General features: G+C 32.9%; 5 protein-coding genes across 10 annotated transcripts; 2 read left to right on the forward strand and 3 right to left on the reverse strand.

The window, feature by feature from the left end:
• Positions 1-16,731: 16,731 nt before the first annotated feature.
• Positions 16,732-41,691, reverse strand: LOC124357244 (intraflagellar transport protein 74 homolog). Of its 2 annotated transcripts, none has more exons than XM_046808798.1 (10): positions 41,225-41,691; positions 39,114-39,260; positions 37,331-37,583; positions 29,125-29,321; positions 28,641-28,817; positions 26,550-26,777; positions 24,375-24,668; positions 22,897-23,028; positions 20,546-20,638; positions 16,732-19,878 (listed from the first exon to the last, which is right to left on the reverse strand). In XM_046808798.1, exons 1-10 carry the CDS (start codon positions 41,486-41,488, stop codon positions 19,672-19,674), a joined length of 1,992 nt encoding a protein of 663 aa, XP_046664754.1. In that variant the 5' UTR covers positions 41,489-41,691; the 3' UTR covers positions 16,732-19,671. The 2 variants fall into 2 exon arrangements, with proteins under 2 accessions (XP_046664754.1, XP_046664755.1); XM_046808799.1 differs by lacking the exon at positions 41,225-41,691 and adding an exon at positions 39,784-39,852.
• Positions 41,692-42,267: 576 nt separating this feature from the next.
• LOC124357247 (beta-galactosidase-1-like protein 3) lies at positions 42,268-67,381 on the forward strand. Of its 4 annotated transcripts, none has more exons than XM_046808801.1 (5): positions 42,268-42,458; positions 45,728-45,845; positions 64,531-64,783; positions 65,117-65,304; positions 67,244-67,381. In XM_046808801.1, exons 2-4 carry the CDS (start codon positions 45,770-45,772, stop codon positions 65,244-65,246), a joined length of 459 nt encoding a protein of 152 aa, XP_046664757.1. In that variant the 5' UTR covers positions 42,268-42,458; positions 45,728-45,769; the 3' UTR covers positions 65,247-65,304; positions 67,244-67,381. The 4 variants fall into 4 exon arrangements, with proteins under 4 accessions (XP_046664757.1, XP_046664759.1, XP_046664760.1 ...); XM_046808803.1 differs by lacking the exon at positions 42,268-42,458 and adding an exon at positions 44,005-44,023; XM_046808804.1 differs by lacking the exons at positions 42,268-42,458; positions 45,728-45,845 and adding an exon at positions 48,060-48,221.
• On the forward strand, positions 66,159-93,181 carry LOC124358300 (beta-galactosidase-1-like protein 2). The gene is made up of 10 exons (XM_046810596.1): positions 66,159-66,214; positions 67,244-67,382; positions 70,425-70,578; positions 73,887-74,039; positions 77,713-77,859; positions 81,809-81,996; positions 84,197-84,453; positions 89,178-89,390; positions 89,513-89,744; positions 93,017-93,181. The coding sequence occupies exons 1-10, from the start codon at positions 66,159-66,161 to the stop codon at positions 93,083-93,085; spliced, it is 1,608 nt and encodes a 535-aa protein (XP_046666552.1). The 3' UTR covers positions 93,086-93,181.
• LOC124357246 (luciferin sulfotransferase-like) lies at positions 90,716-111,930 on the reverse strand. Its single transcript, XM_046808800.1, has 7 exons — positions 111,833-111,930; positions 109,039-109,253; positions 101,355-101,454; positions 98,436-98,580; positions 97,967-98,087; positions 97,449-97,543; positions 90,716-96,994 (listed from the first exon to the last, which is right to left on the reverse strand). Exons 2-7 carry the CDS (start codon positions 109,247-109,249, stop codon positions 96,719-96,721), a joined length of 948 nt encoding a protein of 315 aa, XP_046664756.1. The 5' UTR covers positions 109,250-109,253; positions 111,833-111,930; the 3' UTR covers positions 90,716-96,718.
• Positions 111,931-125,380: 13,450 nt separating this feature from the next.
• On the reverse strand, positions 125,381-141,920 carry LOC124357248 (luciferin sulfotransferase-like). Of its 2 annotated transcripts, none has more exons than XM_046808806.1 (7): positions 141,561-141,920; positions 140,354-140,568; positions 131,007-131,106; positions 128,080-128,224; positions 127,612-127,732; positions 126,941-127,035; positions 125,381-126,448 (listed from the first exon to the last, which is right to left on the reverse strand). In XM_046808806.1, exons 2-7 carry the CDS (start codon positions 140,562-140,564, stop codon positions 126,170-126,172), a joined length of 951 nt encoding a protein of 316 aa, XP_046664762.1. In that variant the 5' UTR covers positions 140,565-140,568; positions 141,561-141,920; the 3' UTR covers positions 125,381-126,169. The 2 variants fall into 2 exon arrangements, with proteins under 2 accessions (XP_046664762.1, XP_046664763.1); XM_046808807.1 differs by lacking the exon at positions 141,561-141,920 and adding an exon at positions 141,507-141,544.
• Between the last annotated feature and the right edge of the window lie 2,259 nt (positions 141,921-144,179).

A 144,179-nucleotide genomic window follows, 5' to 3' on the forward strand; every position in this document is an offset into this window, starting at 1 on the left:
CCTCAAGCCAATACTTTGATTTTGCCTCAATTGTCGAAGAGCTGCTCTTCACCTCTGAAAATTTTGAACCTATCCTGTTGTTGGGCGATTTTAACCTCCCCAACGCGGATTGGGATCCTCTCGGCTCTCAAATTCATGATCCTGCGAGCCAGCCAATCAAAGATCTTGCCCATATCTTCCATCTTACACAGGTCAACGGTGTTAACAACGACCGTGGAATATTACTGGATCTAGTTTTTCTCTTCCAGGATAGACATCAGTGTCCGAAGGTCTCTTGATCGCCTTGTTCAGGTGGAATCACATCATCCAGCTCTCGATATTACCGTTCCATGTTTCAGACCAGTCACTGATAATAACAGGACCCATATCTACGACTTTAGGAGGAATGATCTGTTTGAGATATTTAGAGTGATTCAGGGTTGGCCGTATCCGGAACTGAGCAACGTGATGGGGGATAGTGTGGAGACAGCATTCATTGATTTTTGTGGTTCTCTCAGTGGGGTGATCAGGGACTTGACCCCCACGAAAGTACTTGGAAAACGCAACTTCCCTTGTTGGTTTTCATTAGAGCTGAAGGCACTAGTCATTTTGAAAAAGAAGCTGCACGTCAAGTTCAAAAAGTCATTAAAAGACTCTGACTACTTGGAATTTCGTAGTGTTCGTGCAAGGTGTAGGACTCTATCCGCCTCCTGTTACAGGGACTATATACTTCGTATTGAAAACTCCATACCAAGCAATGTGAAGGTCTTCTGGGGACACATCAGGAATATGAAACGCAAGTCTTCAGCACTTTCCAACCTGTACCTTGACAACGTGACAGCGGACACCCCTAAAGGCATATGTGACTTGTTTGCTTCTTATTTCTCTTCTGTATACAGGCTCCCACAAACACTTCCAGTTCCTTTGGAGCTGGAAACCTCATTCCATCTGTCAGGTTTTCACATCTCATGTGAAGAAGTGGAGGAGACATTAGCTGGGCTGGATGAAAGGAAGGGCGCGGGGCCAGATGGGATTCCCCCAGTAGTATTGAAGTTTTGTAGTGGTATCTTGGCTCCACATGTCACCCAATATTTCAATGCTCTTCTAACTCTGGGCATTTTCCCTAAGAACCTGAAGTCGAGCTTTATTGCACCTATCCTGAAAAGTGGTGATCCAGTAAATGCCAAGAACTACAGACCTGTTGCAATTCAGCCTGCCCTAGCCAAAGTTTTTGAGTCCTTGGTCTTACGTAGACTTTCATTTGAAGCCAAGAACATCATCTCTCCAGCTCAACACGGTTTTATGAAGGGAAGGTCGGCAACAACCAATCTCGTGACTTTGCAGAATGACATTACATCCTCCTTCAGATTGGGCCACCAGGTCGATTGCGTTTATCTTGATTTGTCAAAGGCTTTCGACAGGATAAGCCACATTCATCTCCTAGCAAAACTTAGGACTTGGGGAGTGACTGGATCTCTCTTGATGTGGTTCGAGAGTTACCTGGCGAATCGTCTCCTCGTCGTGCGTCATGCCGGTGAGACATCTTTTGCATTTGAGGCGGTGTCTGGGGTGCCTCAGGGTTCTCTGCTGGGACCTGCCCTTTTTTCTATCTTCATTAATGACCTTCAGAATGTCGTCACATCACATGTTCGCGGATGACGCCAAGGTATATAGGGAGATATCCACACTTCAAGACTGCGCCTCTCTGCAATCTGACTTGGAAAGTGTCGTCTCCTGGTGTGTGCGGGATGGCATGGATATAAATTTCGCAAAGTGCTCTGTGGTCTCATTCCATCGCTCAGCTAGGGTCATAGTCTTCAACTACGAGATGGAGGGAATCATACTGAATCGCTCAAGTACAGTTAAGGATTTGGGAGTTATCTTGTCCTCGTCACTGAGCCCTGAACAGCATCTGTCTGCAATTACTAGGAAAGCCACTATTGCCCTCGGTCTTATATTTAGAACTTCTCGAGATGGGTTTTCACCATGGACACTTCGGGCCCTGTACGTCCAGTTGGTTCGACCAATATTGGAATACTGTTCGCCTGTATGGTCTCCCTACCTGTTGGGTCAGGTTGAACTCGTTGAAAGAATTCAGATAAGATTCATCAGGCTGATTGGGTTGAGACTTGGATTTGCCTACGACGGGGTTCCTGTTGAAGATCTGCAACGCCACTTTGGGCTCCTACCCTTGAGCACCAGACGCCAAATTGCTGACCTGATGTTCTTGAAGAAGATTTTGTCGTCGTCTTGTGATTCCCCGAGACTTTTAGAGAGGATCAATCTTCGTTGTCCCCGACCATCTTCAAGATCTGTGCAGCTTTTCGAGAGGGAATTCCTCGCTACGAACTATGCGTACAACAGTACAATACCGAGAATTCACAGGTTGGGAAATGGTCTTCCTGCGCATATTGATTTGTTCAGCATGTCCGACACATCATTCAAGAGGGAGGTCACTAAATATCTCTCTGGCCACACGTGAAACTCTGACACTGAACGTTATATTTTGCTTGCTGTTTTTTTGTTTTTGTTTTTTTTTGTTAACACTTTTGTTTATATTTAATGGCATCAAACCCTGCATGTATTGTCGCATATTGTATATTTCACTGAATAGAGATGGTTTCTTGTGAATGTTATATATTGCTTGCTATTTTCTTAACACTTTTGTTCATATATTATTATAATAGCATCAAAATTTGCATGTATTGTAGCATGTTTTATATTTTGCTAAATGGAAATGGTTTCTTGTGATTTTTTTTATATATATCAATGAACATAGGCTACGCTAATCTTTATTTTTTCTTTCGTATTGTATTTGTTCATATGCATATGTATGTCTCAGTAGTATATAAGTAACTCTATATTTTATACGCTACCGGTACTTTAATTAAGTCTTTTTTACGGTTCCACCTTCATGTTGCACTTGTTTATGAACTATATTGCTGTTGTAATTTTTCTTTTTATTCACGATGTTGATGTTATTTGGCACTTGTTTTGCTTATTTTTTTGCTTCTGTTTGCTTTAGCATGTATGCATGTAAACTATTTATGTAAGTTGTTTATATCAAGCCTCTTGTATTTTCTCAATACCTATAACAAATGTGAAATGGTGTATACCGTATGTAAATAAATAAATGTAAAAATTCTTCAAAATATAAGGTTGTAAACTGAGGAGTAAAGTTAATCACCAAAATAAAAAAAAATAATGGAGCAAAAAAAAAACATGTAAAATACTATTGATCATGAATAAAACCCGTGCAGAACTTAAAAAACACCTCCAGTCGCCTTAAGGATTCATTGAACACAACCTTTACCCATTGGAGTGTCAGAGGGGTTCTAGAACTCACATAAACTATTGTGCAGACTAACAGTCTTAAAAATTGTTCAGTTATGGAATATTATATGGTGTGTGATTATTGCAGGGTTAAACATATTCTTGTGGAAGATTTTACAGAATTTTATTTTATTATTATTGGCTTACATGTTTTGTGATATTAAATTAATGCTTATTGGATATTACAATTTTGAAGTAACTGTTTGTCACACTTTTATCACTTTACATGTTTCTTTTAAGCCCTCCGTACTGATTAAACCAATTTAAAGTGGTGGGCAATTTTCAAACACATTACTTTTTTCCTTTTGAAAATATTAATTTTTAAAAAGGCTACAAAAATGTTTTCAAACATTATTTTTTCTCAAAACATGGTCTACTAGATAGAAAAAACTGTAATAATTAACCAAATATAAAAATTAAAAAAATGTGTTCTTATGGAATCTAGAAAAAATTAAACTGAATAGTTAAAAAATAAAAACCTATTACATTAAATTAAATTAGCAAATAATATAGACCACAATAATATATCACCAAGTACTTAGTCAGTGAACATGATTTAAATATAGACTATTTTTAATCAGTCTTGGTTAAAAATTTGAGAAAGCTAAAGCTGAGTATTAATTACAATATAAAATATAATATACAGCAAAACAAACATGTGTGCAGTGTTTGGCACTATACATATTTTAAGGAGAGGCTGAACCCTGATTCTGTCTGTCCTCACTGGGCCTCTTGCCTGTACGAGAATCTTATCAGACAGAATAAGGGGGAGAGCCGATACAGTACAAGGTACTGATAAAAAGTGCAATGGTCATAGGCAGGATTTGAACCTGCTCTAACTAAGATCCAAAATCCAACGTCTTAGACCTCACGGCCATGGGAACTACCAATATTGTTTTCTGTTCAATGTTAGATTAGAAATTTTAGTTTATAAAAGGTATTCTCTATATAATTTGATGTTGCTCATCCAAATAAATAAAGAAACAGGTTGAAATATAGTGTGCAAACAGCAGACTGTTATTTATATAACTTCAAAACTGACAAAGTGCTTCCAGTTTTATGAGTTTGATATTGGTCTTTCCTAAGTATTTTTAAACAAACTATACGAGGGGGTACCCAAAAGTAACCGGAATTGTATTGCTGGCAGCCGGCAGCGTGTAGTACGCATTCCTGCCGCTAAGCGTGTGTCGCGCAACCCATTGCGAGCTCAGTGACCCCAGTTCCGTTGTCCTAGTGCATTCTGTTCGTTCGTAGTGACTGTTTTCGCTAACCCTGTTTTGTTCTTGTTTCGTTTTTTGTCATGGCAAGTTTAAGTGAACAACGTGCAGCTGTGAAATTTTGTTTTTTACTTGGTAAAAATGCTGTAGAAACTATTTTAATGTTGAATACAGCTTACAAAGATGATGCTATGGGGAAAACTCAGGTCTACGAGTGGTTCGCTCGATTTAAAAATGGCGACATGTCGATTGAAGACAAACCTCGTTCTGGACATCCATCAACCTCTCGAACGGACGAAAATGTTGAGAAAATTCGTGAACTTGTGCTCACCGACCGTCGACAGACAATTGAGGAACTATCAGAGAGTAGTGGGTTAACTTGGAGCTCGGTTCAGCGAATTTTAACAGGAGATTTAGGACTGAAAAGGGTTGCTGCCAAATTTGTTCCTCGACTTCTGACTGACCATCAAAAGGCACATCGAGTTGAAACTTGCCGCCTTCTGAAAGAACATCTCGAAAATGATCCCGATTTTCTGGAAAAGGTAATTACTGGTGATGAGTCATGGTGCTATGGTTATGACCCAGAAACGAAGCAACAGTCAAGCCAATGGAAGTCACTGTCTTCACCTCGTCCAAAAAAAATGTCGGCAAGTCAAATCAAACATCAAAACCATGTTGATTTGCTTTTTTGATGCTAAAGGCATTGTTCATTTTGAGTTTGTTCCTCCAGGTCAGACTGTCAACCAAACATTTTATTTGGAGATTTTAAGAAGATTGCGCAACAGTGTTCGCCAGAAAAGACCCGATTTGTGGCAGACTGGAGACTGGTTCTTCGACAACGCACCGGTACACACAGCCATCTCAGTTAGGCAGTTTTTAGCCAAAAACGGCATGGTTCCGCTGCCCCACGCACCTTACTCGCCTGACCTCGCTCCATGCGACTTTTTTTTATTTCCACACATGAAAAGAGGCTTGAAAGGTCAACGATTTGACAGTGTTGAAGAGGTTAAGAAAAAAACGAAGCTCGAGCTTGCAGCCATTTCTAAAGATGACTACAAAAAATGTTTTGATCAATGGAAATACCGTTGGGACAAGTGTATTAATTGTAATGGAGATTATTTTGAAGGAGATAAGGTCGTATTGTAAAAAATTTAATAGTATATAATTTTTATAAAATAATTCCGGTTTTTTTTGGGTACCCCCTCGTAGCTGTAATGTAATAAAAACAAATACATCACACAGTGAAATAAAACACACACATGCACGCACACACCTGCACACTCACTCACACACTAACCTTTCTGTTGTAAATGATTGTGAAATCTTGTTTTCCATAACAGAGTACTTTTTGGTTTTTATTCATATCCTGTCTGTTAAAGGAATTTATAAACAAATTTCTTCAAGGCAACTGTATGAAATTAATAGGTGTAATGAGTTGACTATATACCTGCTGCCCTTCAGGAGCGCACCGACGGAGGTTGACAACAGGACCCATTTTTAACTTTGAAAAATTACATTTATGTAGGAACTTTGAAATAAATCATAATCAAAGATATGATATTAAACTGTATAATTATTTTAAGTTATGAAATACAAGGCACATATAATAATTACATTTTGTTTAAAACTCTAAATATTTAAATTTCACCATCATGCAGCAACTACAAAAAGTGAGATCAGTTCTTACTATTTCCTGTGGCTTCTACCTGTACCTGGTACTTTCAGTTACCGAGAACAAAATGTACCGAATTAGAATAATATGTTACAGTGTACTCTTAAATAATACAGGTACATGTTCCGGTTACTGCTTAAAGAGTTCAAGTTATTGGTGGTTGGTGGGTCAAATTGATGGTTGGTGGGGGAAGACCCACTTGTGAGTAAAAGAGGTTTTGTGCTCCTGCTTTGTGGCTCAGATACTGTGGTTTCTCAGTTTCTTTTAGTGCTAAAATTTACACCTAAGTGTCAAGTAAGATTTTTTCTTCAGTAACCAGGTGAACAATTTGTAACATTTATAAAAGTGAAAGGAAAAAGTTTAATTATTCTATTTTTTTATCTTTGCATAGACTTGAGACTTGAGTTGTTAGTTGTTATCACATGTGTAGATGACTTGATAAGATAATTGGAGCTGGACTCTGGATGCAGTTTGACCCCCTGGGCTCGGCTCTGCTGTTCTTATCTGACATCAACTTTCTGTTTGGCTGAAGATATAACTTAATCAATTGCTTATCAACAAGTCCAATAGCTCAGTTGGTATAGTGTCTATCTCTGAAAACTGTTGAATTATAGGAGAATGGGTTCAAATCCCTCTGCTGTTGAATAATTTTTGTTACTTATTTCTATTGAACATAAATCTTTTGCGATTTATTCTCGACACCTATCTTACAAAATAATATCTAACAGACATTTTTATTTACTTATTCTTAAAATTTAATTTTAATCAATTTTCTTTAATTAGTGACATTTGAAAGAAAGAAGTTTAATACTTATTTTGTAGTTTGCTACCAACTTTGATTGTACAATCTAAATTATAAAAACAGTTTATCAACAGATAATTGTTCTGAATTAATATCAACATGACATTTATGGTAGGGAACATCGTTTTTGCTAAAATAAGAGGTCATTCCCAGTGGCCTGCTACTATTATGTCTGTAGATGACGAGGGTGGCAGGAAAAAATTTTAACTAAAGTTTTTTGGTACCAATCAGACAGCATACTGTACTATATCTTGCCTCAGCTCTTTTGAAGAAACTAAACAAATTCTTCTGAATAAATCTAGTATCAAAAAAAGCCTAAAGGATGCTATTACTGAGGCAGAAATAATTATGAATCAGAGCACTTGTACAGCGTCTAGCCATCTAGATAGTAAGGAGGATGATCTTCCTGTTTTAATTCATTGCCCCATTTCATCATCTGGTAAATTATGAGGAACTGAACTGTGTAAAAATATTAATAAAGATAATGTTAACATTTCAATACAAGACGAAATGCTGAGCTCTTTGGTAGAGGAAAATGAAAGCCTAAGAGAGAAGCTTCATTCTACAAAATTTAACATGTCACTCATAGAAAATGCTATTGAGGAAAAGTTCTTTGATAATATTACATCTCTTAACTCCAAAATAGAACTTCTGGAAAATGATAACAATATGCTGAATATAAAGTTGAACGAAATGAAACATATGAAGCTAAGTGCTGAGTTAGTTACACTTCAACTGGAGGATGAAAGTAAGGCATCATTGGAAAAAGCTGAAAGTATTGAAAAACGTTATGGAATACTTAATAAAGAACTGTATTCCCTTAAAAGTAAGCTAGCTGATAGCAGGGCTCTTGTCACTGACCTCGAAACTAAAAATGAAGACCTGATAACTCAACTTAAAACCCAAAGTAAAAAAGTAACTGTGCTGCAAAATTCTCTTTTGGAAAAAAAACAAAAACTATCACATAAATCTTATAATGTGCCATTAACTAATAGAAATAACTGGCTGAACGACTCCATGATGGAATGTTATTTTGACTCTTTTATAGAAAAATCTATAGTTGGAAAGTCTATATTGTTCTTGGGTCCTGCATCGACTCAGTTCCTGAAGCTGGCTAATGGCATGGATGTTGATTATACTATGAGACAACTTTCTTTTAATTTACACAAATTTGTTTTTTGTTGCCTTAGTGACAGTTTAATCCCAGATAAAGGTGACTCAGGATCACACTGGAGTCTGTTAGTAGTTGACACTATTAATATGTCACTCTTGCACTTTGATTCCATAATGGGAATGAATGCAAACAGTGCAGATAAATTTGCCAAAAATATAGGCTATAATCCAGACAATATTATAAAAATGCCATGTATACAGCAAAAACATGGCTTCCAGTGTGGCTTAGATGTTCTGGTCAATGCTAGGTTGTTACTTGATGGCTACTGCAACAAGGAACCCTATGAGGGATTGTCACTTGAAGACTGGTACTGTAAATCATTCGGGAGTCCACTACAACTTTTACCTGGCTGGACTACTGTTGAGAAGCAAAGTTTAAATAAAACTGTCAAACCTAAAAATTTTACTAATGACAAGTTAACTGTGGTCTCTAACAGGTACAGTGTTCTGATGGATTCAGGTGAGCAGTCCAACGTCGATAATGCTACAGTTGCTTTAGAGCCACCTGAGAACCGCTCGGTTTCACATTCAAAGGATTTAAATATAGAAACCAAAATTAAGACAATGATTAATTCCAATATTAAATCTCTGGATAGTCATAAATTTGCCTGGAAAAACAGCAGTCTTTCTTGTACTACTAAAAAAAAGAAATCTATCCTTGTTTTGGGAGATTCCATTTTGAAACATGTTACAGTTCCTGATGCTTATGTTGGCGCATTTCGTGGTGCAAGAGCTAATGTACTTTGCAACAAAATACTAAAATTCACTGAACATAAGGTGCAGCCTACATGTGTTTTTCTACATATCGGTACAAATGACCTACACCAGACTAGAAATCCGGAAGATGTAATGGGGGCGGTTGGAAATGTTATAAAGGCGGCAAAATACAAGTTTCCAAGTGCTCAAATTATTTTAAATGCTATTCTACCAAGACATGACATAGAGTATCATCTGATTAATCGCTCAAATAAAAACCTAAGATGGCTTTGTAGAGAACTTGTTGTGGTTTTTGTGGATGTTAGAAGGAATTTATCTGATTTACACTTGGCCAAAGATGGCATTCATTTAAACTACAAGGGCACTGATCATCTTAATCAAACTATTCACTGGGTAGCTTCTTCCTGTAAAAAGCAAATTTCAGACAAAAATGCAAAGGCAGAATTAGTCAATAAAGATCTCTCTCCATCTCACAGGACTTCTGTAATGGATGCAAATATGAACAACATTGGGATCCAGAAGTGTGATTTATTGCCTGAAGATTTTCAAAACAAACTACAAGAACCATTGCCAACTAAACAATCTTGCTCTTCTGTGGTTGTTACTGGACTCTCAGCTGAATCATTTCATTCATCCCTGATCGTCATGCCGGGTGAACACAGCTACACATCTGCTGTGTCTGGTGTCATGGGAGAGGAGAAGTCAGTTTGTGGTTTAGGCTCTAGTGATGGTGATAGTGTGAGTGAAAGTCAAATCTCTAATGTGAATTCACAAAACCTTTGTCCTTCTGAAGTTGGTAGACATTTTTAGGAATAAAATAAATGTCAAGAAAGGATTGTTAAATAGAGATTTAGATTTAGAATTGATTGCACTCCATGTCAATAATAATACTAACCTTCACAGGCAAAAATGCTGTATAGATAACAAAATATTTGATAGTTTAAAATTTAATTACAGGAACAGCATTTGGATTATGTTTTGTAGTACTCAAGGTTTTTTGTGTAAAATAAATGACATTGAAATTTTTCTTGAACATGAAGGCAAAGATATATCTATTATTTGTTTTAATGAACATTGGCTAAATGAATCAAATATTGAAATTTTGAAAAAATTAAAGGGGTTTAAACTTGCATCTTACTTTGTAAGAAAAACAACCCTTAGAGGTGGATCGTGTATCTTAGTCAAATCTGGTATTAAGTTTGAAGAAAACATTAACCTTAGATGTTTTAATGCTGACTTTCATTTTGAAGGTTGCTTTATAAATCTAATTGATTATAATGTTACAATAGCATCTATTTATAGAACTCCACCACCAGCTAAATATTGTTCATCAAACTCCACAGAAATCTTTTTAAATAAAATACAGAATTGGTTAGATTTGGTTAGCAAACATAAAAATAACAGAGTATTGGTGGCTTCTGATTTTAATATCAACTTGTTGAATGAAAATTGTAACAATGTTAAAACTTTTAAAAACATCCTAACACAAAATGGGTTTTTATATAATTTTTCTGCACCAACCAGAATTACTGATTTCACAATGTCATGCATAGAGAACATTTTCTCAAGTATGAACTGTATAGTAAATGATAAAATAAATTTTGACATGGGGTGGTCAGATCATAATTCTTTGTTTATTTCCATCCAGTTACCTGAGAAAACTAAAACAGAATCAATTTTAATAAGTAAAAGATTTTTTTCTGCAATAAATGTCTACAATTTTGAATCAAGAATAAAAAAACTAAATTGGAATTTGGACCCATCTGATAATGTAAACAATAACTTTAATCCTTTTTTTCAGAATTCTTGTTAATATTTAATGAATGTTTTCCAATGAAAACCATTAGTGAAAAGACGAGAATTACTAAAAACTCCTGATGTACTACGGGGATAAAAATTTCAAGTATAAAGAAAAGAGAGTTACACAGCTTAGTCAAAACAAACAAATCACCATTGCTTTTAAAATATTATAGAACATACAGAGGGATATTTAGAAAAGTTGTTAACAATGCAAAACGAATGTTTAATGACAAACTAATTTCCAAGTCGAGAAATAAATCTAAGGCTGTCTGGTCAGTCGTTAAATCTGAATTGGGATTCGGTCAAAAGGACAAAAGTCTTGGACAATTAATTATTGACAATGATACAATATCTGATCCAAATAGAATTGTTCAAGAATTCAATGAACATTTTGCTTTAGCTGCAGAGAAACTTAAACAAGCTTCCAAAAGTATACCCTATAATGAGCATATGGTTTTTCATAATATGAAACAAACGCCTCATGAATTCAAATTTTTAACTGTAAACAACAAAGATATATCAAAAGCTATAATGAAATTAAAAAATACAAATTCCACAGGATGGGATGATGTTCCTACCTTCCTTATAAAAAAAGTGAATCCCTACATCTGCACCAACTATGTACTCTAATTAATTTCTCTTTTATGAAGAGCGAATTTCCTGACAGACTGAAATATTCTGTGATAACACCTATCTTTAAAAAAGGAAACAGAGCTCACATTGAAAACTATCGCCCAATTTCAGTTCCCATAGTTTTTTCAAAGATTTTAGAAAGTGTTGTAAATTCTCAGTTGACTGGATATTTGGAACAATATGACTTATTTCATAAAAATCAATTTGGCTTCAGGAGAGGTCATGGCACTGAAGGGGCCCTGGCTCATTTGGTAAATGAGGTTTCTCAAGCCTTGGACAAGTCGCGGGCCACTGCTGGTGTGTTCTGCGATTTATCTAGCGCTTTTGATTGCGTTATACATAACAATCTTATTAAAAAATTGGAATTTTATGGTGTGAGAGAATTAAACTGGTTTAGGTCTTATTTCCAATCTAGGAAACAAAAAACTTTGATTAAAATTGGAAGCATAAAATATGAATCTGAATGGAAGTCTGTAAGTAAGGGGGTGCCTCAGTTATCCATTTTAGGCCCAACATTATTTTTAATTTATATAAATGACCTACAGGAAGTAACAAATGAAGGTTTAATATTGTATGCTGATGATACAACAGCAATAGTAAAAGACCTAAACACTGTAAGTTTGCATTGTAAAATCTCATCACTTATCTTAAAATTAAATAATTGGTTCAATCTAAATGGTTTATTTTTAAACATCAAAAAATCAGAAATTGTTCATTTTAAAACTCACCAAAATAAATCTATTCTTCAGACCGTCAATTTCAATGATGAATCGGTAGGTGTTTCTAATACAGTAAAGTTTTTAGGATTATACATTGACGAAAACATTAATTGGAAACATCACATTGAAAAATTAGAAAACAAGCTGAGCTCTGCGTGTTTTGCCTTAAAAGTTTTACAAAATATTGTGAGTTTTCAAGTGATGATGACAGTGTATTATGGTTATTTTTTTCCTCACATGAAATATGGTATATTGGCATGGGGTTCTTCCTCCAAAGCAATTTCTATTTTTATATTGCAAAAAAGAGCTTTGAGAATCATAACAAAATTAAATTTTAGATCATCCTGTAGGTCTATATTTAAACAGCTAAATTTATTGACCATTCCGTCACTTCATATATACGAGGTCTTAATGTATACCCATAAAAACTTACTTAATAATATCACCACAAAAGATCATGATTATAATACAAGACAGAGAGACAGACTTACATACCCAATCCATAGAACTAAATTATTTGAAATGTCCCCCTATTACAAAGGACTAAAATTTTACAATAAAATTCTAATATCTCTATCCTCTTTGCCTCCAGAAAAGTTCTCTATAAAATTAAAACATATTTTAATAGAGAAAGAATATTATTCAGAAACTGATTTTCTAAATGATGCAACCCTCATTAATTAAATTACCCCCCCAACCATATCAAAACATTTTGATGTATATATATATATATACACCAAATGTATATATATAAATATATATATATATATATATTTGTGGAATTAATATATATATATATATATAAATATATATATATAATATATATATATATATATAAATATATATATATATATATATATATATATATATATATATATTAATTCCACTGTATTTATTTTATCACTAATTATTTTTAAATGTGTTTTATGTTTTGTAAATTATTTTATTTTAGCGTAATAATAGCTACATCTATCTTTATTTAATTTTAATATGAATTATAACCTGTACCTGTACCATTAGAATTTAATGTTTTATATACTTACTGGATCACTGTTTGTGCGATTAATATTGATTATTTATCAATGAATTGTTAATTATGTTTATAACTTTTTTTAAAATTAGGATTAGTATATTTTAAACTATATTGACGAGTCACCTGTTCATTGTAGATCTTATCTACTACAATTATTATGTACAATTATGTAACGTTACGTGACAATAAATTTCTGATTTCTGGTTATTTGCACCAGGAACGGTAGTAAACGTATGAAGTATCTGTATCATAAAAGTATCTATGACAGTAACCCGTACCAGGTACTTTCGATTTGTGGTCTGGTAATTTGTGTGATTTTACCAGATATACAAGCAGTTGCCGGTTACGGTAAATTAACAAAATCTGATCAATTTAATTTGTTTTAAAATTAAACGCTTAATATAATGACTAAGAGCTCCATAACATAACCCATGTCAAATTTTGTCAATCACTTGGTCAATAATAAAAGTTAAGATGGAACTTTTCATACTATTCTTAAATTTCATACTCAATTGCAATACAATTGTATCTATCTTAGGTAAATTTTTGGTCTTAATAGGATCACAAGTTTACGAGTTCTAGTTGCAGTTTGATTTAGAAACGCCAAAATAAGCAGATATTTTCGATGCTATCAATATAAGAACTGGAATTGATTTTTAGTAAACAGTTTTAAATGTCGAAACATAGAAAGAAAAAAGCTAAATTTTAATAACACTCCCATTATTGCAGCTCTGTTACTTATTTTGTTGTCAACTTTCACACTTGAATATCTATACTTTATGATCCAAAATTAGACATCAAGATTTAGCTTTGGTCTTGCTTTGTGATTTGAACTTACCATTTTGTTTATTATTTAGTTAATGTTATGATTAAATTTTTTTAGTTAAATACACTTCATATAAACTGTGTCTTATTTATCTTTATTTATTGATTAGTGTTTTTACAGTAAACTTTATACACTGACATGATCTTTGCCCTCCTTCTTTTATATTATTAGTTCAGAATTACTATAACTATAATTCCATATCCCCTTTAGAAAGATTTCTAAGTGCGCCACTGCTTCCTTTAGGTTAGTAGTCTCCTGCTACCGTACCTGAATTTTCTTCAGTTTGCTCATTAGAATTAGTCATTAATGCTGTGCATTCAGTCATTATGAAATAACATAAGAAATGTGTAGTCAAATATCCAAATATCGGCTGATTTATTGTGGAATCAAACCGGCAGATAGATGATGATGAAATGGCTCAATGTGAGGATTTTAATAAAATTAATTATCAATTAGGAATCAATAAATTTAATTTATGAAAAGAGCTTTACATAAAATAGGTTGACTTAGAAAAAAATAAGACACTTACAGTTTTTATTATTGCCATAACAGTCTGCAAGAAACAATTAATTGGTTGTTTCCCATTATGTTCAATAATGAGCTGAAGAAGAAAATGAATTTTGAATACTGCCAAGTGTTGATATCAACTCATCTATGCCCAAAGTTCCAATATTAGAGCTGCAGGGAACTCCAGAAACTTGCTAGCGGCTTGTAAAGTCCTCTAGGTCTTTTATTTATATGGGTTAAATTCCAAGTACAGATGTTTTGTTATTGACCAAACTGTTTATTATAAGTAAAGCAAGAAGCTGCATTATAAAACATAATGAGAAACAAACAAATAATTACTGGGTCCCTGAAATTACAATTCCTTCTAGTAATTCACATTAAACGTGTAAAATTATATGTATATTATTGTGTTAAAAATGTATTAAATATGAGTAAATTTTGGATTTTGATAGTAATGTTACATACAAATATTGTGTGTTTTCAATCCTTTCCATACCTTTTCTATACACATTACACAAATTCGTTAATTCTATAGGCTACATACTTATTACTTGTACTTGTTACTGTAAAATCACTATTAAACTAATAATTTAGTTTATTACAGTTTTGTAAACTGATATGTCAACTAAGAGTGATTTTTACAATATAACCTCAGCAAAATATGCAATGCTCTAGGTTTGCCTTTATTACTAAATATAATTATATGTAAAAACAAAATATTCATCAATATGATTAATACAACCTCTACACTTCAACAAATAACGAACAATGATTCATTCATAAATCTACCATTACAATAATGGGAACAAAAAGTCAAACACTAACTATAACATTGAGATAATTAATAACATAACATATTATGTTATATTATGAGATAACATAATATAACATGAGATCTACATTCAATTAGAATTCATCCTGCTTTCTTCATCACCTATACAATCAAAGCTCAGCTAAAACACATAACATGGAGCCTAAAACAAGGAGTTTAAATAATATGTATTATAGTACACTATGTTAGGATCAGATTGGTCTTAATTATTTTAGAGGCCATGAAAGACAGTTACATAAAATAACAGTACTGGCATTACAGATATTTATCATCACTGTGTTTTTATAATTACATCTGCTACTTTCTTCAGTTGTTATACCCTAAAACATAAGATTAACATTTTACATGACATAAGACAAAAGATGAATAAAACAATGAAAAGTTGTGTTTTGGCTCTTCATATGGAATTTAACAATGAGACAAGCTTAAATACAATAGAAAGTTTGATCCATCCACTACAGAAGGCAAAGAGAGACTGAGGTGGAAGCCCCACCATAGTGTTATGGTTAACATTTGATTGTATTAGTTACACAACCAATAACTCATCCAATGCTATAAACAGAGGCAGGGAGAAAGTGATTGCTCTCTCGGATTGCTCTCTGTGGAATGAGAAAAGTAGGAGTAGAGTAGTAAATATTTGAACAACAACAATCAAAGTTACATGGCTCAGGTCTAGCGCTGTACTTCAGGACTAACTGAAATAATCTCATGAACCTCAGCACATCTCGTCTGTTTGAATTATGAGCATGAATGTCAGCCCTAGCTTTGCATCTCAGGACTAACTGAAATAATCTTATGGACCTACGTACATCTCATGTGTATGAATTATGAGTAAGAATGAGTAATCTCCTATATAATTGATACAATGAAAGGTAATATAAAGACATACATCAGGATAGCACATAAAGGGAAATGAGAACCTTAACTATTTATTTACTTCATTTAATTTTTACGCACACCTCATGTTTGTAATTGAGATCGTCATATTATATGTTTAGAATAATAAGAGGTTTATTATGAGGATTTCTCTGTGGATTCTCTTAATATTAATATACATAGTATAATTTTAGTTCATATTAGACTCAATATGAACATACTGGAGCCTTGCAAAACTTCTCAAAAGCAAACTATTAATGAGGAAAGTTAAATTAAGAATTTACAAAACCATGATCTTGCCAGTTTTGATGTACGGGTCGGAAGTATGGGCACTCACAAAGAAATCCCAAAAAAATTTAATAACCTTTGAAAACAAAATACTAAGAAGAATTTTTGGACCAGTTCAAGAAGGAGACATATGGCGGATCAGGAAGAACAGAGAATTAAGAGAAATATACCAAGATCCCGATGTGATTGCACTGATCAGGAATAAAAGAATGAGATGGATGGGCCATGTTGCCCGTAGGGGAGAAGATAAAATGATAAAGAAGGTGTGGCGAGGGGAACCAGAGGGAGTGAGGCCATTGGGCAGACCTAGGATGCGATGGAGAGATCAGGTGGAGAAGGATTTAGGAACGATTGGCGCTACACTGGAAGTGGCTCAAGATAGAGGAAGTTGGAGAGACATTGTTGGCGAGGTCAAAAATCATCTGGGTTTCGAGTGGCCACAGGAGTAAGTAAGTAAGAGTAAGTTAGACTCAATAATTATTTGCTAGTTTTACGAAAATATTAGTTTGCAATTAAAAAACATTCTCTTTACAATGTCATGTTGGCTTCGTTTCCTTTCTTTTCAGGCCTGCAATGCTAAACTATTTTTCTTCTAGCCTCTTATCTTAAAACACAACTATAATATCAAATGACTAATCTGTTTGACCTTTCAAATCGTCAATTGTCAATTATGAACACTTTGAATTTTATTTTAGCAATAGTTTATAAATTTAGAAGAAAAATACTATTCTTTTGCATATCTGTAAATGCATAATTTCACTTTCTTCAAATATTCTTTGTTTAAAAATTGTACAAAAATCAATGGGATGGAAAAATATTTTATGTACTCCTACGATATGTTTATAAAAATGTTAAATTGTCTTGTATCACTTTTATCAAAATCCATTTTTTTAATAAAGTATATTCTGGAGTAAAAAACTGGTGAATTATTTTGTTTGTAACAATATAAATTTTTATACACTTAGAACACACCAGTCTGTTAACATAATGGGATGAATTAGGCACTATTTTATATGATGTGTATACTTGGTGTGTCAAACACTCACAAATTGTTTATAACTATTAGAAAAATGGTTTTTTTTAAAAGAAACTAATACCCTCTTAAATCATTAATGAGGGACGAAGCAACAATATTTTGCAACAAATACAGTGTTTAAAAATATAGTATATCCAAGTGTCACAGATTTTGAATATTAATAATCTCAAAAGTAACCATAGGCCATTGTGTATAATTTTAACCTCCTCTCAGCCGAGCACCATGAGGTCTGTCGCTTAAGACAGATCATTATGTTCTGTAACAAAGCTCATTGCTTAGAGCTACCGTCACCATGGTATGGGTTTTCATACTTATATATATCTATTGGCAGTAATGTTTCTTCTGAACTGAATTTTCATCTTATTCCATTGAAAGAAAAATATTTCTTTTACACAAAACTTGTCTTGTGTTGTTGTATAATGTAAATTATTTTAAATTTCCTGTAGTTCACATTAGACTTACTGTACAAGGTGTTTTCATAGATTGATTGCTATTTTATTTGTTAGGTAAAATGAACCCTTTTAAGGCTGTAATAGACTCCACTGTAAATTTAATGTTCATAGCCAACAGCTGTAATAGACAATTGTCAACATTTATTTTATTACTGGGTTATTATTATAAAATTATTAAGAAACTCAAGATCTTTGTTTGTAGTGAAACAAAAACCACAAAACATAAAAACTATGACTTTACTGCTTGGGAATTTTTCAACCTCTAAGTAACTGCTATTAGCTAATAACATAGCTGCTAATTTGTCTCATTTTGCTTATATATAATATAGTTTATTATTATGTACGCAAACATGATATAAAGCAATGTTCAATATACTGTATATTATAAATATATGAAATTTTAAAAGTTTTATTTTATTCCCGCTATGTATTTAAAAAATTTTTTAAAGCATTATAATGTAAAAAGTAATAAATTTTACCTTAAGGTTTACTTTTTAGTATGAAATAGGTGTGAAATACATTCACTTTTGATGAAAATATGTGATTTCTAATAGTTTATAATCCACACATAATGTAACTTTCATATAAACAGTCATTATTTCACTACGGTACTATAAAATTTGGGAACACCAGATTTATTTAATTTTGCTAATACACTAATTTAGTTTATTTTTTTACATCAAACTCTACTTTATAACAGAGAGGTAAATGTTAAATACATTAACTTATAATAAAAAATAGATTTGAGTTTTTAATTTATTTTAAGGCTGAAAAATACCTTGGCCTTTTTGCGACTGACAACAAATTAAAAACATGGGTTTTTTACACATCTCCCCAGAAAAGTGGCCATTAAAAGAGTTAAGATGGCAGGTCCAAGTCACTGCCTGAAATGTTATTTACATGATCATAACCATAATAGAGTTGTAGAAATTTAATTTTAACCTAATCATAGAGATATGTTTTATATTGATGTGTAATAGTTTTGTTCAAATGGACTTGTTAAAGCTATGCAAAGCAAATATGTATTCTCTAGTGCAGAGCAAATTAATTCAGCTCGTGTGGTAATTTGGCTGGAAGAGGATTAAAATTTTTTGAAACAGAAAATATTAACCAGACATTTCAAATAGTGGCCTTAAGCATAAAAGATTTGGGATTTAAAAATAATATTTAATAACATTTCCCTCATATACGATTTTAGAGAGTGTATTTAAACTATTTCTGCCTATTAATTTGTCTATAAACAATTAGAGGCAGCCTAATGAAAGGCCTGTTATATGTAAACAGGACAAAGTGAAATTTTCACTTATTTGAGCAATGAATATTTTACAATAGAATGGGAACATTTTAGAATCTTAAATTTTGGGTCCATAATAGTTAATTCTCAATAGTTGCATTTGATTGGATATTCAACTTAGAGGACTTATTATTACATGTTGTAGTGTAAAAACATGGAACTTTCATCTCCATATCATCTTGGTATTTTTCAAAATATCAGATTATTTCTTGTGTAAACTTAGTACAGTTAAAATGATATTTTGTATACAGATTCAAAAGTAATGACCTAAATAATTACGACAATAGCATTACCAGTAATAATTATTATACTAAACCTGAAACCTACACTAAAATTGATCAAAAACATTTAAAACAGTTAAAAAAGGTTTTAGATGTCTAGTAGTTGTACTGAAAAGAAAATAATATCATCATTATAATCTGTAGATAAGTCCACAAATATCAATAAAAGTTTGTTTGTTAGATCAGAATCAGGAAAAAGGTTCAAGTGTGTCTCTGGTATGTCTCACGTAACGAAAGATTTAATCCCCGTACTAGGCTAAGCGTGTCACTCCGCACTGACTCGTAGTCTGATTCTGCCGCTCGGCTTGCAACATACTCACGTAGTGAGAAGTTGTTTTGCTCTAGCGTAGCGAGTTTGCGCTCAAGATTACTCAGCTGAGCGTGTGTCTCATTCTCAGCCAGTTGTTTCTGTAAAACACAAACCTTGTGTCGTGAGAAGTATTGTGGTGCAAACTTTCCTGGTTTAATGACAAAGTGGGCAGTATATTAGGCTTTGATTTGATATTCAGTCAAGAAAGAAAAAAAATACACAATCTATTATATTGATGCTACTTAACATTTTTCTTCAAATAATACATGTTATCTCCATAAGTTGCTTTAAAAATCGGTCTGAAACACATGCTGATTTATTTCCAGTATGACTCGATGCAGTAAGAATTCCCTATAAATAAAAAAATTAGGAAGATTTTTCTTGAAGGATTTGAATGTTTGGTGATTTTTATTTGCTTGGGAAGTAAATTGCAGGATCCACTAACAGAAACCAATATTGATGAACAATATCAGTATTCAGTAACATTTTTATGTAATTTAGTGGACAAGTATGCAGTGAGTCAGTGAGAGAGAATTAATTAAGCTTGTAATATTACAGAAAAGAGTTTATGATTGCAAGATGAAGTGCTTGAAAGCAATAAACATGTGGTTATGAATTAGGGACAGAGGTACTTCTGATTATCATTTTGCAAAAACCAAATTGATTTTAATCCTACTTACCGAGAGAAAGGTGTAGTTCCTATATTCAAGGCACTACATTCGCTCTACATCATAACTTCATCATCTATAAGCCATATTCTCTCACCTCAAGTAGAGCTTGCTTGTCCCTAGCAGCTTGCAAAGCTTGTATGACAGTATCCCTCGTCTCCAACAATGAATCTCGCTCATTGTTTAGTTCCTGGTAACAATTTCATTCTTAAAAGTGTTATGTTTCATGTAAGTTTTAATTATTATTTAACTATTCATCAAAGTGATGAAATATATCAAGAAAAATTAAACGAGCAGTTTAGAATTAATCTTAGAAATTCATCTGTAAGTAAATAATTGAGCACTAACAGAAAAAATAATACAAATTCTCTGAATAATAAATTCTTGAACAAGCAAATGGGTCCATTTTTTAAACTACAGCTTTCGCTTTAAAAAGCTTTCATTTAGCCTATTTCTCAACAAATCTAAAATGTAGTCAATCCAATTGGTGTTTGATTGGACTTGAAGGTTACTTGGACCTAAAATCATGAAAAGAATGCATGCATTAGGATTTTAGTTTAATGATTCTATTCAAGATATTGGCTGTTTTAACATGAAAGTTTACTGTCATAAGTTTTTCATTAATCTTCAGAAAAGTTCATCAGGCAAATAACATCCACAATGACCATGTTTCCTTCATTAATAGCTGTGATATCAGGGGTAATTTCTGTTTTCTCCATCAGTGTAATTTCCGTCACCAATTATTGTAAACCTACATGGTATCTGTGTTTTTCTATAATATAGGGCTTAGGTTTTTCAGACATAATTATTGTTTGCTGCATATGTAATCGTTTTCCACATTGCTACTTATTGGAAAAATCTACAAACTATAACTAGATGGTTCTTTACGAAATAGGTTAAAATCATAAGGCATCATTACTGTATGCTCCATATCAACATCTCTATAGTCTAGGAACTACTTCTGATACTTAACATTATATAAGCACACAACACGTTTTTGTGGATTCAAAAAACGAAAAGAAATGAATTGTTACCTGTGTTATGTTTGATGGAAGGGAATCAAAATTGTTAAAAATATCAAGCAATTAATTTTTTCTCAGATTATCTTTTTTCAGCTAGACCCAATCATAAGACACATAAATAATAATTATATCACCATCAACAAATAAGATTGAAAGTCTACATTTTCTACCAAGTTACTGGTTTTTATAATAGATTTGATGTCTTTTTATGTTCTTACTGTCAAGGAACATACAGATGTTCAATTTCTGTTGGAAATATAGTTGGCTATACAACACTAATATATTAACCCATTAAGGAAGTAGTTAACTTGATTTTGAACTGAACTGTACAAGGCAATTAACATCAGCTTATTTTGCAGGCAGTTGGTAAAAGATTCATAAAATAATTTCTATTAAAGATAAACTCATAATTTTTGTTTTGTTTTGTATAAAAACATTGTGTTTCTTTAAAAATGAAATATACTCACTGTAGATTAAAAAATTTTTTTCTAAAAAATATTATAATTCTTTTTTAGAAATTTTAAAATTTTAAATGCAATTTGCTATAAAAACTATTTAAAAAATTTTAAGCCATATAAACTATATATTTTCTGAAACTTTATAATGTTTTTTACGTGGAAACAAAAACTTAAATTTATATCTGTAAAAAAAAACATGCAACAAAAGGTTTTGTGATCACTTACGGTTCTGCATTTGCGATTTCATCATGAGTTGTAGGTTGCCATGGAATTTAGTCTATATTGAAATGAAATTTTAAAAACACTGGATAACTGTAGTTACTAAGTCTTATTATTTACACTATATACACATGTTTCTTCAGGATTTTAGTAGTTTAGTTTGGTATGAAAATCCTTGAAACATTTTTCAAGATGCAGTGGAACTTGACACCGGTTGCACATCCAAGCAGACTCAGACCTCTTGTTGTGGAAAGTACAAACTTTACAAGCTATGGTCGGTTGAACAATTATGTCCTCAACAATTCATCACTGCTGTTTTCGGAATCAAACTCAAAATCACTATCTAAATAACGGTCTACTTCAGAAGAACGTAAATTTTCACGATCCATTATGCGCACATAACCAAAAAGTTACAAACAATAGACAAACACGCAGTAAACGGCGTTGACTGCCTCAAAACAAACAGATGACACTTTACAATAATAGAAAAAGGGAATCAACAGGTTGGCCAACTGACCAAAACTATATTTTGTTAGTCTGTATAAACGTTCACAAAGGACACCCCAACGATATCTATCGAAAAATTATAGAACTATGTCGGTAAGTAACGACGCAGTACAGACATCGAGTCAGGCTCGTGTGTCTGCATTCAGTCTGCTAGGAGAGGCATCGAGTCAGACTCGTCTGTCTTCCTCAATGTGTTAATGTAGCTAAGTCAATGAACACTGTGTATTATAAAGATAACTTACAAGTCTACGAGTCTCCGCACGAGACCTAAGTCCCTCCAGGTCTGAGAGTCGCACCATCTCATCTTGCATACGCTGCAGATTCTCTGTGAGAGCAGCAAGCTCTGACTTGACTTTAGTCTCCATCACTTCCACCTGCAGAATGAATCAGTGACATGTGTTACCTAATTGCATTTACTATGTTAGAATGAGCTTAGACCTGATTTATCAATGGTTTTAGAAAATGATACATACACGTCTCAATCTTGTCATGACGGTTTTGGTTGTCTCTGAGCACAGAGTTATCATTATGTTTGAGACTCACATTTAGGCTGTTTGAGGACTGTCAAACTGCAGGAACTGTACAGGATTAAATAGTTCATCCCTAATATATGACTGACCCATTAGTCCCTTCTAACAATTTTGTTTGTTTATTTAAATGAAAAAGTACAGAATAAAAATTTAGACAGAGGACTAAGAAAATATTTTAACCCTATTTGCTTGGATTGGTAGTCACTCTGGCCAATCTGGTTAATCTAAAACAGCTTGAAATAACTTAAACATGAGGTTGTCCTTGCCGTTCGCATGGCCTGTATCTGTATCACTGCCTACAACATTCTTAGCACCAGGTCAGTTTCATCATGCCTTTCCTTTATCTACTCTTAATTATTTTCACTACAACCTGCAATATATACTTGGCGCTTTAAATTTAAAAAATTGAAAAACTAATTACTGTAAGACAATTGTTGTAATGTTATTTACTTGGGCACAATAAAATGAATTATGGCATAATTTGTATGACCATTTGAAAGTGGAATGAGATATTGACTAAAAAAGATTAAAGTTTATATTTATTCCAATTTAAATCACAATATAATCAAAACAGCACAAAGATGCACGTACAGTGACAATAAAATAAATCAAAACAACTGCCTATTGTACATAATGCACAAATGAGAAATAGAAAGGTAGCTGTTTATCAATATATTTCTGTCAAGTTACAAGGCACTAAAATGGGATGAAACAGATTTGTCATTTAGTTTAATGGTTGTTCAATAGGTTGCAGCAATTTACTGTCATCCAACACAAATTAGGATATTGCTAAACCCAGAACATTTTTCTTGGACAGTGACAATGGCCATCCGAGTGCATGAGATAACAGTGGAAACTAATACAACTTCGTGTTAAAATGGTTATTATAGCCCATCAAACTGACCACATTATTGCAGAAGACAATTATTCTATCTGACCACAAAGAGTTAATTATTCTTATATTGGTTAAGCCTAAATATTCACTAGTTAAACATAGAAAAAATATAGTTTAATGTTGATTCCAACATGGATTGTACAAACAATTAATTGATAATGATAACATCACGCAATTTTACAAAGAGACTGAAAGTCATCATTTTAAGTCAAGAGCAAATCTTTATCTCAGTGGCCATCTGGTTTTACTAATCTGGTTTATACTAGATCTGGTTATACTAGATATATAATGTTACCTTGTTGAGGTAAAGGGCCAATTGGGCATGGTCGGCTGTGAGTGTGTCCAGTGTCTTGTTGCCACTGGCCAGGTCCTGCTCCAACGCAAGGTAGTCTGCAGGGCTCGGCAGTGCTGCCAACCGTCGACTGATAGCTCCCAGGGTCGCTACCACCTCCGCCTCCAACGCACCCAGTCTAGCAGCCTCTGCCTCTTTGTTGGCCTCCCACGATGCTAAAAATTCTTCCATAGTCTCCTCACGCTTGCGTAGTTCCAGGTACTTAGAGTGTCTCTCCGTTTGGGACTCACTAAGTTCCTGTCATTTAAGTTTTGAAACTTAATGTGTTCTTTAGAATATGATATTATAGTATTAATAAATTAGAACATACCAATATACAAAGGTAAGTAAAATATTAACCAGACTTTTATTTTGAAGGCTCCATAGGTAAAGTGGTAACCCATACTAAATTAACCCCCTCCCCCAAACAAAAGTTTTGTATAGAGCCACCATGGTGGCGTGACATATTTATCTAAGTTGGTTGAGGATGTCAAAGGAAGGGGAGCAGGTGGTGTGGCTCACTAGACCAGACACACTATTATTAGCATCATGTCTGATCAAGAGGTGCACGTCTGTTAAGCAATGCATTATTAACAAATTTCTGTTGCAGGAGGGAATAAAACCTTTAACATTTTTTTGTCATCTAACTGCACAGATTGCTGAAAAATGCTTTCAAGGACTCACGTCTAAAACTGACAAAAATGATTTAGAAAGGCAGAGAATCCGTGGAAAACAAGAGCAATGCATGCTGATCATGAAAGCCAAAAGCCGTTTTTCTACAGAGAAAGTTTTTTGTATGGTTTTTTAAGATTACAGAGGTGTACTGTTCATTGATTTGATTTAATTTATGAATGGAATACATACATTTAATGCTATGATTGCCCACTGCTTGATGTTCTTCAACTGACCTATCTAAAAAAAGGCAAAAGACGTGCCTATTTGAAGTGCAATTCTGCTCTAATATAACTGGTGGTCACAAACAGCTGCATTTACTCAAGAAAAATTGTAAAACAGAAAAAGGAGGAGAGTCGATACAGTACAAGGTTTTTTCCGGACATTTGCCATCGTTCAGTGAAACAAGAAAACAGTAACACTACGTTTCGAGATCTGCAATCTGATCTCTTCTTCAGGTAAAGAACTAACCTAACACATAATTATAAACTAGGTTAAAATAAACAAATCTTACTAAAGCGTTGTGGCACGCCTAAGTCAGGATTGTGGCACGCCTCCTGACTTAGGCGTGCCACAACGCTTTAGTAAGATTTGTTTATTTTAACCTAGTCCTGACTTAGGCGTGCCACAACGCTTTAGTAAGATTTGTTTATTTTAACCTAGTTTATAATTATGTGTTAGGTTAGTTCTTTACCTGAAGAAGAGATCAGATTGCAGATCTCGAAACGTAGTGTTACTGTTTTCTTGTTTCACTGAACGATGGCAAATGTCCGGAAAAATCCTGTTTCCTTCACAATCCTTCCATCGTCAAAAATAACCTTTAAACAAAGAAGTACAAGGTTGATGGTACTGATGAAAAGTACTATGGTGATGGACAGTATTTGAACCCAGCATGGTTCATAATTCCCATGGGATCTTTATCTCAGATCTAAGGTCAGACATCGTAGATCGTGGATTTCACAGTTTCATTCTGTAATAATGATAGTAAAACTCTATCCAGTGGAAAAAAAGGTTTCAATAAAACATAAAATTATGTATGAAAATAAAATGTGTTTTTACTAATAATTGTCCTAAGAAAGAAATCTTGTTAATATATGACTCACTCTTGTATAAGCCACTTCTTAATTAGAAGTGTAAAATTTGAAAATTACAACTGTTTATCTACATTGCATTTGAAAATGTATATCGTAGTTGTTGCAGATTTTCAAGCATTGAATTAACAAACAGTTTTAATTTTAGAAACTAAATAAATATTGGTAAAAAGAAATAATATTTTTTAAGTCAGCTGTCTGGTTGAATTGATTGTACGAAAATGTGACGTTCAAATAATGAGAAAAATATTTGCTCGTCCTCTCTTTATATTTTCCTCATTACATGTGTTATTTTAAACACACATTAGATATTTGTGATATGGGATTTTGTACACCTCTTATTCCCCTTATTAACGTCTAGAGGGGATGATTGTACCTCATTGACTTGCTGCAAGTTGAGCTGAGCCTGTCGTATGTGCTCTCGCAGTTCAGTGCTGGCCCGTTCCATACTGGCTATCTCCCCGTTGTCTTGTCTCACACGAGTCAGCAGCCTCTCTCTTTCCTCGGCTGGACTGATTCGGCTCTGCTCCTCAGCCAACAGAGTGTCACGTCGTACCTGCAGCTCTGCCAGCGTTGAATACAGCCTTACTGCTTCCTGTTTCACCTATGTCAACACAACATTCTCGGGTCAACCATCAGAGAATTCCAACATAGTAAAGTTGAAATAATTTCATATTTTAACACAATATTATTGTTGTATTACAAATTATATAGAACTCAGTTTCAAATAAAACACTCTAATTATTCCTTTTGGGCTGGAAAGTCCAGTAAAAAGGTTTGTTTATTAGTTTGAGTGTGTACACAAATACACCTATTTTTTCACCGTAATTTTTAGGCAAAAGATTAAAAAATATACCTGTTCACAAGATTCTATAACTGTTCAGGATTTAAACACTAAATAATATATTCTGAATGAAAATTTATATTTTAAATTGTATTAATAACTGCATTTAAAATAATGGTAAATACAGCCCATTAGCTGCCCACCTACATATGGCAAAAACTAATTGATTGATTGGAGAGTATTTATTCTTTCATCAGTTGTGTAAACAAGTATGTACAGAGTCTGTTCAATAAGTAACGGGACTTGTTCGATTTATCCTCAACGTGGAGGGTAATCCAACTGGTTGGCCTCAGTAGAGGGATCCCTCAGCACTCAGGCGCACTTTAAGTCAGTCGCCTGTGAGCATGCGTTGAGACAGGAGGTGGATATTTGTGACATGTGATTTTGTATGGTGTCATCGCACCAGCATGGAACGGACTATCAAGCAACGATGTGCTGTGAGATTTTGGTTTTAATTTGATAAAACCCGAGACCATTTAACTCATTAAACAGGCTTATGGGGATGATGCTTCAATCAGCACAAGAGTTTTTGAGTGACACAAAATGTTTAAGGAAGGCCAGGAGTGATCACAGCATCGGACGCCTGTGACTGCTGGAACCAATGCTCAGGTGGCCAAAGTAAAACAGTTCCGGACTCTGACAGGCGTTTAACCATTGCCCATATTAGTGAGGATACCAGCCTTTCAGTCGGAACTGTCCACACGATTGTAACAGAGGAGCTTGCGATGAGGAAAGCGTGCAAAAAGCTTGTGCCGAAAGTCTTGAGGACAAAAACTGTTGTGGGTGAAAATTTTGGACTGCGTCCAGGGAGATGAAGATTTTCTCTACAATGATATTATTGGGAATGAATCATGACTGTCCCAGTACAACCCGGAAACAAAACGTCAAAGTTCAGCATGCATACGCAGGGGTATCCGCGTCCAAAAAAAACTCTTGATGTCAAAATCAAAAATCAAAACCATGCTGATTTTTTTTTTTTAATATCTTGGCATAGTTCACAAGGAGTTTGTATATACTGGAACGACAGTAAATGCTGCATTTTATGTGCAAGTACTGACAGGCATGTGAAATCGTGTAACGTGCCTGCGATCTGCCATTGCAAAGAATTTTCACACTGACAATGCGCCGTGCCACAGTGACTGTTGTGTGCCAGGTAATGGAGAAACTCGGCATGGCAACGTTGCCTCACCTCCCCTACAGTCCAGACCTTGCTCCACCAGACATTTTCTTGTTTTCACGAATAAAAAAGGGAGCTTAAAGAACAGCCGTTAGGTATTTCAAGAGGCGACGACAAAGGTTCTCACACAGTTTTCCCGAAAACTGACTTCCAGCGGGCTTGTTGAATCAAGTGGTAGATGCGCCGAACTAAGTGTATTGATTCAAGAGGAATGCATTTTGAAGATTATTATGTAATTACAATGATACCTGCAATATATTTTGATTTTTGGAACCAGTCCCGATACTTATTAACCAGACCTTTACATATATACCAAATAACAGACATACCCATTAAAATGACATATCTAATCTGTACCATTTCAAGAGTCAACAATGCACGTATGTTTATTGTTAGTAAAATTTTATTAGCACAATAAAAAGTGTTATTAAAGTTGTGACACTCACTGAAGATAGACAGATCTGGTCCTGAAGCCCTGAGCGTGATGCTGTAAGAGCATCAAGTTGTCCCTGCAGCAACTCCATCTGGTGAGTGAGTCTCTCATTGTTCTGTCTCAAACTCTGGTACTGCTCCAGCATCTCTCCACTCATACTGGCCACCAGCTTTTCTGCAGTCTGTCTCTCCTATATGGGTATATAGTTGAATTAAAATTGATAAGAATTTGTCTTTAACCATATTTTCATTGGTTAACAGTTCAGTGGTATAATTTATTATTCGTGTTTTGAACATGTATTTAGAGAGAGATTTTAATGTGAGTTACACATCAAACTACCTCAGTATTTTGTCAGGAGGGAGAATGTAGACAAATGTAGCATATTCTATAAATTATTGACACTTTTGCATTTTTCTTATCTACACCTTTTATAATTTCTGTTAAGGATAACTTATTCTTAGTGAAAGCTAAAAATAAAAAAGATAAATTAATCTCACCTGCTGTATTTCATGTTCCAATTGGCTAACTTGTGCCTGCCTACGTGTTCTGTCTGTGAATATTGTCTCAAGGACACTGGCTTCTGCTTGGTTAACTGCTGCCAACTCTCTGCTTTCTGCCATGATCTCTGCTCTCTCCGTTCCTGTGTTGACCTTATCCACCATTAAGTTATAGTCTGACAGTCGCCCTTGAAGCTCTGGAACATTAAAACAAATGATAAGAATTCCATTTGATTAAAATTAAAATTTTGTATTGTCACATTTCCGTCTTACATATACAGCAAAGATACATAACCTGTGAAATTGTAAATTTATCTTAAAAAAAATCTTTAAAACTAAATCCAGTTTTAGCAATTAATTAATTTTGTAACATTTTAAAATATCAACATAATTTACAATATATAGTCTAAATACATTCAGCTATGATAAAAAACTCTGTAATACTTTTTTGTTTATACATAGGATTAAATTTTGTTTTATGTTAAGTATACAATATAAAATATATAGGGAAGGAGCGGTTAAAATTTGCAGTTTCTTGAATAAGGGCTTACATGAGTCTCTCTTTCCAGGAAAGGTTATGTATCTTATACACTTTTCTTGAATTTAAATATCAAATCCACTTTGCTGGCATTGCCCCACAACAAAATTCCATACTGCAATATTGGGTGGAATATACACTTGTAAATCATTCTCAGGTAAGATGCAATCCATTCCAAGGCAATATTTGAAAAATTATAATATTTCAGCATGTTCAGCAAAATATCATGTACAACACAATCAAATACTTTGGATATTTTTGTTTTGTTTAGTTTGTTACTGACAATGGAAGTTTTGAAATGTTAACAAGATTTCGGACATTTGCCATCGTTATCTTTGTACCTTTTATAACCTGCAACGATGGCAAATAACCAAAACCCTGTTAACTTTGGATATGTCACAGAAAACTCAAACAGTCTTCTTAGACCTATCCAAGGCTTCCGTTATATGTTTAAAAAATTTAGAGACTGCCGAAATTGTGTTACTTCAAGGTCTAAATCCAAACTGTTTTAAAACTGTTTTATACGTAGAATATTAAAAGTTTCAAAAAAAGAATTTTGATTAATTCATTAACATTTGAAAAATATTAGATAAGACAGACAATTCTGATGTCCCCAGAAAAGTTTTTTGGGCTTGTTTTATTTTTATTTTGTTCTCTTAGGACAAGAAGCTTAGAAGATTGCACATAGTCCTATAAGGACCTTTGCGGTACTTCCTTAGTGACAGGATATTCTGGATGGGTAAGGTTAGAAGTAGGGGCTGACTCCTGTTGAGATCCATGAGGGAGAATTTAGGGTACTAATCTTAAGTCATGTTCCATTGGAAGAAGAGGAAGCCAGTTCTGAACCAGCCTTCCCAGTCAAAACAGGCAGGAGGTGGCACACCCTTATGTCTAGACTAGCCAGAACCTTTGACTCTTAGGAAACGAATTCCATCAACTCAAACAGTCATCTCCCGCAGTAGCCTAGACCTATCGAATTACCCTTGCACCTCAGAATCTCAACATTTGCGGTTAGTAATGTGCCGCTCCTGGACATCCAAAAGGTTGCCCAGATTTAAGTGACACATCGGTTTTTACTGTGCCCAGTGTGGGTTCAACTGAATGGTATAAACCAGTTGGAAGTTAACACTCTCTGTGGAAAAGCATTTTCATTTTTTTTAAGAGAAACTCAGCACATCAATAGGGAAAAAAAACCACCTTGAAAAGATTGGTTAATAATGAGAGGTAAGGTTAAAGCTATGTGATTAATACATTTTTGAATAATCTGTACTGGAATTTGGTCTCATGCCATAGATGTTTTGTTTTACAATAATTTACAATAATTTTTTATAATCTCAGTAATATTAATGTAATGAAAATAACTAAAACCCTTTAAATTAAAACTTTTTATTACATACACGTGATTCGGTTTTTAACCATCATCAGTGTACGTTAACCTCTAAATAAATAATAAACAATTAGATATACACATGTGGACCTTTTAAACATATGTTAAATTTAAATGACACAGTTGTAATTTTCTTATTAGTAATCTGTATTTAATATTTTAATTTTTTCAAAAATTGGATTTGTCTTATTTTTCAGATTACTATTTAAATTGTTATGAGGATCTTTATTATAATTTAGATAAATATGTAATTCTTCTTTTGTGTTTAATTTCTCTCCTTTCCTTTCGATATCTAAAATTTCCATGTTCTTTTCAATACTTGTGTAGTTATGGTCAGTCTCCAATAAATGTTCAGCAAAATTTGATTTTATTGTAGACATGTTATTTGTTTTTAAAGCTTGTATGTGTTCTTTAAACCTTTTATTAAAATTTCTTCCAGTTTGCCCAATATAATAGCTTTCACAGTCACTACAGTTAATTTTGTATACTCCAGATTGTTTGTATAATTCCTGTTTGTCATCATTTTGGTTCACTTTGTTTTCAATAAGTTTAAATGTATTATTTCTTGTTTGGTGACTGATGGAGAATTTTGAATTTTGAAAGGTTTTTCGAACAGCTTTGTTTAATTTTGTATTGAATGGTACACATATATATTTCTGAATTTCTGTAGTATTATGATTAGGTAGTATTTTGTTGGTTTTATTAATTTTTCTTGTTTTCTTCTTAATCATTTTGTCTACAATTTGGGGTTGATATCCATTTTTGACAGCTAGGTATTTTATTATTTTTATTTCTTTATTTTTATTTTCATCACTCATTGGTATATTTAACATTCTGTTTACCATTGAGTGAAATGCTGCTAATTTGTATTTCTAAGGATGGTTGGAGGATGATGGTATTAGAAGATCTGTTTGGGTTGTTTTTCTATAAATTTCAAATGAGTGATTTCCATTAAGATTAGAAATACTTATATCAAGAAAGTTAATTTTGACTGTTTGGATTTCTTTAGAAAACTTAATTGTTAGTGATATAGAATTGAGAAATGTTAAAAAGTGTTCTGCCTGGTTCTCATCTCCATTGAAAACACATAATATATCATCCACATATCTAAACCAATAAATTATTTTGTCTTTAAATGGATTAGTGTCACTCATTATTTTGTTCTTTTCTAAATGTTGCATATATATATATATATATATATATATATATATATATATATATATATATATATATATATATATATATATTTGCAAGAAGGCCTGAAAGAGGAGATCCCATTGCCAACCCATCTTCTTGTTTGTAAAAGTCCTTATTGTATTTAAAATAATTTTCATTAACAGTTGCTTTTGTCAATGATAAGATATCGTCAATTTCATTCATATCTAGTTTACTGTATTTTATTAGATTATCTTTTAGGATTTGAATTGTTTCTTGTTTTGGAATGTTTGAGTATATGTTGTTAACATCAAAAGAAATGAAGAAAGAGTTTAATGGAATTTGAATATCTCGAATTTGATTTGCCAGATTACTTGAATTTGATATACTGTAATTATTTTCAAAATGTATGTGGGTTTTAGTTATTTTCATTACATTAATATATATAGATAACCCTATAAGTGGAGTTAATAACATAATCTCAATAATATTTACAATTTCCCATTGAGTTTTGTACGCCTACTTTATCAGAAACATTTATGAATTTATTGTTGAAGTATTTGACAATATCATATGCATTGGTAAACAAATTTGTTTGTACTTGAATATCAGAGAAATCTGATTCGATTTTTTGATTCCCTAATTTCAGCTTTTACTAGAGCCTAAGCGGTTTTACATTATTTTATTATCTGACTTATTGACTATGTCATTGTATGCCATTTGTTTAGCTTTATTGTAGAGTTAAAACAATATTTTTTTACATCTTAAAATGGCATAGGAAGTCATTATTAGTGGTTTTCTTCACTATTTTAGCCATTTCTCTCTTATTTTTGCTAGATTTTATTAAATCCTGAGTATTCATTTATTTTATACAGCTGATTCTATTGCTTTCCTAGACAAGGTTTTTAGAGGAAAATTATTATTAAAAGTATACTTAATTGTTTTAAAACAAATGAATTGAAATTTAAACTGTACCACTTTTGTCAATGTGCCATTCCAAAGTTTTTATACTTTATAAAAATTCTTAAACATTGTTGGAAAAATGAATCTATTTAAGTTAATCTGCTTATAATAATTATTAGTTCATATTACCACAAGAACTAAAATCTCATAAAGGAATGAAGCCGAAGGCATCGCTGAATGACTGGCTGACATCAAGACCCTTCTACACCCTAGATGAATATGTGCACTGGAAAGACATTCAAGAGTGACATTATTTTTGTATACAATTTGAATTGTATCCACTGTAAACTGACGCTATACATTTCTCTAAGAAATTTTGTAATAAAGAGTTTCTGATTTCTAATTATTCAGAGATTTTTATTTTGGAATTAATGGAAAAAAATGGCCTGATATATCCAGCTCAACATTGCATCTTAAATTTTCATCAAAGTAAAAGTTAGTAAGTACATTGTCTATATTGGCAGAATGTGATACCTAGTTGGTGTTTGAAAGTTAAAACACTTTGAATCCCAAGCCTGAGCTCAGGCCGGGCTGTGTCAATATCGTCAATGACCCAAGCCCGAGCTCAGGCCGGGCAGTCTATTTTTAGTTCGTGAAAACTGGTAATTCGCATTACTGACGTTTTTAGAGGTTGTGTTATGTTTAGCAAGTCATATTAGACTTTATAGCAAGTCTTTGGTTATTTATAAACGGTTACAAACAAAAAAATATTATAACAGAAATTGTGTAACAAAGAGCTGATACGACGCCGGGTCACCAACTACGCAGTTGTCAGCTGGTGCCGTGACGTCTGCACTGTTTACACTAGTTCTGTGTTTTACAGTGAATTATAAGTTATTTTAGCTACAGTTGTTTATAAAATTAGTATTTGGAGTGCTCAGTTATTGTTTTTATTATGTTATTTAGCTTACATTAGTCAAGAACTACGTATTTGTCTGCTAGTGCCGTGCCGTGGCGTCTGTACTCTTTGTACGTCTACTCGCTTTGTGTTTTACAGTGAAATAAAAGTTGTTTTAGTTATAGTTATTTATACAATTAGGATTTTGTGTATATCAGTGTTGTTTTATTATGTTATTCAACTCACACGCGTAAAATGAGTGAATTTTTGGATCCCAAAACAACGAAACTTCTCGTTGATACATTGTATAATACAGATTCTGAATTACAGACTTACAGGCAGACATTTTCCCGAAAAAATTCCTCCGACTGATAAGAAGGTCCATCCAACAAGTGTGTAAAGTTTGTTCAGAGAAAAATAAACAAACCACAGGCAAATCTGGAAGAAAAGAAACTGTGTGGTTTTGCCCAGAGTGTGACACTGCCTTCTGCCTTCCTGAATGTTTCAAATTATTTCACACTAAAGCTAACTACTTGTATATAGGACTACATTCTCTCTATTCAACTTTTCATCTGTGTTATTTACCTTGATTATAAATAAATATATTTGAACTACAACTTCTTGGCTTTATTTTGATGTGTATTATGTTATGGTTAGCTGAAAAGAATCATAAAGAAAAATGTATAAACAAACTTGTGCTTTATGTTCCAATTTTTATTCTTCAGTATTTTACACACTTTTTATGGACTCAACATTTTCGTTGATTTCAAAAAAGTTGATATATTTACCTTGGATATATATACATATATTTGAACTACAACTTCTTGGCTTTATTTTCATGTGTAATATGTTATGGTTAGCAGAAAATAGTCAAGAAGAAAAATGTGCAAATAAATTTATGCTTTATGTTCCAATTTTTTTTTTTTCTCCAGTATTTTACACACTTCAAAAAGGTAAATAAAATTTTTAATAGTTTTATTTATATTTTTCTGCTTTTTAATTTGATATATTGGTTGCTAAGAAACTATAACTTACCATTTTTTTACAATTTAACTAAAAAACCCTTGAAATGGCTGTGACAGCACATATAAATATTACTAAGAACCCGGGACTCAAAGTGTTAATGTGGAAACCAGCCATATTAAATAAATTAAAAAACATTTCTCTTAGTCCAGGGTGTTTGCAATTATTCATGATATCAATATTAAAATCCCTTAGGATATAAATGTGTGTACATTGTGGCATCTGTTACTTTTATTTTGTTGGCCGGTGGTCAGGTCGGTAGCTGTGCCGAGCCTTTTTTCTAAAATCTTAGCTACAACTGGTTGTGTCGTCTGCTAATGCTAGGTGCCTTACCTCTTTTCTGTATATCTCTGTAGTTTCCACCTGTTTGTACTTGTTCCATTTACTAATTTATGCTGAGATGGAATTTTCTTTCTCTCTTGACTGGAGGTTATGATAGAGTGAAAACTGAACAGGTGCAGAATAATATAACATGAACAGAGAACTTGGAGCTGGTTGAAGAGCTGGCTGTCCTGCTCCCTAAATGTCTCGGCTCGGGTCTTAGTAGTTGCCTTACCTTCCTAAAAGGTCCATATACCTTTTATTTTGTCATTTTAGAGTCCAGTATTTTCCAAATTCTGTGATATCAAAAGAAAAAGTGCCGCAAAGTTTTATTTCTTTCTCCAATAACATAAGTAAATTTTCAAACCTGTCAAAAAATCTTTAATAATATCACAATTAGGATTTATACTCAAAGTAAAAACCTGTATTTTGGATTTTGTTTGAACCAGTAGGATTTTCTAAACTGCACAAACATTTGAAAGCTCAATATAAGTTCCTTCACATACTAATTTTTGTTTATAGGAACTTAAATTATTTCTCTGCTACAAACTATATTTGACTTCACTAAAATACATGATCCTCCCTAATTGTATTGTTCCCTGAAAAAAAAAAAAACAAATGTAACAACAAAGTCAGGAATCTTGTTTAAGATTCTTATTTGACTATATTTTATCCAGTGCTCATTAATTGCAATTATTGATATATTTTTTACAGTGTAAAATTAATTCTAGGTTATTACATTTTTCCACCACACTTCCCTGTAGCATATTATAATGCATAATCCAACAGTTTACAAAAGTTAAACAAATAGTGTAATATTTTCAAAATGTAAATTTTAAAATGTTATATCAAATTTTATGAAAACGAAATGTAAGAACAAAAATATAAAAATGACAAAATTGTTGATACGCTATTTGATGTGATCGGATAACATAGAAAAAAATGAAGTATGACTGCTCTTGTAACACTTGTTTTTAGAACAGTTGAGGATTCTTTGTTTGAAGGTTATTTTTGACGATGGAAGGATTGTGAAGGAAACAGGATTTTTCCGGACATTTGCCATTTGCCAGTTGAGGATTCCATATTTAATTTGACAGCAAATTGAGAAGTTTTTCAAATTTGGTGACTACTACTTAATTAAATAAATCAATATAGACCATACTAATAAATTGATAAAATACGGAGGAAAAACGGAGGTCAAAACCTGGAAAATCTTTCAGAAGCCTCAACATTTAAAAGCACTTTTAAAGGAAACTTAAGAACCCTAATATGGAAAACAAAAATGAAACTAGCAACTGCTATTGGAGGCTCCCTTTCTGGAGTGACTATACTTAGGGAGAGAAATATGTATAAACCCCTTCCCCCCACCAAATGGAAAATATTAGACACCCATTGGAAGTAGTTGCACAAGGAAGAAGTTTGTGTCAGAAGACATTGAGGATCCAAAATCAATATGCGTCTTCATTGAATAATTTTGAAAATGTTATAATTTTCTTAAAAATAGAATTAAGTGAAACAATCATTAAGTTCATGCTAATTAAATAATTCGCATGATCTTGAAAACCCACTGATACTTCCTGGATCAAGTATTCTTGCAGAGAACATAAGTGGCCCACACATCCATTGTAAAATTCTGCAGGGAATAAGTTTGGGCCAGAAGACAAGCAGGAAATAAATCACAAAAAAATCAGAATGGAGGTTTAACCTCCTAGGATCACAGATTTGTTCCCTACACTATTACAAAAAGGAGCATACTTAATTTTAATCATTGATTGCAACATTTAGAGCAAGTTTATAATTAGAGTATATCCAAAAGCCATTAAAAACGTTAGTACGGTAGAAAAAGGATCATATTCCACCTATTGATTGAGAGGCACAGCTCAGAAAGTTAGTGGGTTTGATGTTGTCCCTGGAAACTACATTTTTTCAGGGAAAAAGACAAATGAAGTAATACACATAAGATATCCAGATATGTTGTTACCGGTCAACTCAGCAGCCATCTCCTTGACGCGTTTGTCATACACAAGGTAGGTGGCCTGGTCACGTGAGTCACTCTCTATCTGTCTGCGTAGTCGAGTCACCTCATTGGCAAGTTCCCTAGTCTTGAGCTGCAGTAAGGACTCAAAGTAACGCTTGTCTTGTACCTGACGAGCGATAGGGCCTCTTGCAGTGCCAGTACGTAACCCACTCAGACCTTGTTGTGAAACCAGACGGTCCCGCTCTCGCACACTGGACTGTAATCATCATCAAAGTCATTGTATTTATCAATAAATTACTTATTTTCATTTTACAACTAAAAAATGGAGTCAAACTACACTAAATTTTCATTTATTCAAAAAAAGTTTCATATGGAGTTACAAATTTTTAAGAAAGCTAATATAAACGTGTGAAATGTCAATGCAATTGACTTAATCCTACAAATAAAAAGGAACAGAAATAAAAAAATAATATATCATAATTGAACAAAACATTTTTATAGATCCTAGCAATTTATTGAAAAGTTTTAATGCATAGACAAAAATGGTGGGGTAGCGTAGTATCTGCTTTCTTGTCTTTTATGGTTAAGTATTTGATTTTATGAAACTGCTCACAATATTAGATTTATAAAACTTAGTACTTCAAAGATGTATAGACATGGATGTTTCATAATATTTTTATTTGTGAAAAAAATCATTTACATGACTGTCATGATCGGAGCTTAGCCATAATTATTATAACGCGTTTTTGCAATCTAACCCATTTTAGACTTTTAAAAATTCCCTAATATTTCAGGTGTGACAAAACATATAATTAGTAGACAGACTTAATTTACAATAACATTATGATTTTTACTAGAACCAATAATTTGAATTCTTTTTAATACAGGCTGGCTGCAGATGACAGGCATTTTGGTGACAGATTTTTTTTAGGTTAACAAAAAGTTGGTGAACTGTAGAAAGCTGCATGAAGGCTTGATCTACTTGTCGGCCATTATATGGTGAGTGAACTTAATGTTATACTGGAGTCTGAGATTTATCTTATGAACAAATCTGTTGCAATGTACCTCACAACTCTGCAAAAAAGGGCAAGAAGATGCACTGTTGCTACTGATGAATTCTACAATGTTTCATTAGATGACAATATTTTAGATGTAATATTTATATATCATAATTTATTCTCATATTTTGTAATTTTTTTATTATTTATTGTATTTATTGATTGTTAATTTTATTAATTGTTATGTTTGTTAATTGTTATATTTGTTCATTGTTATATATTGTTAATTGTTATAGGTATTTAGATTAAAACACATTGATAAACAACAAATTATCTTACATCAAATTTACACTGAAGTCAAATGTCTACTTTTATTTATTTATATCATTGTGCTACCATTTAATTGACTTATGTGACAAAGCCTATTGTAACATATGTTATTTAACGGCAATAAACAAATTGAATTGAATTGAATTGAATACTCTTATGAAAACATAATTAAAATAGCTAACTATGTAATGAAATTAATTCTGAATGAAAATGCAACAAAATATGAATTTTAGGTCTAGTCTCTATCATAATACTGTTTTGCTTATCACTGATGAAAAATGTTACCACCTAAAATTTGTTTTTCTTCAAAGAGTGATGATAAATCATAACTGCTGTAATAAATCAATACGGTAATCTTACAGAAATGCTAATACGATTAAATTTGGTGTTTATTTCAATGGTAAATGTAAAGTATGAAACTGTTTAACTCGTTCAACTCACTATGAATAAAATCTCACCTGAGCAGGGAGTATACCCATTCCTGTGTGGGGAGAGGCCAGGAGAGCCGAAGAAAGCCTAGAGGAAGTTCCTGTCAGGCGGCTGTTGAATGCTGAAGCTGATGGTGGACGCATCAAAACGTTCCTTTGTGTTAGTGGCCGTTCATTCTAAATAAAAAAGTTTTTAGTCTAATTGAAATGTCAAAGTGGAACAGTTTTGTTTACCCTGTGTACAGGCTACTACAGAATATGTTGTTGGTTTCTGATTCTAGAAGGCCATTCCAACCTCTGCATCCAGTTAGACATTTAGACCTCCAAAATACGTAGTTCTATGAGCTTAAATATTCAATAGTGATCATCCAGTTCACTAAATTTTTTCATTTCATATCCATTTTCATTTCATTTTGTTTCAAGTTCAAGTGCTTAGACTACCAACATTTTGAGAAGAAACAAAGTTTTTAGAAATTGAAGTAGGAAGTCCTCTTAATCGGTTTATGCTTTAAAATTAATGTTTTTAGTTTGACTTTCATTAAGTTTTAAAATGACAAGCTTGGTGCCTATATGACCATCTTTTGTAAAATTTGTAATAAATATTTTGAGCTCTCTAGTTTAGCAGTCACCTCATTGTATAAAATACAAGATAGCGATAGTAAAAGCAAGTTAACAGCTGTTACTAATTACTCTTATTGACCTTGGCAGTAGTGAAGTGAAGATCTTTTAAAGTTTATGCATAGTAAAGAGATGTGATGTTCTTTAGTAACTTAAACAGGAGTTTAGATAATGAAACGACCAATTGATTTATTGAAATTGTGGATTAGCTCAAGCACTGATCAATCATAACACATAACTTATTTTTATCTCTAAGATAACACTACAATAATCCTAATGATACCAATCCAATATATATTTTAAAATTTAATGTTAGGTAAAACGTCATGATTTATTTAATAAATAATTCTTTTAATTAATATTTTTTCTTATTATAAAAGAATTGAAATAATTCTATTCTTGTCCCCTGTTCTTCCTATCTTCATGAGCCAACAGCCTGTAGAAGAATTTTACAAAACAGAACAAGGGGGAGAATCGGTATAGTACAAGGATGCCAGTACTAATAACAATGCAATGGTCACAGACTGGATTTGAACCCATGCTCTCTAACTCAAAATTTGATGCTTCAGACCGCTTGGCCACATGAAAAATATGATCTTAACTTATGGTATCTTAATTTGTTTATTTGTAGCGATTTTTATTTAATTGTTTTAATATCAAAATATATTGGACTTATGTTAATGTTTTTAAAGTTATTTAATTGCAGGACCATTTTTTGTTCCAAGCAATTAGACATTCGACATTTTAAATAGCTCATATATCTGTTTAAACATCTCGAAATCAATAACATTTTTTATTTGTTTGTTCTGGCTTATTACATTTTGTAACCCAGGACTATGGGAAATGGGATAACTCCCAGAGTCTAGGGATCACCTTATATTTTAATAGATGAAGTGGCACAGATAACAATGATGTAAGCTTGACTGAGAAATGTATACTTCAGCTCTAACTGAATAAAGGTAAGTTATAGGCTGCAGTATAATAAGCAGACACCACCACAATTGAATCTTAAGGTTTAATGTTTAAAAGCAGTTTCTGAGAACTAAGTCTGTCACAGACATAAAAGCCTACAAAATCCATTTCCAAATTAATGTAGTCTACCGTAGCGCTTAATTTACAAATGAAACAAAAACTATTAAATATTAATAAATGTAAAGAATACATAATATTTCCAATTTATTTATTTTTCATGCGAGGCCTTTCAAAACCGAAGGTTTCCTCATCAGACGACTCCACAAATAAATAAAAAAAGTTTTATTTATTTGCGGAGTCGTCTGATGAGGAAACCTTCGGTTTTGAAAGGCCTCGAATGAAAAATAAATAAATTGGAAATATTATGTACTTTTTACATTTATTAATATTTATAAGTTTTTCCAGTTGCTCCAAGAGTCTTAAAAAACTATTAAGTTTATTAACTTACAAAATACCTTATGTACATATGGATTTTCTCATTTTACAAGGATGAGTACATAACTTAAATTACTATTCATACTTCCAAGACTTTACAATTTGTTCATACATACTGGAAAGTTCATTTCTGGTTTTACTCCTCTTCTAGATATAGGACGGTCATCTCCAGCAAATCTTGATGAATCTTCTGTAGGCCCACTCCTAGAGGGAGGCCTTTCTTCCCTCCTCCATCTCGTTACTGGGCGTTGTTCATTAGAACCACTACGAGAAACAGGTCGATCTAAATCCATTTCTTGTAATTTACTACTCTTTAAAAATAAATTTGTATAACGACCTAAAAATATGGACCCACAACCCAGAGTGTTAAATCGTTGCATACATTTCAGTTTTTAGCATAAAATAATTGTAGTGATAAACCATTATCATGGTGGAATAAAACATAAGTTGAACACAACGGCACAAATACTTGGAAACTGAACCAGGATATTCAATTTTGTTGTATTAACTATAAAAACTCTTTATTGTAATGTAACTAACTAGTTCCTACACCATCCAGCAGACGAACTGGAACTGTCAATACGGAAAACATTTAGTTGTCATGGCAACAAGAGATTTCCAACTTATTTTTCTTAAGTACATTCTGTGACGGGCTGTTTGCATGCAGCTAATACATGATTTATGAGTAATTACTATAAAAAACAACGTTATACTTTACTTCAAAATAAAGGTACATTATTTACTCTTTTGATAAAAGTGGTCCAGAAATTAGAACATACATACCATTCTGAAGATATATAACGTAAAAAGTTTTTTTAATTAATTAGTAAGACTCGTATTTATGATATATACCATAATGTACATTGTGTCGCAAGCTGCTGTGGATTAGAACTGTCAAAGTGATTAAGCTATAATATATAATACTTACGATATATGTTTATAACTGTTGCAATTAATATTTCACGTTTACAGAATAGGACAAAAGCGAATATATTTAACGTCTCAGTAATAGGTATGGACAGTTAAAGGACAAGTAAGTCGTCTTGCTACTCCTTACCTCTACTGAGTTTTCTGTTATTTTCTTTTTTTCTACTCGTCCTCTTTTATGTAAGATTGGGCTTAGAAAAGTCCCTGCTGGATTGCCTGCCGGCCAGGCATTAGGCAGTAAAGAAGAAGAACATTATGTGTAAACAAAACAGACTTAACTTTTGTAGGTTGGACTAATTACCAACTTTTCTGAATGGAAAAATGTCTTTTAATTTGGACGAAATTAGCAAATAGAGTGTGATAATATGTAGTAGAATAAGTTATTTACAAACAGAATGCTAACGGCCTATCCATTATTTGAAGGTAAAGATTTGATTGATATTGCTTGAACTAAGGTTATTTTCTTTTTCCAAGAGAAACCGGGCTATATTTGTTTAATTTTGTCATATTCTTAAAATAATATAGGCCACATATCACTGGAATATACAAAAAGAACTTAATTGCATATCAAACAAAGTTGGGTTTGGACACCCCAATGTAACAAAAAATAGGTTTAATTATAAAACAACATCATTCTGTTTCATTCCCTTGTAATAGGCAGCAAATCCTTTGACACTACCATTTATAGGCTAGAGCTTATTAGTTTAGACAAGATTGGTAGGCATCAGTTTTCTGCTTTTCATAGGTCTAAATAGCCTAGTAACATTTTCGTCTGTCTATCCTCAGAACTTGGTCAAACCGAACATGTGTCTTGTTTTTGTCTTTTTTCCAATGACACTTAATATAGGATTTTATTGTTCAGTAACAATGACTTTCTTAATTTATTCTGAAGTTCCTTTGACAAAGCTTCTCAGCCTCAAATCAATAAATGGTCTAATCTACTATGGTAGACCAAGATCTTTCAGAAAAGATTTGCGTTGTATTATTTTTTCAAGGTATTTGTTTATAATAGGAGTAGGTTGTTAACTCTACTCAATCTAAAACTCGGGGCAGATAAGTTAACTTCATCAATGTTCTTTGACAGGCTATTACTTCATTATTATCTTGACAGTCACTAGTTAATGATTACAATATTATTGCTCTCATTCAAAATATCGGTATCAATTTACAAAATCGTGACCATGGAAAGGTATGTTAATTTTTTTTTCCTGAAAACTACAATTTTCCCTGAAAACAATAGTGAAGAAAAAATTTGTCGGCAACGAAAATCAAAGGAGTTACGATTTTTTGAAATCCTCTGAAAACTCTGTTTTTGACAGTACCTCTGGCAATTTTACTGAAATAATGACGTTAATCCTGTCAACGATGCCTGCCCGCTGCGCAGTGCTGCGCACTGCTTGCTCTTTTAGAAAAAAATTAACTCGAGCTTGCAAAAGTCGAATCCCAGATCACGTGATGCCCCTGATCCTTAACCCTCCAAGTGTTGTTCGACAAAATTTTGTCGGTTATTTTCCATCCTTAATGCAATAATGGCCGAAATGCATCAATATAATACAATGATATACTTTCCCCCCAGTTTATATGCACCTGTGATAATAATACTTGGCTATAAATGCCCAACCGATGAAAAAAAGTCCATTTTTCATGGTCACGGTATTGTAAAATAAATACCAAAATATCTTGTATAGTGTTTACTAAAACAATCTAAAACCACTTTGAACAACTTTTTAAAATTATATACTTTCATTTCCAGGACGAAATTTTAGGTGGTCGCTAATCATTTATTGCTAAAAAATTATTAAAGTGTTATAATTTTGTTGTAACTAATTTAGTCCATCAATCTAGGGAACCAGGAGGTATCAGGGCTTCTGGGAGGGGGAGGATAACGAATTAAGGAGGGTTAGGTGTGAGAGGAGGGGATAACAGGGTAATAAGCATTCGTGAGATAATTTGAGCAGGAATATTAGGCCTAATAACTGCATTTGAAGGTAAGAGTTTTTGGTATGTTTTTCTGCTTCTCGTCATTTGGCCACATTACATCCAAAGTGAAGATTATTCATTGTTTTCATTTGTTATTTTGGTACTGCTTGCTATTTCAAACACCTTTGTGCATCACCCACTCATACCTGTAGAAGAATATTTTGATGTCGACTAGGACACATAAACACCAACCCGCCCCCATCTCAATCAGTTTAAGTTTGCAAATATTGGTTTTATTTATTGTTGACACAGTCTATCCAGCATCGCGGTTAGAGATGAAAAAGAAGGCATTCAAGGAATTGTTGACATTGCTTTTTTTGATTGGTTAGATTTGGTTGTGTAGTAATTTACAGAAGTAGTTGTTTATCTCCTTTTTGGTGCAAGTGAGTGATGTTTTTCTGTATATTCAATGCTTATGTTAATTTTGTGGGTGCACTTTGTAGTAACCTAAATACTACTTGTTACTGAGCTCAGAATGGATAGAAAAGATTTTGTATTCTTTTCTTTACGCAAATTAAAATTGTTGTTTATGCACTTCTACAGTAGGGACACTCTCTTGCTATATTGAGTAATATAGTTCTAAGGTGAGTGTTTAATATTTTAGCTGTCAAGTATTAGTGATCAGCCTTTTGGAATTTTATATTTTACAAATTGTTACTGTCTTGAATAATGTTTTTCGTTCATTGCCATCAGTGCAAGGCAACACACAAGATGCTGCTGTAGCCTGCAGTATAGCCCGTGCTGATGGCCAAAGGCAATATTATTATTATTATTTAGGCTGTTCATCTACTACTGCCTTTTATAAGATACACATTTTTTCAGTCATTCCAAAATTTAATTGTTTTCTGTTATTTTTTAAGTAGTTTTTAATATTTTCCTTTAGCAAAAACAAATATTATGAAGTGGCTATAGTAAAAATTTACCAATATCTTTAACAAAGTCATCAAGTTTGATGTAGGTATACATCCATTATTAAAAAAAGAAAATTACTAAAACTGTATAAATCCTAGCATATATAGAAATAGTAATTGATACACCCTAAATTATACATATTTTCTAAGATATTTCCAGTGCCATAGTAGAATATGCCACGTTGTCCTGATAAATAGAATAGAGTATATGTAAACTTGTAGGACTGAGAAACCTGTGACATGTTTCAAAAATGAAGACATGTCTCTTGCAATCTTCTTTCTAAATAAGATATTTCCAGTACCGTAGTTGAGTTTGACTTGTCACGATACATACATACTTAGGCCTGATAAATCCACTGTGGTCAAAATCATGTAGTGTCCCTGGTATAAGGAGAAAATCCTTAGGAAGGTTATGCAACACTTCAGTATTCATTTATAGTCCTGTTTTTCAGACTGTAGTAATCTCAAGGAAATTTTGGACCTCAGGAAATTTTGATGCTTAGCTTTCTTGAAGTTAATCACCAATATGAGGTCTGACCTGTGGTGATTAAACAAAGCACCACAAAAAAGATTTTTATCTATATTCACTAATTAAGCATTAATTTCTCATTAACCATCTTTTTACTTTAAGAACTGCAATTCAACATATTAATTCCCACAGGTAAAATGATTTTTCTTAATCTCATACCAATACCAGTTATTATGGTGATTTACTTGTGTGTTTACTAATGTAACATTGTTGGTGTGTGATTGGTTACTTGAATTAGTTTTAAAATGATGCAATTTAATGTTGTGTTCCAGAAATGTGAATGGAGCAGCTGACAATTTCTACACTTAACCAAAATGGAACGATACATTCTCAAAATCACACATGTTGTGAGACATGTTCTCAGAAGGAATGCTGTATTGAAAATCTGTTGTAAGTATCTATAGAGAGCGGTGATTAGCCTACATGTATAATACAAAACTATTCACACATTTTTAATGACAACTTGATTAGTTCTTTCATATGGGATGCTAAACATTTCACATACAGTACATGTTATGAAGATACACAATATAACTACACAAAGAAATATTAAACTCAAATTGACATGGATGGCTTTCTGGCTTTTAAATGCCAAAAGGTATGTATACTAACAAATTTTTTGTAATTTTTTAGCTATCCCTGTTCATGGCTATCCATACACTCAAATAACATTATATTTTGTATTTATTTATTGTGTTGTAATATTAATATTAATTAGATGTTCAGGTTTTAACAAACCTACTGACCTGAAAAGTTGGATTGACTACAGAAAATTATGTAACCTTACTTGTTTATAATTGAAAATTAATATTTCAGTAAATAATATATTTTATTTTTTTGCTATTACTGTTTAATATTCGTAACAATAATAAAAACTGTCAAGAAAAATGTTCAATTTATTTAATTAATCTAATTAAAAAATGTCAATGTGAAACTACAATTTAAACTAATAATAAAACATAGTAAACCTCCAACATTTAAAAGCATATCATTGAGTTAAAATATTATAACACTGTAATTTTTAATTTTTTGTAAAAGAACTCATGACATGAGTGTTTCCTGTAAAGAAGTGTTATGGGAAATGTCCTATTTAAAAGGTATAATTATAATACACATCCACATGTGTTTTTAAGTTTTTTTGTGTGAACTACTTTGCAAATACTTTTGAATATTTAAATCATGAAGTACAAAAAAGTGATTGTTTTCCTAATAACCACGGAAGTATATAAAAAAACTAAAAAGTATTTTGTTTTCCTAATAACCCCAGAAGTATATAAAAAAAACTAAAAAGTATTTGGATGTGTGTTAATTGTATCATTAAAATTAGGACTAAAATAAGGTTATAAAAGTGCACAAGAGTTAAAACTGTTCTTGTGGGACTACAATCAAGATGAATCCTGGTAAAACTGGCTCTTAAGTGAAATAAGAGCTTCATAAGTAAGTAATGTCATGAGCAATTGACCAGTTTCAATCAGCTCATGAACCATACCTTTAATAGCCATCCAATCCTGGACATATGACTGGGGCTAGTAACAAGGACCAGTGATATGAACAGAATTAACGAATATTGCTTTGAGTCCTGCCAGTGGTAGTACTAGGCCTGATTGTTGGATTTCACTGTAAACAGTTGTTCAAGTACTACTTGTTTGATCTTTTCTATACTTGTATCCTTCCTTACATTAATCATTACCATGATGTTTATTATAATTTTCAAACATTAATTTATTTGTTAATACTGTATACTGTACTTCCAAATTTACAATGAATTCTAGACAAAGGTTGATGTATTACACAATAATACTAGTTTTTAGTGTATAAATTGACTACAGATTATCATGTTTGATAGATTGTTGTATTTACACACTCAGTCACCTTAGATAGCTTCTTTATCAGTAGTCTGTTGTTCATATCAGACTGAGTGCATGAAGGCTCTTAATTAAGCAAGAAACTTGTGAGTTACTAGTTGTACTTGAATGAATTAATGACAAAAAATATTTAAAATATGCAATTATTGTTTGAGTGTAATATGTTTACTGTCAAGAGTCTTTGGATAGTCTTATTTTATGTAGTTAATTGCATTAGGATATATATATATATATATATATATATATATATATATATATATATATATTTATAAAACATACACGTTCCAAAACCTATCAACTATACGAGAAATGGATGTGATCGGTGTAAAAAACCATGATGTGGAACATGTAAAATTATGAGTTCTTCAAGAGTGTTCTTTATAATAGCAGTAATACTGGAATGACCTATCCTACAGTTGGCAATATCGTCTGCAATTCTGAAAATCTAATATACCAAATTACAAAAGATGAAAATTACAATAGATTAAAATTAAAGGACATGGAGCAAGCTCATCAAATCATGTTGAAGACAAAAAATCCACTTGATCTAAATTTAACATAAATTTTTAAATAATTTTTACAGATTCAAAATTTGTCAAAAGTTACAAGTTTTATTCCATCCTTTATAAAATCCAACTGTTCCAACAAGATTAAATTAGAAAAATTTCACATCAGCTGGACATCAAATGTTATGCAATGTGTTTACATTTATGTCTTCTTGATTCTTGTTTACATTTTATAGTTTTGTATTAATTTATACTTAAAACTTCTTGAAGACTTCTTGTATTATATCCTCCAAAATATAGGAGTGAAAAATGGTTCTTTTTTCCTTCTATTTAACACAGTGATTAGCAAGTAAGCCATTTGGCAGATATGAAAATCGACCATCGAAAGCCTGCTGGTAACTCTTCTTTATACTCTTTATATTCTGGTTTTCTTTCCCTAAAATGATTTCACAGTATAGCAGAAAACATTTTGATGAAAAAATGTAAATACTATTCTTATAAAATTGTTAACATAAATTGTCACATTATGTTTATTAGTGTACTTTTGTCTTTTGGTTTGACACCTCGAGGATTGAGTCCGAAGTTTCCTTTCTCTGGACTACCACCACCTATGCATAAAGATGTTTAAATTCTTGCAGTAAAAACTAGTTTTGACCTGTCAAATCTAGTATTTATTTCATATAAAAAATTAGCTAAAGAACACGGTAATTCTTTGAAGAATATCTATGATTTATTACTTACCAGTTAGAATAGTGAAGACCCTAAAACTGATATAAGTAACGTAATGAAATAACTACAAATTTTTATGGCAAACAAAACGGAACAACTCAAATGTAAACTTCTATGCATCTGTAAATGAAACATTGAATTAGGCAATGAAGTACCCACAAAACTGACGGTGGCTGGCAAATGAAGTGACTGGCTAACGGTTTTTCTTCGATGCATAAACAATGTCAAATCGATGGCCAGTTACTGTTTTGTGTAAAGGATTTGATGTTTGGCTGACATACTGTTTTTCACAGAAATTACAATCAAATTGTTAAAAAAGGCGTTTAGTGTCACAATTGACATTTCTTTTAATATGATGTACTTGGTTGGGTTATGTTACTTTTGAAAATTTTACTTATTGACATTATCTTACAGTTTTACAACAAGGCAAGGTTTACTACCAAGGACTGTGATTCCTTATTTACCTTTTTTATAAGATCAGTAGAGACCAACATCTGATTAATATTAGTTGGCTTTTTAAATACAAATCTTGGAGATTTGGAATACAAATCTTTAGTTTCCTGAGAAATTTGAAGTAGATTGAATGCTGTTCTTTGAGCAGCAAAATTGAGTTGATTTTGTGAAGTCCAGGATACAAAAGTTGGTAATGAATTTTGGATCATTTTGAGGAAATGCACTATTATTTTTGTTTATTGGTTGATTCAAATTTTGCTTGATAACTTTATCAGGGTATTCTAATTTTCTAAAACCACAAGTTAATTTGTTGATGTAATTGGTCTCATTGCTGGAATTTTTTTTCTATAAATAGGAAGACCTTACAGAATACTTTTTTCACAATAGTAGGATGACAACTGCTATAATTCAAATACTGCTTAGTATTTGTGTCTTTAAATGTATTTTGATTTTTAACAAACAATACTCTATAAAAACATCTACGTCCAAGAAAGTAAGAATTTAATGAGAAAATTTTTAAGTAAATTTGAGTATTGTAAAAGTGTTCAATTCATGTAGAAATTCTTGAAGGTGTTCTTCACCATGATTCCATAGAAAAGACACATCATCTATAAATCAAAATGGTATGTGGAAGCGTATCTCTTCTGTGAACGTTGTTTTTGAGTGATGTATGGTGAGCATCAAGTACAATGGTGCAAGGAATGCACAATCTAGCGTAAGTTAAAAATGTTATGTGCCTGATATTACTAGTTTTGTAAACAATAAAGCTCATTTTTTTAAATGTATGTCTTAAACTAGTCTCCCAGGTAAAGCCTTATTAGCAATGTCAGTTTTTTAACACGTTCAATGCGGTTGCGGTAGATCTACTGCACGGCTGCCTCGCGCCAGGCGCGCATGACGTAGATCTACTGCACAGCGCCATTGTTTTAGAAACCCAGTCAGTGTGCTCTCAGCACTCGTCGTGTATGGTTGTCCGTTTTGCCGCTCGTTGGGGATATACTTTTCCCGCGTTTTTGTGGTCGCCGTTCTCAGTTAGCGTTTTGTGGTTAGTTTTAGACTACTTCAAATTTTAAACCGTTTTTGTTGTGTGTTTAGTGTTATTCTTATAATACAATAGACATGGATTTGCCTCCTGGAACTAGTGGAATCCAGAATAGACGTCAGTTTGTGGCTAATAGTGATTCTGATTATGAAGACGACCCTGGTGTCCCTGGTTTATGCTCCGGACCTCGACGATGAACAATACGAGACTGATGAGTCAGAGAGGTCGAAGACCCAGACTATGACGTAAGACCCACCACAATGGGAGTCCTCAAACTATAGGTATGAAAGATGTACCGTTTACAAAAGAGGAAAAGTTTTTTAGTCCCTTTGCCTAATGAGATTACCCCAATCAATTTTTTCTTGTTGCTGGTGGATGTGATTTTTTTGGAGGGCATTGTGGCTACTACGAATAGATACGCGTTGGAGTTATTCTGTGGACCTACTACAACCCCAGGCTCACGAATCCATAAATGGAAAGACATTACCGTGGAGGATCTCAAATGTTTTATTGGCCTATTGCTGCACATGGGAATATTACAATTACCCCGAATACAAGACTATTGGAAAAACTTTGTAAGCTGTTTTCAACGTGCTTCCCCAAATTCATGGCCAGGGACAAATTCATGCTTATTTTGCGATGCATTAATTTTGAAAGGTTACCCTAACCCAAACAACAGAGCTTCTAAAGTAACAGTTTCTAATTGACTACTTCAACAATAAAATGGACTCAATTTATTATCCTCAAAAAAAGTTGTGCATTGACGAGGGAATGGTTTTATGGAGGGGACGTTGTACTTTAGGCAATATATAAAAGGGAAACGCCATAAGTACGGCATCAAACTGTACAGTTTGTGTGACCCCCATGGCCTAATACTTCGTTTTTTATGTATTGCGGAGTTGTTTTAGATGATTACGGTGGTAAGGGGCATGCAGCCAATGTTGTATTGAAGCTGATGCAAGGGAAACTCAATTGTGGCCACAGTTTATTTATGGATAATTATTATAATAGTTTTACTCTTGCCTCAAGCCTGCTCCGTAGGAATACATATTGCACTGGAACTCTTCGGGCTGGACAGAAAATACGTATCTCCTGAAGTCAAATCGGCAACCCTGAAAAAGGGTGAAACCATCGCCCGCTATGCCGAAAGTGTTGTTTGTCGCCAAATTTGGAAAGAACAAACGCGTTGTCTCTTACATATCCCACTGAATTTGAAAATGACATGGTGAATTCAATTAATCGAGGTGGTTTGGAGAGACTAAAACCACTACCAATTGTTCAATACAACCATGTTATGAAAGGCGTGGACCGCAGTGACCAAAATGATGTCATATTATCCTTGCGAAAGGAAAACACTGCGGTGGTATAAAAAGATTTTTGTCCACGTAATTCAGATGATGTTAGTGAATGCACACTATCTCTATAACGAAGTTCGCACATCAAGTGGAGAAAACAAAATGCCATTGTACGACTTCCGTCTGGAGGTTATTGACAAGCTACTCCCGACGTTCCCGAGCCTCCTCGACCTCTGAAAGCGCCGCCGCGTCCGCCCCATGTACCCTCACGGATTACAGAAAAAGTGGCTTGTGGAAAGAGAAGTAAACAAAAGAGGTGCAGAGTTTGCTATGCAAATGGCAGAAAGAAATACGTGATGTGGCAGTGTTTAGAATGTGATGGACAGCCTGGGTTGTGTGTCCCACATTGTTTTGACCAATTCCATGACTAAATGAAGCGTACCTTGGGGAGGATGGTTGGGTTGTAAAATAGTAGTTTTTAGTGTTTTTTTATCAATATATTTTTAGTTATACTAAGTGATTTGTTCCCAGTATTATTATAAACAATCGTTAGTGGTCTGTTTTTCAAAAACAATAAGGAAAAACGGTGCGCGCTTCTCGAAGAGAGACTGGCCCCAGGAGCGTGTGCGGTAGATCTACTGCACGTTTTCAAAATGGCGAAATTCGGCTCTTTTGGTGTTTGATGACCTTTCTGTACCAACCCGTGTCACAACAACTAAATTGGTAAGTGAATACTAATAAAAAAAAAAAATTAGCCTCTAGCAACATACATTACTTAATTTTTAGCAGCGAACGTGTTAAAGCCTTAGCAATCTAGGGTAAACATTTTTTGCTAAATTTAAATAACATATTCTATATGGCCCAAATAGTGTACCAACATGTATTGTATAAAGTAAAAATTAAGGAGTAGAACTGTGGTGGATTTGAAATTAAAAACAAAATTCTGTTAGGTTTTTAATCGTAAGTTGGGTTGTTATACCTCTTTATGCTATTGTCTTATCTACCTCAAAAGAAAAAAAAATTTGATACATTATTGACATGTGGAACTGCTGGGTATGTCAACTTTACTTGTTTCTTTGTTTTTCTTTTTAACTTCATCTTAAGTAATGTATGTAACTGTGTTATATATTCTGAGGAATTCTTCTAGTCCACTGAGATAACTCAATTTTGATCAATAATGGTTTTTATTTTGGAGTGTATACTATACTATCAACTGTGCTGTCGGACTCCTTCCTTTATACAGACATAATCTAAGCAGGAAGAATATTCATATAACTTTTTAAATGTATTTTCAATGTGCTCATATAAAAATCTTTGAATTGAATTTGAAGTGTGTCAAACTAAAAATTATGACTTGTAAAAAAGTTATTATTTCATATTTTTAACCCTTTTGATATCCCCTCATTTCAAACTCCACCAAAACTAGTGTGGCTGACAATCAAATTATTGGTTAGGATTAATTTCTCCATTGATTTCAAGGAAAATCAGGCTCTGTGCTTATACTATGCATATTGGCTCTTAAGATTCTGGTCTATTAAGCCTACTGTACATAATCTTTTAAGCTGAAGATATTCTGGACACTCCTTTTAGAGTAAAAAATAAATTTTCTCATTAATTTTAATATAGTAGTGACAAAAATGTAAAATAAAATTTTTTCAACAAAAAACATGTATTAAGAACATTAATGATAATATATTTCCAAAAGATTTAAAGTATTTAAAACAATTAAAAAAATGTTAAGAAAAAAATGATTTTATATTACATTAAACACATCATTACATTATTTTTTTATTTTGTTTTACATTGACATAATATAATAACATACATTTAACAAAAATCAACAATAAATTTACATTGTGAAGGAAATAGGCTTTTTCCGGTACTGATTTTTTTATAACTGATATTTGATTTGATTTTTTATCACTGAACAATGACAAATGTCCAGAAAAATTCTTTACAATCCTTCCATTGTCAAAAACAAACTTAAAACAAAGAAATTTACATTTTTAAGTCTAAAAATTATTTTTATACTTAAAAACATTGTAAACATTAAGTAAAGTTACATATTTTTATTTTGTAATTAATAAAAAATTGGATATTAACAAAATTAATATTTTTATAAAATTTGTTTTGATACAGAATTTTTGGTAAGTCATATTAAAAAACTCCCTAGTTTCATTAAAATCTAAATAGCACAATATAATTACAAGCAAAAGTGCAATTTTGAACCAAAGTTGCTGGAAGTATTTAATAACAAATGTATACTTAATGAATACAACTTGTAACTATCTTATAAAATTAATTACATCTTAAGAAAATGGTGCTATTTTTTTATAGTATTATTGAGGGGAAGTTGAGATCTTTCAGCCTTTCGAAAATGTTAAAACGAATAATATAGTGTTATTTTATATGAATTTATTTTTATATTTTTAAGGCTATATAGCATTAATAATTATAGCATTAATTTATACATATATAATAGTTTTAACTGGGCCTGTGACTAAAATTTGTAATGCTTTTATAATAATAATTTTGTGCTCCCAATTGTACAAATCCCAAATACATCAGTTAATCTGAAACACAACAATGTAATCTATAGTAATCCTCGTTATCATTATGTCTGCAAACTACATCTATTTGCTTAGGTGTTAAAAATTCTAGCATCGATCTTGCTGAACAGTCGTAATCTTAGTGTTTTCAAGTGTTTACTGTGTCTTTCACTGCTGGCGAGTCTCACTACAATCAGTTTCCAAACATTTACATTAATTATTTTAAATTAAATGTAATAATTATTTGGTAAGGTAAGTCTTAAAATTTGTAATAATAATAATTATCCTTGTTTATATAGAATGTTTATTTTTTATTTTATAACAATTTTGTTGCCTAGTAATAAATTATGCATTTGGGTAATTTTTTATTCGTTTAACTCATTACAGGTTTTGAATACCCTCATTTTTATTTCTTCCATCTATTTGTAAATTTATTAATTTGAGATAGTAATCATTTTAGACTTGATAGGGTTTTTAATAATCCTCTTACTGGAAGGAACATTGTTGTAAAGTAAATTGTACTAATTTAATATTGATTATCAGTACCCAACAATAATTATTAAAACATGTTGGCATTCCTTTTTTTGAAATTTGTATAATAACATATCTTTTTGATCAGGATAACAAGACAAATTCAACTATGGCAAAAGAAGTACCTCAATGAGCAGTAAATTAAAATGGCCATAATTATACACTTTTCGACATATTTTCTTGATTGGAGCAACAAGGTGAACTCAACCTTGGCGTCAAAAATATAACTAATTCGAACTACAAGTATTTCTACACGTGCAAGGCATAAAATAAGTACTGTTAGCAATTTTGCCTAACAACTGAAGCTATTAATCAAGAACACTGACATAAAGTTATACCTAAAATATGCCTATTTCCGTTTCTAAACTGATAATAATTCTATGTTATAAGATCACGGGTTGAACCATGTACAGACTCGGAGTTCACACTGCCACATTTGTCACTATTATGGGAGCAAAACTAAGAAAATATAATTTTATAATAAGAAAGGAAAGTAAAAATCCAGTCCTAACACTGTATTTGCTGTCTTTTGTGCCGTTTTATACTTGTTAATGATAATAGTAATAGTTAAAACTTATAGGTATTATAAAGACAGAAAAGATTAAATAGAAAGTAAACCTAAATATTAGTATTAAATTAGAATATTGTTCTAAAAATTGATGTCCTCATTAGTAAATAATTAATTTTTTAATAAAGAAGTAAATTTATTTTTGGATGAATGTAATTTTAACTGTTACAGCAATTTATTAAAATAATTGGGTCCAATATTGCTAAAAGAATGTCTAACAATTTATTAACTTTGGGAATGCTAAAAGTCTTTTGCACATATCTTCTACAACTATAAACTAAATTGAAATTTCATAAATCACCACATCTGTTATAAAATAACCTTAAAACTTTAGAGAATATAAGGTGTTGCAGTGGCAGAATTTTCAATTTATAGTAAAGGGAAATGAACTGATTCATTATTTTATCTAATATAATCTACAAAAAGTGATTTTGTAGAATTCTTAATGCATATGACATTTAAAAGTTCTGCACCAATACTGGATTGCATATTGCAGGCTAGTATGAATCAAACTAAAGTATAAGGCTTATAACAGTTTTTAATCACAAAAGTATTTTTAGGGAATAAAAGTTTCAAATACAAGACTTAATATGTAAAAGATAATGTAAATCTTTTACTTTATTATGTAAAAGGTTTATGTATCTTTCCCCAGTAAGCCTTTTATAAAAAAATAACACCAAGTTATTTGAAATTATCTACCTGTTCTATATAAAAACAATTAAAGTTTTTAACAGTACAACATTTATTGTTTTGCGGTAAGTCAACGGTTTGTTAAACTTAAATTCTTTAAAATCATAAATTTTGTTTAAATGTAAAATAATGAATTTTACATTTACCTTCATGTTATTATTTAACACCAGTTACTTAGATTTCTTAAATCCTCAATCATACTACTCCAGACACTCTGATAAGAGCTTGTAGGATAAAAAAAGCAATATTGTCTGCAAATGCGTTTACTTTCCCAAAAAATTGTCCTTGCAACAAGTCATTTATGAAAATTAGAAAAAGATTTGCAGACAAAACCACACCCTTGTGAGACTCCAGCATCTATAATTAGAGTTAAGCTTAATGGATTAAGTTTTACATGCCGCTTGTGGTTTGTAAGGAAACTTCTAAACCAATCCTGATCTGTTCCTCCAAAACCAATTGAATGTAGTTTATATAGAAGTATGATAGAAGTAATGATTTACCAGGTTAAAAGCTTTTAAAGTCTACAAACAAACCTGTGATTTTCTTTTTATTATTAAAACTATTATAGATTATATTTTAAACATCTAGAAAAGCTGGCAATAGATAAGAGGCTGATTGGTTGTAGATTGTGAAATTTTACTGATAATTATTTAAATATACATATTGATATAACTACACTTAATTTCAACTGTTCCGGAAAAACACCACTTTGAAAACTTAAATTAATAATTATAACACATACTTACAGAATACTTATAGAATGGGAAAAAATCTCTCACCCTATGCTCTTATCCAGAATGACATTAAAACCATTGAATAAAGAGGATTTGTTTATTTTTTAATCCGTTTATAATATAGAGAACCTCCACCTCTGTTGTGGGGGTAATAAAAAATGAATTTAACCTTTGCAGTATCAATGGTATATATATATATATATATATATATATATATATATATATATATATATATATATATATATATATATATATATATTATTATAGCTGTAAAGATTTTGTCTGAATTTCATAATATAATGTGAAGAAATAGCAATTTGATTGCTAATGAGAAATCATAGAGTCTGTTTCACAAACTTGATTTGCTAGTGAGGTGTAGATTTAAAATTTTATTTTATTTCTGTTTATCCTTTTAGATGTATGTTGGTGAGAATGAGGTGAATAATGTATAGTATGTGTTAGGGTGTCCTATATAATAGTCTTATTACGATCTAAGATCGACTAATGTTTTACTATTCAACAACTGTCTAGCTATAATATATGTAGTTAACATTTTCACTGTGGTTCTATAGTGAGTGATCTTGACTAGACGCACTATGACGTTTGCTGCACTCAATGTATCAGCACTTTAAGCATCAACATCCAATCTATTTGGATTTTTAGTGAGTCAAAAGTGCCAATGTTCAATCCACTGGACGATTTTAAAGTGTCATATTTTTCCTAACAAGCAATTTAATTAATTAAAAATCGTATTTATATCTTTCACAAGGTTAGTAAAATAATATTTGTCACTTTTTGGTGTAGTATTTTATAAGATGATAATTTTATTATTTGCACTTTGTGTGTAAATATTGGATATGTATGACTAGTTGAAGTTTTGTAACAGATCAGTATGATTCAAATTTAAATTTCAAATAGTTCGCAGCAAAATCAGTAAGTGGAAGTTGTCGTGTGTTATAAACACATGATTATTACATGTAAGACTAAATAATTAATAAAACACAAGGTAAATCAACTTAGCAAAAACGTAGCAACGAAGAAATGGATATTAAGAAATACATGGCCGATCTCCTTCAGTCCTCTAACAAAAGACATTAATAAAAACACGGATGATAAAATCAAAAACTGTTTTAGAATCCGTTAATTGGTCTATCGGCTGAGCTGAAAAACTTGCAGTGTAGTGTGACTGAGTTACAGAATTCTCACCAGAAGATGGAAGATCGCTGTGACGACCTCGAAACAACGAACAACAAATTGAAAGAGGAGGTGCGAGATTTACACCTTCAGCTGCAAGACATCGAGCAGCATTCACGCTCGGCCAACATAGAGATTATCGGGCTTCCAGGAACACACGGGGAAGATATATATTATTGCCTACAAAAGATCGCTCACGCCATTAATGTCCCCTTCAAGAGAGAAGACTTCTCTATTGCCCACCGGCTGCGCCTGTACTCTAAAAAGCATGTCCACCCGCCGATAATCGCGCAGTTCGTCTCTAGGAGAAGATGAGGGAAGAATGGTTGACGGCTGCAAGAAGAACGAGAAATTTAAACGCTTCTGACATTGACTCAGCGCTGAACAACAGCCCAGTGTTTATCAACGAACATTTAACTGCGCATAACAAGGCAATTCTCGGGCGAGCACGGAGACTACAGCGAGAGAAGAAGATTAGTTTTGCCGGTTTTCTTCAACGGGAAGATCCTTGTCAAGGTGGCTGAGGGTGCTGAGACCGAAACGAGTCACTGCGCTTGCTGATCTAGACAAATTTGATAAATGAACACTATTCCGGCACAAGGTACACTGTTTAATGTATTACTATAGTTTTATTGAAATAAGTCGATGAGAGAAAAAATTTTTGTCAACCGTTTTAGTTCATTAAATATATTTATTAATATGGCACACAAATAGGGATATTATTTTAGTTTTTTTATTTTTTCGATCAGCAGAAGTTTTAATTGTTTTCCACTATGAACAGTTATTATACCAATATTTTAATGAATTCTCAATGTTCAATTTTATTTTTATAAAGTGTATTTGACAGAAATACTGTACATAATGCATGTTTACATAATATACACATTAATACGTTAGTCTAAAGATATATATTACAGATTTTTTTTTACAAAAGCTTGAATTATGCAATCAATTACATTATTTCATTAAGTATTTTTTTCTTCCAATGTACATTTACGTTTTATTACAGATAAAGTAGTCAAGCAAACTTTCGTTATAAAATCTATGTTCTAGTTATACCTCATTATAAAATGTGGGTGTATATGTATGTGTATGTAGGCATATGTGTGTGCATCGGGATGTATTGTGTGTACGCGTATGTGTGTGCATGTGGATGTATGTGTGTAAGAGTGTATGCGCATATGTGTGTCAATTACATATATGTAAAGGAGGCTTAATTTTTTAATTTTATCGATAAGTATAATTTTTTGTTTTTGTTCTTAATGCATATCTATATAATGCATACGACAATCAATTGTGTTATAATAATGTGTGTGTGTGTGTGTGTGTGTGTGTGTGTGTGTGTGTGTGTGTGTGTGTGTGTGTGTGTGTGTGTGTGTGTGTGTGTGTGTGTGTGTGTGTGTGTGCGCGCGCGCGTGCGTGCGTGTTGTATTACATATTTCCCCTTTTGTCAGAAAATTATAAAGTTTGCACAGTTATTTAGTGTTGTTTCCTTCATTGTATAAAATCGTTTTTTTCGCAACAGAAGTAATCAAATCAGTTATCTTCATTTAATTTAAGTACAAATGTAATTATCTATCATGAAGTAGTTTGATAATAATATTATAAACATTGTTTAAGAATTTCCTGTATGTTGTTCTAGCCCTTAAATATCTATACAGTTGAATAATCATTTTTGGTCTAGTTTTTTAGTAAAATGAAATTATGTGCCTACCTAAATAGATGTGTTAGCACGCTAAGAACTTAATATACAAGGTGTTAGTTTAATTATACTTTTAATTTTAGAATTTTGTGCTATTTGTAACCTCACTACTATTTTATTGATCGCACATTCATATCATAACTGTTTATTATTATTATTATTATTTTTTTTTATATCTCTTAATTTTTTATTACGTATAATACTCTGTAAAGGTTAATGAGTCCTCAGCTGGGTGGGTGGTCTGTGCCGAGGGTCCTGCTCATGAATGGGGAAGATGACGACTGTTTAAATGTAAACCAATTGTTTAGAATTATATAATATACAACAAATTAGTAATTTTTTTCTTAGTCAGGAATGCTATGAAAGCCTAAAAATATTTCATTGTAATATCCGAAGTTATTGTAAAAATTTTAACGAACTTTTAGTATATCTGAATAATATTCCACGCTTGGACATAGTTGTTCTGACTGAATGTTGGTTAAGAGAGGGTGAGGAGGGAGAGGTTTTGGAGGGGTTTGACATTGTGCTGACGAACAAACAACGTAACAGAAATGACGGTGTTATCATTTACTTCAATAAACGTTTATCAGCTACTTCCTTACAAGTAACACTTGGTGACGTCTACGGCATTAACTTAGAATTCAATTACTGCAACAAAACCTTTTACATACTTGCCCTATACCGTACCTTTGACAGTGACTTGGAATTTTTCTTAACTGAACTAGAAAATTATTGTAATCGTTTAGATAAGAGCAAGATGGGAATTATTTTTGGGCGACATTAACATCGATTTACTTAAGAATACTTCAACATGCGACAGATACTTAAACTGCTTACTGGGATCGGGATTTGTTCAATGTATAGATAAACCAACTAGAGTGATTAATAACTGCTCATCATGTCTGGATCACATATTTCTACGTTACTATGACATGAACAATGTACAATCAGCTGTGTTCCAGACTGGCGTGAGCGACCACTACAGTACTGGCCTGACTATCACTGCCACTGCCACATCGCCTCACAATGACCACCTTACTGACGACTCTACTACACAATACTACACTGATAAGCATCTGTTCGGCCGTAATCTCGCTCACTTGAACTGGGAACCTGTTTTGAGTTGCCAGGATATCACAATATGCGCTAAACAATTTGAAAATACAATATCTGATCTTATTAAAACTTCCTCAAAACCTTTAAATAACTATTCCACACGCTCAAAAAAATTAAAACCATGGATTACACCCGATTTGGTCAAATTGATTCGCATTAGAGACAAAATAAGTAAAAAATTAAAAAAACAACCCTTTAATAATGATCTCTATCACTTTTTTCGTACATTCAGACACAATTTAAGTAAATCTCTTAAACAATCCAAAAAACTATATTACAGAACTAAACTTGAAAATTATCAAAACAACCCCAAAATGTTCTGGTCTATCGTAAATGAGCTTGCTGGTAAAATTAAGAAGAGAGATTCTTTTCCGATCCATAAAGTTTTACCGGATACTCCGTATATATCTCATGGTTTGTGTAAACAAGTAGCTAATGATTTTAACTCCTTTTTCTCCGCGGTTGGACACAATCTGGCTAGTGCCATCGATTCAGGTGGGGACCCGGTTTTGAGTGATGCGGATTACAGACAGAACACCGTGTTCACATTGACCACTGTTACTGAACTTGATGTAATACGGCACGCGACTGGACTGCGTGGGGGATCCGCCCCTGGACGTGATGGTGTCTCGGCTGATATGTTAAAAGACAATATTTATATCTTCTCTAAGCCCCTTCTGCATTTAATAAATTTAAGTATTTCTTCTGGCATTTTCCCGGATATCTTTAAAATCGCTAAGGTCATTCCCTTGCATAAAGGAGATAGCTTCTTAGATAAAAATAATTTCCGCCCCATCAGCCTTTTGAGTGTATTCTCCAAGATCCTTGAGCGTATAGTTAAAGAACAATTAGTTTTCTATCTTTCTAACAATCAAATCTTGTGTGAGTGTCAGTATGGGTTCAGAGACGACAGGAACATTTCTGATGCTCTTTTTGATGTCAACAGACAAATCAATGATGCTATATCTGACAACTTGCGCATTATTTTAATATTTCTTGATTTGAGGAAGGCCTTTGACAGCATTGATAGAAATAGGCTGCTCCTTAAATTGGAGGCCACTGGAGTTCGGGGTAATGCGCTTTCATGGTTCTCAACCTACCTCACAAGTAGGCTACAGACCGTGTCTGTCTGTGGGACCGAGAGCGACGCGCTTCCGGTGGACTACGGGGTGGTTCAGGGCAGTACGCTCGGCCCAATTCTGTTTTTGATTTATATTAACAATATCTCTAAATTGAATTTATATGGCAATCCTGTTTTATTTGCTGATGATAGCTTAATTTTAATAAAAGGTAACGATTGGGGTGATGCCCGTTCTAACGCTCTACATGACCTCATGGTCTTAAAAAAATGGTTTAACCAAAACATTCTTTCATTAAATACATCAAAGACTAAGTTTATGCCCATCTCTCTCCGAGAGACCACAGACTATGCCCTCGGCGACCTCGTGGTTCATAATTGTGGCAGTTACAATAATGATCTTTGTTCGTGTGAAACTATTGAAAATGTATCGTCTTATAAATATTTGGGTGTCTTCTTTGACAAGCGTTTAAAATGGTCTGCACATGTTGAATATGTAAAAAAGAGAGCAAGGAAATATATATTTGCGTTTAAAACATTTAAGTGAAATTTTAAATGAAAAAGAAATTAAACTTGCTTACTTTGCCTATGCCCAATCGTTGTTCTCGTTTGGAATAATAGCCTGGGGTGGAGCGTATAAAACTCTTTTACAGCCATTGCAAGTGGTTCAGAAGGCAATCTTAAAAGCCGGTTTCAAAAAATCTAGGAGATACCCAACTGACACTTTATATCAAGAAACTGCCATTCTATCAATTCGAAAAATCTTCATTAAAACACTTCTTGTTCACATTTATAAACATTTTTATACAATTTTCTCTACAACTTCACATTCTCATAACACACGATATTCACGGAATATTGGTGTCGCATCAATGCAAATCAGTAAATCCTTCTCATCTACAAATTCTCTTTATATATCCCATCTCGTGTATAGAAATATCTGTAAATACTTTCCAGACAACCAAATATTCACCTCACCTTCAATACTTACATGTAAGAAACGTTCGAATGAATGGCTGTATCTTATCAGCGCGGAGGAGGCCGAGGCAATTATCACGGCTGACTACAGAAGGACCTGACTTTTGACCCTGCCTCCCCCCTCTTGATGCCCCTTCAACAGCACTGATGCCTTTAGATGGACTTTTCCTATTTTATACTTTTATTTTATTTATTTATTTTTTTTTTCATAACAGTTCGTAAAGAAATCTGCTAGTAATGTGTTAGGTTGTTCTGCAGGTAGACTTTTTGATCTTTAAAATACACCACTCCTTAATTTTGTTTTTCTTCTCTTTAAATATTTCCTTTAAACTATTTGTAGTACTTACGCTGATAAATTTCAATGCCGTATTATGTAGATACGCGCGTGCGCGCGCGTTTGTGTGTATGCGTGTATTGATGTTATAATATGATAATTAATCACCAGATTAAATTCGTCCAAAATCTCCAGGGAAGCAACTCGAGCCTACGCACAGGCTTTAAAAAAAAAAAAAAAAAAAAAAAAAAAAAAAAAAAAAAAAAAAAAAACTTTATTTTGGAATAAAATTGAGTTATTTAATTGCAATAATAACTGAAGAAATTCATAATTCAGTGGCGATATTAACAAACATTAAAGTAAATCGTACTAGTTTGGGTTGGAGACTAAAGAGCTCACAACCTCCTGTGTGTAAACCTGACACCTGGAGAAGATATTCCAGCCTCTTTCTGGTTGGAATCGTAGTGTGTTAGTAAATCCTCATGTAAGAGAGCACATTTTTTATACAAATGGATTATAAGTAAATTAGTAAAGTGACAATTGTAAATTAAATAATGTATTGAGATTAACATTTAAATATACTTGATTTTAATCATTATGTTGTAAAAGAACATGCATTACACCAATCATCAAAGTCACATTTCAAGTGAATTAAATTGGTGAATAGAATTACGTCAACGTACACAAAAAAAATTTATATAAGTGAAATACAAGGAAATTTATTAACCTAGAAATCATCTAAGTGGGGAGTATATGATGTTTTTACTGACTAAGCTTTAGACCTTCATTGAAATCACTTCACAATAAAATTATCTACTCATCACACATAAAATTTATATTTTAAAATTTAAACAGTTATATGCAGTTAACATAAACTATTAACTTAATTAAATGAAATTGGATTTTCAACATATTTAGTAACCATGTGTACCAGCTAACATAAACTAAATTTGAAAACCCGGAACTACGTCACATAATAATGGTGAGATGTCAATTAAACTCCACACCATGACCTTCATCTTACATCAGACATCCATCTAATCATCACCACATTAGGATGAAAGTTATATGGCTGAACTAGAAAGTTTTATGTACAACATTTTTTAAAGCCATATTAAGTTACATATCTGTGTAAAATGATTAATAATTATCTAAGTTTTGTGGTTCTTACCATGTCCTTGTCACACCTCTGACTTTTGTTTAACATTTGACTGCCTTTCCACTGTGGGGGGGCTAAAATATTTCAAGATTTTTATCGTTTTAGCAATTTTTCGATGTGGTATCAACCAAAAAACTTGTATAATATATTGATGACACTGACTGTGTAATAATGTTAACACGTTGAATTAATTTAAAACAAAGTCAACAAAGTGTTTAAAGGTACGGTATGTATAAAACTTTTTTTATTGTTTTGCCTGAGTTTAAATCAGAAAAAAATAAAATAACTTTACAGTGTACTTTTTTATTCAAAAATTGATTTTATATTGCAGAGTAATTTATGAAAACTGTATTGAATAAATTGTTTCATATGAACAATTAATAAAAATTAACATTCTACCTACGATATTTTAATGAAATATTATAGCCACGACATTTTGGCTCTGGGACTTTTTACAACAAAACTTTACAAAGCACTTTTGTCTAGTTACCTGTATCAATAAGGAGTGGACAAGGCAGTCTTGTTTTCTGTAACCTCAGTCCATATGGCAGTCCTGTCAAATACATATTTTATATAAAAAGTGGATCTCTTTTAGTTTGTATTTGCTTTCAGTGGGCATTCTGGTGTTAACTATAATCTACCTGAAAATGGCCTCACTGCAAGGTCGGAAGACTGTGTATCAACACTACAGGATAGTGGAGGGCCAGAACGAGGGTTTGACAGCGTCGGAGCCGCAGGTGTTCCGTCTCAATGGCCAGAACCTGACAATAACCAGTGGTACTATCCACTACTTCCGGGTCCACCCGCATTACTGGCGTGATAGGCTTCGCAAGCTGAGGGCTATGGGTGCAGTTGCAGTCGAAACGTAAGTATGGCTGAGTAAGAGGATTATTGCATTCACTTACCATCATTATTAAGCTTTAAAAGGAACAAAAACACTACAGTTGAAGAACTGATAGAGATGATCTCTTTTTCTCTGGTATATAAATAAACTAATACATAAGAGGACGAACTAGTTGAACATATTCTTTACTACGGCACACATTAGCAGTTTGGTGTGATGCTTACAATATTATACACTGGACTGCTTAGTGTTAATAAAAAAAAACTAGGAACATTCAAACTTAAGACATATTATTGAATTTTTACTCCTCATTAAGGATCAAATATACTTAATTTGGCTTTAAAATGTTTACAGGTATGCCCCTTGGAACCTACATGAGCCATATAAAGACAAGTACGATTTTGGTAATGGTGGTTTTGAAATGTCGCCATTCCTGGATGTGGTAAAGTTCTTGAAAATGGCTCTAAAGAGGAAGACCTGCTAGTTATATTCCGCCCAGGCCCTTACATTTGTGCAGAATGGGACTTTGGAGGCCTTCCAAGGTGATTATTTAATAAATTTAGGTTTATAATGTTATATTTTAAATATAAGAAGCTGATAGTAGTCATGCTACATATACTATGAATTAATGTTGAACTTAAGAGTATGCATAACACATGTATAATTTGTTAAGATTAATTGTTTTTTTTAGCAAATGTTCATAGTAAATAGTTTAATAACAAGAAATAAAAAGTTTGTAACACATAACAAGTTTTTATGGAGAGACCGTAAGTGCCTATATCACCCATATTGATGTTCTGGTATATTATATTTACATTAGGTTTTTGGAGTACTAGGATTTGAACACAAATAGAAATATCCTGTCCATACAGTTTTTTCATTTGTTCAAGGTTTTAAGAATTTCCGAATTGATAACCCATAATATTTTTGAATGAAAAGACAAAATTTCTGCCTCCAAGACCTTTCTCATCACTAAGTTTTATATTTGGCGACTTGCTTTTTAATCTTAGAATTCTTGAGCCTATCATTTTCTTCACATGGCCCATACATTTGATTTTTTTTATAACAAAATCATGGTCATAAGGTTTCTTATTAACAAAAGTTGTGAAGGCTTTTTTTGGTCAAGCGATCGGGAAAGAATGGCATTGGCCCCAGCCAATTCCATTCCTCCACTTGTTCCATGTAGCTTTGCTTTATGTTCTTTTTTCAATCTGTTCCTGCATAGGCAATTTTTTGACATCATTTCTATATCCAAACTTTTTCTGTATTAGTACTAATTATGAACACAATGGCGTTAGACAAACATGGCCACAGTGCTTAAAAATGGTTACACTAAAATAACCTCAACATTTGTGGATTTCCTGGTTAGCTGACATAATCTTAAGTAGGAACTGAAATGGTAGAGGTCATGTTGCAAAAAGAGGAAAACAATGGATATATAATTATTGCAAAGTGAGTAAGTGTATGCTTTAAAACAACCAAATAACACAAATTTTCCTATGATATTGCTTGACATAAAATGTAAAAGTTTTTCTAGGCTACAGATTTTTGTAAATTCATAAAGCAAATTAAATTAGACAACAGTAACTTCATTATACAATTTTTAAAAATGGACTTGATAGTAATCCTGGACAAGCAATCATAGACGAGATATTTCTGTGACATGAAATGAAAAGTTATTTTCTTAGCTCCTTATTTTTCAGTATGCCTGCTGATTGCCCATACATTAATAAATATTTCCTAAAACTTATACTTAACTAGTGGCTTCAATTTTTGATATCAGGAGGGAAAATTGAAAAATTGACAAAAAATCTTTTTTGTGGCCAAACATCTTAAAATGATGAAAGAGTGTGATGTTAATAATTTTATCGGTTTTAGCTAATTTTTAGCCTATTTTAGCTTGGTTGATTGTCTAGAATAACAACATTTTAACCCTGAACCTCATTCAAACTTAATTTACCTTTTGTAAGAAGCATCCACATTTTTGTTTAAGTGTTAATGCCATAATACCAGCAAGACAAATGGATGCCAACCTTTAAAGCTTCAACAGATAAAGAATACCATAATGCCAGCCTTTATTGTTAGGACTACTGGCCGCACTGTCTAGGACATCATTCTTTGAATCTAGGTTCAAGTTAACATAATTCAAATCTTGCCATGACCAGAAAGCTCTTTATCAGTACTACCTGTCTTGGGCTGTATTGTTTCTCTACCTTTTACTCTTCTTGTTAAGTTTCCTCCACAGATCTGTAGTCTTCGGTTGAATGAAGGGATGTAGGAAAAAAGGAGTGACTCATTAAAATAAATCACCCCACTGGAACTGATAAATGCGGGTAAAAACTAAGTCAGAGGCAAATACAACAAGAACAACTACTTTATTCAGTATCATTTCAATTCTTTGTCTAGTATCAATAATTTAGATAGGTTTAAGTAATTTGAACATTTATTTATGTAATGACAAAAGGATTTATATATTGACAGTTACCTGCTGAGTGACGGGGCTAAAGTCCGCACTACTGATCCTGCCTATTTGTCTCGGGTGGAGAAGTACTTCAGTAAATTGCTGCCTCTGGTGACTCCACTACAAGTCATCTATGGAGGTCCTATTATCATGTTTCAGGTGTCCAATTCAGTCTCTTATATCTGTTGAGGTTTAAGTTTGTTTTTTTGCATGCTATTACAAAATAAGTCCTGTCTTATGAAACCCAAGTGCTGCTGTATGTATTTTGGTTCGCCATATTCTACTCCATTGAATGCTTTAAAATGTAAAGGAGCAAAATTTGTATGGGGCACTGGTCAGCAACATGCATTTGAGACATTAAAGAACACACTGATGTCATCTGGAATTTTTATCATACATTTATTCTTCAAATTGATGCCTCCGACTCAGCATTAAGTGCACATCTAGGTCAGATTTACAGGGGAAACTTTATGTAAGTAGCATGCTTCCAGAGCCCTTAATAAACATGAAAGGAAACTTACCACACTAGAACTCGAGTATTATCTTTAGTGTTCAGTCTTTAAAAATTCCAGCAATATTTGAAGCTTTGAGAATTCACATTCCAGACTGACTGTTCAGCACTTTCTTGGTTACTTAATCATCCTCATAAAACCAGTAAAATTTGATCGTTTTATTACTTTCATACATTTGTTTTTAGTTTCATTGTAAAGCGAAGTGAAAATGTGTTTTATATCGTACAAAAGAAATATATCCACAATATAGACGAAACTGAGACATGTTGTCACTAACTACATATTTGGGAAAGTCAAATTGAGCAATAACATGTTTAGTTAATAGAGATACTGTAGTAGAAGCAGATTGGGTAAAAGACGTAATTAGAGTTGAACATTTTGAATAGCAATAAACTACAGAAAGCCATTTCGGGATCAGGATAATTTACCAATATAATCAATAAAGATCTTTATATTGAGATGCTTGACAATTTTAGATGCAAGATAACCCACTGTAGTATCGGGAGTCTGTCTGGAACACTGACATTGAGTACAAGATTTTACTCGAGTTGTAATCAATATCAGATTCTGAGACCAAAATGAGCTATTAATGTAGGAGAGAGTTTTCCGAATTTCAAGATGTGCTGTAGTGGGAAATTCATGGTAATATTTGAATACTATATCAGTTAGTTTGGAAGTCAAAACTATGCAGGGAATGTTTGGATTGGAGGCCTTATGCATTAAAACTCCTTGATTGAGTAAAAAATGTTGAGGTTTTTTGGAGTCTAAAATTACCTTAATCAAATCAGGGTTATCTGGTGATCAGATTATTTTTTTAACTTCTGGGATATTCTGCAATACTGTTACTATTGGCTTGGAAGTTTACCTGTCGGTTGGCTCATTATTTTCAGAAAAGTTACCAAGATAATCGACTACAGCATTTGGATTACTAAAGATGTGTTCGGCATTAAACTAAATGTGATAGGCTCTGCTAATGCTCCGTCAATTAGAACTGGTAAAATCAAATCTTCAGATTACAAAGTCCACCAAATATGATTCTGAAATAATTTAATTTCTAGCAAAGTAGGATTTGAACCTAGACCTGTTGTAATTTACTTTAAGTGATTAATTATCAATTGTTGAGTTGTTTTCAATCAGACTGAAACAATTTATATTTCAATCAAAGATTAAATGACAACTCAATGAAAGCTGTATTTCAAAGTTAAATATTTAAGAGAAGTAATTAAAAAGCTTATTTAGAATGAGATGATGTACTAAAAAAAAGTATTTACTGTCATATCTATCCATAATTACATGCACAGCACAAAACATTATGTAGTGTCTTATCAGAAACAAAATTTTGCTGTTGTCTGGTTTCAATGAACAAAACCAGACAATAAAAAAATTGGTTTTTATTTTCTTTTTAGTAACAACTCTAATTGTGGTATGTGTGTGGCCATGGTGCTTGACATGTAGAAGAGATAGTGTAAGAGAGAGAGAGTGAATATCCCTCACCATAATTCTCCTAAACCAATTCATTGTGTACAGTATCTTTAGGTAAAGTGCTATTTTCTCATAGTATCTGCTTGATTTGTATGTTGTTTGTAAACAAGCTACATAGATTATGTAATGAACACCTTGATAAGGTAAAATTCATTGTTAACAGTTTCAAGATATATTTTATAATATAATTATGTACAACATAATAAATAAAGGAAATAAAACAATCAACAAACAAAGCTTTAACAAATATAAGTGAACATATAAAACTAGTTCGATCGGTTGGTATCAGTCTGGCAGCAATACACAATATTTATGGTACATTTATAAAACTTAGTTATGATATTTGCAACTCTGATTCCGAACATAATGATCCTAGTACCACTTTTATTTTCATTCCATTTCGATATCATTATCTTTGCTCTCTCCCTATTTGTTTAAGTCACTGTTTTCTTTTTCACTTGATTTCATTTCAAGACAAATAACAAAAGACTCATTCCTATCATCCAAATAGGCCTGATTTCTAATAAAGTATTCTTCATATGTGTTTACCTTTTCACACTTCATTTTCCAGCCTTCTTTGGTAATCGATGCAAATTTTTCTTTGGTTAACTGATCATCATTGAATTTGAGTTTTGAAATGAAATGAAAAATGACTTTATTAGAGGCGAAGTTAGGACTATAAAGTCCTCTCTACTACTTAACCATGGACTTCTCCATGTCATTGGATGGCTCTTTTGACATTGTGAGCCATCCAATTCTTTTTTATTGGTTTTGTTATCATGGTAGACGCCCTGGTCAAACAATGAGGAATGAACCCCACTTCTCCCCTAGTATGTAAAAAATAAGGTTGTAAAAATTGTCTTTTTGCATTAATACATACAATTAATATTAAGTATAAAAAGTTAGCATAGGTTTAATTTTACTATCTTGCTTTTATTATTTAAAATCTACTGTTTTGATAGTTAACTTTGATTTTGACTTTATCTAATATGGAAATGGTTTACACAATTATTTAAATCTAATTTGTTTTATTACAAATATTTTTTCATATTACTATTTATACATTGTGTTGAATAACTAGGTTTAAGAAGTACTGAAGGCTTTATAAATTGTAAATGGCTGTTGTTTTATCGGCATTGTGGGGTTTTACAAATTTATTTTTTCAAAGTTTGACTGCAATAACAACTGAAATGTCCTGTGGGATTAGGTGGAGAATGAGTATGGATCTTTGAGAGATCCAGAACATAAGTACATGGTGGAGCTGAAACATATTATGGATAGTCATGGTGTCAAAGGGCTTTACTTCACGTCTGACTCTCCAGAACCTTCCCTGGACACCGGAGCCTTGCCGGACCTGGGGGGTGAGTTTAGCCATTGGTTGCTAATGATCAACTTATGTATCCAGAATTGTTTATTGAACTCAGATTTTTATTCCAAAATTTATCATAAAATTATATCCAGAAGCGGATTTTAAAATCTGCTATCTGTGGGCTATCACGATAGTGCTGCCCTCCCCTCCCCACAATATTGCATCCTTCCAGGACTATTAACTTTGGTAATACTCTAATGTGTGACCAAATTTGTCATACAATGCTGAAATGTTCAGGTTGTACGCTATTTAGTAGGAAACAATACAGGAATGATAAATATACAGGCGTCCCCGAACTCTCTACAGACCTTTTTAGGTATTATTCCGAGATCAGAGAAGTACCTAAACAGCCGTCACCAATTTATATGTTTGAGTTGTGTATTTTTCACTTATAAATATATATTTTGAGGACGTATTGAAATTGGTATATAGTTTATGACACAAAGACTAATACAAAGAAAGTTATTATTTTACAAGCTTTATTTATTTGTAGAGGCTTCTTTAAAACCTCCTGCTGATTTCCTACCAAACAATCCATCAGTCAGAATCTTCTTTTAAGCTTATTTGCCTCGTATAATACTTAGATCAGGTACAGGCAATAATCACTTTGACAACAACATTAACACAATCAATAAATCACTAAAGTCTGAAAAATGTGATATAGAACTGAAATGATGTGTGGAGAGTGCTTGCTTTCATAGGAAATCCATCCCCGATCGCTTAGGCTATTGTATGGGTCGGTTGTATTTTGTGGAGCCGAACATCAAAATATGGAATGCAAATAAAAATACTTTTAAATTAGGTAAAACAATAAATAAATAAATTACATACTACTAGAGGTTTGTTTACAAGAAAATAACTAATAACAAATGTTTAAGCTTAAAGCTAGCAAACATTGTAAATGTTCTTAAATTGCATTTAAATCCCATTATTTTAAGGGTCAAAGGCCAAGTAGTGTCATTTAAATATGAGTATGGGAAAACCATCTGAAAGTAGGTGACTGTTAACCTTTAGTTCACCTTCCTCGTAGTGCAGCGTCTGAAGTCCAACTCTGCCACAGACTTTACTCCTGCTTCAACCTTTCCCAGCAAAGCTATGTGATATTAAAGGATATGTTGCAATTTATTGGAAGGATTCCATAAGAAAGACCTCATGTGGAAGCTATATTTGTTCAAAACTTTATGTTCAAAGAGCTTGTATGTGAAGTAGCTATGGCGCTAACGAAGACTAACAATCAATATACATAATTGGTATCTACCGACCTAAGGACAAATTGTTAAATGATGTTATCTCATCAGTAATGGATAAGGTTCTGACCTAGAAGAGTCTAGTCCTGTTGATTGGAAACATCAATATTGACTGCCTTAAACTGGAACATGACAAAATCCTTCTCAGTGACACATTCCTTAGCTATACCAGGATTCTTCTCTGTCCTAATATAATAACTCCTCAGTCAAAATCATCCATTTACTGAGTTTGTACACATCTAGAAGAAAATAAAGTTTTAGTAAATATTCTGGCTATAGGAATTTCTGACAATATTGCAAAACTCTGCACCCTGAATATTCTCTAAGAAAAGACTAGGCCTGGTCAAGGATAAAAAAAGAAATTTTAGCAATGATAACATAGAAATTTTAAAAATATCTTAGCAAAAAATATTTGGGGTAATATCCTGATATATATATGATAATATATATGGTAATATATGATTATTTTTCAGGCATCATAGCATCAGAATTAAATAAATCATGTCCATATACAGTAAAACCAACAAACAGTGCAGGAAAAAATAGGAATGTGGAATCTAAACATGTGTGACTTTCTAAAAGCACACCAACTATATACTTTGACAAACTTAGTGGAATACAAGAAGGCTGCTGCTCATGGCAAAAAAAAGAAGACCCATGACTTGAAATTAAAAGAACTCAGGTGGCAAACTACAGTTAATGAAATAGTTTCTTTGGTTATTAAGATTAAAGGTGTATGGTAGTTATAAACAATGAACGAGAAACTAAGGTCTCAGCTGAACCAAAAGAATTAATGATTGACAGTTATATGACTATAAAGGTTCCTTATAGGATTGCAGAGCACTGAAACACAGTGTTCACAACAGTAGCTGATACTTTGCAAAATTCTGGGAATATATTTGTACAGAATGCTGTTAAACAACCTAATATTCCAAAATTTTGAAATTAATAAAAATCAACAATTGAGGAAGTGATGAATATCATCTACTCTCTTCCTCTTAAATTTTCTTCAGGAGTGAATGAAATTTCATCAAGGTTGTTGAAGGCCTGCAAGCAAGAATTGGCTTATCTTATAACTAATTTGATTCGTATATCCTTTCAAAGTGTCAAATTCTTGAGTGTACTAAACCTCTCTAAGGTTATTAGTCTTTAAGCGTGGTGATCAAACTGAAGCAACTAACAACTGGTCAATTTCTCTAATTTTTAATTTGTCCAAACTTTTGAAATAATTACACGTTCTTTCTTGCCTTGTTCACTTTCTTTATTGCATCTACAATAATCTTCCAACTGCACACAACTACTGAAATACCATTGAACAAGTGAAGCCTTTGAACCCTGGACTATGAACAACTCTTGGCAAAACTATTCTCCTTGGGTTACCTGAGCAGAATTTGTTTAGGAACTACTGGACGAATAGAGAGCAGGTGGTTGAAATTAACCATACTTAACAAAATAAAATCCAGCAAAGTAGATCCTGTGCTATGTCAGTTGTAATGGGGGTTCCTCGGGGATCTGTCCTGAGGCCTGTTCTCTTCCTAATTTTTACTAACTACCTCTCTAAGTATCTGGAAGAATTTGCCACAACCTTGATGTATGCTGATGGTACAGTCTTACTTCTGACTGAAAAAAATGCAGAATCACTAGAAATCCAGTTATATATTGTGATGAACATGGCTTTACAGTATTGCCAATATAACAACTTTGTAGTTAACGAAGCTAAAATACAACAAATCATAATGGCATACCCAGTGTTAAGGTGGCAACAGAGGCAAAACACTTAGGATACAGCTGGACACTGACAATCTAGATGTAGAAAACTGAATACTGGAATCTATGTTATAACAAGACAAAAAAAATTGACACAGACACTGCTAATACAGACTACCATGGACTGTTTGAACTTGATCCCTGCTATGGTCTCGTAGTGTGGGGAAAATTTTCAACTATATAACTAATAACTATTTAAAAACCAATGGAATAGACTTAGTAGCACTATTAACTGTTTTTCAAACATCAAAACACTACATTTTATTGTCAATTTGATATTGCACAGTGCTTCAAACTGCAAACTTCAAAATGGATGGACCACTTCAGATGAGAACTCTTCAACAGTTGCAGCCTGACCGGCCCATTATGGCTATGGAATTTTGGACTGGCTGGTTTGACCATTGGGACAAGCCACAGCATGAAACCTTCCATTCTCTGGGTGAGTACTTGTAAAATATCAATGCCTTGGCTATTACTGTCTGCACAGCAGGTTGGGGAGGTTGGGAAACAGTATTTGTAACTCACATAATATGTTACAAATGTTACATGGAGTTATGATGATGTATTATATTAGTTGGTGTAATAACAGAAAAGAGTTAGGAAATAGCTTCTTAGTCTCTATTCACAAATGCAAATTACTGTGTTGTCTTACCTGGTGCACCATTCACATAATTGGCTGAGCTTCAGTGCAATCTATTACAAAGTGGGCTGGGTAAATTTCTCTTCTTTCTGTCTGCAGAGGATATCTCAAGAGAAAATTGAGCTATAGACTTACAATTTTGCATAAAACTACATTTTTATATAGGCAAAATTGAATTTGATGATAGTGCATGTCCCTCATGTGGCCAGAATGCTGTCAAGAATAATCCCATGGTCTTAGTGAAGCCTATTATATAACATGTGTTCTATTGTACTCTTACCCTGTTTATAGGCTCTAAATATGGAAAGTTCCATTCAAAATTTCTACTATATAGCTTAATTTGTTATGTATATATCATGTGTACAGACAGACAGACAAAAGAGAAATGATGCCAGTCTTCTTAGTGATAGGCTTTGATAATACTCAGTTAATTAGAACGTATAAAATTAAATTTTCAGACTACAAGGTCCACCAAATGTGACTCTGGATTAATTTCAGTTCTGGCAAAGTAGGATATGAACCCAGATATATTGTATTTTTAAGTTACAGGCTTAAAATGATTAATTATCAGTACTTGGTTTCAATCAGGCTGAAACAATATTTCAATCCAAAAATAAATGATAATGAATAAAAGATAAAGTTAAATGAATAAAAAAAGTAAATAAAAATTAAAAAAATAGAAAGCGTATTCAGAAAGAGGGATGTCCTAAAAACTATATATTTACTGTCTTATATCTCTCCATAATCACATTCATAGCACAAAAATTGATATAGTACCTTTACAGAAGCAAATTTTTCATATTGTTTGGCTTTGATTCACTTTTTATTTCTTCTTGGTAGCAACTCTGATTGTGGTATGTTCGAACCATGGTGCTTGTGTAGGAGGTGGCGTGTAGGAGAGGTAGTGCAAGAGATAGTGAATATCCCTCACCATATTTCCCTGCAGCCAATTGTGTACAGTATTTTCAAAATTTAGGTCAGCTTCTATTTTTGTAGTGTTTACTTGATTTGAATGTTGTTTTTAAACAAGCTACATATATTTTTTTATGACCACCTTGATAAGGGAAAAGTATATTTTTACATCATAATTATTTATTGAAACTGTCAATAAACAAAGCATTAACAACTATAAAGGAACACAGAAAACTAGGTCGATCGATCAGTGTCAGTCTGGCAGCAATATACAATATATATGATACATTTATAAAACTTAGTTATGACGATTGCAACTTTTTTATCAGTTTTATTTTCCTTACGTATCAATATCATCATCATCTTTGCTCTCTCCATATTTGAGTCACTGTTCTTTTCTTCACTCGATTAAATTTAAAGACTAATATCAAAATATTCAATTATCTTTCAAATAAGCATGATTTCCAATAAAGTATTCTTCACGTTTTTTACCTTTTCAGTTTTCTTTTTCCAGCCTACTTTGGTAATCGAAACACTTTTATTGGTTAAACATTCATCATCATTGAATTTGAGTTCTGAAATTAAGAGCTGCACCAAATTCTTTACATTCACCCAAATTAGCTCTATTGAATTGAGCTCAGGATGTTATGAAGGAAGTGTGTAATTTTGCGACCGTGGGATTTCAAAACTTAAGCCGCTCTCTTTTTGAAAATAGTGCAGCGAACCTGTGTGAGAATCATCAGACCAACGTGTGCCTGAAACGTGGTTGAGCCGATGTACTATGAATCATCGGTATAACGAAAGGATGGTTTTCTTGCCTGTAATTCTGTAATATATATATATATATATACACAGATTGTTTGTTTATCACATCTTGTGTTACAGTCAGAGTATGTCTATTGGTTTTGGTCTTTCTTCATTATATTCAATGTTTTTCAGACTTTTTAGACTGGTAATGGTTTCTCTGAAATTTAAATCTCGATGCAGTTTGACATGTATTTTCTTCTGTATTGAAAGGCAATTCTCCATCAAATAAAAATGATCAACAACACTCGCCTAACTACACTGACATCAAAGTCATCAAGACCTGTCACGGTTTTGAAAGCTTCCTTTTATTATTTGGGTTTCGAAACTCCAAACTAGTATCTTAGTGCATATTTTTCCACACTTAAATGCTTAAGAGTTAGCAAAGAAACACGGCTGTCATTCACTCTCAAACCTTTTTTGGGTCAATAATAAAGTTGTCCACTTTATTCTCATGTTCCATGAAACTTATAATGTTCACTGTTGCTTCTTGAGTCTGCCTGTTCCCAGCAAAGATACACTAGAACACAGTAACTAAGTAATAGTCTGGAACAAAAGTCAGACAAAATTAAAAAAGTTCAATCAATAAAGATTTGTGTTGAAACACGTAAACTAACTTTAATTTAACTATACATCTTCCAGAACTCGATTTCATATTAATTTTCATCTTAGTTTTATCTCAAGAAAATATAAACAATGCAAAAGACGTCAAAACACATGTTTTAGGCAAAAACAAATACATGTGATTTTGTTTTTTACAGTATGTTGATTTAATGAAATGACTGTTCTATGCCGTTTGGAGGGGAAAAGTGATTAACCTGTTGACGAGTGCAGCAAAACATACCCAAATGAGTGCGCACGGCATTTGCCGTTTGGTCCCATATGAGGGAGCACAGCATTTTCCGTTGCAGACTAATGAGTGTCAGTTCGTTCTCACTGACTTACTGTGACGTCTAGCGGAGATTTTTGGAACTTTTCAGTTGTTCTTAATAGTGTCGCTGTACAGTGTTGCTAGTCCTGTATCGTGGTGGCATCTGGTGATAACTTTTAAACTATTTTACGGAGGCGGGATACAAGACCCGCTATGCCTCCAAGGTCACCATTTTATAAGGCCACTCCTCCAGAATGACACAAAGAAGCGTACTACTCAGGCAGTGCTATGTGTGCAAACACACCACTCGAAGTGGACAAAGAAGAAAAGAAACCAGCTATGAATGTTCAACATGTGAGGTCGCCCTTTGTATATATCCTTGTTTTGAACAGTGTCACACACTAGCAAAGTTTTAAAACGAGATTATTGCTTTTAACAATCTAAAATGTAGTTTTATATACATTTAAACTATAATAAACAAATTTATTAACATTTAAAAGTTTTTTTTATTTTACTCCCTAAAAGTCTGTCACTGGTCAATGAGGCACTCAGTATGGACCGTCATAGCAGCACGGCAAATGCTGTGCGCACTCGTCAACAGATTAATGGGCATGCACAAACTAGTTGCCCAGCACAGTGATCTGCATTGTACATTTCTTACCTTTGATAAATTAGACTACGAATTTGGTTTAGATTGTTCAGTCTAAACTGTCTTTATCTTCTGATGTTCCTATTTACTGCTTCATATACATCGGTGAATATTGTGTGGTCCTTGTGTTCAAAATTGAGACACAATTTCTTGTTGTTATTAATGCAGATTAAGTAGGCTTGTATTTTATTGGTCATTGAAGATTTCATAATATTTTTAAACAAGCATTTTTACAGTGTACCTGGAGAAATTGAAGGAGATTCTGGCATTCCCTGCATCTGTCAATCTGTACGTGTTCCATGGAGGAACCACTTTTGGATTTCTGAATGGTGCCAACAATGACGATACTGAGGACTCCTACCATCCAGATATTTCCAGTTATGGTTAGCCTCTTTAGTTTTATTCTTAAACTAGAAATTAGTGATAAACATTCAGCTGTCAATAGTGTTATATATCATTAAGATATGTAATTAAATTAATGTTGCAGAGAAAGCGTATTAAGAATTATTAAATATTTACCTCAATATAGATAATATAGACAATACAAATAATAATAAATCAAACTCATACAACTAATGGGAAGTCATGTTAAACACAAAGTATGTTTTTGAAAAGGAGTAGATAAAAATTAACGTGAAATATACAAAATTTAGATACAAAATATATATCTGTTAATTATTTGTAAATACAAAATAATGTCTTGTTAACCTTGAAGTGTTACATTCTTCAATTCTACTATTATGTATTTTATTCATTCATTTATTTTTCATTGTGATGTTATAATATATGAAATTGCATTTATTCTCCTTCGTTCTCATGCATTTCTGTATTAAGATATGTTTTAGTTTTTTATATCTATATAAAATTTAGTAAACATGAAATAAAAGTTAAAAGTCATATTCTTATAAATATCCATATTTCAATTGATTAAATTTAAGCAAGTCCAGTTTTATTACTGACGAAATGCAAATGGTCTATTCATCTTTATTACTTTAAGTTAAATATCTCCATTTTATGTATCCTTCATTATTCAAATATTGATTGCTCTATCTAGTATGTCCCTCCTTCATATATTTCAATAATGTTAATCCTATGTGCTTGAAGACAGTATTAGGTTAAAACTCCCAATAGGGACTTTCATACATTTTCTGGTTGACTTTTTGCTCCACCTTATTACTGTGTTTGTTCTATATCAATTACTAAATGAATACTAGTTTGTTACTCATTGTTATTTTCTTATTTCACATTATTGGTTAGATAATGACATTTGTTACTCTTCTCTTTATTTATTTTATCTAGCCTCACATCACAAGGGGTTGTATGCTTCTTCTTGTAATATAAGCTATTTGAAAAGAGGGAGAATTAAAGTTTGAATCTGTATTTGCTTATATCTTTCAATTATGTAATACAACTCTCCCAGAAAAGGACACTTATTTGAAAGTTGACAGACAGCAATATGATTATTGAAATAAAAATGAATGGATCTACTGTACCACTAAATTAGAAACTACCTTCCATTTTCATTTTGTTGGTGAAAATCAGTTGAAATTTATCACCAGATTTGTGATGTGTATAGTTAAGGAATAGTGAATGAAAACTGAGTGAGGCAGTGGGTGCATTGATTTAAAAAGAGAACGTTTGAGTGTCCATAATGAGCATCACAATGGTAGGCCTAGTCTTGTGAGTGATGAATTGGTGGTGAAAATCAAAGAAACGATCCGTGAAAATCATCATCTAACAATTTTAGAACTCTCAGAATATTTCTCCTAAATTGCATGGAGTTAAGTTAATGAAATCGTGGTTGGAAAACTTGGTTACCACAAATTTTGTACAAGGTGGGCTTTTTTTTTTTTTTTTTTTTTGCTTTGGGGTATTGGGGTGGATTCACAGATCCTCACACGTCAACCTGAGCTTATTGTGTGCCCCTTTGATGTTAGAGGGGTAAGCCTATCTTTGTGCCCTTAATTAGGCTAAGAAGCTTTTCCCCGATACTAGCATCTGGTTCGTCGCCTGGTTGTTTATCACCGAAAAGAGCCCTTCTCCTTGCTCCCAGTCTCTCACACTCCAGTATTATGTGTTTTGCAGTCTCTTCAGACTTATTGCAGAGTCTACACTCCGAGTCCTCATGTCGTAAACCTAGAGTGTTTAGGTGTTTCCTGAAGTGGCCGTGTCCAGTGATCAAGGCAATCACTTGCTTAACCCGATCCCTGCCCAGCCCCATCAGCCATCTGGTGAAGCCGGAGCTAGAATCAGCAAGCAGTCTTTTGCCGAGTGCTTGTCCTTGGTGACTTTGCCACCGCAAGCGGTGTGTCTTCCTGGACCATTTGTTTATACTTTGGTAGGCGGCTGACTTGCTTATACCACAACTCGGTTCTGGACCGGTGTATGGCATGCTTGCTCCGCTTTTGGCAAGCCTGTCGGCGCATTCGTTACCACCTATGCCTGTGTGGCCCAGTACCCAACCAAGACGCACAAAGTTGCGTGATCCAAGCTTGCAGAGAGTGTTAAAGCACTCCCACACAAGCCTGGATGAGATGCTGTTGGAGTCAAGAGCTTTAAGAGCTGCCTGACTGTCTGACATTATACAGATGTTCATTCCCTGGTACCCTCTAGTGAGGCCTAGATTGGCACAGGCTAGGATACCATAGATTTCGGCTTGAAATATGGAGCAGTTCCGACCCAAACTGCCGCAAAGGGCAGTTCTAGGGGATTGACTAAACACTCCATATCCAGTTCTACCCTTAATAAGCGAGCCATCCGTGTACCAGACAAAGCTCTTTCTTATTGTTGGGATGTTATCTTGCGATTTCCACTCATCTCTGGAGTAGAAGTCAACAGAGAATGGCTTATTAAATACGAACTCCGTTCTCATTATGTCGGAGACCATTTCGAGAATAGCGCTTGGGTTTACAGCTTCAGTGATGGCGCCATGGCTCGCGTTAGACGCGCCATTCCTCCACAAGCCAGCAACCATCAGCCGATAAGCTGACTTACGCGCTTCAGCTTTTATATGGACATCAAGAGGTAGAAGTCCTAAAGCCACCTCGAGGGTTGCTGAGGGACTGCTCCTGAATGCTCCGGTTGCAAAGATTGTGCCAAGCCTTTGTAAGCTTTCAAGCTTGGCTTTGGCAGTTACCTGATTCACCTTTGTCCACCAGACTAATGAACCATAAGTGATTTGAGGCCTTACAACTGCTTTGTAAAGCCATAGTGCTATATGGGGTTTTTACGCCCCATGAGATTCCTGCAAGTCTCCTGGACGTCATGAGCGCCCACTTTGCTTTGTGCAGGATAGTGTTAAGATGATCATTCCACGTAAGCTTATGGTCTAGAGTCAGTCCTAAATATTTGACTGTCTTTGACCACTCAAGCTGTGTGGATGCGAGTTTCAGCCTAGAAAGAGACTCTAGTTTCTTTTTCCTAGTGAATGGTACAACTACTGTCTTAGAGGGATTTACTTTCAGTCCCTCTCCCTGACACCAGTTGTATACATGTTGAAGATTGGTATTCATGATATCAACAACAACATTTGTATATTTTAGGTGGGCTTTGAAAGTCATAACCGAAAATCTCAAAAAAAGTACTTGCTGCAAGCATTGACATTTTGGAAGGCTATGACAAAAGTGGAAACCAAGTCATTGATTGTATCGTAACCGCGAACAAGAGTGGGTAAAACACATCAGCTGTAAAACAAAATGGCAGTCGATGGAATGGGAACACACGGATTCGACCAAGAAACAGGAAGTATCTGCAAACGCTGCTGGCAAGAAAAATCATGGTTGCTTTGTTTTGGGACGCTCAGGGAGTGATTCTTGTTGATTTTCTTGAACATGGCCAAACTGTCAATTCAGACAAGTATTGCCAAGTACACTCAGGGAAAACTCGACAAGAAGGTTTTGTTTCTCCACGACAACACTTGTCCACACACGCCCAATCATACCCAAGAGTCCTTGGATGGGAAGTTTTCAATCACCTGCTGTATGGCTAGGATTTGGCCCGAGCGATTACCACCTATATCTAGCGATGAAGATATGGCTCGCTATGCAATGATTTGACAATGACGCTTAACTGCATGTCGGTGTAAACAAGTGGGTGAACTAACAGGCAGTAGATTTCTACAGAGAGGGTATTGAAAGACTAGTACCATGTAATGATAAATGTCTTAATTTAAATCACAATTATGTAGAAAGATAGCCTAAGAATTTACCTTCAAATTTAAATAGTAAAATAGTTATTTTCACTTTGTTAATTTTTTATTTCAAAATGTCTGTTACTTTCTGGACAGCCCTCATACAAAAGAAAGCTGATCAGCCAAGTGACACAATGTTGCAGACTATGACGCAATTGTGACAGAGGCTGGAGATTACACAGTGAAGTACACTGCCACCCTAGAGCTCTTTCGGGAAATCCATTCTCACCTGTACCATCCACCACCACCACCCATTGCACTGCCTCGTATCCTGGCTCTTTCCTTACAGCTGACACAGGAACTGCCCTGGCCTCAGATCGTCTCACAGCTGGTAATTACTGTTTTACTAATATCATATAGCAACGTGTAGAGAGAATGGCGTAGTACCTTAAAATAACATTTCCTTCTGTTTTATTTACAATCACCTATTATACAAATTATTGAAATGCAACAGTTTCCCTAAAGAACCAAATATATAATCATTCAAATATGATTTTGCATTAACCCTGGAACTTTTGGTCATTTTTCCTCAGATGGCAGGCCATCCGTTTTGTAGTGTTATGTACCCGTACTTCAAAAATGTGCAAAAAAATACATTTTTACTATAAACCTATATGTCTAATACATTATATTTTTAGTAGGATGTGGAGATAATTATGGCATAAAACATTATGAATAAACCATAAAAAAATGACTTTACTAAATTTTTTTAAGTAGTGGGACTGCATCTGGTAAAGTTGTGATAATGTAATAAGTATTAGAACCTCAAATAGGCAGTTTATTTTTCATTATATCTAGTTTAAGAAAATATATAATGGTATCCGGTTCTCTTGAAGAAAATTAAATATATTGTAAAAACCACAAATAGTACACAAAAGACTTCATTTGTTACTATGAGTACGATTATTCTAAAACATTACGTAAAATATAATTCTTACACTATTTCCAAAGTATTCTCAATTTAGAGAATTATATCCATTACAAAACAATAAATAAATTAATAACCAATTTCTAATTTTTAAAGTTTTAGTTTAGAAAAGTGTTGGGCATACCTAAATTTCTTATTATGGATCATTTTCAAATAATAGTGAAATATATAATTTTTACACTAAATGTTTCCAAAATATATCAGCGAATTTTGTGGACTACAAAATAATAAATAAATTAATAATAATTACCTGGTATTCTTGCAAGTGTAGGTTCATAGATGCATAGGTACAAAATGGTGTTGGGAGTGACAGGTTTGGAAAAATCAAAAGCTTTTTCTTACTTAAATGTTGATATGAAAATATTTCACTGATTACATTAATATTACAATGAATAAATACTAATTTTGAACTCTTGCTGCAATATTGGCTTAGTTTGGGGTTTTAAAAAGCGTAAAGAGGGAAACCTAGGTGTCACTGTCAAGACCTAGGTCGTCTGAGACTGAGTTTCCTAATGTCAAAAATCAGCAAAATTTTGGGACATTATTCAAATAAGAGCTTTAAACAAAGCTATAACAAGCTATAAACCAACATAATAAGCATTGCCCATCACTTATCACTAATATTGTAGGTCCCAAACACTTTCACTGCACTGCACAATAGTTTATATTGACCTTGGCGTACTAATTACGATATATTACAAATAAAACCATGAAATTTCTAACAAAAACATTACATATCGATTTGAAAAGATCCATAAACTCGTTTAAAAGTAATTAATACATTGTGAAATAAATATCTTTTATGATTAAATCTAAAGACCAAAACAGACAGACACCTGCTTCGAAATGGCTAGATGAAGATGATCATTCTGGCTATTATATGACGTCACTGTGACATTACTGTTGCCAAAACAGCAAAACAAATTTCACCATTAAAATCAGCAATTCTTTCTGTTTGAAATTGTATAGCAATAGTGGTAGTAGTTTTGACTTGTGTACTTTATGAACTGACAAAACGGGTGCATGTCAGATTGACATTATAATGTTGATTGTCAGTTCCAAGGTTAATCCAGTAGTTTGCATGTCTGTTGTTTCAGGCTGTAAATAGGTCTCAAGTAAATCTTTTAATTCACAAAAAATTTTAATTTAATTGAATTTATGTCATACTATATAGTGTTTTTATTGAAATTAAATATACAGTTATACTAGGATTACACTAATTCTTTCCATAGAATGAGTGAACATATAACAAAATCCCTGTTTTGTACATTTAAATAGGATGGCTCTAGAGGCACAGAATGTGGAGAAACTTATATCCAGACTGGTTAAAACGATATTAAAAAAAGTTAAACCAGGTGAGGTAATGCCTCATTATGAATAAAATGCACATATAAAGATATCTCTGGTAAAAAAGTTTTGTTCACAAAAAAAGTGTACAATTAGTTTGTTTCTAACCCTTTGAATGCTGTGGCATCGGCTTATCAGACGTGGTGAAAACATTTAAAATTGCTAGCATTGATTGGTTTAACTTGGTCAATTATTTGGTCTATACCTTGTTTTTGTCATTTAGTTACTTTTTAAAAGAATAGTTGTTTATTTCCAGCCAACCCCAAAAGGTGAACTGAAAAATCGCAAGGATTTCATCTTTATGGAAGACCTCCCAGTGGATGGGGAAGGAAGACACCAGAGCTTTGGATACGTGAAGTACACTAGAGGCATCAAGGTGAATGAACTAGGAGCCAAGCTGAGGCTGAAAGGCAGAGTGAGGGACGTGCTCATAGTTCTGGTGGACAACAAGCGTCAGACAATTGTTCTCTCAGAGGGTAGTCAGACAGACGAGTTTGGATTTTGGGCATCTCAGTAAGTGAAGTGTTCTCTACAACCTTTAGATCTCCTGAAACCACTTTTATGTTTCTTAAAGTTTTTTATTTCCAAACTTTGATAATATTTGCTAACTGGAACTACAAAACCGTAATGATAATTGTAATGCCAGTGAAAACAGGTTAGGGGCCAGGTTACTCCCATGTAAGGATTGGATACTGGAGATTTTAAAGCTTTTAAAATTTTGTATATTGAAGCAGAGTTGGACTTAGGCAGGTGCACCAGGTACTGCACTTAGAGGGGCCCCACACCAAAATAAAGTATTTAAGCTTGATAGAGTTTTTATAAACAAAACTGCAACTATAACATGAAGCAGTCAAGAGTTACAGTCCTAGTGTAGTTAGTTTGTATTCTTGGATAGCCAGCAAAGAATACAAAATTCAATTGTTATTTTTCCATTTTATAGGTGAATGGAATTTTGCAACAATTTTGTACAGTGATTCAAAATCAGCTAGAAATATTCTCAAGGTTTTTATCATGTATGGTAATTTGTAAATTAATTTTATAATATAACAATTTTCTGCCTCACAATTTTAAATTTGACAGTATTAAAACAGAACCAATCAGCAAATGTAACTTATGGTTATGAATTATTGTTTCATTTAAAATTAAAAATCACATCAATTATATAGGCATAAAAGAATTTTAAATTGAAAAATACCCTATGGTAAGTTTTTAAAATGTATTAAAAGTCTAATTATTTTCTAATTTTGTTTCATAGTTAAATACGATAACATATGTTCTCTTACTATCCATTGTTTATACATTTGTAATCAAATCAGTTATGAGTAATGGATACTGAATATTTTAAAAATATTAAATTAATTAAGAAATGGTCAACTCTAAACCTCAAATTAGTGTTCAAATTTGCTCTCCGTGGACCTCCATACTGTAATATAGTCTTTGTTCATACATGTTCCTGACATTTAGAAATGTTTCATTTCTAATTATTCTACATTCAGTCTGTATTCCCTCTCTTAATTGTTCAATAGATTCTGGCTTTGAGCTGTATACTACTGATTTCAAATGGCCCCACAAAAGAAATCTAGTATGTTTAGGTCAGGTGACTGGGCTGGCCAATCCAATGAATAGGGAATTGCTGGTTCAACAAATCCCTTACAACTCTTGCTTAGTGGGGAGGGGCTCCATCTTGTTAAAAAAATACATCTCTATTAAAACATGATTATCATCTGGTTATAGTTATTTCTATTACATTGTTGAGAGCTGGAATTACGTGTGTGTTTAGCATGTTGTAGGTTACACCATTCAAGTTGCCATCAATAAAAAATAGTCCTATGATAAAATTACCAATCATACTGGCCCATATGTTTAATTTCTGTGGGTGTTAGGTATGGCGTTTCTGGTACCAGTAAGGGTTCTCCTGTTCCTAATACCTACAGTATTGTCGGTTAGCTTGTCAGTTCAAATGATGCTTTGTCAGTAAAAAGAATATTAAAAGAATATACTGCTCTCGATTCAAGCCTCTGTATCATGATCTCACGAAATTCTAGCCTTCTTTTAAAATGATCTTCATTCAGTTCTTGTACAAGAGTGAGTTTATAAGGGTGAAACTTATGAACCATTAAGGCCTTCTTCACTAACCAAAGTGTTAAGTTGTGTTTACGTGCAACACTTGTAGCTGAGTGTTGTGGGGAGGTAAACAATTCTGCTAAAACACCTACTTCAACTGCTTCAGCTGTATTGGGTCGACCAGTTCTGGGCTCATCTGTAACACTCCCAGTTCGTTGAAACTTCTGATTTAATTTAGTGACTGCTGTCCTGCTAATAGTATGGCCAGGGTGTCTTTCATTAAAAGCTTCTTTAGTACCGTTGTAATTTCCTACTTGGCCACAGAGTAGAACGAGTTCTGCATGTTCTTCTATTGAAAAAAACCATGTTTTAATTACCTGAGAAATTTGATTACTAAAGGTGTACATACTAGTATTTGTAGTTTCTAAACCAAGACTTCAGTAAACCAGAATGTCAATTGGTAACTACATTTATTCAATAAAATTTTGAAACACAACATTACAAAAGATTGCAATCGAATGAATTGCAAACATACGCTCAGCTGCCCAACTATGCTCAGTTGTTTATATATCTATCTCGATTATGCCAACATACGCTCAGCTGACCAAACAATTCTCAGCTGTTTATATGTTCAGAACAGGGGTTACTGAATTACACATTAAAACATTAAGTTTAGGGTGTTATCCTAATAACGTACGTATGTCATTCTCTGAATTTAAAAAGAACAATTAAACTCTGTAGGAAACCAGTATTTGGTAACTGAATAAGTCAGACATTTCAAGCAAACTGTTTTTCAAGAAATTTGGGAAACTGATTGGATAAAAGCATTGCATAAGTTAAGAATCAGATTAACAAAAGGGTATAGTTTTCCCAACTACTCCCTCCCTAATACAATACTTATCTGTAATTGCCCAAATAAGTTTTGTCTTAATTTATTTTTCATTATTTGTTAAATTAGGTATTAAATTAGTTATGAATCACAATAATGCGTTTGGGGCTGCCATTTCTTTTAGAGTGTTCCGATTTCAATTCTTTAAGTACATTTTATTTATATATTTCTTTATGACTAACAAAGACCTTTAACCCTTCAAGCTGGTTTGACATGTATAAAACGTCATCCCAAAAATGTAGTCAGCTGCGGTTTGACATGTATTTAACGTCATGACGACATTCCGTCATGTGGTGAAACCTGTCGTTATTTTGGTGAACTATATCGGACTCGGGCTATATGGAATACGTTGTCTATGAGTTGGTCGATCTTTTGCAGCTGTTTGCAGTCGAAAATGAGTGCGACAGAGACAGCTGTATTGTTTACAAAACAGCATCTGACCTTGACATTGTGCGTACTCAGTTCGTTCGCGCCGGTGCAACTTGTTGCTATGCAATGCGTTCTGTGATTGTTGTCTTGTGTTTTTAATATTATTTTGTTAAATAATATAATGGCAAGCTACATTTTTTAGTTATCCCAATCAGTGTTGTAACTTTAGAATCACGTAGGAGTGTGTATAACTTACATTTATAATGTAGGTTATTGTGAAATGTGCAGCAACGTGTTGGTTATATATATCTTTGTTTGGTTAGAGTGAGATTATTTTCGGAAGTGTTATTACATTTAATTTTTCTTTTTGTAATTCAATAATACAATTGTGTTGATAAAGTGCCTACAGCCCGAGAAAAAAAGGTTTTTGTAAAAGCTTGCGAAAATATGGCGCGATCTGGAAAAATAGTCCCGCAGCAGGATCCGGCTTGCATTTAAATACTCCCGTCTTGAAGGGTTAAAATGATATGTTACAAGACTATAAGTGCTATTTGAAAATTTTGGAGTTACCCCCCACCACCCTAACCCCTGAGGTTCTAAAATTTGAAAACTATCATTAATAGTGTAGCCCTTTGCAGCTAGTAAAAGTGCCGCAAACATATTTCACATATCTAAAATAACATAAAAGTTAAGGGGGTGTACAACTTACTTTTTTATCACCCCGTATAGTCCTAACTGTAGTGCCTAGGAAGGGGAGGGGCCCCACTCAAGCTAAGGCAGGTTCGACATTAAAGATTGGTAATGGCAAAAAAAGGCACTTCAAACAACAAAATAATCATTGTAGTTTGCTCTCTGTGAGTGGCTATTTACATTTGTTCTGTTGCATTTGCTAACTGCCATCACTCGTGAACTTGAAACTGTCAAGATTTCAATCAAGATTATATTACAATCAAGATTTTATCAATTTAGAGTAAAATTTATTTAAACATTGTTATTCAGTCATAACAATAACAACAGAAGTATTCAAATCATTTTGTATTTGCTAATTCTAGTCACCTATTGGCCATTAAAAATGGGCACAAATTCAATTACTAAACATCGCTCGAATTGGTAGCTACAAAAGATGTTTCCTTAGAATTGTTTGTAGTATCTCAAATTGAGAAAATGTTTTTCACATTATTTTTTAATTTGTAAGTTATGCCGTGCTAAATAGCTGAACATTAACATTGTATTGAGATGTCTTGTGACAGCCTTACTACTGATGTTAATTTGTGAATTAGTTTATTGATATTTGTTTGATAACATTTTCAGTTTTGATAATTAGTAATATGATGCCGGTCAGCCAAGGGAATAATAGTAAAATGTAGAGAATATTAAAAATTAAACACAGCTGTGCAATTAAAATACAATGATACTTCAAATCAAACAAAAATACAGGATCAACTATAAATGGACATGATTGCTTGTGAGGTCGATGTTGTAGGCTTTGTTGCAGACAATGAATAGCCTTGGTTGAGAACTGTCGTGGTTGTAGCAACTATGTTTAGATGCATCCTCGTAGTAGCCAACAATAAGCAATGTGTGTTATGAGCTGTATACTAGGGCGTAGCTGATAAGTGAGTTGTGCAACTAAATTAAGGACACTCTGGTTCCTCACTTCTATATGAAAAGTCATAGTGTGTATCTTGCTACTATTGAAGATGACTATATAAAAACCTACATTTACAACGATGTCTTGTACACATCTGCACAATCTTGAGCTGAGCCCCTAGTGGTGAGAAAGCGTCCAGTCCGGTAGTTGCCTTAAGTGTTGTGTCTCCGGCAGCTTTAGTGTAATAAATTGTAATATAAATGACAATAAAATGACAGTGATGCAACTCAGTGGCTTAAGCAATACGAGCTATTATGATTACAGAGAAGATGAGCTTGAGCTGAAAGTGGGTCCTGGGGAGCACACACTGGAGCTGTTGGTTGAGAACTGTGGTCGTATCAACTATGTCAAGACACTGGAATGGCTCTCACAGAAGAAGGGGCTAGGGCCTGACAACAGTATCACTCTTGAGGGGGCAGAGTTCACGTCTGGCATCGATGTGGTTGGCATGCCTTTCTTATCGGAGTGGGTCAGCAGGTGAGTATTTGGTATTTTAAGTTGATATAGTTGTGTAAAGTAAATAACAGTTTTTAATAGTGTACAATAAAACATAAAGCATGTACTCTGTATGTGCTGTCACTGTTTCCCTTGTGTTTTAGATTGTCAGGATGGCAGGACAGAGTGAGGGTTGGAGAAAAGGAGGCTCCCAGTTTGATTAAGGCAGAATTCCACCTTTCATCTGACCAGATCTCTGACACATTCCTTGATATTAGAGCCTGGAAGAGAGGTGTTGTCTATGTTAATGGCTTCAACATCGGCCGGTACTTCTCTGGAGGTCCTCAGCTAACCATGTATATACCAGCTCCATTGCTCAGAGCTGGTCAAAACACGGTTAGTCATTATCCCTAACTAACTCTCTTTTTTGAGATTAAAATATTATTGGTAATATTTGTATGAATATGCAGGTGGTATAAGAAATAGTACAGATGCTTCAACCATCTTCAAAATGCATATTTAAACAAAGAATAATTCAAAACCGTGTGGCCAAAAAAAAAAAAAAAAAAAAAAAAAAAAAAAAAAAAAAAAAAAAAAAAAAAAAAAAAAATCGATCTGAAAACTTTAGAAACAAGGAGTGTTGTCATCCAATGTCAGACATTATAGGTAACAATTTGGACATCCCAGAGACCCAGTCTCAACAATAATTTAAAATATCGAAAGTGATAAAATAAAGAATACTTCATACAAAAACCAACCATTATAGATATAACCAAACAAGAACTACTTGGTATTAACAAAGAATGCTTCCACACAATGTTGAACAAAAAAAGAATTCTTTTTTTAATTCCACAGGATTTGACCCACTAAAGCTTCTGCAGGACATGCTGCCCCCAAGTAGGATTAGAGTAGGTTTGGAGATTTATAATTGTGCAGTACAATAGAAAAACAATCTGACACTAAAAATGGTTAGTTATTAAAAAAATTATAAACACATTTCTAAATTTTTTACATTACTTATTTTGTTTAAATATATACTAAGAGCTTAAAAGTTTTGTACCAGTAATTTAACCCATTGAGGGTGACAAAAAACTTTAGCGTGTGACCAGAGTTATTTACAGCTGTAGGCAGTCAGCCGCTCTGCCGTGGCACTTACATAGTTTACTTGTGGTACTTTTAACTGCACTATTTTAAAATTATATTTTTTTATGTAATACTTTATGCATTTATTTATTTAGATAAGTACTGAACTAAAATAATAAAATCTAAACTAATGAATTGTATACTAAAATATTCTGCTTACGTTTGTTGATTGATACTCTGAAGCAAAATTATCCAAAGGCGAATGAAATATTAACAATAAAGTGTAATTAACAAAAAGAACAAGTTCTGAAGAACACTTTATTGCCCATTGCAAACAAAAATTGCGATCAACCACCATTTATTACAAACGAAACTTAAAATGAAAGTGAAGATCATATTAGTAACAGCTGATATTTTCCAGCTGATATTAGACTGCTACTGCAAAAACAATGTAGTACTAAATGTAACTGAGAGCATCTGATGGCATTCTAGTGAAATAAGCACGAAATAAACAATAATTGCTAAATGGCGAACAGAAAAAACATAGTGTACGTCTTTCGGCGCTTGGTCCACTGAACAGTCGGACGTGTAGCGTGTGTCTTTTGTCCGCAATGGGTTAACTCCTATGCTTTGTGTTATATGAATGTGCATCGTTAACTTGCTCATGCATTAACAAGTATGGGATTTAATAAATACTGCACACTCATGTAAATAATCATGGCATAGTCTCAACGGTTGCTGCAATGAATAGGGGGGCAGTAAACCCAACATAGCTGATTTTTTTTTAGGGTGAAAATTGTGTTGATATTTGTGGTTGCGTCTCCTCAGAGGATTATCAAATAAGACACGTGAGACTCGAGCAGAGGCAGTGGTAAATACTTTTTACCAGGGTTTTATTGTTCAAGATATTGGGAAATGAAAATTGGCTTCGCTGATTTTCCTAAAATCTTGTCCAACTGCCTACCCCAAATCAATGTCATTGTCCAAAAGAAACCGTAGCAATCCAGTTAAATCAGATATGTCCACTTCTATATCACCAATAAACAAAGATGGATTCCAAAATTTTTAGAACTTTTAATTTGTTTTGTTTGTATACATAAGAGATTTTTTACAGAGCTGAACTTCAAACTGAATTTATTAAGGCAATAATAAAGTATACTAATAGAGCACATACAAAGCGGCCTTTGACACAATGTGGAACAGGTAAAGGATACTTCTTGATGAGGGTTCTCTGTTTGTTTGTGTCAGGTAGCAACTTTTGATTATTTCGTATCAGGTTGTATAATTGTTTGTATTACAGTGGATTACATCCTCTGTTTGAATTAGGGTGATTATGCCACATTAAGTGGAACAACATTTGTCTCTATTGTGTTTGATCGCATCATTGTTTTGCATCAAACTGCATTTTTTATTTGAATTGCATTAAGTTGCATCTTGGGTTGTATTAGATTGAGTAAAACACGTTTTGTTTCACAATAGAGTGCATTATTTGTGTGCATTTTTTACGTTTACAGATGTTGTTTTCACAGACATTTAGCACAGTTCAAAATGAAATTACAACTCTAAATAACAATTCTAGAATGAATATTCATTCATTGAATTAGTTTATTTCCATCAATTTACAATATATACAGGAACAGATTATACACATAATAATTATTATCAATCTAAAGGAACAAATAAAGTAACTAAACAGGTTTCTTATAATAAATTGTTATTTTATCTGTCTGAGGAAAGAATAACCATAAAATAAAGAAAACCATATAAAAGAAGGCCATATAAAAGAAAACTAAAGTAAACGATACATATATATACTTAAATCAATATACTTATAAATCAAACTATAACAAGAAGGCATGAATCAAGCAAATTTTAATTTAACATCAGATGACATCATGATATGAATGTCAACAAAGAATAATGTAGCTAGTGATATATTATATTTTAACACTTCCAGTGATTATTCAATCAGCTTACATTCTATAATGGATTAGATGTAATAACATAACTCTTATTCAATCATGCTGATAAGTTTACATTGTGCTTTATAATAAATCAAAGAATCAGTGCTCAATAGGGGGGTAGCTATAAATTACTAAAATGAGTATAAAATTGAATAAAGTATCTAGAGTAAAGAGAACAATGTAAAGAAATCCTGGATAGACTTTTTCAATCAAAACCTCAATCAGATATATTTATTCATGCGTGGAAAAAAGTGAAAATATTAACAATGATCTAAATGTATACAATATACTTTTTATAATAGTGTAAATGTTCTTGCATTAGCCAGTCCTAATTTTGAGTATTTAAAATTATTGCATACAGGTGTAATAACAATAAAATCTTGCAATGTATTAGCATTATATCTGCAAAAAGAAAATTTAATTGGTTTATAAATCTTTTAACGTTGTGATCACACTCTAGAGTTAGTACAGTTAGTCCACATCTTCAGTTGACACTTTTATGATCCAATTACTAAAAATGAGTTATAGAACAAAAAAAGATTTATAAAAAACAAGAATTTAGTCATAACACTTATTTTAAAGGGAAATGTTGTAAATTTATTATCATGTTTATATTTTCAGATAATGATCTTCGAGCACTATGTCAACGCTCCGACAATACAATTGCTCACGGATCCAATATTTTTGTAATTTAAGAGATGTAAGATTTCTTACATTGTGTTGTACATTCTAGGGGTGTTTTGTATATAGAATGAAATTTTGTGAATAAACTCTTATTTTCTTATATTTTGTTTTTCTATAAAATTTTCTAAGTGTACTGAAAAATAACCCTTTAATTTGTTCTGTTAGAGCTAGTATTTTTTTTAAATCAAATTAAAATGCACTGTTTGTAAATGTTGGTAAGTTAAAGTTCAGTCGTATGTACCAGTTCATAAAATTTGTGGAAAATTCATAATCATTTTAAATAATCACCTTAAGTTAACATATTGTAAAAAGGTTAAATGAGAAGTAAAAAGAGTAATTTTTCATTTCCTATAGCAACATGATCTATTGGGGAAAAATTACACATAGTTATAGGAGAAAGGACTAAGCTTTGAAAATATTTTAATTCTGAAAGAATAACAAATTAGCTACATTTCTTAAACTATCTTGTTTCATATATTTGCTGAAAAGTAACAGTTAGTTATGTTATTTTGGATTATAACAATGTTACAAATAAAAATGTGGAACTGCAAATAAAAATGTGAAATACATTATACTATGTGTATTGGTATTTTGAGAAAAATAATTAAAATAAAATAAATGATAGTTTTGAACCTAGGTTTCTGAAGTATACAGGATCACTTATATTTTCTTATTAGAGCTAACTTATGTTGTTTAACAAAGGCGTAATCCCTGTTAATACAGCTTGCCATCTTTTTCCATTGTTGAGTAACGTGTCCATTGCATATTGGAAGTTAAATTAAAGGCTGGTCGTCAACTATCTGATATGTGTATAACCCAAAAATTAAATGAAATAAAGTGTAATCAGGAAGCACCATGGACAATGTCCAGACCATTTTAGATTTTTAGGACCTAGAAGAGGCCATCACTGGCCGGCCAACTGATAAGGTAGCTAGACTTGATGAGATCTTCCTAGAATTCCTACATAGCACACCAGAAGCAAAGTAATAATCAGTTTCTTACAGTTCTTAATATAATATCGGTAATAGGTAAATTGCCTACAACCTTCAAAAGATCTAAGGTTATATTTGTTTTGAAACTACACTAAAATCCTGAGCTTGTTGAGAGCTATGTCCAGCAGCTCTGTTGAATGTATGTTACAGTATAAACTGGAGGAAACACTAATCTATAACAGATTACCAATTCTCAATGTCAGCATTTCTTAGATTAAGCTGGTTCCAGACCTAGTTGTAATTGTTGTAACCATCTGTTAGTTCTTAGACCTTCATTGAAAATGGGCTAATTGGAAAATAAAAATAAAAACGTATGCACAACAGTCTCTTCGTATAACAGAATATGGAGAAAATATTTTCTAGTGAAATTGTATAATCTGTTGCCTTGTCCTTTCCTCCAAGCAACTCAATGTTGGCTCCTTCAGGAGTCAGTATTGACAGTTCTTGCTCTTTACTTTTTAATGTGTAAACTTCTGACCACTAACCCTTGACCTAAACTCATCTACGAACCTAATACAATCTTTGCTGACAGTATCACTTTGGTATATTAACATTAAGACATTCAGCAAACAGATCGGGCCCTTAGAGATGATCTTAGTCGTCACAGACTAAAGAACCTGGATGCTGAATCCAAACAGTACAAAAACAGAAGTATCTTGTTTGCACCTAAAACAGACTTACTATAAATTTAACACACTTTTTGATAGTGTTAAACACAATAAACACTCACTTAAAAAAGGTTGTAAACTAAGATAAAAACATGGCCAACATTATACAACATCTCACTGGGACATCTTGGGTAGCCAATGGTCAAGTTTTGTATACCTCTTTCTCCCTCTTTTCCTTCTTTACTCACTGCTGAGTATTGTATACCTGTGTAGCTTAATAGTGCACATGTACAAGAGGTTCTTTTTCTACTTAACAGGTTTATCAAAACGATTAGTGGAACTTTTATGGTAACCTTTCTACTTTGCCTCAGTAATGTAATGTTAAACGTCAAAATGACTAACATATAGCCAATTAAAACGTCTTTGAAAGTTTAGGAAGATTATGTCCACTTCTGACCTACCCATTTTATGGAATCTCCTCCATCAAGGAAGTTGGGTTAAGATAATGTGGACCATCTCTCCGTACAGCTGAAAGCGAAGATCTTCTCGCCTATTGCCAACTGGGCATCATCCTGGGATATTTCAAATGGTAGGAAAAAGCTACTGATTGCAGATAAGACTGACGCATCGGTTGGTTTGAATCGTTCTTGGAGGGAATAGTCTTGTGCACCAATTTTTAAATTGGGATTGGCAGATGTAGTTCATGGAGGTTTGAATATAGTATTACTTGATCAGTTATGAGATTGTGGAGTTAACACCTCAGACTGTATAACACCTATTCAACAACTGCTTTCTGTGTTTATATCTTGGAGACAGTTGGTCTAAAGAATCTGGAAAATGGAGGACTTGAATGGCTATGTGGTTTGGATATACCTCTGTGACGATAGATCATGCTGACACACATGTGATCTATTTAAGTTTTATAATATAGGTACTCACTACAATATTATACATACTCACACATGGTTGCTGATATTAAACAATGCAGTATACATATATTTTCAGCTTAGAAATCATTATTTGTGAGAAGAAAAATACCATAAACAACCAAATTTTGTAGTTTGTAAAATTTTTAAAATTAAAAAGTTTTTCTTTTATTTAATATGTAGAACTAAATATAAAAATGTGTACCAAAATAAAGCCATACAATTTTGAATTGTACATCTATAAAATTGACCTACAGCTAATAATTACTATTTAAAATGATAAAGATGTAAATAATTAACAATAATTATATTTTGTAAAACAGTACAGTGAGGCAATATTACTAAAGTTAAAGCACACTGTTATATTGTATACATGCAAAAACAAACATTTATTTATTAAAAAACCTTTATTAATTTAATTCACCAAGTAAAATTGCAACATGAAATAGTGAGAAAACATTACAAATATAGAAAAAAATAAAACATACACCAAGATAAAAGGCAACCCCTCCTACCAAATAACCAAACATATTGTATTTTGGCATAATGGAGTGAATTGTAACAAAGACAAATCAGATTTTCAACAATTGCTGTTGTCATGGCATGAATGACAATAAAAAAAGGAAAGATGTACCAAGTTGAATTTTGAGTTTAGCTCCGGTTTTATTTTAGTGTCAGACACCAGATGCTGCAATTAAAGGATAGTGAACTGTAGGTAAACTCAAATCCAATTGAATCAACCCTTACCAACCATAGCTACGTTATGTGTACTTATTTAAGTGTTCCTAGTTTAAACGTTGGTAATGATTTATTACTCATGTTGATACATTTATGTATTATGACAAACATAAGAGTAGGTAGGTTCATTAGCTGGATATCCCAATTATGCCAAAATGAGGCCATCTTCATTTGTTAGAAATACAGTTCGTGCCACAGGGAGTTAATTCTCTTATCCATACATCTAATACTATAATTGGATATATGTCATTAATCCCATTTAATACAAATGTCTAGGGTTAATTTAGTTGATTCCTCTATAGATTTTCAAGATATAGTGAACTACATATAACTATCTGAAAACATACAACAGCAGAGTTACTTAAGTGTCCTAATTTAACTTGGCAAAGGGAAGTCTGTGCCTTTGAGTTTATTGGCAGTCCATTCTTCAAATCTTTTGGCAAACTGAGGGCTCATCTCTTTTTTCCAAGCCTCTGTTTCACCTTGCCTCATGAATGCCATGTCCTTACCCTGTGTTACATCAGCATAATTGACTGCCTTATTGTCTCTCATGTTGGAAAAGCTGAGATGTTCTATTAGAATTCTCTCTTGCTCCTCGTTGTAGCTCTCTTCCAGGAACTCTGTAGTCCTTCTGACTACTGAGCGTAGGTCCTGCACAAAATACCCTTGAGCTTATGATAGAGTAGGTAAATCAAAGCTACTTTGTGAGAGAAATATACAGCATGTAAATTTAGATTTTATGTGCTATTAATTAATCCTTCTTGGAGGATTAGTCAACATAATCTGGATCGTAGAACTAGAATGTCAGTCTGAGTCACTATTGAGAAGTATCATAGATAGTATCAAACTTGTATTTCATTTTTGCCAAATCTTAATGGGTACTGGATTAATTTGCATAAGAATTTCCTTCATAAAATAACTATAGATATCATACTAATCAAGAAAATATCATAGTGTAATGTAACAATTTCTCTTATCTATGTGTATGTCACTGTTAATTCATAGTTAGAGGTTTATTAATATTTAACCAAATTTCATTTTAATGCACATTTTATCACCCTTTATAATTTCTTAATGTATCTTGCAATTTTTAAAATATTCATACCTTTTTCATTTCCTCATAAGTATTGAAGAGAATGTGAGGTTCATTTCTGATCTTCCAAAATGATAGAACATGTTCCCAAAATGGACTGTAAATAGCTGAAATACAAAAATACTTGTAAGTATAAGAACATTAAACTAGTAATAGTACAAATAAAACAAAATAAAAACTAAATTAATAGTCTTTTTAGTGTGAATATTTTTGTTTTACTTTTATTTTATATGTTTTCTAAATAGGTTATTTGCTAGTAAATTTATATTTCCTAAAAACTTATGTTTTCATAATTTCTTCAGTGTTAAGGTATTTACTAATTACAGATTTAACTCAGCCATACAATATTAAATAAAGATTTTGAACTCTTCTAAAATTTCCACTACCTTTGTTAAAATCTGTTAAAATGCTATGAAACAAAGGTTTAGTTCAAACTGTATGTTGCATTCATTTATGAACACGTTAATTTCACATAAAAAACAGAAAACAAAAGTTCTGCGTTTGTATCACTATGTTTATCTTGCATTTACCTTTATCTTGAATAAAACCCTCAAGAAAAAGTTCCAATGGACCCTTGTAGTTGTTCCAGATCTTGGCGTGATGGAAGTATGATATGGCAGCATCCTTAGGGTTTCTGAACACGTATATAAGCTAAAAAAAGTTTGCATTAATTAATAAAAGGTGTCACATACCAGGATTTACTGTAGGAATAGTATGTGACTTAATTGTAACATATGTTTTCAGAAAAAGTGGTGAGAAAAATATGGAATTTTAATTACTTTTACTAATTTTCATTTCAAACGAAATGACAAATGTTTGATAATTGCCTGGGCCATACTCTTAACAGTATGTAGAATCGAACCTGACATTGTGAGAGAGACATAACAGTGCAAGAAACAGGTGAGATCTGACCTAATATTAGTTTTTCATAGCATTGTTCAATTCCTTACTAAAGTGATGATCATGTAAGAGTGTTAGTAACTTATAAAGTGTACTCACTTTAGGTTTCTTTGTCCATATCTGCTTTGGAAGCAGTTCTAAAGGTAGATGGCTCTTGATGAATCGAGGTGAAGGTGTCTCTTTTATCTGTTGGAAGTAATCAGGGGTTCTTTCTGCCAGTAGGTCTCCACACAAAGGTTTAAACCTGCATAAAAACATAAATGAATTTAAGATCTTATTATATAAGACGATATAGACATGAGAACATTCTAGAAAGATTTGAGAACTAGCCTTGAGAATTTATTACTATCCTGATACAATTATGGTTTATGTTTTCTTTATTGTTATGTATTAGCGTTCTGGTCAATACTAAAGTTAGGCCACTCATCCCATCTCGATTTCCTGTATATCTACTTCTTACTGCAGGTCATACTGACTTTTCTACAAAATCTTTGCTTCCCTTATATAAGTTTTATTTGTTTACCATAAAAAAAATGTAATGTAGCCCTAATGTAAAAAAAAATTCCCAGCCCTTGGCTACAGGGTCACACACAGCTTTGATGGGCCCCGGAAAGATATTCAACTGGGCACGTTACGTCTCGCCACTGCACAGTTCGTTGACATGGTCTCTAGAAATGGACTTGTGGGGAGTCCCGGCCTGGTAAAATTGTGAAGACAAAACCGGTCTTAGTACAAGCCTGCCTCGCTCACTAAAGACGCTGTTTGTAGGCAAATCTAATTTGATATTTACTGGATATTGAATATATCTCATATTTATTGAAACCACCAAGGCTAGTTCCTGGAATAAATTACAAATGTATCTGTTGTATGTTTTGTTATGAATTTGTTTTTAACACTATGTTTTGTCATTAATTTTTCATGTCTTGTCCACAAACTGAAAAATCACACCAACCAATATTAATAACTTTTGATTTTGCGAGGCCTTTCGATAGTAAGGCTATACTCATTAGATACAACTTTCTACATTCTTCTACATTGATGTGATTTTTCAATGTAGTGATTAAAATTTTCATGTCCTGTATAAAGTTTATTTTAATCTTTCTAAAGGCCTCCTCTTGTAAATTAACATGTTCTTTTTGCTTGTTAATATTACAGTATCCACCAAATATTTAACCAATATTCATATTTTAACCCCTGAATTGTGGTAATCAGCATTTAAATAGGGCTTTTCATCTTTAGTAAAAAATCCGTGGCTTAGCACATTCAAGCCATAGGCAAGTCGTAGGCTTATCAGTCGTTTAAAATAATGCTTCGATTCCTTGTCCTTATGTTCGCGTTTGTTATCTGAGTTTCATCTTTTGTTTTTATTTAATAATGTGGCGATTCCCAATGCTGAAATACTGAAAATTTTTTTTCTGTTTTGGTAATCATATTTTACTACTGAAATGAATCAGCAAATTATTGTTTTTGAATTGCTGACCATTGGTATATATAAACGTGTTTATATACAACAAATTTAACATTAATTTTATTATGTGATACAGTTTTCAGATAGGTTAGCTGTCATTATTTACCATAGTTTGTTAAGTAAAAAACCTAAATTATTACAAAAATTAATTATTTTAATATTAACAAAGTACACTGTACGTATAGCTAATTTCTCTGGAATTGCCATTTTAAGTCACCAAAAACTTAAAAGATATTAACAAAATAGAATAAAATTACTCACTATAAAGTTTAAAATGTTAAACATTTAAAGCTTTAACTGGCATCTATTATGTAGCCGGAACAACGCGGTTTATAGTAAAAACAAACAAATAATGATTTATGTTGTACAATCATTATCACAACTGAGATTAACCTTTATTAAGTTTAAAGAACAACAGTATGCAAAAGTAGATTAAACTTGAGTAAACAAGAATATTGTGATGTGTCAATAAACTATCTTATGTAACCAGCTGAATGTAACGTCAGCTGATAACAATAATCAAATACAAATAACTACACAGATATTTTGGTAGTCAGTTATTATTTGTATATTTTGGATGTTTTCGTTTAAAAACTTAAGTAGGTTTCTCTATGCGTTTTATTCTTTTAATTACATTGATTGAAGTAAAAATTCTATTTTACGCTGTAAAGAAACAATACTGTATTTAGTGGCACATCCCTGTAGTTGATACTTCAGTTAGCCGATAGGTGTAGGTGAAGTGTACAGAATACCTGGCAGACTGTTGCGACCAGAGAGGACATACAAAGCCTTTTATCTGTAGCTTAATGTGTCACACTTGCTACAATAACTGTCACAAACCAAGAATTTGGTTTTTGACCAGATGATTTGAAATTTATAGCCTTTTATTATACATAAGTTTATCACTTTTATACTTTTCATGTTTTACTTGGGAACATAAAAAATTTTAATCAGTATACAATAATAATGAATGCACTCAATGAATTATAATGGTGTATGATAATAGTTTAACCTTAGAATTTCCCATGCTGAAGTACTTTTTTATGGAAAAATCTCATTTCTAACCCCAGAGTCATAAACATGTGACATAACAAGACAGGATTATAATTAATATATTTGTTCCCAATTAAATTATTTAGCCTAATATTTCTGAGATAAAAATGGAAAACATAGTTTATTATTGAATTTAGTACGATATTTCGGTTTGAATTAGTTTTACATGTCAATCTTATAACAATTACAAGTAATGTAATGTATAACTAAGTCCTAGGAGACAAATCTGTGGAGATGAGAGTATTGTATATTCTATGCAGTATAATTTATTGTCACCCAGATGGTTATTGCATAATGTTTATCTAATTATATACAAAAAGTTGTAACTACTAATAATACTCCTAAATATGCATACTAATGTAAATATACAGGAAAATAGTACACTGGTTATGTAATGCAATTGAAAATAGTCTTTCTCACTGTATATTCTGCATTAAGAGGTTAGAGAAGTAAAGTAATCTATTTTTATTAATTTCTAGGTGGTTTATAATACTCACTCTAAGAAAGGAAATCTTAGGTGTAAAAAGGAAGATTTAGCTTTTTCATAATCAAGGTTGTTTTTTAACAGCCATACCATTTCTTGAGTCCATGTAGTTCCTGAAACATATTAAACCATAATCTACTTACAATAAATATTGTGTTATACAGTATAGTATAAGTGATATTTTCAGTACCTCTGTCGATAACTGTTATCCTAAATTTAGACCAAAACCGACCTGATAAAAGCCTTGCTCAACATTATATTGAGGAATATTTTACAAGCTGCACAAGAGATAAAGATATCTTTTATAGTCAATAAAACGTTACATTTTTAGCACAATTAACAAATGTCGATAGGTGTAAGGTATTTTTATGAAGTCAATAACTGTCCTGTTGAAAGATTTGTCTGCTTGCAGAATTAACCAAACAAAATTTGGAGTTGATTTTTCAGAACTAAGCAAGGTCGTTGTAAATTGGTTAAAAACTCATTAGTCTTCTGTAATTTCTGTGAGTTTTGATGGTGCGTCAACAATGTCTGGCTGTAATAACGGAGTTCAAGCTAAGTGTAAGGAGATGTGTAAAGATATTACGTTTATACACAGTGCTATGGCTATCGTTTGAATCTAGTCTTGGTTAATGCTTATATTTCAAGTAAAGAAAACCACATGATTTTCAACTTCTTTGGAATTGTACAGACCTTATATTGTTTTATAGAGTGGAGTACACTACGCCATGATTTGTTTACAACAATAGAAAAAGAAGCTAATTCTAAGTTTAAGTCCCTTTCTACAAATAGATGAGCTTGTAGGATAGGGTTTGTTAAGAACATATGTTTTTTACTTGTCGTAACCCTACAAGACATCATATTTACGACAGAAAATGCTGAAGTGAAAAAAAAGTCGTGGACTATTTCATGAGTTTAAATTTAGTGTTGGTTTTGGAAATCTTTCACCCAGTGCTCTTCCTGATTTTAAAAGTAAGCACACAACATAAGTAAACACTTCAGAGTGAGGATATTGATCTTTTGACATCCATGAATGAATTTAAATGCTTCGGGAATCTCTTTTATCTCAGAGAAATGAAATTTCTTTTAACAAAATCTATAATTCTGCAAAAGAAGTTAGTTAAAAGATAGATTTAGAGGCCCCTGCTTTGAAAAAAAGGAAATTATCTTCACGTATTAATTGACGAGACTGTCCAAAACTTTCACTACTTTGAAACTGAAGAAGGCTAGGACAGATGTTTGACATTTTATCCTTTTATCGACTCTAATAATGGGTATAGACGAACGAGTTAATCAGAAAACTTGTGACTTGATAATAGCAGTAAGGAAACTTCTCAAGTTGGAAGCTGATGAGGACGACTTGAAAACAGTTTTATAAAACTTCATGTTGACCTGCACTGCATCCAAGGAGAACAAGGAATGCAGAGCTACAAGACGTATGGCGCAGGAGCTCCTCCCCAAAGGTAAACTTAACAATGATTAAAATTCTTAAAATGTTCAATATAAAATATTAAAATATGTGGTTAGTATTGATTTATACTCGATGGCGTACTCATCTTCTAAAATATAAAACTGGACAGTTGTTTTATAAATCACTATTATGTTGGCTTCTTACCTAATCCCTCAACAGATAAAGGGGTTCGGTAAAAAGGTGAAATGTAATGTAAAAAATTGTCTAGATCTCTAAATTTAAAAGACGATTTTGTTATCAAGTGTAAATACAAAAAATTTAATTTTGTAAATACTTAAATAAAGTTATGTGTTCAGGCTTTTCAAAGATATAACTTGTTGATGACTCTGTCATGTACTAATTCTTACAGGAAATATAATATGTAATGAAATTTATATTTTTATTTGGTAGGTACGACAAGGACAGCCTTGAATAAGTGGTTTGAGTGGCTTAGTATTGAAAATGTTGTTAACAAGTTCTCCGAACTTTATGCAGTATTGAAACTGTCTATTGTAATAACAGTTACAAATACTTCATCCGAGAGAAGCTTTTCTAATCTAAGCATTATTAAAACAAAGCTTAGAAGAACAACGACGCAAGAGATATTGAAGATTTTTATGCTGCCGTTCATTGAACAAGAACTTGCCGTGAATGTTAATTACCCAGACATTTGTGAAGAATTTAAAGTATTGATTCTAAGAGAAAGGGGAATGTTATCGTAATAAAAAAGTATTGTTCTACATTTTATATAAACAATCATTTTTAATTCTTAAATATTGTCTTTAAATTGTGTTTTCCGATTGAAAATATTTCCTTACAAACAATAACAAAGATAGATTTTTATTGACTTTATCGTGACACAGTTACCTACAACTCATTGCAAAATAGTGCTGTGGTTTATAAGAGTTCTATGTTAAAAAATGATCAAAAAGCTTTAAAATTATAACTTGTGATGGGGGTATTCCATACCACCAAACTCCCTTGTATGTCAAACACCTCCAAATTAAGAACTCTGTACACGCCTATGACTGTCAGATACTGATTTCATGGAAAAATCATCCTCTTTATATGTATCCTATTTCCTTATTAGAAATTGGAGTCACCAAGCCGATTAATATTATAATTACATCTGAGTTGATGATCAGTAAATATTAATACTTTGATTAATTTTTTTAACTAAACAATTCAATTTTGGCACAGTCGATAGAAAGTTGGATTTCACGTGTGGCTGTCATATCAAAACATCAAACTGAAGTTACATTATTAGTTTTGAAGGTTAGTTTCTAACACTGATGGCATGTCGACTCTAGAGATTGGTATTTTATTAAAATCGTAACACTTTTAAAACATTTAAAAACTCTATCGCCTTGAAACAATTCGAGTTTAAATTGTTTTAAGCATATGCAATCTATATATATAAAAATGAATGTTTGTATGTTTGTCCTTTATGGAATCGTGAACTATTGGACCGATCATGATGAAAATTTGTACGTATATGTATTTTTCCACGGAGAAGGTTTATAAGCTATGCCCATCCCTTTCCCGATTCAGGATTCCGCCCCACTGGTTACAGAAATACCCATAAGAAATGCATTGCAGCAAACATATGTTAACGTCTTTTCAAATTTTTAATCAGCTGTTCTTTGTAAACATATATTACACTTATAGTTTTAAAGCATAGAGTAAGCTTAAGAGAAACGACAAAATTTGTTTAAAACTGTTTTTGCAATCACTGTTAAACATAGACTTTACTATCCAGATAATACAATTCAAATTTGACGTAAAAATTCACCTTTAACTGCAATATTTATTTAATATAAACCATGCTCATGCTTGATCAGAAGAGTAATGCAGATATCATAATTACTATCTTACGTTGGCTACAAATATAAAGAATGTTATAAAATCAACCTTAGTTGTTTTTTTTGACAGAAGTATGGTTCTCAAAACTCCGTGTGTACATATTCTCTCGATCGAGACAACAAAGCAAGCTCAATCGTGGCATCGGAGATATAACTAATTTAATCTAAAATTTATTATAGTAAAAAAAAAAATTTACTAAGTAATATAAGGACTTCGGTTCTTAAGATTTGCGTGCGAAGCCGTGGGTAACAGCTAGATAGAGGCAGGAATATGGTACATACCTTCATAATACGCCCAAGAGGCTCACGATGGAACGACTATCAATTATCTCAGCAATGTTTAGAATGTGATAGAAAAAGAATAAGTGAATATAGTGTACTGTTTTCAACGGGAAATTGCGTGCGAAGCCGCGGGCAACTTTTGCAAAAAATTATTGAAATGCGCAGCAAAGCGCGCCGGGCCCGCTAGTTATTTATAAAAATGGTTTTATGCGATCACTTAGAAATATCTACACATAAAAGGCCCTTACTCATTCATAAGTACTAATAATTATTCAACTTCCCGATATCACAGAAAGTTGGCACAAGTATGCCTCATGACGTACATAAGAAAACTAAAGCATTTTCATAAAGATAAAATATTAGTAGGGATTGAAAAGTCCTCCTTTTAAGAATTTGCGTCTGGTCACCTTGGCTGCAAGCGCTTAAAAATACTAGCACGTTTGTACTTGTTAGCGCGACACCGGCGACACGACAGAGCGGTGTCGCGTCGTCTTCTGTCTCAGTCTTCGTCTGGTGATCTTTGCTCCAAGTCGTTTTGTGACTGCTCTGGTAATGACCAGTGAATTATTCATATCATAGGTGCAAAAGCACCCCAATTTATGGAATTTTAGCAACGTAAACTACAAAAAACAGGCTGATGAATGATCGATTGTGAGCTACAGTGGAAGATGTAGTGAATGTACTAAGTTATTTTATTTTATTACAAATAAGATAAGGTTATACAGTTTGATGCGTGATTATCCGAGGTAGTTGTGTCTGACACCACATCGGATACAGAAGAACTCGGATAATAATTAAGCTATGGATGTAAAAATAACAAAATATAGAGGGACTAAAATTGGTATATGGCGACCAATTAATTTCACTAAAAATTGAAATTAGTAATATTCAGTTTGATTTGTAAAAAATAAATATTAATACATACCGGATGCAAGTGTTTATCGTTTGGTCGCCAGGATATTTTTCCTTTTCAATTTATCCCTTTAAAATTATGATGCAATAAAAAAAACCGCGAATGTTATAGCTTAAGTACTACAATGCTATATAAAACCTCACTACACATTGTTTACTATAAATTATAGCATTTTTAAACGCATTAACTTTGCTGAAGAAAATTTGATTTAGTATAAGCAATTGAAAATAAACAATAACCAACTTTTTTAATAACATGGGCTATATTGTGAAATATAAATTTCAAACCCAAGCGTACAAACAACGCTATATGTTGTACAATTTGTTTTACTCGTCTTAAATTGGGTCTACAAAATTGGATGGAGTAGCGAAGACCAATTTTGAAAAAAAAAAAAACAATCTCGATTAATTGTATACAAACTTAAAACATAAGGGATTACTTAAGGAATTTTTTTTTAATTTACAGGAAATGAAACCACGATTAATCTCCAATGTCTGTATAAACAAGCTTTTCCAATGTTTACACAAGCTCTTTGTGCTGCATTACACCTTTCCGGTGCACAGAAAATACGTTCCTAATAACCGTGCGCGAGTGCCGTGCAGCCTTGTCGCGGCGCCCAGTGTGGACACAGATTTTGCCGCCGACAACAGTGACCGTCGTGCTTGTCAGTCGCTTCGCTCTTGCCGTCTAGCTAGGACGGAGCCTCAATCATAGAAGAAGTAAAGAACTATATTTTTGTCTCACTTTTCCGCTATCCGAGAAAAATTAAATTTACCCACGTGGTTCGTATAGGTATAGACTCATTCTCGACTGTCGAAGTCTAATATTTTTGAAAACTAGATGCACCTGCTTCAACATTAGACTGAGAAAAGCCTGACAGGCCTATTCAGTAAAAAGTGAGATTCTCGTCTTGAGTATTATTTCCACTAGTATTACTTCAGTTCAAGCCCACAGTAGTTTTGTATTTAAAGTACGGTTATACTACAGTATACTCAAGGAAAAATAAATAGTCTGTTTATCTTTGAGATTCACTTGCGTAGAACTGCAGTGATGAAATGTGGACAAATACTGACCGCTTTACATGGCTAGTAGGTACTAACCAACACTTTATGCTATGTATATACGATTTGAACTACTAATCTTGCTGAGCTTCGTTTTTTGTTCATTTTCCAAGTATATTCTTGTATTTAAACTCTAGTTTCGAAGTATTGTTTTTATTTTCGTAGATTATTAAGCGTTTATGTTTCCAGTATGTCTTAATATTTAAATATAAGTAAACAGATTTTGATGCATCCTTTTTAATAAGAAAGAAACTCGCGTTATAGCTCAATCCATATATTTTATGTTAGTTACCATTATAAAAAATTATTATGCTTGGACATTTTTTTTCTAAAATCAAAACCAATATATTATTCGAAAAACAAACAAACTTTGCAAAAATGAAGGAAATTTAATATAACAGTATGTATGAGTTATAATCACAACTTGTCTGTGGTTGTAATTTCCCACAAATAGCGATAGTCAGTGCATTGATAGCGTATATAAATGTATCAAATACACATATAAAGCCAAATAAAAATTTAAACTAGCTATTAAAATTACTAGTTAACCCTTAACATATCACGTATACTCGTATATTTAGATACATCATCGTGATTGTGCCTAATCTCAGTGGTGTGACACACTCTCTATGCACTCCCATGCATATAAAGATATGATTTGAAGCTATTTGATGTAATTGTTATGCAGCAGTTAACATTCTGCTGCATATCTGTTGTTCATGATTATTAATACCTCTTTGGATAGTAATACGGTATTACTATCTGCTTCCATATAAAATATCGTAAAATAAAAATGTATATAGTTTAGGTAGCAGCTGAGCTGTACACGCAAATGTCTCAAAAAAGCATATTATATTTTTATCACAATTTGTTTTATTTATTATATATACTTGCATCCACAATACATAGTTGGCAATTATTTTTTAAATGAGTTTTATTCGTTCTTCATAATCTCCAATCAACAAATTAAATTTTTATCTTATACTAACAGCATTTTCAGTTTATCATTCTTAAAGAAATAAAACAGTAGTGGGTACTTATAATGTTAGTAATACATAATGAAATCTAGAAATTCCCTTAATTCATATATGGTTTTCAAATAATAATAAAAAAACCAGTGAGAATTTCTTATTTTTACAGATAGTTGGTATCAAAAGGCTGGCAATGGTTCTGATAATAGTGCTGTGCTTATTATGTGTTATCTCTAAGAAATTCACAGAGAATGGAGGAGAGATGAATGTTACCATAAATATTATTCATTTAATGTCTTATTTTTAAATACAACGGTCTTTAGAAATTGGCAAAGTTCTAAACCCCCCCCTCCAAAAAAAAAACAAGAGAAGAAATGGGCCCACATGCAAAACAAGTAATTGTCCAGAATTTCCTAACTATATGAAGCTCAAATGCCTCTAATACGGGACGTGGGCCGTGAAGAAACCCATTGGGATACTCAGTAGATCATCATACTAATGGCGATTCATTATATTCCTAAAAAAATACTCACATTACTTCTTCTGTACCTTACAAAATGTTTAAATATAAATAGTTTAGGTTAGAATTTCGAGGAGTTCACTTTGGTGTCCTACCACCGGCGCATTTATGAGAATCACTGGCTACCACCATGAATATTTCATAATTTTAGCCAGCTCTTATCACAATATCAATGCAACAATTTGGTCTATTGTCGCCTTGAGGCTGCACAGTCGTTTATTATTTATTTATTTTAGAAACGAGGGTTTTACTTTTTTACCATTGATTTTTATTAGATCTTGCATAATATATTTTGGAAATTCTTGAATATTGCAAACTTTTGATCGACGTACCAGTTATTAAAATAAGTAGAGTGGAACTCCATGTTTAGTAGTAAACATTGTGAAACTCAATCATTATATACTATACATTTAGGCGAAATATTTACTTTACAAATTAAAAAAAAACAATTAAAAAGTAACATTATTTACTTTAACCGTTGTTACGTTTTAATGTAAACACTAATCACTGATGGGAATCAGCAACAGCATAGGCTACAAATATTGTTTAACATTTTTAATATTCAACAATATTCCATTAATATTTAATCTATCTACCAAACGGACGTGCACAATTTCATACAGGTTAATTGTACTCACCACATTTAGGGAAAGAGAGTACCCAGATATCATCTTGCCTCACTTCCATATCCAGGATCTGCTGAGCGTAATCTTGGTAAGCCCTGGTAAGGACTGAGCCGGTGGGATAGACCCTTACCTCACCGACAGGTATCGCATCCTGGGAGAACATCCGTAGCTGCACACTTAGCTCATCCGTCATTGGCTCAAACCGAAGTTTAACGTCATCCATTTTCCTAGTTTTAAACCCATATCATATTTTTAGGAAAGATCCATTCTCAGTTTAATGTCACGAAAGTATAGTCGTATAGTGATATTAAATTTTATGTCACTGCTTGTAATAAAATAGTTAATTTAGATAAATATCAAGAGTTTAGTTTTTAATAAATAATTAGTTTTTTATCTCCTATTGTACTATCTTCTTTGCAGTACAAGTAATAACAGAGATATCACTTTTTTAATATTCCTTTGGCCACAGTTGTGAGAAGGTAAATTGAATTTGTGGATGCTAGCTTGAAAATCATATTTAATATGCATTAAAACATTCACTACCAATCCAGTACATCAATACTAGACACTACACGTCTTGATGGTCGCTGTGTTAATTTCTACAAAGTTGTTACAATGACAACGTATTTAATGGCTAACATGTTACGTAGTGTCCATGGAAACCTGTCTACTTCAATGTATTCATTAGAAAATTTCCAGATTTTGTTATATGTTTACCGATCATTACTCCCGGTACAAAAAAATCACCGTAATTAAAAGAAAGTATAACCTTGTGCAATATTATGCTGGCTTGTGAACATGATAACCGTAATTATTTGAACATATTCTGAGTAAAGTTGGTTGAAGGATAGTATCTGTTCATAGCTTTGATGAGTTCGTTAACCAGTTTCAAACAATTGAAAATGTTAAAATGGTAACTGATCGCATTTTTGGAAGATGTTTATCTCGTGTATTTTCAACATAGATCCAACATTGCATATATTTTAACATCATAACTTAGACATGCATTAACTGGACATGCATAACTTAGACAGGTACTTCCAGATATTTAGTGATGGACCGTTTGGAAGAATTTCGACTTTTGCAAACCAGGATTCTCGTTAACACTTAAAATTTTTTTAACATTTCTTCACAAAATTGCAAGTAGTTTGAATTCGCCAAGTTTATGTAGGGAGTTCGGTTTCCTGGGTGGCCTTTATTAATTTTTAAAAGATTTCTGTATCGATTATGTGAGCGATAGCGATAGATCCAGTCATCATTCGAGTGACAGGAAAACTTTAATTCTGAATGTCTTTCTGTCTACATCACGACATCTCGAGAACGAACTGTCGTAAAGGTTTGAAATTGTGCATGAAGTTTTTACATACACTGAGTTTGGTAATAGTGCATGCATGTCACTCTATGGGATTTGGATGAAGAATTTTACATTGATCTAATTGGTAGCCGTGATGACATGACAAAATCACAGGATGAACAAATTTGAAAGCAATCTGAATACAAACATATTACATTTTAACGTGTAGATATAGTAGTGTAGATATTACATAGTACCAAATGTAGATATAGACTTTTGCACATCATCTTATGCGACTCATGATGTGGCGTGCTTCCTCCTTGTTAATATAATATATGTGGTAGACTGTAACACTAAGTAAAACGTCCAATTTTGTTCCTTCATTTCTAATTTGTGGCCTGCCTGATTAAGGAGCATTTAGATCAGGACACACACACACACACACACACACACACACACACACACACACACACACACACACACACACACACACACACACACACACACACACACACACACACACACACACACACACACACACACACACACACACACACACACACACACACACACACACACACACACACACACACACACTTATATATATATATATAATCGTGTTAAAAATAAATAATAACACATTACTGTTCTATTTAATGATTTTATGAAATCATTGATTATGATTTGTTTACAACTTGGTTCTCCTTATTACGAGTATATGTGTATGAAAGGATTATACTGTATAAATTAACGTTACAAAACAAGCAAATCAGAATGGTTTACATATAAAAAATAAATGTAGTTTTAACACAGATGTCTTAGATTGTTTTACCATTACCAGTAAAACTTACTGTTATATTACCTTTAGTTATTTTCGAGCTTTACGGTTAAAAAATATACTACTGAAAATTAATCATAAATCATTCAAATGTAATTTATACATATTTATTTTCGTAAACTTCAAGAAATAATTTTATTTTGTTTTAGTGCATTTCAACAAAATTTGTTAAACAGTTATAATGTTTTTATCCAGCTTTAGGCATTATCTCTGCAAACGTATGTATAAGTAATTAATTCGCAATCGTTCAAATAAATTAATCCATTAAACATAACTAAAAGTGTAACTAAGCAATAATTTATATAGACAATATCAGACAACTTGACATTGTAGAAGAAATATTTTATTTATTTTGTGAATTTGTAACTTTTGAAAATCACAATATTAACAATTTATAGTAAATATGTGAACATTTTGGGAGCAAATAAGTGACAATCTCCTGTTTAGGAGATGTTTGTAGAATAATTGTAAATAGAATTTTAAAAGTATTTGTAACCAATTTGTAACTCGTGACTTGGGAAATAGGCTACAGATTACACATACTATATGTATTTTTAAAGATAAACAGAACATATCACTCTTACAAACATATAGACAGACATACGTAATTTTCAAAAAAAAAAAAAAAAAAAAAAAATAATTTCTACGTTATTTTGTAACAACTCCTTACTTACCTAAGAGGTGTGTGTGTCTGTGTGTGTGGTTGAGAGCGAACCCTTTCATATGTCTGTTCCAGATAAGATAACTTGGAGTTATAATTGATAACCTTGCGTAAAGATCATATGTCTGTTCCAGATAAGGTAACTTGGAGTTATAACTGTTAACCTTGCGTAAAGATAATCTTCACTGATATAAGACTATCTCCTCATTACACGAAGATAATGAGAAATAAATACTGTCTTTTAAAATTGCATTAAAGTTTGATGTATTACAAAAAAAGTTGACATGATTAATGATATACTCTTACATTTCAAAACGAAATACTACATATACACTTTTTACATTCAAAAAGATCCTTTAGTAACTGTTACAGTAGGAGGAACAGGAGGACCTCTAATGGCTGACCCCTCATTTGTAATTTACTCTTTCTAACACTTCATCACTCCAATCCTCTTACCAGAACTAGCTTCTGTCACCACCATGTTTAATAATCTTTACTACAGATTTTTACAGAAGCATGTTAAACTACACTTAACTAACCAACTTGTTCTTCCATACTTCCATTACTGCAACTCAATGATCAATGCCGCACTACCACTTGGCAAAAAAGCTGTAAGATCCAAATTATTGTTTAGCTTATGTTTACAATGTGGCGAGAGCAGCATATCACGTCGTACTAAATATTGTCTAATATTTTAAAATTACAAGACAAAGATCTAAATAAATTCTCGTGGTCGTATATTTTGTGAATGTCCCAGCACAAGACTGTGGTGTTTAATAAATCATGTAATAATTTCATGTAATGGCATGTCGGTTATGGAACGCTCTCTCGTATGACATCAGTTCGAATGAGAGCCGTCCTCTCTTTGTAGTAAGACTGAAGGATGTATATCAGAAGAGGTTAGCCGAGGCTGATCGGGTCTGGGGAGCTATGATCGTGAGTTGATTGTGTATGCAAGTGTTACTGAGATTTGCATTGAACCAGTATTTTTATAACATGCTTAACAAAATAATAGTGCCAAGCGTAACTATTCAAAATTACTAAAATGTGTGTAGTATTATATTTATACCTAGCTGTTACCCGTGGCTTCGCACGCAATATTACAACCAAAGTCCTTATATTACTTAGTAAAAGCAATTATGATGTAATGTGATGGGAGTCCTATAAAAATTTTAAAACGTAATTAGGCATACATCAGGTAGATATTATTTAAGTTTGTGGTAAATAGTATCAGGGTTTAACTTAATTATTATATCATGTTTGCCACGTGTAGGAGCATTTCTGGTTCAAATTAATTATGTACATAACGTCACAGCTGAATCTGCCTTGTCATCCCGACCAAGAAAACACAAATCTCAGATCACACAGGTCTCTGAAACTTACTTCGGTCAATAAGCGTATATTTCCAGTCCTTGTCATATATTTCAGATACTATAGTAGAGTCTGCCTTGTTCTGACGAAGAAGAAATATATATATATATATATATATATATATATATATATATATAAATGGTTAATTTAATTTAAGTTAATTTAAATGGTCTTAAGTAGGCACTATTTAACCGAAGTAGGCATATATATATATATATATATATATATATATATATATATATATATATATATATATATATATATATATATATATATATATATATATATATATATATATATATATATATACTTACGTAGGACCGAGATGCCTACTTCGGTTAAATAGTGCCTACTTAAGACCATTTAAATTAACTTACCTACTATGTCACAGTTTAGCTTGCAATATTGCCTCGATCAAATTTTATATACGTTCGATTACCTAGTTCTCGGAAATCTAGTTGGTCAAAATCGTGTTGAGATAGTTGATTACGACCTAGGGGAGAGTCCTACCTACTTATTATGTACTTTCGGTATAAGAGGGAAATTCTCATTAAGGTTTTGCAACTTTCCAAAATAATCGTTATTAAAGTTTTGCGTTACACTTGTTTTTTGGACTATCGCCAGGGAAAGAATGAATCGTTGAGGCATGTTAGTATTCATTTCTCTGTTTTTGCATTAGCCATTGTTAAAATGTAATATCATAATGTCAAGGAAGCCCGCCAGTTTAAAGTAATTTATGTGAAAACACTCATAACTTTGTTCATTAAGGTTAGTTTTATAACAGTATTTTAATGCATTAGATGATTTTAATTCGTCACTGGCGCAATCTGGAGTAAAATTTATATGTTAATATTTTATTTACTATCTGCATTACACTACCGATCAAGCACTGTTTACTTATTATTGATACAATTAAAATGTAAACAGATGTTTCAGAAAATTCGTCGAACTATAGCTGTCAACAGCTGGCAAAATACGTTTCGCTCTTATCATAACATTCGAATGTAAACAAACTCATTTTTCAATTTTAATTCGACTTTATTTGGTGAAATGAATGTGTTATGGGTGGTAAAAAGCAATCTAAATGTTAATTCAGACCAAAAGCTATACCTGTTCCAAATTTCAGCACAATCCGTATAGCAGTTTCAGCGTGATTCGAGGACAAACTTCCAAACATCCAAATATCCAAACATTTAAACTTTCGCATTTATAATATTAGTGGGATCAATATATTAAAAACTCACTACAAATATATTAAAATTTTTATTCTGTACAACCTTTTGATATGTGTATTATTATTATTTTGTTGTATATTTCGTTTTGCACATGTTATTCGTATTTATATAGTAGGGTTATAAATATACTTATTGAAAATAGTTTTCTTTCTTCGTTCAATTGTTGTTTATCATTTTTAATATAATCAAGCAATCGTATACAGTAATTAATAGCACTGTAATGTTGAATTTATATGTGTGCTCTATTTTTCTGGTAGATAATTGATAACATAATTGATTTGTGTATTAAGACGCTTTAATTCTGGCATGTTAACATGTTTTTGACTCGTTTGACCAAACAATGATCCATGCCTATTCTGTAGGATGTCTTTTCTTCATACGAGGCATATATTTTATATATACAATATATAGAATAGCCTTATAATATACAATTACTTACCCAACAAAAACCCTCCTATAATACATATACCATCTATCAAAAGATTATCGGATAAAAAAGTAGCCGTTTGGCATGTAATCGTTAGATAAAACTCAGTTGGTAATAAGGTAAAAAGGTATGTAGGTAAGTAGACAAAACAATATGAATATAAAAAATAAAATGTGTACTAGTGAAGAAACGTAGTAGAATTTGTAGTTGTTGGGTGTTTTCAAAAACATAAGTATATAATATGCAAATACTTATTATTTGACTGTATTGTTTTACTTTACACGTTAACAGGAGCAAATAAATAGCAGCATAATATGTAGATATTTTTTTTCTGCAGGCATTGTATAAATATTTCAAACAATAAAATTAGAGTTTCCTAAGGTTATAGTTTCGAACTTCTTTAGATTCCGGCTGAAACGATTTCAATAGTACCCAATGAAAACAATAATAACTTTAGACGATTTTCAACCTTATTTTAGTTGTGCATAGCAATTATAGGACATGTAAATGCTTTTTTAAATATCCAATTGATGTGCAAAAAAGTTTGATATTTTTTCAGAATAACCGTTAAATATCGTGTGATTAAAAAAGTTTTAAAGGAATTTAGATGCGTCTTAGTTGTATCTTTAGACTTGAGACATCTCTCATAATTATACGATCAAAAATAAGACAGCAAAAGTGGTAGCGGCTCAACTTTGTTCTTATGGAGTTAAAAAGCAAGATGACCGCCAGTAATAAGCTGGTACTTGATAACATACTCCTCCCCTCTCATACGCCTGCATGTAAACCAAGATGTGAAACCAGACCGGCGCTGTTTTAAATATTTAATCATAACTGCTTGAGACCAGAACACTAGTCTTAGGTATATAAGTGTTTATATTAATAATTTCATATTAAAATTGACTAAGTGCATTGACCGACCATACAAGTAGTCTGTTCCAGTAGATGACACTGGACACCTGAGTCCGCAAAAGTAAGAGATGGAGCGGGAGGCACTTCACACTGGACTCCGCAGCCCACTGCCGCGGAAGCGCGTCGGTCAGGTCGATGCGGGGTGAAGTGTTCACTGGAAAAAAATCATCAATGAATTGTAGTAGCCGAGTGTCAGATTCTATGGTGGTTTGATGTTCTTCTTTCTAAAGAAGATACTTAGGTGGTGCTTTTTCCTAAGTCTTTGGATCTCTTTAGGATCTTCAGGATCTTCAAGCGTCGATGAAGGGGTGAATGCAGGGCCAGATAGAGTAGCAGGGGCGTGAATGGTGCAGGCAGGCGTTACGGCGAGTTTGGGGGATTTGTGATATAAACAGACAATGGTAACGCTGCGTCTGTGGTCGTAGTCCTTGGTTTGGTTTGCGGAGATAACAGCCAATGCTTAGTGACTGGATGTGTTTTGTGTTGCAGACAGTCACTCTTGTGTTTGCATCAGTATTTATTGATGAACCGCAGATTTTCTCAAGTCAACACCAAAGAATTTGTCGTTTTTTTATACTTTGTGCTGCCTATACTCAACATTGGCCAACAGAATACAAGGATTTCAAGTTTTTTGTTTTCCATGGTAAAGAACATTTTCAATAAATAGTATGAAATTACTTCAATAAATAACAACAACAAATAACAGGAACAATAAAACCTGTGTAACAAAAACAGTAACAAAACAACATATAAAGGTTAAAATATATGTTTAGCTAAAATAAATAGTGAGACAGTCCCGGATATACACAGCAAAGGTTTTAGTTAAGTGGTAGCAATCAAAGCAGCCTACTCTTAGATATCAGATCATGAAGCAATTTTCTCATGGGTTTTAGATAATATTTTTCTAGCAGGCAAACAAAAAGTCCCAAATATTTGAAACTTGTTTTATTTGTTAAGGTTTATTATATTTTGCAGAAGAATTGGTGAATCCAACACCCTGAGAGAAAACTAGTTATTAAACTGATGTTTACAATGCCACGATAAGTGATATTTTTACATGTACTAGCAGAAGTCCTTCGATTACTGCTAATATATTATTAATATATCCACCAACATTTGTGATTAAAAACTCTTTTGTGCACCTACAAAACTAATAAATGGTGTATTGGACATAATTTGTAAATTTTAATAAGATGGATGATTTATTGTGGTATGTTTTATTAGAAGTTTCGCCTTTTTCATCGGCCCTTCCAATTGGCTCAAACAGTAGCTTCCAAAGACTTGGTCCGAACAGAACACTGACTAGATACGATTATAACACATGAAACTGATCTTATAGTACCAATGACAAGTTGGTGATTAAGATCGGAAGCGCAAATTTGTCCAGGATCCTTGGATGTAAGGAACAGAAGGAGTTAAGGACCTGGGTTATTCCTCCAGTGACTTGTGGATGCGCATACTGCTGATCAGGTACTATGAATGGTTGATGAGGTGCAAGATGTTTAGGGATGACGTTCTGCTATTTGAATACCACGACGTTTGACACCCTGTGGACAGAAACTAGAGACCAGTAGATTCCGTGAGATAGTTAAGATTATCTGGTAAGCACCATGTACTTGTTGAAGTTCATGAAATTCTCGAACCTTCCCCACCGTAAGAGTAATGTAAAGGTAGACCTTTCACTAATTATTAACCCGGACTAAAAAGAATTTTTCCATATCATCACGTGTCACCTCCAAGCATCTCACCGTCAGGCAAGTATAACGCTTGATTAACTTAAATACAACGTAAATTAAAATGAGCTATCTCGCTACAGTTAGTTATTTATCTTTTTCCAGATAAACTAAGAAAACACTTTAATCAAAAGCATAAAAGATAGGTAGCTTTAACAAACTTAGAGCATTACCAGCTTGAACAATTCAGTAAGATTGGTGGTATCAGTTTCAAAGAACAATTAGGTACCTACAAGTAGATGTGACCTTTTGTTATATTTGATAGTTTTTGGTAACTTCATAACAGTAATTATGAGAGTACAGGAGTACAGTTGAGATTAATTGGCATTTGAAATCCTCTAACATATTGCTTTATACCACATTGTATCTTGATCGAGTTTTTATGTAAATCTTAATCTAATGAAAGAAGGAAGAAAGAAAGAAATTGTATTCCATATCACACAGATTTACACTCAATCCGCTTAATAACAAAAAGTAAATTATTTTAAAAAACTATAAATAATAATGTTAACTTGGTAATGTTACAGCAAATATTGGATTCAAGTGTAACTATGTGCTAGGGTAGGTACCTCCTTAGCATTGCTGTATGGAGGTTACCCTCAGGTGTTTTGGCACACGGCAGTGGCGCTTAAAACACTTTAAAACTAAAAAAGATAAGAAAATGTATTATATGAAGAAAAACAATAAGTATATACAACCTACCCAACATGAATATGACAACAATAATGACAATAAAACTAAAAATTAAAAAAAATTTAGAATACAGTATACAAAATCAAGTTTTAGTCTAGATTATTGTAGCAGTTCACTTGATACATACAAATATTACCACTTTTTAATTGAAACAATGTACATAAAAATACAATCCTACTAAACTACATTTTTACTTTAAAAACAATGCGACATCTTGTAACTAGAAAAGCCATTTTCTGAGCAGTTTTGAAAATGTGAAAAAATAATTTACTTCAGCAATTTCATTCGGAATTTACTTAACATACTAGATGCACAGTATGAATAGAATAGCTTAAAAGCTACACATTTTGGTTGAGGTGTAAAAGTACGGTTATGGTATGTTAATCTTATTAAATATGCTTTTGTATTAGCTGGACTGTAACCACCCCTTACAAAGAAAATTCTCAACAAGCTATATACAAAATGTACCTTAAGGGTGCGCTCTACCACAGGCCAGAAATCGTAGTACGATGTTTCAAAAATCCGCTTGGAGCGCTGGCAAAATCGGTTGTAGGGAGGGCAATGAGTAGTTGCTGTGGAAGGGATCGGAACTTACCGAGCGTCTCCGACATTTGCCGAGCGGGGGACCCGAGCCAGGTGCTCGACGTCCGACTCACACACGCGCACAGCTTCGTTTTTAAGGCTGCGCTCTACCACTCTGGTGAACGCTGATGCAAGGGTTTTGAATCTGCCTCATTGTAGGCTCGTTTTTTGAGCTATTACAAACATATTGATGTTATTTAAGTAACTAAATATTTGTATACGTGCATTAGTTTTTGAAATTTCAATTTCGATTCAACTTAAGCTGCACATCAGGTGGAAAGTTTTAAAAAAAGGGTATTTTCAACGTTTCATAAAATAAAAACGTGAATTTTTATTAAAGAATAAAATACAGACATTCGTGGATTGGAATATAGTAAGAGTAAAACTGCAAACGGTTTATTACAAAGTTCTGAAGTTAAGGTACAATAAGGCAGACATGAAAGGTCTGCAAGCGCTATTCAACGCTCTGTTAGGTGGCGTGCGTGGCGGCTACAGCCGGAAACTGTAGGCAACTCTCCCACCACTACCTGCTGGATATTTCCCCTCACCCGCTTCGCTAGGTTATAACGTTTGGCCTTTCAGTGTTGATGTTCCTTCAATTTATTGATTTATAATATATATTCATACATTAATAATCAAGTTCCTATCTTGCACAAATGAGAAATTGTAGTAAATATTTTGTTTTTAAATAATAATGTAATATGAACAAGTATGTATAAAGTATGAACTACAATATTTTTATTTATTCGTCATCCGATCAGTGTAAAAGGATAGGATCGCATAGGATCACAGGCGCCACTGAGCTCACGGGCGGCGGTGTCATAAAACCGCGCGGCGCCGGGTCTTTCCAACGGCCATGGACGAAACACTACTTACGCGCCACCGTTGCGCGCCCATGCTATGAATGATCGTGTCGTGTGGAAGCTCTCATATGCATCTTCATATCACCGAAATAGTGTTGGCGAACTGTTTCCGTAACAATAAATTCGTTACGTGTAACAACTACCTCTACTGTACTTCCTGGGGAACAATAAATTATTGATTAATGTCAATATTTTCAAAATATGAGTAACATACCTCATTATGAGGTATTTTGTTTAGTGTTTTCTTAGTTTATCTGGAAAAAGATAAATAACTAACTGTAGCGAGATAGCTCATTTTAATTTACGTTGTATTTAAGTTAATCAAGCGTTATACTTGCCTGACGGTGAGATGCTTGGAGGTGACACGTGATGATATGGAAAAATTCTTTTTAGTCCGGGTTAATAATTAGTGAAAGGTCTACCTTTACATTACTCTTACGGTGGGGAAGGTTCGAGAATTTAATGAACTTCAACAAGTACATGGTGCTTACCAGATAATCTTAACTATCTCACGGAATCTACTGGTCTCTAGTTTCTGTCCACAGGGTGTCAAACGTCGTGGTATTCAAATAGCAGAACGTCATCCCTAAACATCTTGCACCTCATCAACCATTCATAGTACCTGATCAGCAGTATGCGCATCCACAAGTCACTGGAGGAATAACCCAGGTCCTTAACTCCTTCTGTTCCTTACATCCAAGGATCCTGGACAAATTTGCGCTTCCGATCTTAATCACCAACTTGTCATTGGTACTATAAGATCAGTTTCATGTGTTATAATCGTATCTAGTCAGTGTTCTGTTCGGACCAAGTCTTTGGAAGCTACTGTTTGAGCCAATTGGAAGGGCCGATGAAAAAGGCGAAACTTCTAATAAAACATACCACAATAAATCATCCATCTTATTAAAATTTACAAATTATGTCCAATACACCATTTATTAGTTTTGTAGGTGCACAAAAGAGTTTTTAATCACAAATGTTGGTGGATATATTAATAATATATTAGCAGTAATCGAAGGACTTCTGCTAGTACATGTAAAAATATCACTTATCGTGGCATTGTAAACATCAGTTTAATAACTAGTTTTCTCTCAGGGTGTTGGATTCACCAATTCTTCTGCAAAATATAATAAACCTTAACAAATAAAACAAGTTTCAAATATTTGGGACTTTTTGTTTGCCTGCTAGAAAAATATTATCTAAAACCCATGAGAAAATTGCTTCATGATCTGATATCTAAGAGTAGGCTGCTTTGATTGCTACCACTTAACTAAAACCTTTGCTGTGTATATCCGGGACTGTCTCACTATTTATTTTAGCTAAACATATTTTAACCTTTATATGTTGTTTTGTTACTGTTTTTGTTACACAGGTTTTATTGTTCCTGTTATTTGTTGTTGTTATTTATTGAAGTATTTTCATACTATTTATTGAAAATGTTCTTTACCATGGAAAACAAAAAACTTGAAATCCTTGTATTCTGTTGGCCAAAGTTGAGTATAGGCAGCACAAAGTATAAAAAACGACAAATTCTTTGGTGTTGACTTGAGAAAATCTGCGGTTCATCAATAAATACTGATGCAAACACAAGAGTGACTGTCTGCAACACAAAACACATCCAGTCACTAAGCATTGGCTGTTATCTCCGCAAACCAAACCCAGGACTACGACCACAGACGCAGCGTTACCATTGTCTGTTTATATCACAAATCCCCCAAACTCGCCGTAACGCCTGCCTGCACCATTCACACCCCTGCTACTCTATCTGGCCCTGCATTCACCCCTTCATCGACGCTTGAAGATCCTGAAGATCCTAAAGAGATCCAAAGACTTAGGAAAAAGCACCACCTAAGTATCTTCTTTAGAAAGAAGAACATCAAACCACCATAGAATCTGACACTCGGCTACTACAATTTATTGATGAATTTTTTCCAGTGAACACTTCACCCCGCATCGACCTGACCGACGCGCTTCCGCGGCAGTGGGCTGCGGAGTCCAGTGTGAAGTGCCTCCCGCTCCATCTCTTACTTTTGCGGACTCAGGTGTCCAGTGTCATCTACTGTAACAGACTACTTGTATGGTCGGTCAATGCGCTTAGTCAATTTTAATATGAAATTATTATTATAAACACTTATATACCTAAGACTAGTGTTCTGGTCTCAAACAGTTACAGTACAGCATCTCCCTGGGAATTCTTGGGTAGCCAATAGTCAAGCCCTGTATACCTCTTCCTCCCTCTCTTCCTCCTTTAGTCACTGCTGAGTATTGTATACATGTGTAGCTTAATAGCGCACATGTACAAGAGGTTCATTTATACAATACAATACAATATACTTTTATTGCCAGAAACAATTTTAACGTTGCATAGCATGCGTCACATAATAATAATTGTATATTCATTAAAATAATGAAATGTCTTATGCTAACGATTTTAATTTTTAAAATATTGTAAACAATATCGATTTTAGTTAACAATAAAAGTTGTCAAGCAGTACAATTAATATATAATAAAAATAACTTTGGATATCAGTGCCCCTGTACTACCGCACATTGGAGCTAGTGAGATGGTCCATGAATTCACCAACTGTATAAAAAGAATGAGACACTAAAAAGTGTCGCAATGTAATTTTGAACCGATTTAGATCATTTTATTGATTTTATTTCTTCAGGGAGCCCATTTAGAAACTTTATGCCGGCTTGAGAAGGAAGTTGCTCGTATCTTCTCAATCTATGCTGAGCAGGTCTGACATTTTCTCGATACCTCGTATCGTAGTTGTGAATGTCACGACCTCGAACCATTTGGCTCTTAAACCGACAATGTACAGTAGTCTCCAGAATATACAAACATGGCAATGTTAGTATTTTGAGCTCCCTAAATGTAATTTCTACACGACTCTCTAAAGTTTTAATTTAGCAATAATTCTAATAGCTCTCTTCTGTAAGACAAAAAAGTCTGTGGAAGTCGCCATTTGAACAGCCACCCCACAATATAATACCGTAGGATAAATGTGGGTGGACCAAACCGTAATATGCAATTTTCATTATTTTGATCTGAACAGTATTCGGCAAGACCCTCTCAAGAGATAAATATTACTTGATAGTTTCGCACAAACACTGTCCACATGGTTCCTCCAAGTCAACCCTCTATCGAGGTATATTCCCAGGAGTTTCGTACAGTCAACTTCATCCAGGACCTTGTCGTCCAACATCACAGTAGGTCTGTACTGAAATGGTGCAGTGCTTCCACCAAAAAACATGTAATTTGTTTTCGAACAATTAAGTTTCAAGTTTATGTTTTCAAAGTATTGTGTACATACATTTAATTCTTCGTAAGCTTGAATTTCAACTTGAAATTTTGACTTGCATGTGAAAGAGAGAGTCGTGTCATCTGCATATTGGACTATGTGTCCTTTATGAATCTTTGAATTTAAATTGTTTACGTACACCAGGAACAAAACTGGTCCGAGGATGGATCCCTGAGGGACCCCATATCTAAGACTGGTTGTACGTGAAAATGAATTTTGAAACTGATACTTGTTGTTTTCTATCGGAGAGGTATGACTGAAGCCACTTAGCGGCAAACCTCTAATACCGTTACTGTGCAATTTGTTGAGTAGAATGGTGTGATCCACACAATCGAAAGCCTTAGTCAAGTCAAGGAAAACGCTGAGCGTTACTGTTTTCTTGTCCCAAGCTATCAACAATCAGCTCAATTAAGTGCGTGATTGCATCGATTGTGGATTTACCTCGCCTAAAGCCAAACTGATTTGGAGATAATATATTATTTTTCTCAAAAAAATTTAGCATCCTACTTAAGAAAAGTTTTTTCAAAAACCTTACTTAGCACTGGTAGGATTGAGATTGGCCGATAATTTATTTACTTTCAACGGATCATGTTTCTTAAAAATTGGAATTACTACAGATCTTTTCAGTGCCGTAGGAAACATGCCTTCTTGGAAAGATGTATTGATTATCATTGTCAGTGGTTTCAGCAGAGGCATGTAACATTGCTTGAAAAGCCATGTCGACACGCCATTTACGTCAGTTGACTTCGACAACCCTTAGAGAAACGCATCACGCCAGCCACTTCCTCCTCTGTTACAAGAGTTAACGCCATTGACATGACGGGACTTGGTGTTTGACTCGTTTCAAAAGAACAGCTAAGATTTTGATTTGAAACATTAGAAAAAAAGTCATTAAAAAATGTTTGCCACATCTGAATGGTCCTTAATAATTTCCCGATTGATTTAAATTTCTATAGGTTTATTGGGTGCCTTAGTTTTGTGCTTATTAATTATACCCCAAGCGGTTTTTTGTACATTTTTTGTTACCTTAATTGCTTTATTAAATTCATAGGCTTTGGCCGCTTTAATAACCTTTCGATAAATTTAATTTATACTTTTTTACAAAATTTTTGAATTCTACACTTGTTGATAGTTTTGATTGTTCCCAATACAACCGTAAATTATTTCTAGAAACAATTATTCCTGGAGTAATCCAATTAGTTTTTCTTTTTCTCTTTATAATTAATTTTTTTTAATGGACAGTATACATTTAGATTGTAAATGAAGCAATCATTTAAATAATCGAACATTTCCGACGAGTTTTGGGTTTTTTTGAATTGCCAAAGTTCTCGATTCAACCGTTTGTTTAACAGGTTAATGTTAGAAGGAACGTGTATCTCTTCTATATATAGTGACGTCTTGTGTTTTTTTAACCTGTTGACTGATTTTGATTAATTGCGCATCATGGTCAGATATGGCAGTGGCTACAACGGACACGAACGTCCCGGGTATGTCGGTCACAACGTTATCTATAGCTGTCTGAGAACCACCAAACACTCTCGTAGGTGAATTCACCAACCATCCCAGATTGAAGCTAGCCAGTAAATCTCGGAACTTTCTGGTTTTGCTACAACCCCGATTCAATACGTTTAATATTGAAATCTCCAGCTATCAGAAATTGTCGATTTTTTGATGTTAACTCTACTAGAAAATTTCCTACTTAAATGATCGGTTTATCAAAACGATCAGTGGAACACTTATGGCAACCCTTCTAGTTTGGTCCCAGTAATGAAGCGTTGAATGTCAACATGACCAATATGTAGCCAATTAAAACATCTATGAAAGTTTAGTAAGATTATGTCGACTTCTGAGAAAGATTTTATGGGATCTCCCCCATTTTAAGTGTGGAGGTTTAAGTGTGGTATGACGTGACCAGTTATAAGATTGTGGAGTTAACACCTCAGACTGTATAACACGTATTCAACAACTGCCTTCTGTATTTATATCCTGAAGACTTAGTTGGTCTAAAGAATCTGGAAAATGGAAGACTTGAATGGCTATGTGGTTTGGATATACCTCTGTGACAGTATATCATGCTGACATAAGTGTGTTTTATTCAAGTTTTATAATATACTCACTATGATATATCCATACATACTCACACAAGGTTGCTGATATTAAACAATGCAGTACACATATATTTTTAGCTTGGAAATCATTTGTGAGAAAACATACCAGAAACAACCAAATTTTTTAGCTTATAAAAATTTTAAAATTAAAGCCTTTCTTTTAATTCATTTGTAGAACTAAATGTACTTTACATCTCTAAATAAAAAAATGTGTACACAAATGAAACAACACAATTTTGAATTATTATATTATATTATCTATAAAATTGACCTAGAGCTAATTTTTATATTATTATTATTATTACATTGTATACATAGGATAAAAACAAACATTTTTTTATTGAAAAATATTTTATTAAAAACCACCTTGAGATTACAGTAAATATTTTTCCTCAGTCTATTTACAGACATTATGTCAACAACTGAATTTTAATTCACCAAGTAAAATTGTAACATGAAATAGTGAGATAGCATTACAAATGTAGATAAAAAACAAATAAATGAAACAATTACTAAGACAAAAGTCCACCTCTTCCACCAAACAATCAAACATGTAAGTATTTCGGCATAATGGAGTGAATTGTAACAAAGACAAATCGGATTTTCAACAATTGCTGTTGTTATGGCATGAATGACAATAAAAAGGAAAGATGTACCAAGTTGAATTTTGAGTTTAGCTCCGGTTTTATTGTAGTGTCAGATACCAGATGCTGCAATTAAAGGATAGTGAACTGTAGGTAAACTCAAAATCCAATTGAATCAACCCTTACTATCATAGCTACGTTATGTGTACTTACTTAAGTGTTCCTAGTTTAAACGTTGGTAATGATTTATTACTCATGTTGATACATTTATGTATTATGACAAACATAAGAGTAGGTAGATGTTCATTAGCTGGATATCCCAACTGTGCCCAAACGAGGCCATAATCATTAGTTAGAAATGCAATGTGTGCCACAGGGAGTTAATTCTCTTATCCATACATCTAATACTATAATTGGATATATGTCATTAATCCCATTTAATACAAATGTCTAGGGTTAATTTAGTTGATTCCTTTATGGATTTTCAAGATATAGTAAACTGCATAATAATCTGTAGAGTTACTTAAGTGTCCTAATTTAACTTGGCAAAGGGAAGTCTGTGCCTTTGAGCTTATTGGCAGTCCATTCTTCAAATCTTTTGGCAAACTGAGGGCTCATTTCTTTCCTCCAAGCCTCTGTTTCACCTTGCCTCATGAATGCCATGTTCTTATCCTGTGGCGTCACATCAGCATAATTGACTGCCCTATTGTCTCTCATATTGGGAAAGCTGAGATGTTCTATTAGAATTCTCTCTTGCTCCTCGCTGTAGCTCTCTTCCAGGAACTCTGTAGTCCTTCTGACTACTGAGCGTAGGTCCTGCACAAAATACACTTAAGCTTTTGATAGAGTGGGTAAACAAAGCTACTTTGTGAGAGAAATATACAGCATGTAAATTTATATTTTATGTGCTATTAATTAATCCTTCTTGGAGGATTATTCGTCATAATCTGGATCGTAGAACCTGAAGGTCAGTCTGCGTCACTATTAAGAAGTATCATAGGTCAAAGTTGTATTTCATTTTTGCCAAATCATAATATATACTAGATCGATTTGCATAAAAATTTCTCCATAAAATAACTATAGATATCATTAATATGATATCTATAGATATTTTAGAAGAAGATATCATTGATATGAAGAAAATATCAAAGTGTAATGTAAAAATTTCTCTTATCTATGTGTATGTCACTATCCATTCATATTTTAGAGGTTTATTAATATTTAACCAAATTTCATTTTATTTGCACATTTTATCATCCTTTATAATTTGTTAATTTATCTTGCAATTTTGAATATGTTCTACAATACCTTTTTCATTTCCTCATACGTATTGAAGAGAATGTGAGGTTCATTTCTGATCTTCCAAAATGATAGCACATGTTCCCAAAATGGACTGTAAACAGCTAAAATACAAAAATACTTGTAAGTGTAAGAACATTAAATTAGTAATAGTACAAATAAAGCAAAATTAAAATTAAAATAATAATGAATATTTTTGTTTTACTTTTATTTTAAATGATTTTTAAACAGGTTATTTGTTAATCAATTTATTTTTACCCAAAAAACTGATGTTTTCAGAATTATTTCAGTGTTTAGGTATTTAATAATACAAATTTAACCTATTAAATATGTAAAAAAAAACCTATACACTAAGAAAAATAAAAGTTTAAAAAGTGTTAAAGGTTTATTCATATTGTGTTACACAAATTTAACCGTTTTATGTTATAAATAAATCATATTATATGATTATATTATATATCATATTATAAATAAATCAATCAATGTTATACAGTACTAAATAATGATTTTGAACTCTCCTAAAATTTCCTCCACCTTCGTTAAGATCTGTTAAAATATTATGAAACAAAGGTTTAGTTCAAACTGTATGTTGCATTCATGTATGAACACTTTAATTTCACAGACAAAATAGTTTAAACAATGGTTTTGCATTTATATCACTATGTTTATCTTGCATTTACCTTTATCTTGAATAAAACCCTCAAGAAAAACTTCCAATGGACCCTTGTAGTTGTTCCAGATCTTGAAGTGATGGAAGTACGATATGGCAGCATCTTTGGGGTTTCTGAACACGTATACAAGCTAAAAAAAGTTGGTATTAACTAATACAAGGTATCACGTAACAGGCTTTGCTGTCGGTAATAGTATGTGACTAAGTTGATTGCGACATATGTTTTCAGAAAAAGTGGTGAGAGAAATATGGAATTTGAATTACTTTTACTAATTTTCATTTAAAATGAAATGACAAATGTTTGGTAATTGCCTGGGCCTCTTTAAATTATGTAGAATCAAACCTGACATTGTGAGTAAGACATAACCGTGCAAAACAGGTGAGATCTGACCTAATATTAGTTTTTCATAGCACTGTTCAATTCCTTACTAAAGTGATGATCATGTAAGAGTGTTAGTAACTTATGAAGTGTACTCACTTTAGGTTTCTTTGTCCATATCTGCTTTGGGAGCAGTTCTAAAGGTAAATGGCTCTTGATGAATCGAGGTGAAGGTGTCTCTTTTATCTGTTGGAAGTAATCAGGGCTGCTTTCTGCCAGTTGGTCTCCACACAAAGGTTTAAACCTGCAAAAAAACAGAAATGGATTTAAGATCTTATTATATGAAACGATGTAGACGTGAGAACATTCTAGAAAGATTTGAGAACTAGCCTTGAAAATTTATTACTATCCTGATACAATTATGGATTCTTCATTGTAATGTATTGGCGTCCTGGTCAATACTAAAGTTAGGCTACCCATCTCATTTCCTGTATATCTCCTTCTTACTGCAGGTCATACTGACCTTTCTAAAAACATTTTTGCTTCCCCGGTATAAGTTTTATGAATTTACCATTTTAAAGTAAATCTAGTGTAGCCTACAAGAGTAGGGAGATAAAGAAATAATAAACCTTTTTTGGCATTTTATTTTAGGGGTGTCTATAATGCTGCTAGTAATTTCAGAGTAGATTTCGTAATAGTGAAAACAAGATTTTAGTGTGAGTATAATTGAGTTTAGCTCTATTTTACACAACACGATTATCACAGTGATTCTAACCAAAATAATTGCCAACACAACTGATATATTATGAATTTTATAAAAATTTCCAAACCACGGCTACAGGGTCATACACAGCTTTGGTGGGCCCAGGAAAGATATTCAACCGAGCACGTTACGTCCTGCCACTGCGCCGATCGTTGACACGGTCTCTTGAAATGAACTTGTGGGGAGGCCCGACCTGGTAAAATTGTGAAGCCGAAACCAGTCTGAGTACAGGCCAGCCTTGCTCACTGAAGGCGGTAAGTTGTAGGTAAATCCAATTTGACATTTATTGGATATTGAATATATCTGATATTTATTGAAACCACCAAGGCTAGTTCCTGGAATGAATTACAAATGTATCTATTATATGATTTGTTATGAATGTATTTTTAATATTATTTTTTGTCATTAATTTTCATGTCTTGTCCACAAACTGAAAAATCACCAACCAATATTGATAACTTTTATTTTCTGAGGCCTTTTAGTAAGGCCTGATTTTGTAAGGCTATATTCATTAGACACAATTTTCTACATTCTTCTGCATTGTTGTGATTTTTCAATGTAGTGATTAAATTTTCAGGTCTTGTATAGAGCTTTTTAAAATCTTTCTAAATTCCTCCTTTTGCTGTGAATTAACATGTTCTTTTTGTTTGTTAATATTACAGTATCCATCAACTATCCTACCAATATTTATATTTTAGCCCCTGAATAGTGATAATCAGCAATTAAATAGGGCTTTTAATCTTCAGTAAAACATCTGCAGCTCAGCACATTCAAGCCATATGCCTATCAATTGTTTAAAAAATGCTTCGATCCCGTGTCCTTGTGTTCACGTATGTTGTTTGTGTTTCATCATTTGTTTTTATTTAATAGTGTGGCGATTCCCAATGCTGAAATACTGAAAAATGTGTATACTGTTTTGGTAATCATATTTTACTACTGAAATGAATCAGCAAATTATTGTTTTTGAATTGCTGACCAAAGGAATGTATAAACCTATTTATATACAAAAATTTAAAATTAATTTTATTATGTGATACAGTTTTCAAATACGTTAGCTGTCATTATTTACCCTAATTTGTTAAGTGAAAAACCCAAATTATTACAAAAAGTAAGTTTTTAATACTATCAAAGTGAATACTGTTCATATAGCTAGTTTCTCTGGAATTTCCATATTAAGTCACTAAAAACTTAAAAGATACTAACAAAAATAAAATAAAATAACTTACTATAAAGTTTACAATTTTAAACATTTAAAGCTTTAACTACTGTGTACGTGGAACAAAGCAGTTTGTAGTAAAAAAAAAACAAATAATGGTTCATATAGTACAATCATTATTACAACTTAGATTAACCTTTATTAAACTTAAAGAACAAAAGTATGCAAAAGTAGATTAAACAAGAATAAACAAGAATATTGTAATGTGTCAATAAACGGTCTTTTGTAACAAGCTGGACGTGACTTGGTCAAGTAGTTGATACTTCAGTTAGCTGATTGGTGTAGGTGAAGTGTACAGAATACCTGGCAGACTGTTGCGACCAGGGAGGACATACAAAGCCTTTTATCTGTAGCTTAATGTGTCACACTTGCTACAATAACTGTCACAAACCAAGAATTTGGTTTTTGACCAGATGATTTGAAATTTATAGCCTTTTATTGTACATAAGTTTATCACTTTTATACTTTTCATGTTTTACTTGGGAACATAAAGGATTTTAATCACTATACAATAATAATGAATGCTCTCAAGGAATTATAATAGTGTATGATAATAGTTTAATCTTAGAATTTCCTATGCTGAAGTACTTTTTTAATGGGCTAATCTCATTTCTAACCCCAGAGTCAAAAACATATGACATAAAAAGACAGGATTATTATTAATATATTTGTTCCTAATTAACTATTTAGCCTAATATTTCTGAGATAAAAACGGAAAACCTAGTTTATTATTGAATTTAGTAGGATATTTCGGTTTGAATTAGTTTTACATGTCAATCTTATAACAATTACAAGTAATGTAATGTATAAGTAAGTCCTTAGGTTACAAATCTGTGGGGATGAGAGTATTGCATGTTCTATTTATTTAGTATAATTTATCGTCACCCAGATTGTTATTGCATAACGTTTATCTAATTATATCCAAAAAGTTGTAACTACTAATAATACTCCTAAATATTCCTACTAATTTGAATATACAGAAAAATAGTACACCAGTTATGTAGTGCAATTGAAAATAGTCTTTCTCACTGTTTATTCTGCATTTAAGGGATTAGAGAAGTAAAGTAATCTATTTTTATTAATTTCTAAGTGGTTTATAATACTCACTCTAAGAAAGGAAATCTTAGGTGTAAATAAGAAGATTTAGCTTTTTCATAATCAAGGTTGTTTTTTAACAGCCATACCATTTCTTGAGTCCATGTAGTGCCTGAAAAAATATTAAACCATAATCTACTTACAATAAATATTGTGTTATACAGTATAGTAGGTATGATATTTTCAGTATCTCTGTTGAAATCGAATATGATAACAGTGATTGATTTTTATTTACTACCTAAACCATGTTGTCTCAACAATAATGCACTAAACAAACATTTTTATTTAATATTTTAAGCTCTTACTAGAAATCATGTTTTGTTAAACATTTGGAGGTTGTTTAAATTTTCTAAAAAATCAGAGAAAAGTGAACCAAGTCCTAAAGTAATATGTGTAATGTAACAGGGATTAGGATTAAAAAGTATTGGCATAATTGTTTAAACTTATGTTCTATGATATGCTTGTGTTTCCAAGACCACTGTATAAATAGGAAAATGAAGAGACAGGGTCAATTAGGATTTAACTATTCTTGTTGATTGTCTTAACTAGCTTTAGTGATATGTAGTGTTTATTAGTAAAGAGCATGATCAATACAGGCAGTGAAATAAACATTACTTGCAACACAGTAATTTTTGTAATCACCAACTTCTTTCAAAACCTCTTGTTTGTTAAGTTGTAGACCTATCAGATGCTATTACCTGTTTCTTCGAAGGAAGGATTGGTTTAATGCAAAAGTATTGAATGCATAACGAAGAAGGTAAAAAACACATACAGACCTCTGCCTTCCTAGAAAAATTTACTCCCTGAAGTAAAAAGTGAGTGATTTCTGTTACCCATTTTTACTTATTAATTTTGACAGATTAACTATTCTAAGAAAACAATTTTCTAACTCTTTTCACCATCAATGACTTCACCACTGTATGACAATTCTTAGGCACAAGATAAATAGCAGAGAGTTAGAGAGGAAATCACATTTTTTTGACATAGAACACAAGCCATTAATAGAGTTTTCAAACTTCTTCACTGTTGAAATGGAAATGAGTATAAAGTATGTATTTGACATAATTATAAGACTAACTGGAGTAAAATAAGTGTAAAATTATACAAAAAAAGTAAAATAACAAAGTTTTAAATTATTTACATTACTCTATGCTGCTATTACATCAAATGATTCCAATATCCTTTTAGCTGTTTCATCATTCACATAAACCAAACTGTATTTTTGATTTTTAAACTATGGGCAACTGAAGATGCACTGAACCGATTTAATGTAGTGTGATACATATATTTATGAAACAGCTGAAGAATTTACGATATACTGTTTATATTAATTATCATTGAACGGCATAATTGATGAAACTGTTATGTATCCATTGGCAGTAACAAGTTGGCCAGAACATAATATGTATTATTAGTTTAAATTATGTTGTGAGACAGATAATAGTAATATATACCTATTTATTTTATTTTTTTAATTTCACGGATTGTAAATTTATATTTTGTACTACAATAAAAATTGAAAGCGTAAAATAATAACAGTGAAATATTATAACATCTATATTTTAAAAGTGACCCTAAGCCACCCCACAAGTACAGGGGTCAATAATTTTAACTAAGCTGAGATAAAATTTTATAGAAAATGTCATAACAATAGGTGTTCTAAATGTAAGGGGTAGATAATCCAACAGGGATCACTTCTGGCTGGTTTATACATTCTAGTTGAACCTAAAACTGGGCACAGAAAAAAACCGATGTGTCACTTAAATTTGGTCAACCTTATGGATGTCCAGGAGCAACAACATCACTAACCGCAATTGTCGAGGTTCTGGGGTGTAAGGGTAATTCGATAGGTCTAGTCTACTGTGGGAGATGACTGTTGGAGTTGGTTGGGTCTGTTCCCTATGTGTCAAAGATTCTTGCTAGTCTCAAAATAAGGGTATGCCTGCCGCTTTGATTGGAGAAGTGGGTTCAGAACTGGCTTACCCTGCTTTTGAGGGGACATGATGAGATTAGTGCCCTCAATTCTTCCTCACAGATCTCGATAGGAGGCAGCACCTACCCCCAAACTTACTCATCCAGAATATTCTGTCACTCTGGAAGCAGTGGAAAGGTCCTTATAGAACTAGGTGCAATTTATAAGCTTCTTGTTCTAAGAAAGAAAATAAACAAAAGGGGTAAATGTTTACAATGATAAAAATATTGCTTGCCACCTAATTTGCTATTTACTTGAAATCAGGTTCTTGGAGTGATGTCCAGTTCGTTAGATTACAGTTTTAGTATTAGTTTCTAAGGAGGATTTCAAGTTCTTGAAAATATGTTCAGACTGTTGAGTCAGATTTAGAGTGTTAATGTTAGTTTCCGATGGAAGATTTCAGGCTCTTAAAATCACGTGCAAACCACTGACTGGAGGCATAAAAATAGTTTCTGTATTAAGATGTAGCTGTGCTATATTTCTTACAAACTGACATTGTTTTAGTCCAGTGAATAATACTTTTATACTAATACTTCAGCGTTTTTACAAGTGACACTAACTCTTAGATTTTGTATAGTATTATGCTAATAAGCATAGTTACTAATTGAAACAATCACTTAATAAAATTCTTACATCTGAATAGTATACAACAGTCATCGTTGCTGAACTTCAATATCTCTGCGTTGAAATCTCTTATTAGACAAAGGCTTTTAGGAAGAAAGTCTTAATTTATTTTCTAGAATAAGATTCTGGAAGGTTTAAATTGTGTAGTAGAAATGCTGTATATGAGGCTATAATTACACACAAGTAATAAATTATCAGTTCTGTGAAAGTGATTTGGAGATCAGTGTAAATTTTTTGCGAGAAGTAAACTGCAATTAGGGTCAATGGAGGTACGACTTATCAATAACCTAAGTAACTCTACATTGTCAACACTGGCGTGAGCACGGTGGTGGAGGGGGAGGTTGCTACTAAGTTGATTTTTAACACGCTTTTATTAGCTTCGGTTGTATCTATGTAACGGAATCTTTGAGCATAATTTTCACCAATTTCCAGAAGTCTGATTAATGTGAAACTTTGCATACGTATCAAGGACCGATGACAATGCAATAATTTGATCATAGTTTTCCATTATCCTTATAAGGACCGCCAGGATTAATAAATTCTTTTATAGATCTTCTGTGATAGAGCTAGCGCGCGATCTGCGCTAACCCAGCGTTCAAGTCTCCATTCAATCATCTGCGCTAACCCAGCGTTCAAGTCTCCGTTCGTCTCGGTATTCTCGGATGTGCTTGACTCTCTTAATATAGTAATATTATAGTAGTCATCCAGTCTCTGCCATTTCCAGTGGTTTCCTTGACAGCCAGCCAGATCTCTGAGTACACGATCCATCGATGTTCTTTGTTTAGTATACATTACATAATAAAAATTTGAGTTGTTGCTTTACAGAAACATACATAGTATTTTTATCAGACAAAGCCTTTAGTGTTTTTTAACTAATTCCATTTCAACAATAATCCAAATTTTTCTTGCATTTTCAATTTTATTTACTATAAAATAAAGATGAACAAATACAGTTTAGTTATTTTACACATTACCGAAGACGTATAGCTAATAAATTAAATAATAAAAGTACCAAAATATGGGTATATTCAAGTCTGAACTACAATAACTATTAGTTTTATTATGTATGTGTATGTTTGATATATATCAAAGAAAAAGTGAGGGCTCTGTGGTGTAATGGTAGCACATTCACCGGGCAAGTGAGAGATCCGGATTCGAGCCCCGGCGGAGCAAGTACTTTTTGCAATTCAATGTTTATTGAAATTAAATAAGGCTATTGACATTTATACTATTTAATGTAAATAAAAGTAATTTTACAGGTATTAGGTTTTCCGATCATATGTTAGTTTGCTTATTTAAACGCATATGTGACAGATACGGCCAAATACAAAATAATTGAATAGGAAAAAGTGAGGGCTCTGTGGTGTAATGGTAGCACATTCACCCGACAAGTAAGAGATCCGGGTTCGAGTCCCGGCGGAGCAAGTACTTTTTGCGATTCAATGTTTATTTAAATTATATATTATATTATATATATATGTATATATAATATAATACATTACTAGTTTTAAGCAAAATTAATCAGGTTGGGTCAACCGTACGCACCTTTTATAATAGATGTTCGAAAAATGAGGCCATCATTATCAATACATTTTGCAGCAGCACGTTTGTGTATTGCTTTTGTTGCGTTTCTTAATTTTTCAGGACTTCCCTGTATCTGCACAGCCAAAATCCATAATACGGGCAATTAATTCATCACGAGAATTCACTTTTGTCTTGTATACAATGTCTTTCATCCATCCCCAGATGCAATAATCCAATGGAGATAGATCTGGTGATCTTGGTGGCCAAGGGTGAGGCCCTCCACGACCAATCCAGTGTCCAGGAAATTGATGATTTAAGTAAGCAGAAACGGCACGTGAAAAGTGGGAGGTGCTCCGTCATGCTGGAAGTACAAATTTTGTCTGAGATGTAAAGGAACATTCTCTAACAGCTGCGGCAACTCTTCTTGAAGGAAATGCAAAATAGAACTCAGCATTTAGGCGTCCAGATAATATGAAAGGTCCAAATCAGCCGATTGTGCAAAAGGCCACACCAGACATTGACGCTAAATCGGTGTTGAAAGTTCTGTTCCACTACCTCATGTGGATTTTCTTCTGCCCATGAGTGTTCATTGTGCAAGTTATTGACACCATCCCGAGTGAATTGTGCCTCATCCGTAAACAAAATACGCTTGTAGAGTTGATTATTAATATTCAAAAAGTTGCAAAACTCCAAGCGAAGCGGACCATCCCCTAGCTGTAGATGTTGAAACCTTTTGTTTATGAAACGGATAAAATTTGTTCGATTAAGTGACCTCCACACCGTTGACTCCGAAACTCCTATCCGCCTAGAAATACGTCGTGTACTTACACCTGGACTGCGATGAACAGCATTAATAACAATATCATCATCAAGTTGGACAGCTCGTTCATATTGGTTCTAGTACTTGGTTGTGATCCTGTTTCCCGAAGAGTACTAAAAATTCCTGAAATTGTTTTGGTATCTGGAATCCTCCTATTAGGGTAACGTAGTTCATATTCTTCTACAGCAGCTCTAGCATTTACCATTACAGTAACACCCAAAATAAAAAAACCATATCAGCGAATTCCTCTGATGTAAATAAGTAAGGCATTTTTTTCGCTGAATAAACAATCGAATTATAACTCACAGAAAAATTGCATTTAATAACACGATTCACATAACCCGATCTCCTGCTGTAGCTTGCAAAACACCACTAATACACAGTTCTAACGTAACAGTACAGAATACCATTGTTGATCAGCTGTTATTCGTGCGTTACCAACTTAGAAATTAATAAAACAAAAAACTGCATTTCGATGATTAGTAAACAATAATGGGAAAATGTTTGCTTCATTTATTTTCGAACATTTGATGTAAATTTTTATTTAAAAAAAATACAACGTAATAAAACATGATATTTTTATTTACAAACAAATTTATTTAACAGTTAATCTTGTTTTCTCAATTTATCTCATCATTAAGGAACAAACATTTTGTTTTTGTTTTATTTTAACTAAATACCGTACGGTATTTCTTTACAGCTAGTAATGTATTATACTGAATAAAATCGATTTTTTGGTACGTATTTCTGTTTTATTTTAGACTTTGATTATATCAATTTTCTCAGAATTAAAATTCTCTACAATTAATGTTTGTTGATTTTATGTATTTTATTACCAATTTAACAAAGTTATTGTACATCAAACTTAAAAAAAAAACATTGTTTCATGCCCCAATTTTTTGCATTTAACCCTGAATCCCTCAAAAACTACTACAGGTACAGTTCTGAAACCTATTTTATTAGCTTTATCAGGTAAAAATACATAAGAATCCACGATATTTCTTACTTAATTAACCTTTCCAAAAAGTTCAGTATGGCTTTATTTTACTCTTTACCCAGGAATTCAGGCGAAATCTTTCGCTAGCTGTAACTCGCTAACGAAGCATTTTCGGACCTATGTTTATATAACATTTTTTCATTATTTTTACTAGTAAAATGTGCTGTAGAAGTGGGGGGAGAACTTCATGAATCACCCTGTATATATATATATATATATATATATATATATATCAGAATATAGCAATTATATGATAAAAATATAAAATGATTTACGATACGAAAAATTCAACTTAGTTAAGAAGAGTGTAACATTTTATAATAGTATATCTCAAATAAGTAATAGGTTTAATACAGATCAGTAAGAATGATAAATGATATATACTTGCTAACATTGCGTTTATTAAATACTTCACATACCTAACCCTCAAGTCCGGCAAAGGTGTTTCAAACAGCCACAGTTCCTTGGTAGCTTGGATGCCAGCCATCGAATTTTACGACAATAATTAATCTAAATAGAACTGCGAAGCTCCGAGTCTCCAGGGACCAGAGCCGACATCTTAAGTGCAAGCTCGAGGAGTCATATTGAGGCGATGCAGGTTGCTATTTCCCCGTTGGTAGCTATTAATAGGACAGAACCTTTAATGGGGCACCGATGACAGAAACGCACCAAGCTGGCAAAAACCTGTCCGACTCGACATCCTTGATCTAGGCTCGCGATTGTTTGCTGCTGGACTAGCCCATGTAGCACTTGTTAGTCGTGTAAGATCTTTAGACGGTATTCGGATGAAGAACTTGATTGCTCTAAGTTAACAGAAAATACCCCATGAAATAGTGAAGCTTTAAATGAAATGATGAGACTGCGGAATGATTCGTAAGAAATACCACATTTCCACAAGAAACTAATTGATACATCGAACTAAAAAATGAAAAATAAATAATAGTTTAAAAAACTAAAAAAAACACGCTTTTATAGCTAACCAAACTAAAAAATAGAAAATAATTGTTAATTACAAAGAGTTTATATTATGGTAGTAGAAGGCAAAACAATCATTCATAGTCAATCACCTCAAAATAAAATTATAATAAAATTTAAGTTATTAACAGAATAAATTAATTTAGAGTAAAAAGCGTGGGGTGCATTTTATAAGTACATTTCATAAGTCTCCTCTCAGAGATAATTACCGATAGAATGATTGTAATATTTAATATATCAAAATTGTTTTATGGACAGATTTGTAATAAGTTCCAGTACCCGATGAATCTTTCGATAGTGGTAATAGTAATATTGATGATTCAAAGCAATCGGTTTTGTTTGTGGGAGTTTGAGCGGTGTAAGTCGTTGGACTTTGAGACTGAGTTAGAGATAGCGCAGGTTCAAATCCTGTCTGTGACCGTTGCACCTTTTATTTAAAAAAAAGAAAGGTTAAAAGTTTTAATGTTACAAAAACGACCAGTAACCACATACAAAACTACCTGATAAAAGCCGTGCTCAACATTATTTTGAGGAATATTTTACAAGCTGGGCAAGAGATAAAGATATCTTTCATAGTCCATGAAACATTAAAATTTGGAGCACAATTAACAAATGTTGGTAGGTGTAAGGTATTTTGATGAAGCAAATAACTGTCCTGTTGAAAGATTTGTTTGCTTTCAGAATTAACCAAATAAAGTTTGGAGTTGAGTTTTCAGAACTAAGAAAGGTCGTTGTAAATTGGTTAAAAACTCATTGGTCTTCTGTAATATCTGTGAGTTTTGATGGTGCATCAAAAATGTCTGAATTTAATACCGGATTTCAAGCCAAGTGTGAGGAGATGTGTAAAGGTATTACGTTTATACAGTGCCATGGCTATCGTTTGAATCTAGTCTTGGTTAATGCTTATATTTCAAGTAAAGAAAACCACATGATTTTCAACTTCTTAGGAATTGTACAGACCTTATATTGTTTTATAGAGTGGAGTACACTACGCCATGATTTGTTTACAACAATAGAAAAAGAAGCTAATTCTAAGTTTAAGTCCCTTTCTACAAATAGATGAGCTTGTAGGATAGGGTTTGTTAAGAACATATGTTTTTTACTTGTCGTAACCCTACAAGACATCATATTTATGACAGATAATGCTGAAGTGAAAATAAAAAGTCGTGGACTGTTAAATAAGCTTCGATTTAGTATTGGTTTTGGAAATCTTTCACTAAGGGCTCTTCCTGATTTTAAAAGTAAGCACACTTAATTTAAGTAAACACTTCAGAGTGAGGATATTGATCTTTTGACAGCCATGAATGAAGTTAAATGCTTCGGGAATATCTTTTATCTCAGAGAAATGAAACTTCTTTTAACACAATCTTTAATTCTGCAAAAGAAGTTTGTTAAAAGATAGATTTAGAGGTCCCTGCTTTGAGAAAAAGGAAAATGTCTTCACGTATTAATTGATGAGACTGTCCAAAACTTTCACTACTTTGAAACTGAAGAAGGCCAGGACAGATGTTTGACATTTTACCCTTTCATCGAGTCTCTAATAATGGATATAGACGAACAGTAAGGAAACTTATCAAGTTGGAAGCTGATGAGGACGAATTGAAAACAGTTTTATAAAACTTCATGTTGACCTGCATTGCATCCGAGGAGAACAAGTAATACAGAGCTATAAGACGTACGACAGAGGAACTCTTCCCAAAGGTAGACTTAACAATAATTAAAATTCTTAAATTTTTCGAAATAAAATATCAAAAGATGTGGTTAATAATGATTTATACTCGATGGCATACTCATATTCTAAAATATAAAACTGGACAGTTGTTTTATAAAATACTATTATGTTGGTTTCTTACCTAAGCCCTCAACAGATAAAGGGTTCGGTAAAGGGGCAAAATGTAATGTAAAAGATTGTCCAGATTTTTAAATTTAGAAGATAATTTTGTTATCAAGTATAAATACAAAAATTAATTTTGTAATTACTTACATAAAGTTATGTGTTCAGGCTTTTCAATGGATATAAATTGTTGATGACTCGGTCATATACTAATCCTTACAGCAAATATAAAATGTAATGAAATTTATAATTGTATTTGATAGGGTACGACAAGGACAGCCTTGAATAAGTGGTTTGAGTAGCTTAGTATTGACAGTCTTGGTAACAAGTTCTCCGAGCTTTACGCAGTGTTGAAACTGTCACAAATATTGCATCGGAGAGAAGCTTTTCTTATCCAAGCATTATTAAAACAAAGCTTAGAACAACAATGGCGCAAGAGATTTGTTTATGCTGCTGTTCATTGAACAAGAACTTGCCGTGAATGTTAATTACTCAAACATTATTGAGGAATTTAAACTATAAATTCCCAGAGAAAGGCGAATGGTATTGTAATAAAAAAGTATTTTATAAAAAAGCGTACGTGCACAATTTCATACAGATTAATTGTACTCACCACATTTAGGGAAAGAGACTACCCAGATATCATCGTGCCTCACTTCCATATCCAGAATCTGCTGAGCATAATCTTGGTAAGCCTTGGTAAGGACTGAGCCGGTGGGATAGACTCTTACCTCACCGGCAGGCATCGAATCCTGGCAGAACATCCGTAGCTGCACACTTAGCTCATCCGTCATTGGCTCAAACCGAAGTTCAACGTCATCCATTTTCCTAGTTTTAAACCCATATAATATTCTTAGGAATGATCCATACTCAATTTAATGCCACGAAAGTTTTAGTAGTGTAGTACTACCGTTAAATACGTTATACGTTAAAAATAAATAATAACACATTACTATTCTATTTAATGATTTAATGAAATCATTGGTTATGATTCTTTTACAACTCGGTTCTCCTTATTACGAGTATATATGTATGAAAGGATTATGCTGTATAAATTAACGTTTCAACACAAGCAAATCAGAATGGTTGACATATAAAACAGAAATGTAGTTTTAACGAGATATCTTAGATTGTTTTACCATTTTGATGCAAAACTTACTGGTATATTACCTTTAGCTATTTGCGAGCTTTACGGTACTGAAAATTCTTTTTTATATAGTACTGAAAATTCATCTAAAACATATAATTACTACATAATTATTTTCGTAAACTTCAAGAAATAATTTTATATTGTTTTAGTGCATTTAAACAAAATTTATTAAACAATTATAATGTTTTTATCCAGCTGTAGGTATTATCTCTTCAAACATAGGCCTTAGTAGTTAATTCTCAATACCTCAAATAAATTAATCCAATAAACATAACTAAATATGGAACTAAACAATAATTTATATAGACAATATCAGACAACTAGACATTGTAGAAAAAATAATTTATTTATTTTGTGAATTTGTAACTTATGAAAACCACAATATTCATAATTTATAGTAAATATGTGAGAATTTTGCTAGCAAATAAGTGAGAATCTCCTGTTTAGGATATTTATAACTTGATGTTTGTAAAATGATTGTAAATACAATTTTAAAAGTAATTGTAATGGATTTTTAACTCGTGACTTGAGAAATAGGTTACAGATTACATATACTAAATATTTTTTAAAGAGAAATATAACATAGGCACTATTCCAAACATATAGACAGACATACTTAGTAGTTTTAAAAAACAATTTCAACGTTATGTTGTAACAACTCCTCACTTACCTAACAGTTGTGCATATATGTGTGAGAGCGAACCTTTCATGTGTCTGTTGATAAGATAAATTGCGAGTTATAATTGTTAAGCTTGTTTAAAGATAAACTACACTGATATAAGACTATCTTGTCATTAAATGAAGATAATGATAAATAAACACTGTCTATTAACATTGGATTACTACACACCATTTACATCCAAAAAGGTCATATAGTAACTGCTAGAGCAGAAGCAACAAGAGGACCTCTCATTTTTAATTTACTCTTTATACTCTTCATCACTTCCAATTCTCCTACCAGCACTAGCTTCTGTCACCACCATGTTTAATAATCTTTACTACAGATTTTTACCGAAGCATGTTAAACTACACTTAACTAACTAACTTGTACTTCCATACTTCCATTACTGTAACTCAATGATTAATGCACGGCACTTGGCGAAAAGCTGCAAGACTCAAATGTATTCTTTAGCTTTTGTTCGCAATGTAGCGAAAGCATCATGTCACACCATACTAAATATAGTCTAATATTTTAAAACTACAAGAACAAAGATCTTCACAAATTCTCATGGTCGTACATTTTGCGAAAGTCCCAGCACAGGACTTTGGTGTTTAATAAATCATTTAGTAATTTCATGTAATGGCATGTCGGTTATGGAACGCCCTCTCGTATAACATCAATTCGAATGAGAGCCGTTCTCTCTTGTTATTCGTATTTATATAGTAGGTTTATAAATGTACTTATTGAAAGTAGTTTTATTTCTTCGTTTAGATGTTATTTATAATTGTTAATATAATCAAGCAATCGTATGCATTAATTAATAGCACTGTAATGTTGAATTTATACATGTGCTCTATTGTTTTTCTGGTAGATAATTGATAACATAATTGATTTGTATATTATGACACTTTAATTCTGGAATGTTAACATGTTTTTGACTCGTTTGACCAAACAATGATCCATGCCAATTCTGTAGGATGTCTTTTCTTCATACGAGGCATATATTTTATATATACAATATATAGAATAGCCTTATAATATACAATTACTTACCCAACAAAAATCCTCCTATAATACATATACCATCTATCAAAAGATTATCAGATAGAAAAGTTGCTGTTTGGCAAGTAATTGTTATAGAACTCAGTTGGTAATAAGGTAAAAATTTATTCAGGTAAGTAGACATAACATTATGAATATAAAAAATAAATTATGTACTAGTAAAGACATGTGTCTTTTGCAGTTGTTGCGTGTTATCAATAACATAAGTATGCAATATGCAAAAACTTATTATTTGACTTTACTGTTTTACTTTGCACGTTAAATAAGGAGCATATAAATAGCAGCATATGTAGATATTTTCTTCTGCAGGCTAAATAATTCAAACAATACAATTACAGTTTCCTAAGGTTATAGTTTTGAACTTCTTTAGAATCCGGCTGAAACGATTTCAATATTACCCAATAAGAACAATAATAACTTTAGAAGATTTTCAACCTTATTTTTATTCTACGTAGCAATTATAGGACATGTAAATGCTTTTTAAATATCCAATTGATGTGCAAAAAAAGTTTGATATTTTTTCAGAATAACCGTTAAATATCGTGTGAATCAAAAAGTTTTAAAGGAGTTTAGATGCGTCTTAGTTGTATCTTTAGACTGAGACATCTCTCATAACTATACGATCAAAAATAAGACAGCAAAAGTGGTAGCGGCTCAACTTTGTTCTTATGGAGTTAAAAATCAAGATGACCGCCAGTAATAAGCTGGTACTTGATAACATACTCCTCCCCTCTCATACGCCTGCATGTAAGCCAAGATGTGAAACCAGACCGGTCTTGTTTCTAAATATTTAATCATACATGCTTGAGACCACAACACTAGTCTTAGATATATACGTAAGTGTTTCTGATAATAATGTAATATTAAAATTGACTAAGCGCATTGACCGACCATACAAGTAGTCTGTATAATTTAGATCACACTGGACACCTGAGTCCGCAAAAGTAAGAGATGGAGCGGGAGGCGCTTCACACTGGACTCCGCAGTCCACTGCCGCGGAAGCGCGGTCGGTCAGGTCGATGCGGGGCGAAGTGTTCACTGGAAAAATTTGGTCAGTGAATTGAAGTAGCCGAGTGTCTGATTCTATGGTGATTCAGGAGCTTCTGATATTCTTCTTCCAGGTGCTTTTTTTAAGTATTTGGATCTCTTCAGGATCTTCAAGCGTCGATGAAGGGGTGAATGCAGGGCCAGATAGAGTAGCAGGGGCGTGAATGGTGCAGGCACGCGTTACGGCGAGTTTGGGGGATTTGTGATATAAACAGACAATGGTAACGCTGCGTCTGTGGTCGTAGTCCTGGGTTTGGTTTGCGGAGATAACAGCCAATGCTTAGTGACTGGATGTGTTTTGTGTTGCAGACAGTCACTCTTGTGTTTGCATCAGTATTAATTGATGCACCGCAGATTTTCTCAAGTCAACACCAAAAAATTTGTCGTTTTTTATACTCTGTGCTGCCTATACTCAACATTGGCCAAGAGAATACAAGGATTTCAAGTTTTTTTGTTTTCCATGGTAAAGAACATTTTCAATAAATAGTATGAAATTACTTCAATAAATAACAACAACAA

This window comes from Homalodisca vitripennis, chromosome 3 (genome assembly GCF_021130785.1).
Source record: "Homalodisca vitripennis isolate AUS2020 chromosome 3, UT_GWSS_2.1, whole genome shotgun sequence".
Classification (NCBI taxonomy): Eukaryota; Metazoa; Arthropoda; class Insecta; order Hemiptera; family Cicadellidae; genus Homalodisca; species Homalodisca vitripennis.

Bases quoted from the DNA above. Each gene is read 5' to 3' on its own strand.
- LOC124357248 (XM_046808806.1), bottom strand. From the start codon at position 140,564: ATGGATGACGTTGAACTTCGGTTTGAGCCAATGACGGATGAGCTAAGT. The intron at 127,733-128,079 runs GTGAGTACACTT...AACTTTTTTTAG, and splicing joins TATGGACAAAGAAACCTAAA to CTTGTATACGTGTTCAGAAA. The intron at 127,036-127,611 runs GTAAATGCAAGA...TTTGTATTTTAG, and splicing joins GGGTTTTATTCAAGATAAAG to CTGTTTACAGTCCATTTTGG.
- LOC124357244 (XM_046808798.1), bottom strand. From the start codon at position 41,488: ATGCAACGATTTAACACTCTGGGTTGTGGGTCCATATTTTTAGGTCGT. The intron at 29,322-37,330 runs GTAACAACATAT...TTAATGTTCCAG, and splicing joins GATGGCTGCTGAGTTGACCG to AGCTTCAAGGGCGACTGTCA. The intron at 19,879-20,545 runs GTGAGAGAATAT...TGTGTTTTACAG, and splicing joins ACAAGCAAGCTCTACTTGAG to AAACAACTGGCTGAGAATGA.
- LOC124358300 (XM_046810596.1), top strand. From the start codon at position 66,159: ATGGTAGAGGTCATGTTGCAAAAAGAGGAAAACAATGGATATATAATT. The intron at 67,383-70,424 runs GTGTCCAATTCA...CTGTGGGATTAG, and splicing joins GTCCTATTATCATGTTTCAG to GTGGAGAATGAGTATGGATC. The intron at 84,454-89,177 runs GTAAGTGAAGTG...TTATGATTACAG, and splicing joins TTTGGATTTTGGGCATCTCA to AGAAGATGAGCTTGAGCTGA.
- LOC124357246 (XM_046808800.1), bottom strand. From the start codon at position 109,249: ATGGATGACGTTAAACTTCGGTTTGAGCCAATGACGGATGAGCTAAGT. The intron at 101,455-109,038 runs GTGAGTACAATT...AATATGTTTCAG, and splicing joins ACTCTCTTTCCCTAAATGTG to GAACTACATGGACTCAAGAA. The intron at 98,581-101,354 runs GTGAGTATTATA...GTTTTTATGCAG, and splicing joins CTAAGATTTCCTTTCTTAGA to GTTTAAACCTTTGTGTGGAG.
- LOC124357247 (XM_046808801.1), top strand. From the start codon at position 45,770: ATGGAACGATACATTCTCAAAATCACACATGTTGTGAGACATGTTCTC. The intron at 45,846-64,530 runs GTAAGTATCTAT...ATTTGCTTTCAG, and splicing joins TGCTGTATTGAAAATCTGTT to TGGGCATTCTGGTGTTAACT. The intron at 64,784-65,116 runs GTAAGTATGGCT...AAATGTTTACAG, and splicing joins GGTGCAGTTGCAGTCGAAAC to GTATGCCCCTTGGAACCTAC.